The sequence below is a fragment of the Pempheris klunzingeri genome, chromosome 5, assembly GCF_042242105.1.
Source record: "Pempheris klunzingeri isolate RE-2024b chromosome 5, fPemKlu1.hap1, whole genome shotgun sequence".
In the NCBI taxonomy this organism is placed as follows: domain Eukaryota; kingdom Metazoa; phylum Chordata; class Actinopteri; order Acropomatiformes; family Pempheridae; genus Pempheris; species Pempheris klunzingeri.
This window is the reverse complement of record NC_092016.1, coordinates 23,222,501-23,346,727: the sequence shown is the minus strand read 5'-3', so window position 1 is coordinate 23,346,727 and position 124,227 is coordinate 23,222,501. Positions and strand designations below refer to the sequence as shown.

The following is a 124,227-nucleotide window of genomic DNA, read 5'->3' as shown; positions in this document are numbered from 1 at the left end:
CTTGTTGCTCTTAACCAAAAACCTGGCCTGGGACTTGACTTTGGTCTTGGATTTGGGAAATCTGAGTCTTACTTGCAACATGCAAAACAAGGACGTTGTTCCACCTCTTGGATTTCCGGGATGTAACCCCACGCTGCTGGCTGAATCATGTTGACATTTAAAAATATGGTGTTTGTGAAGGTCAAGAATCTGTAATAAGTCATTTAGATGTGTTTTGGTCTTGCGGGCCTACTGTTGGACAGCCCTTATCTGTGTTATGTCCCATCCCAACATCTTGTCTTAACCAGAAATACATCAATAAGTCACAAGCTTCTTCAATACAATGCTAACTTTTTAAATCATCATGTTGGATCCCACTTCCCAGCCCTGATAAATACTATTTTGCCAATTGGAATGGTAGTGAGAGGAAATAAACAGTGTCCTCACTGATCCCAACACACTTGGGAAGGTCTACTCAAAGTACAAGACCGCTATCATAAGACCAGCACTTGGTCCGTATTGGACTGTCACGCACACAACAGCAGGAACTTACCTACCTCCCTCTCCTTTTTTATATTTATGTCTCTGACCTTGTTAAAACTGCAGCTGTGGCAAGTGAGGCCAAAGACATCACCCTACAGTGAGATCCATACTGTTTAGTCCTTTTATTTGCTCTCTATCTCAAGGGTCTTGCCCCTGCGGCATACCCAGGGGTCATCCAGAAGTATCCGCCATTTGGGACGGCCTCTGTGGTTGGAGGGCAGTGGGCCCTTGGGCAGACCAATCCAAAGAAAACCACAGAGGCCATGAGCCGTAGAGAGTGGGAACATGACGTTGGCTCTGCTAATGGAATCAAAATAGAGAAAGACATTCATCTGTGTCCCTGAGTGGTTAATGGACCCGTCAGTGGGATTACTTGTCCACTTTTTGCTTTGTCTCCTTTGCTTTTTTAACCATGAGACAGAGGAATGGGGGGTAAAAGGTGTGGTCTTTCACTCCACACTGGAGCATGGATAGCGACATGTGTGGCTGCGGGTAGAGAGCTAACCATCTATGAAAAGCTGCTATACAGCTTTCACAGGCACTAGAGGCACATTCATGCCGCTTTGAGAGTGGCTGTGTGGGTGCCTGTGTTGTGTCTGAGCTAGCAGCTCGACTATGAGACGCTCTCCCACTTTGTGTGTGGGGGAATGTCAGTACAGAGTAGCAGCCCTGCCGTTTGCAATGCTGTCACTGTGGTTAACATAACTGTTGGCAAGGTTTGACTCGTAAGGCTTTAACAGCTTCAGCTCGTCTCATCCTTAGGGTGGCGCATGGAGCCTGATTTTTGCAAGAAAATACCGCTAAGAGATTATATGTGATTAACAGTTAACAGTAACAATAGCTAGATCTGATTTATTTCATGTGAGACAAGATATAGCTTTACTGCTTAAAAGAGGTTTGGGTCCAAAACAGCTTTTCAGTTAGCTAGTTAGATAACTCTTAGAATTTCTATTAAAATGACACTTGCCACTACACCGAGCACCCTCTTGGTACAGCATAGAAGCTACATGCATCCAAACCTTTGGGCCACAGACCGGCACCCCTGAATAACAATTATACATTTGGGCAAAAACGGCCGTCTGCACTGCACTGCATCATTCATGACCCCTCCCTCAACAATAATATGCTGATTTTTAACTGACTAGGTCATCAATATGGTTGGTCTGATCACCCAGCGTTAAGGATCTGTCCTCACTTTCAGAATCCAGCAGTACATGAAATCTGAGTGGAGGCCGAGGTACCTAAACGGTTTATAAAGCCGCTTACTGCTGAGCCTAAAGCCAGGGTTATCAATATCACAGAAATGGCTTTTAACCTGGCCACATCACCATGGTAACTTATGTAGCAAATCTAGTCTGATCAGGAGCAGGTTATTCTCAGGGCTTCACAAAAAGTGTCACTCTCTGATAATCTCTATGAGCGATGAGGACTCTCAGGTGACGGAACACGTTGTATGAGTAAATCTTAGTTATGTCACGAAGCCGTGCAGTTATAGTTGCGCGAACTGTATGCATCGGGTTGTCATGGAAACCTTACAGCATTCAGGAGGTGATGCAGTAAATCTGTAAAATGAACACACACACTGATAAATGTTACATCCTTACACTGAAAGAATGATGGTGAAGATGATGATGATGATGATGATGATGCCAAAAACTAGTGATTTCCACATTTCCTCCAATTATGGGACAGAATCAGACCTAAATGCACCTGACTATGTTTAAATCTGCTGTATAAAAGTCTAGACTAACGTAGACAGTAGATAACCAGCATTGTGATGCCCAGTGTCTCTCATTGTGAGTTTAGGGTACATCAAGCCAGCTCACACAAAGAAAGTCTGGCTATTCTGAACTTACATACTACATCCTTCAGGTGCTTTAATCTTGAGAGCAGTCTCAGGTGGTTTGTTGTTAAGTAATAATTAGCATCACTCGTCTCTGCAAGCGGTCCCTATTCACAGAGCATGGAGCTGGTGGCCTCAGTATAGTAAATGTGTGTAATTTGTGGACTTTAAAGAGGTTCCCTTTTGTCTTCACACTCTCCTTTTGATGCTTTAATGTTTCACTGCACGTTGATAACACTGCTACGCTCAGTGTGCACTGCTAAAGTTCAGTATACACAAATCACACGTTACATGACACCCTCGGTTTATTGTTTCAGCCTCACAGGTCCCATCTATTTGAAACCAAATCTAAGAAAACAAGGTCAAACCAAGCTGCCTTTATCTAGGAGTTCAAACTACGGTTCAACGTCAAAACAAGAGGAACACAACAGTGTTGTTATGGACCGAAAGGCCTCCAATCTCTGACGTTTCAAAGCCGGTAACTAAATACATTTGTAGCATAATGGAGCTTGGCAGGTCATTCTGGGCCCGTGATTTACAGGGCAGCCAGCGCACGTGTGCATGTGAGTGTGAGACTGGGACAGGAACAGACTTCTGATCTCGTGTAAGGCGTCTTCTTACTGTTAAAACATTTGAAAAGTCAGCAAAACTGACAAAAAGAAAGACAAAGAGAAAGCAGAGAAAGAGAGAGAGACAGAGATCATGGTCTTGACAGGTTTATAGGATCCCCTGGAGTGAAAAAGAGTTCTCCATCATACCGACCGCCAGCAACCCACTGAGGGAGGGACTCAAAGACCGACACCTCCTGTAGTCTGTGTGCGTGCATGTGTGTGTGTGTGTGTGTGTGTGTGTGTGTCTCCATGTGACCCAGACCCAAGCTTTAGGCCCCCACTCCATCAATAACAAAATGGCTTCATCGTCCGGAGCGGAGTGCATGTGCAGACACAACCGCACACCCATGCTCTGACACACACACATGCCTGTAGATATATAGGCATCAGTGACAGTGTTGGTCTGTGGGAGGACCATGTACCCATAAGAAGTTAAAGCCTTCCCAGGAAATCAGAAACGTATGTCTGCCGCCACGGTGGTCCTCCGTGGAGGATAATTCTGTCACAGCCACAGTCCACAGAGTATCACAAGGCCGAGCGGCTCCTCTATCTCTCACTTCATCCTCTCTTTACCTCTCTGTGGCTGATCCCTTCTCTGCCTCCGTCTAAGATGCATTCTTAAGGGTTCACAAAGACTTTTTATGGCACAAACCCCTACTGTAGTAGCATTAGGTCACAGAGCACTTTTAGTTAAGGTTGCCTCAGGGAATAGTCTGGCTACATCTCTTTTATTCAGTTTTTCAGGATTTTAGTCTGGAAAACATCTTCTTCAAATTCGTCTTTCTTTGGTGACTGTCATCGCAAAGATAGACATGTTGGAAAATATTTAGCATTTGCTTTGAATCTGCTTTTCTTTAGCCATCACAAAGTCCTCCAGACGCAGACACCATACGGCAACAGATAATAATTGCAACAAAGCTTATTGACAGCTGTGGAGGATAAAAAAAAGTCTGGGCTGGAGTTTTTCACACTCATAACTTGTACTCACTTTATTAATGACATTAAAGTCATCATCAATTAATTAAACGGCATCTGATGAAAGTGGGGACCGAAACGCCCTTAATAAAGAGAGTGCAAATGATTGACTATTGCAGGGGCCATAAAGGGATGTAAAGGCAGAGCAAACTGTGAAGAACATGACTCAAAGCAATGTGAAAATCCTTCTACTTTAACCAAAGATTCACCCTCTGGCCAGTACTTTATGTAATACTTCACAAACACACAGAAACATAAGGGCAAAGGAGTAACTGGGGGGAAATAACAGAAAGAACACCATAGGAACACATAAGCCAAACTACCAGATCATGTCCAAAAAAGAACTGACATGGGGTGTCGTCATGCACCAAACTGGCTTTCTTACACACATTTTATCCATTGGTTTAAGGACGCATTGATGTGGGAAGTGTGAAGTCACTTTTTCTTCACACCTCTGAAACCCTTTCTTCAATCTCTGAATCTCTTCTGAATTGGATGATCAGGAAATATCTTTGAGAGTCCATCTATGCCCCATTCATGAACTGCTTTCCTCATATTACAACTTTACAGCAAGAATTGCGTTCTATTAATGAACTGGAAAATGAAATTACAGTTGCTGTTAGTATGGAACATCTGTCCCGAACTCACAGTCCAAGAGTTTGTCATACAGATGTTGACGACTGGCATTAAATAACAAGGTCAGAAGATCAGTGTTATGGAGTACAAGACGGAAACACTTTAAGCTTCGATGAATGCCCTAAATACTCAACTTCATTAACAGGTTTCCATCTGGATGTTACCATAGTAACAGCTGCAAGTCGTCAACATGTACGGGAAGCATGCAAATGAGTGTGGGCTCACCCATTCGAACCCCTTACCCATTTACTGCAGCCCCGTGTTTCATGATGACACCGGACTGGTTTTGTTAATGATATTTAGAATAATGTCTTCAAAATCAGGCGAAAATAACTGTATTTATGGGGAAATAGTGCAGAGCAGGGGACGGACAAAAGGCCACTCAAGAAGTCTCAAAGTTCGTCAGAACTCGCTCTCAGTATCTCCCAGCTTTGTCTCCATCTTATGCTGTATTTGTTTTCTTTCTGTCTCCTTCCTTTACTCTTCCCACAATGCTCTCTTTCAGTGTTTCTCTGATCTCTCAATATGCAGACGTGCACAACCAAGAGATAATTCATAACTTCTAGACTCTGATAACTGGCTGCAGAATGAGGCCTGGGCTTATTTAAGAACCTATAAATGATGTGGAGGGCGACCTTTCAACTCTGCTGACCTTTGACAGCAGGGCGACGTCAGAGATTATCTTCTCCGCTCTGCTCTTTCCTCGTGGGTGAAAGACGAGCGGACTGTGTGTGTGTGTGTGTGTGTGTGTCTCTGAGTGTAGCTGTGTGTTGAACACAAGTGATTCACAGCTGAGGACACACTCTCAGAGAGACTAGGAGTGCAGTCAGTCATGCTGAGCCCCGCTAAGGAAAGGTGAAGCCTGTTATTTATCAGCGTCGTGAGGTTTCACCGCAGTAAAAATGTGCAGAGATAGAAACCACACAAGACAAACGGCACAACCATATTTCAAACCTGAGAATAAGAAATGCTATGTGAGGAAAACAGTAAAACACAGAGAGGTTTCAGTTTAGATGTCTGTTGTTTTCTTTTAACTCTACTGATGTGCTCAACTGGTCAACTGATTTACTGCATGTATAAACTCACACGTGTCGTGTAGCTGATTTTCACAGATTTGGTTTGGGAGGAATGAATTTAGAAAGGTTTTCCATGTAGCTCAAATTCAGCTTAGTGAGGTGATGAGAAGGGAAAAACACAGACAGTCCCATAGAATAACACTACTGTTATTGTATAGGTTTTACATTAGTCTGTTATTTCACTGCACATGGCACAATGAACGCGGCCACAGAAAATAGTGTAGTGGAAAATGAGAATGTGAGCTCCTGCAGATAGAGGCAAATCTGTAGCCTTGTGTTTTTGTTCTATATTTCAACTTTAGTTAAAAATTGTGTTTTAAAGGTATTATGATTGAAGAGCAAAGCTCAAGGCATCAGAGTCGACAACCACATCTAGCCTTTGTCCCGGAAACTCAATTAAAGGAAAGACTTGGATGAAGTATACAAACAGTTGCCAGTATATTTGGCATATCTAGCTAAAAGTAATACAACAGCCCTTCAATAAATCCTGCCTTCCTGAGGGTTATAATGTTAGTTTTTGTTGAAACTGTTTTGGAGAGCAACTTTATGATCATTTTGGAGGCTGCTGAATTGTATTGAACTATACTGACAGGTTTTTCTATTATTCTGTCCACCACATTAATATCAATGAGTGTGTTTTATGGTTGAAATGTGCTGGAATAACAGCAGCCAGTTATCACCTTAAGGGTGCCATGAGGAGTTTTAGTTGTGCAATGGACGAATGCTTTTGGGACTGTTCTGTTTGTCTGTTTGCAAGAAAACTCCACAGGGCACCTTTAAAGGACCATATGGTTTTGCATGTCTTAGTCTAAACTACTTCCTACTACTATACTACTGTAGGATGAAATAAACCAGCTTGCTTTAGTTGTGTAATCCATCACAGCGAGCATTACATCTGCATTAAGTTCCATTATTTTTGGTGCGGTAACTCAGGGGAATCAGTCAGTCGATAATGTGAACATTGAACAAAACGAATGCAAAATACAGCACAGAAACAAATGGAGACCGTATATAATGTTTTTAAAAATGGTCCGCCACAAATGATGAAAAATGATGAAAGTATGCCTAATTTGTAGTTAGTAGAGTTAGTATTAAAACACAGGGATACGGTCCAAGAGACTTTCTTCTTTTCTAAGAAAGGTTTCTGTTCAGTATCTATGTTCATTGTCGTGATCAACACAGGAACAGATTACTCTTAAATTAAATTTCAATTGATATATGTTGCCATATAGAGAGAAATACAAAAAAGGAAGCTCTATTCTACAGTGAAAGGTGAGTTAAGAGGAGCAGAATCCCCTCTCTCCATAATAATCTGCTCATTTAAGTATTTTTACAGGGCCAAAGGAGCAGCTGCACTTCTTCACTTTAAGACTGCAGAGTACACTCAGAGTGCCAGGATTGCACTCAGCCTCCGTCTCCGCAGACATCTACAGCACCATTTAATACGACTTCCCGGCCAGATTTACTGTGATGGCTTTTGAGGCAAAGAGGTATAATATGACAAAACATGGCCCCATAACCCCGGGATATTCAACAATGTTTAGTGGTGAGACCCATTTAGCTGGAGGATTGGCAAATATATTGCTTTCCTCCCTGCTCATGTACAGAATTTCAATAAAATGGTGCAGTAAATCAGGATTGAATCCAAACTTGTGACCGTTTACTGTACAGGTCTCTGCATTTGAGGGGTGGGGGGTGGGGTTGGGGACATGTGGTTGTGTGAGTGCGAGTACTGTACATTATCACATTGTACTGTGTCGTCATTTGCATTTCGTCAACACATGGATGAGGTCAACCGCTGCTGAAACTAACATGAGATAAAGTGGGACAAATACTGTAAATAAATCATTTGAAATGCGCTAAAAGTAAATTTACACTCTTGTATTGTTTTCCAGAAAAACAGCTGGTGATGTTAGAGACATACAGAATCTTAATCCCTGTGATACAAGTCCTGTGTGAAGTGTTTCTTCCCATGGTGTCCACCTCTGAGGGGTTATTTTAACATCAAATAACACACACACACACGATGCAGTGTGTGTTGGGGGACACATTGATGGAATGTGAATGTCAGCGGTCTCTTTATTTACTCTCCATATAAAACACAGAGCAGTAATTAACAGCAGGTATCCTCCCTAGCTAGAGGGTAATTGACTGTTTCAGAGCCCCAACACTTCATAACCCAGACTGTGTGTGTGTGTGTGTGTGTGTGTGTGTGCATGTGCGTGTGCGTGAGTGAATAAGAGACAGAAACTGTATGTTAGAGAGAATCCTAACGTGTATGTGTTTGTGTGCGCGAGAGTATTAAAATTAACTCCTTTATATCCCACACCTCCCCCACCTCTCCTCCTCTCCCCTCCCTTCCTCCCAATAAGGATAAGGGTCAGCAGTGGTGGGCAGAGCCACTCAAACGCTCCAGATTTCTTTATGAGCGCATTAACATTCAGGCGTATTCATTATCAGTAAGTGTAGTAAGATGGACCGAGCGGAGACCTTGTGCCACCATCAAAATGTTAATTTTAGTACGTGAGCAGAATGCTTGTGTGTGTGTGTTAGACAGAGAGAGGTCTTTTTTCTTTATCAAGTCAGCGACAGTTTTGGATCTTTATTAGTAGATACACTCTGCGGCCAGTGACGGAAACTTCCCCATCCAAGTGCTTGTCCTACATCAGGACAGTCTAATGTTGCATGAGAGAAACATGAAAGTAGTTTCAACTTCCGTATTCAAAAGCATTTCAAATGAATTTCATATTTTTCATAATTCCTTTTAATTGCCATTCTTATTCCCAACAAATGAAACCAATGAAACAAAGAACAGTGGGTATACTGTTTAGCCCCGTTCATGCGTAAGGTGTGTACACTAAGAAAAAGCCAAATTTTAACCCCCCCATCAAATGTGAGCTCTTTACTTCTCTCTGGATGTACATTTGGACAAGTGTACAAAAGTCTGCCACAGTTCTGGAGGGAAAAAAAACAGTGACAACAGCTGAGTGAGGAACTAAGGTGTCCCTGTCCTGAAAATGTAACCTTCCACTGCTGCAGGATCCAGTGAACAGGACCGAGGGTCAATACAAGAAAGAAGCTAATATGATTAAGACTAATGCTGTTGCTATCATATAACAAGATTCAAACAGAAGCGAACTCTCAATACTGTCACCTCAAAAGTTAGCAGCACTGTGGATGCAGTACACACAAATATCACAATTACAATAAATAAGAAAAAGCAATAAGATAAAGAAGCTTAGCCTAAATGTTGCGCTGTGGCTTTTGTCTCCCGGCTTCAGTATCAGATCTTGTCTGACAGAACAGATGAGTTTGCAGCATAACGGTCCAACTCACAGTGAAGCTGACTGCAGAAAACCTGAAGTTACTGTCACTTGTTCAATCCAACCAGCCACACCATCCTGTTAACTGGTCCACGGAGAACCAGCATTATCCCTGCTTCTACTGCTCGGCTCAAGGAAACGTCGACTTCACCAAAGCTACATCATGTCAGTACATTAAAGTGCATCATGTGCTACAACACATGTGTAGCATCAAACTGATGAGAAGCAAGTCAGTGGTCGGCTGCTTTATGCTCACACAGGATCATGTGTTCCTCCCTCATCCTCACAGGGAACATAAAGTTAACGAGAGGCTTGTTAGCATGTGTTAATTGGACTGTATGTTTGCTAATTGGTTTCTGTTAATTAGGGTTGGGGCAGTTGTGCTAATTGTTATCTCTTAATTTATGCTAATTAACAGATTCTAACCAGTTGTGTCTCATAATTGCCCCAACAGCAGCAGCAGCAGAGACAACATAGTGTAGTGGAGTGTTGTGCTTCCACAATTAGAGCTCCTCTGAGACATGCAACTCTGATTGGCCATGACGCTAATTAATGTTAATAAGCATGTAAACAGCAACAGGCCCTTTTAACTGACAACAGTGCTTGGCCACTGCTGTTCATATGGCTGTTTGCCGTGAAATGCTTGACATATTGTGAATACATGACTCCAGTAAATCAAACGCAGCAGATACTTGTTGTTTGTCCCGGCCCATAAAAAAACAGCCAGCTGTTTGTGGGCTCTGCTGTGCCCCGTCATGTTAATCAGGGAAGCAGAGGAGGGCTGGCTGCTCTGTGTCTGCTGACCAAAATGTACTTATGAAGAGGGAAGGATATTTAAGGGTTCGAACTAAAGTCACTGCTAACTGATAACAGTGTTGTCCAACATCGTTTATGTTGATTATTTGGACACAAATGACAATTTCATAAAGATGACAAATGACAAGCATATCCCAATGTAAGCCAGATGCTTTTTATTGTGGATATGATAATACATACATTTCAACACTACTTTCAACATATACAACTGAATGTTAACAAAACGTTAACTAATATTACATTAATTAACATATATAAACTTTCAATGGAATAACGCATCCCCTCTTCTGCTGCTTGTCTACAAATACTCAGTGACAAAGCAGCAACACTTTAAAACGCAGAAATGTTGTTGGACAGTAATGTGAACAGGTAACGATTTCGGCCAAACAAGGGATCATACAAACGTCTGATCAAAGTGACAGCTTTCAGAACATTTACACCTGTACTTCCCGTAGTTACCAGGTAGAAGGAGACTTCTGTAATGTAACTATAGACACAGTAGCCTCCCTCCATAGAAGTTTTGGTGGTTTAGTTGTCAATTCTCCGTCTTTTGGGCAGACGGAGCCTCTCTGTGTCGAGGAACTTTTCGATTTTGGAGATGTGGGCTCTGAGTGACGTCTGCTGGTCTTCCCTCTCCTGGGAGCAGGAGGGTTCAGACTCTGAACTCAAGCCTGAGGCTGAGGTAGGAGCTCTGCTATACCTGCTGTAAGGAAAAACTGGCATTAGCTGGTTGTTGCCAACAATTATAGACATTTGACGCGGTGCATTATGAAATCACCTTCATATCACTTTAGAATAATGAGATAATGAACCTTGTGACTTATTTAGCAACCTGCACAGTGCAGCAGTGTTGGGCGTTAAGACTAAAAGTGTCCTCACTCTGTTTGTGTTGTTGTTCACTCTGACTGCTCTGGGAAAGTGACAGTAGCAGCTGTCGTCTTTTTTGGCTAACAATATCAATGTAGACGGCTATAACTATTTTAAAAAAATCGATATCACTGTGTATTAATTTAGTGTTTAATTCCATCGCTTTAGTAAATCTGATATCGTTAAGGATGCTACCAGCTGGAGAGCTGAGTCCACACAGCAACAACAGGGCGATCTGAGATGATCTGCAAACTCTGTTGTAGTTCCATGAACCACTTCCAAACAATGTGTGAAGCTACGGATTTTAGCTTTAAGGAAGTTTTGACCTCAAACTTCAAACTAAGAAGTACAAAACTAGTCATAACTACTTTGAAACTGCAGTGGGAGTCGAACATGCACTCTGGTGCAAAGGATGGGGGCCGTCTTTATGTGCTGCATGGTAAACTTACTCTGGGGTGGTCTGCCATGACCGGCTGCTCACTGTGATGGAGGGTGTGGAGACTGGAAAAGAGCTGATGGACAGAGGAGCTTTGCTCTCCTGTGTAAAAATGACACCAAAAAGTACAAATAGTGGAATCGATGTCTACTGTAAAGAAAAGGCAGTTAAAGGAGCCGTTCTTCTCCAAAGGAGGCTGAAAAACAAATGCAGGGTGGATAATCACCCGTGGCAATTGATATGTGACGGTATGCAGGCCCAGACTGAACTCTGTATGACGTTCCCAGTGTTCTGAGTGTGCAGAAAATAAGGGCTCTGGCCCTCAGTCCAATTTGTTTAACTATCAGGCCAGTTTTTTTCTCATACTCTCCGCACGTTGCACTCATTCTCCCTCAATTTCCAGCACCTGGATCTTATAAAACACAGAGTGACAGTTTGCGGTGATGGTGACAAAAGAGAGAGTGAGGGTGTGTGAAAAAGTGAAACCGAATGAAAAAGGGAGAATCAGCAAGAGGATGGACAAAGTGAGTGAGTGAGAGATGGATGATGAAGTGAGAGAGGAAGCGAGAGAGTGAGGAGATGGATAAAGACTGAGTAAGTGAGAGAGGAGAGGTACCCAAGCTTCATTAGCTGGACTTTCTTCCACAGGTCATTCATTCTCTGTCTGTCTGGCTGTCTACAGCACGTCTATGAGTGCAGCATTCATCAGCTACGTCCTTTCACTCAACAAGTGACTTGACATTTGCCAAAGTTTTATATGTCTAAAATCTCTCTCAGATATTCTGTACATTCTGTTAAATGTGTTGACCTGAGCTAATATTTGCTTGCTCTCACACTCTGAGCTTTCTGGACCACAAAAATGTTGAAAAGCATTATAATGTCTAGTTCTTATGAGGACATGTCAGGTTAATGTAACAGACATATTCATTAAGCTCTAGCACAAATTTCCCCTGGGATCCACTCGAGACACATTTTATAAAATGATGAAGCTCAGAAACTGTAGAACAGAAATGACCTCAAGCCAATTTGATATTTCTCTATCAAAAACATTTGCTTGAGGTCATTTGTGTTCCATGGATTTATTTTATAAGGAAAATATTTTATAAGGGTCATTCTAACTTCCTCCTCCTCATATGTTTCTATGTGAACATCACACTGTGGCCACATCCTGCTGTTCAGCATCAAGTCGTAGTTTGGAACAATGTTGTTTCTTTACTGTGATGAAATATACCTGAAATTCATTTTCCACATAGCTGTAAGCTGAGCTCATGCAGCAAGGAATCATTAATACATCATATGAGATACAAGGGTACGTAAATCATCAGAGCTGCTTTACCTCTGTTATGTGTAACACTGGAATCAGTTTCACACTGAAGTCTGCTTCATGTAGTGGTTGGAGGGTTTTGGTGTGTAGAGCTTAATATAAGTTTTTGAGGATCGATTGGTGTGTGCGTCACAAGAGCAGCTTCTTACTCCATAACAGCTTCTGTAACTGACCGTGTCTGCTGTTGCTGTCTCCCCGTCCGTCTCCCCCATGGCCTTCCACTCTCCCTGCTGTTGTCTCCTCGAGGAAGCCGCAGTCCCAGAGACACTGGAGGCATTCAACAGATCCGATGCACTGGTAATGACCAGCGGGACTAGGAGGAAGGAGGTGAGATGGCAAGAACAGTAATAAGGTGAGATTAATGGTGACAGTATGAAAAACAGATGTACACTGAGTTCACAATGCAAGAGGTTACCAGTACTACTGTGTTCCACACTGGCATAGTGCTGTTTTAATGGATGAGATCATATAAGTGAAGCCATCACCTTTGTTATGCTTGCCTCTGAGGAACATGGGTATTGTGCTGGGAGGATGTCCGAGGAGTCCACCAGGACATTTAATATTTTGCTCAGACATATGGGATCCCTGAAAAATCACATAATGTTTCATATAGACCAAAATAACCACTGTAGAAATACTGATCATGTAATGTGTCCATTTATACGCTTGTTTTGTGCATTAACATACAAGTATAATATGTAAGTCTAAATGGCAACAAAATTTTGATTTTGTGTTGGTGGACCTGACCATTAGTCCTATTGGTCTGATCGGTTCTGATCATATTTTACACAAACCAATTTCATAAGATGATCGGATGCACTGATTTGAGCTGAACTGTAAAACTGTGCACAAATATAATACAAGTTCTGAAGGTCAAAATAAATCTGAGAGGAATTGCAACAAAATCGAATGAATGTTTACATCTGAGATTGTGGGTGATTTAAATCTCTACTTTAAAATAGATTATTTCTACTATACAAACTATATACTATACTAAACCTGTAGCTTGCTCTGGATACTTATATTATATTATAAAGATGTGTAAAGCTGCATTCCAAATGTCTGGGAAGAAGTTGTTGAATAAAATGTTAATATAACCAATACAAATTTTCCTTTATGGCCCTCTTGAATGTTTTAATTGTAATACCTGGACAAACTGATGCAGGACAGTTCTGGAGCTTACTGGTTTTCTCTGAGCTTTGCTCCAGTCAAATGATGACCTGTGAGTCTTGTTGGACAGAGACGGCTCATTAATATCATTAAGCAGCGTTTCTTTAGCTCCAGCCTGCTCATGGCATTTTGTGCCGCCAGTCTCTGGTGATGTGTCATTCTCGTGGCTTGGATGGGCAGACAGCTTCAAATCAGCGTCGCGTTTAGTCGTCTTTGCATCTCCTACATGACAGCTGCCAGTCTCAACGTCAGACTCAAGCTCCACCGGATCCATTGTGGTATCAGCGCAGGAATCCCTCAAATTAGATTTTTCCTGGGCAGTCTCACAGGCATTGTTGAAATGACTGTCTACATTTGACTGACCTTCCCTCTTCGTGTATATACTAGAATCACCATCATCATCCTCATCATCATCTGTTATCAGAGACTCCAGCCCCCCACTCTCCTGCTCTAAGACTGCATGACTTTCAAATGCACGCTCTTCACTTCCATGTGTAACACGCAATTCATCTGTTTGCTTCATGCCACAGGTAACATCTGAAGGATAACTCGGTTGTGTTGTTGTGTGTGTTGGAGTTGTCTCTAACTCTTGAATACTGACAATACTGTCTGACTGAGCAGCTGAGGGTTCAGTATTGGTCTGTGGGCTACAAACTGACTGATTCACAGGTTCAGAAAGCCTAGTGAGTACATCAGCTGCTGATGTGTCAGATGGTTTGTCCTCCATGGTTTTCTCAAACCCTTGATGATGCAAATGAGTAACTGATTCAGCATCTTGAGAGAAGCTTTGGACCTCATCGTGACAGAGGCGTTGCATCTCCTGAATGACAGACTTTGGCCCATGGCTGACACTCTGGTGCTCATCAGAACGGAGCGTATGGACTTCTGTCCTAATCTCATATCCTTTGTTCACATGGCAAGAATCAGCATCCTTCTCACCGACTCCCTGAGAGAGACTTTGTGAGCAGTCTGAAGGGTTACATGCAGTCACTGGTGGCTCAGTGTCCATGAAGTCAATGACCGGCTGTGTGTCGCTCTTCTCGGTAGTCGTATCAGTGGCCGTCTGGGCCGGTATCTGGGTTTCTGGCATGTGTAGCCCAGTCTTTCTACTCTCCTCCGCTACATATGTCCCTTCTCCCCCTGCTCTATCTTTTGTTTCTGTTTCAGGCTTTTTGGTGTCCCCTGCATCCCCCGTTGACCGCTGGCTATCTTCTCGTCCGTCTGCTCTATCTGTTGTTTGGGCCAGGAGCGTTCCTCTCTTTTCTCCAGCACTTCCTCCCTCCTTCACATCGTCTCCTTGGACTTTTTCTCCATTCAACTGCTGCTCTTCATTTCTTTCCTCCTCTTCTGTGTTGTTTTGTCCTTGTTTCCATCCTTTTTCTTTCTCACTCATTCCTCTACCTTTGCTAATCAGAAGACCGTCATCAGACACAGGAGAAGTAGCATGAATTAAATTTGAATCAGGGTCACTCTCGCTTGTGTAAGAGTTGCTCATATTTTTGTCGCTGCCACTGCTTGTTGTTCCAGAGATACAACAGATGTTGAAAAGGTTGTTGTTTGTAAGCGGGCGGGTAAATGGATTTAAAGGGTGTAGGGGCTCTTTAAATTGAAATTGTTGATGGTGGTTTGGGATGTCTTGTCCTGAAAGAGAACCCAACATGCATTCTCACAAAACTGTGCAGTCACAAAATGCTATGGCTTCATAAATAAAAGTAAAATAAATGTCTTATAACTGTCAAAAAATGCTTGTGTACTGTGTAAAATGCTATTCTCACAAGAGACAATTAATAAAATGTTTATCTACTGGATGTTTATACTTAGCTGGCTAACCTCCAGTTGCTCCAGTGGTAACTAGCTTAGTCACAGCTCCCGTGTCCTCCAGACAGTCTGGGTTTTCGGTCTGAATGGAGGCCAAATGCTGCACACTGTCAAAGTGAAGTAGCTCAGAGATGGAGCTGGGTTCATTTCGAGTTTGTTGTTCTCTGATCTCCTCTGTGGAAGTGGGGACGAGCTGTGTAGAGACACTGAGGCTCTGACTGCTGTCTCTCACCTGTGTAGGGAACAGTGAAGTCACATGCTTAGGACGCACAACTTCTTTTATTTCACCTTTTACCACAGCATCTCCAGACTGGTTCATTTCACACTAGAGTGGTGAATGGCGGATAGCACAGGGGGCTGACCTATATGTAGGTGAGGGGAATTTTCTAAGCCATTGCAGCGTTTTGCTCCATACCAATCATACCAGTGTTTTTATTTTGGCTGACGAGTGTTCAGCTACACTTGCTCTTATTCAAACTACTGATACGTGCTACTGCATGTGACACCACACACAAGGACACCAACAATCAGCCTCTCAGTCTAGGCTTTCTTAACAAGTCCCATATTCAGCTGGCTTCCAAAAATAGTGCAAGTCAGATGAACTTGTAATCACTCTATTCCTAAACTATTCATTACATGTTATTGGTACAGTTAATGACAAGCTTCATGATGGTAGGATTTATTGCAGGGTGATTGTTTGCAAAGAATCAAATTGTACCAATGTTCCCATTTTTCTGATATTTCAGTTTATATTTTAAGAGGCACACATGTTCTGTTATATAAAAATGTCACCATCATCGTGGCCTCTCTCACACTACAGTTTTTCTTGTACCTCTTTGTCCCAGCTGATCCTGGAAGCAGCGTAGCTCTCCATCAGTTGAGCCATCTTGTCTTCTATTGCCTTGCTTTTCTCTCGCATCACCTCATGTTCCTGCTTAAGGGCCTGCAGTAAAATTAATCACCCATAGGATTTTTAATGCAATACTAAATTTTTATGTGTTTATTTAACGTGAACAGAAGGTCTTAAACAGGGCAAGGAGAGAGAGGGCTTCTTGCAAATACAAATCAGTTGGCTTGTGTCATTTTAATAATGATTTTAATAAATTAATGAATAGGTGAATTAAAAATGGGAAGGGGGCACAGAGAGCAGAAAGTAGAATAATAAACTGTAAAGCCATAAACGGAGACTAAACACACCGACTATCATTCAGTTGCGGAGGGGACCGCAGTCACTAATGTATATGTTGTGATCACATCACATTCATCACATTTATGAGAGGAAACGATGGTCGTCATTTATTTCTGTCCTTGTAGAAACTCACTCCATAACCATTTAAATAGACCCCGAAAAATTCCTGATCTGTGTGGAATAGGTGGTGCAGGCCTTTACATTTATCATTCAAATCCACTCTGACGTGCATCTGCTTATGTCATTTAAAGCATAAAATTGATGTGCAACCCGGGAAAAAGGGTGGAAGTCAAGAAGTGACAAGAAGTAAAGTACTGCCACTGAATTCAGCATATTTTTTTCCAAAAAGCTATTGTTTGTTTGTTTTTTCAGTGCAAAATTCACACATACCATCGCAGAATTTTTCCATTTTATTCCCATCTTTCTTAAAAATATTTATTTGCCCTTGAATTATAACTTACCAAAACTGAAACTATCCATTTCAGTTTCAGTCTGGAAGGTTACACAATGTGATGTTTTCCACATGTCTTTCAGCTTTATCTGTCCTTAAAGATAAAGAAACACTAAAAGATGAAAATATGTGTCTAAATACCAGATGACCTGGAACTTTTTTATCTAACATGACAGTATAATAGAAATATATCACTAACATTTCAGACATATGAGATTAACTCTTTCCATCTTCCTCTTTATTAGTTAAGCGATACTGGAGCCAAATACGAGCTTTACTTTCACATTAAATCACAAAATTGTGAAAATTTACAATGTCTTTTTTTTTTTTTTTATGAAATGACTTTTGACAGTATAGTACAGTAGTCTGCTCTGGTTTAACAGGTCTTTGATCAGTAAGAGTTCCACTATATGGTATTTTGTTATGTGCTTTTTAGCACCTTCCAACTCAAACATTTTAAATCTAATTTTATCTAAACTAACATCAATAAATGATGTGGTGGGAGACAGGACAACATGCTAAAAATCTAGGCTCAGATGGCAGGAAAAATGCATCAAAAATGTAGGGTAATTTAAGGCAAGTGTGTGAGGTAAGTCTGCACTAATGTGTATACGTACAATATGAACAGTTGTGTCCATAAATAAGGATGAAAAGCGCTGACCTGGTACTTCTCTCTTTGTGTCTGCAGCTCCAGCTCTACTCTGCTTATTGTCTGTGTCTGACTCAACAACAGCTGCTGGCTGTGCTGCAGAGACCTCATCACCTCCTATACAAACACACAGGTACACACAGTATACTTGGTATCCACAATGGAGCCATACAACATAACAGTTATATGACTGGACTTGCACTTTGAAATATAAATAGGTGAAACACCTTTTCTTCCAGTGGAAGGGCACTTTTTTTAGTATTACTTTGGACAGAAAAGAAACCTCTAAACATTCACACTCACAACATATCAGTAGAGAAAGAGCATCAAAGTTAAAGTAGTGGTCACATTTGGTTTTCTTCCTGTTTTGTAGTTTCGTACCTGCTTTTCTGCTCTCACAGCTACATTTTCCTCCGCAAGCTTCTCATTCATTTCAATTTCCTAAACAAGCAAAAACAGGACATATAATGCATTATCATTAGCTCTCTGGCAAATTGTCTTCGTCAGACTTGGAGTTTGAGTGCTACAGATCAGCATCAAAATATTATATTGTATAATATATAACTGACTGCCATATACCATATTTAGTCTCTGGTGCAGCTGCTGTATACGCTGCTCTGTGCCTGTCGGAAGGTGGGTCTTGTCGTGTCTAACTGATGTCATCCTGGCCTTGATCAGCTTGTTACTGACCTCCTCCAGCTCCTGAGAAAGCACCACCCATTCAAACCTTTTAAAAGTACTAAATTATCTATTTTATAGATCTATTTTATTTATCTATATTAAGTCTATTCCTCTGAAATCACTCACCTTGATTACTTTTGTTCACTGCACTGATGCATTGATTACTTTTGTTTGTTTATAATTCTTTAATAGTATTTCTTTTTTACAAATTAACAAATTGATAACGGGTGCAAACTTGAGAAGCAAAAGCATGTTGCAGGACCCAGTTAGAAATATTTGATGACATTTTGCCAACAATATTTCCAAATGCCAGAGTGCTTTTCCACATACCTTCTTTAGTGACACAATGGCTGCTTCTTGTTTTTCATTCACAGACGTCAATTTCTTATTTCTTTTTAAGGCCTCATCAACTGTAAGAATTAGACACGATAAGACATCATTGTACATAATGCTATTGGAGGAATAATACGGCCTGTGAGTTAATACAAGGACGCTGAGATCCTATACAATTCACAAACCCAAAATATGCAACAATATTGTTTTTCAAAAATATAATTTTTTAAATCACATAATGGAGGTTGAACACTTTCACTCTGGATGTTTTGTTGCTTAAGGTTAATGATAAGTGTAAAACTTTACAGGGATGTCACAGAAAAGGCTTTTTTTTTTTTAAATGAGGAAAAGCAGTGGCAGAATGGGCCAACTGTATGACTGTATCATCCCTTTACATAAACACAGATACGGCAGTTTAGGAATTTGAGATGGATGTGTTTAAAAATGGCCAATGTAGCTGTGGCAACCTAATTGGCTACAATTTAAGATTTCTACAGTTAGCTGATAATGCAAAGTCTCCTGTTATCAGCACATATTTCATATTCACGTTTGCCCTGACAATAGAGCTCATGTACTTCGGCAGTCCATACAGTTCTGTATATGTTACTGTAAGCCTTCAGAGACGCTGCTATCTACTGTAGTCAACATTCATGACATGTCCTTTGTAAACAAACCTTATTAAATCTGTCTCACACATACAGTTAAAAACAGTGCAGAGCCTCATTTACTCAGAACTAAATGATGAGCAAGACAAATGATTTAAGCAGCTTTGAATGTGAAACCTGGGATTTAGCACTACACTGTCTAGAGCTCACCATTAACAGTGATGAACACTACTCACACTCAGTGAATGTCCAGGGCCCAGGACTACATGATATTGGGCACAAGGTCATCTCACAACACACAGCACATTAAACCGTAAAGCACCTGGCCTACAGCAGCACAACAATCGTGCCTGGTTCCTCTATTGATGGCTGATAACGAGTAGAGTAAGCTACTCCGGACACATGGTTAATATAAGTGGATGGCAGAGGAGCAGCAAAATGTCTCATTTAACAGCAGCAAGCCTATATGTTGTCACCAGCAGGGATCCACGGAGCATGGCTGTTGGTTGTCAACAGGACTGGCTGCTGGTGTCAATGCTGTGGGAATGTTTTATTGGCTCCCATAAAGCACTGTGGTAGCAACTAAGCACTGTCTAACATGTCTAGCGCTGTTGTAAAACTGTGAGATTTCTTCATAGCCACAATTCAATCTACCAAAATATCCTGGAGGAGCACTTAAAAGAGCATTACAGTGACCCTTTGCATTACCCACTTCTTGACCCCAAAGTAATGTCTTTGGGATGATGTGAAACGGGATATTTGTAGGAATTAATGTGCTGCTGAAAACTCTGAAGGAGCTGAGTCATACTACTGTATCGGGTCGGCACAGAGCGACACCCCTGTGCATTGTTTCCAGCACCTTGTTACATTCATATTCTAAAGAATTCAGGCTGCCCTGGAAAAAACAGGGCCCCTTCTGGTAGGATCTAATACACAGAACACAGTGTGTACACTTTTCAGGCATGCTACCTCAGTAACATTCAGGAGCACGTTTGTATCTTGATCTTGTTATTGCTGCAGTTGTGTCTAATTTCAAGTAAATTGTGTCTTTGCAGCACGGTATAATTTTTAAACCTGCAGCTACTGACAAAGGAAGACCATCTATATATCTGCCTTATTGTGCACGGACCATGCACCTATCCATCCATTCATTACCATTCTGCTCTAGTTTCTCGTGGGCCTGTTTGACCATGGCACACTGCCTGGACAGAGCACTGAAACGTTTCTCAACCTCCCCCAGCTGGTTCAAGTGGCTGTCCTTTGTCCTGGTCTGCAACACTAGTTTCTGCTCCTGTGAAACACAGACCAATAAATGAGCGCCCTCTACAGAAAGTAAAGTTCAAGTAAATAGTTGGCATAGCATCGGACACTGTTGGATGCAGTGCAGTGAAAAACACTACAAATATACTAAAAATGAATGAATGAATAAATACATGCAGGAATGAGGATGCAATGTTTCTTTTCTTAAAGTAGTATAGTTTAACATTTTGGGAAATGCACTTATTCACTCTCCTGCTGCTGGTCTGATGACAAGATCTTTTGTCTGCCCGTTAAATATGTAGCTACAGTAGCTGGTCAGCTTGTCCAAGCTCAAAGACTGGAAACAGCCTGGCTCTGTCCGAAGGTAACCAAATCCGCCTACTAAAGTGACGACAGGAAGCTCCAGGAAGTAACCTCTCCCAGGCCAAGAAATAGTCTTGCACACAAACCCCTGCAAAACCCATACTAGTTTTCACATATTGACTTTTGTATGGATTAAACAAACAGGATGTGTAAATAGGTTAGCTTTAGAGGTGGTGGTAGGTGGATTTGTTTTAGATTTAGACAGAGTCAGGCTCGCTGCCTCTCTTTGCTTTCAGTCTTTCTGTCAAGCTAAGCTAATTGGCTGCTGCCTCTGGGTACGTACTCATTTTGTCAGACACAGAGTACTACAGGGGAAACAGCTGTCAAGTGATTGAGAGGATCATGGTTTAACACAGCGAGTGCCTGCCTCTTTCTGTGGGATGAAGGAATCAACTCAGCGCATGCCTCGGAGCGCTTTATTGCTCTTCAAACTGCCATTATAGTTTGATTGTCTGTATCAAGCCGAGCAGATTCTTTTCTTTTCTCTCGTTTTCCCACTCACTCCCTTCACCCTCATTCCCACTCCCTCCCAACCCTCTCTCCAATACACCATCTCACATCAACTCCCTCTCACTGTGCTGAGCCACTGTTACGTGAAGAAGGTTAAACCGAGCGCGGCCTAGTTATAAAATATTTTAATAGAGATATTTTCTCTGCTGTGCTGGCAGTTCAAAGTGTCACACACTCCCTATCCGTTACTCCTGATGAGCTTTTCCCTCCAAACCCATCCCTCCTTAGCACCATTCCCTCATCTGCCTCTTTTAATTTTTCTCACTCCCACCCGTCCTCTGTCAACAATTTGTATAAGTGGAAAATCCTTCCTTACCAACTCACTCGCTTTCTTCTCCAAGTTGTACTTCTGCAACTGCAAAACAGCAGTAAAAGAAAACCGACAAGGAAATCATTGCGGTGCGGGTTACTGTGTGTGAGGTTTTCCACCCTTCTAGGGATCCAAACAATGTAAATGATGAAATGCTACAATCCTCAACAACAAGCTTTTCTGCTCATTAACACAATATATCACATCTGTGTACACAACACACACACACACACACACACACACACACACACACACACACACACACACACACACAGAGCACTCCTTCTGAGGTAATGATTGATTTGCGGGCTGCTGTTTCTAAGGTCAAGACAGAACTAAGTATCTCAACTTTTGAGCTAACATGGACGAGAGGTCCTTAAAACATTCAGGGGAAAAAAAACAACTGAATATTTCTGTATAATTCTATCTGATGAAGAAGATCACGTGATTTGATTGAAAGCTCCAAAACAGCTAACCGATAGCAGTTTTGTAAACATGTAATATTGTTTAAACATGATAACTTTAATAACAATTTATCAGCATGCCATAGGCAATATTATCATATCAGTATATTGATTTACGATTCTATAAAACCTGAATAGAAATATTTATTGTGTATTTATATTATTTATATATATAATAATATGTAATTGTATAAAAACTTGTGATATTCTTTATCTTTATACAAATATCTTATATGATTGATCAATGTGTCAACTCTGTTTTGATTATCTTCACTACTGATTCATCTGTTGCACTTGTCATTCAGCACAAGTATTTAGACTTTATCTGTAAGAACTGTATGAGCTGTATATTTTGTCTCAAAGTCAGCTGCCAAGTGTGCACTGACTAGTGTGGATGTTATCGGATTTTGAGGAACATTTATTATACAACCAGCACTTCATTAAACAGTATCAGTGGACTTCTCATCCTGGTGGTCCAGAACCCCACGGGGGTGGCACAACATAACTTTTAAGACTTTGTAGGTTTATGGATTCATGGATCAAAAGGAAAAATCATTAAACTTTTATTTAATAATTTTGTTAAATGTTTTCTTTTCTTCTTCGTGAAATATTCAAGTAAAAAACATCATCATCACAAACACAAACAAACGAGGAAATATTAATTCATCATGTGCATATGGAGCCAGTGACAAAGGTTTTGTTTGATGCATTAAAGGCGTCAGACTGAGAAGCACTGGCTACTTCCAGCCTGCTGACAAAGACCAGGAGACAATGCAGCAGACTGTTTGAGAAAACACTTTATGTCCTCAAGGATCAAATGATGACCTTCCAAAAATATAGTCTTCATTATTAATAAGCACTACTATTAGTACTACTATTGTGGAAAAATTGAAAGGGTCATTAACTACGTTCTGTATTAAGACTGTTATTAGTGTAGTTATGGGCCGTTATACCCCTAACCTATTTGTTTGATTTTGAGACTTACAAATACTGAACATATCACTAAAGATAATCATCAGCCAGATTGTTTATTGAGATTAAAATAACTGCAGTGATGAACTGCTTAGATTTAATCATGGGTTAATTAAACCATACTGTTCCAATGGAGCTCAAATTTGTAATTTAGCAGATCATCAAGGTATGGCAATTAAATCACTTCAATCCCAAGTGCCACTGATGTGAAAATGTGTTAAATTAAAGGAATCCACCAGACCGTGTCACAAGAATGAACACCACTGGGCCTCACTTTAGCCAAACACCGCAGTCAGTGTCGCCCAGATAGAATATCAAAAACAGTCTCTATTGTCTCTGTAACACGGCTGGGTTGTTAAAGAGCAGCGGACCATGGGGATGCCTGTAAATCACCTCTGTGGTGTCAGGTCTGAAGACGAACACTCTGGGAGTCAGACTGGGGCAGGCCTATGAACCAGCACTCTACGCCCTTGACTCTGGTCGGGCACAAGCTTTCATTATTTTCTTATCTCTTTCTTATCTCTAACAGTTTAATGGTCTAAAAAAATGTCTGATTTTAAAGAACAAATGAGAGAAAGAGAGAAGTGGGAAGAAGTGGGAGTGCTGGCTTGTGGGTGAGAGACAGATAAAGGGCAGAGTGGAGAGGCTACGAGTGTTGCACATCTCAGTACCTGCAGCGACTTGAGCTCTTCTTTCAAGCTGTTTATCTCCTTGTCTTTTAACTCAGCACTGACCTGGTATTTCCCCTGAAATGTTATATTACTATTGTGAGTGTCAAAAAAGTAATAAATACCAAAGCACAGCACAGAGGAATCCGCTCCATGAGCCAAGATTGTGCAACTGCGATGAGTGAATTTACAACACCACTAAAACATTAATCGAATAAAAATGCTCTGAGTTATCACATTGAAGCTTTTGGAAACGAGCTTTTCATACCTTCTCCTCCTCGATGTTTCTGATTTTGGCCTGAAACTTGAGAATAGAAAAGAAATGCATTGTTACAAGTCTTTTTTTTTAGATGTTTTAGATACTGTAACCATATAGTAAAAACACACCTGCTTCTTAGCATTGTTGAGTGACTCTGTTTGCTCATTTGCCACCACTTCAATTTGATTTCGTAGGGATTCCTGTCAAATGGTAAAAGACAAAATCATCTGATGATCAATAAAGTATAAAGAACTAGCTATAATCTTTTGTAAATGTCCACATAAGTATTAAGAGACAGATATTGAAGAGGTTCATGTAAAGCCAGCAAGGTCCTGCCGCACCTTCTCCCACTCCAGCTCCTGTTTCTCCAACACCAGTTTACCGGTGTGATCCTCAAACCGTGTCTCTGCATCCTGAACAGTAGAAAGGCATCATTTAGTAAGGAATAATTCACAACCCCACACATGGGCAACCTGGAGAAACTTGCTAATTCGGATGGTCTTAGCAGCCCTGGCACAAGCTGAAACTCCATTATCTCTTTCATTCTTTTGGCAAATAAGTGTCTGGAGTTGAGCCAGAAATGCAAACTGCAGTAAGTTTGCCCGGTTCATTCCTCCGTATCTTTTGTAGAAGCACAGAGAAAAAAGGAACATTAGAGGGGAGGTGATATTTGTGGAGAGCCATCCCTATCCTCCCTCTTCTCCCAGAGAAGGCAGGTAAAAGTCAATTGCTCTCTATATCCATGAGACTTTTTTATGTGTACGTGGGAGCTGGTGAACTCACTGAGTTTATTTTATAAGTTCCTATTAAACTATGCTACCAGCGTGGCACTGAATTTGAAAAAAAAGGAGTGCACAGGAGATAAAGCTGTTATTTTTCCACTGAGGAATAATTATTGTGTATGTGTGTGTATGAGTGTGCGTGTGTGTGTGTGTGTGAGTGAGTGTGTAAAACTGTGTTTAAAAGAACAATACAAAGCTTTATAAGGCCTCATAATTCACATAGATCAAAATAGGCAACTGCAGCTCAACTTAGGGCTGAGGGCACTAAAACGTATTAATTTATATGTTGCTAAACAATATCTCATAATGCATAATTTAACTTATTATGTGAAAATTCATGAGTGTTAACGTTATATACTTGCCATGGCTTTTCATTGCTATGCTGTTTTACTGCTGTTCTAATGGATGCTTTTTACTGGGCGTTAAAAAAACGTAAAGAAAAAAAACAAGTTAAAAAAAAAAAGTAAAGGTTTATTTATTAGTCTAGCAGGAAGAAGTTAGACACAGTTTTTCATATGTGCTATTGTGATATGTCACAGTTGGTCTTCATTTACGTCTCACTTAGCATACTTACTCTCGATTTGAATATTAAACTAAAGCTAAATGCTATATGCATTCCCCCTTAACAGCACCTTTTCCCACATGTAGTGCTTCCCTCTTTAGTCCTCCAGTTTCTTTAAAAAGTCTTTCAAAAAAAAGAAAACAAATCTATTGGAATTTGACCTGCTCAGGAATGTCCGGCACCATCATGTCATCCTCTAGCTTCTCACCCCTCCACCCTGTGAACGACATAACTACAAAGTGCTAGTTTGATAACAGCAGTGCCCGAGGAGGATCAGACTGATGTACCATCTTATATTTGTGTCCCAGTTAACATGATGTAAACAATAAAAACCAAATTGCAAAAAAAGAGTAACATCCCATTTTTGCTCCCCTAACCTTTAAACACTCAGAGTGTTGTCAGGTTGAAAGTATTTGCTGGAGGGCACAAAGCATTATTTATCTTAGTTCCTTTTACAAACAAATTTCCTTTCTACTTATTGGTCAGGGGCCAAATGGCTTCTGTGACCCCCATCTTGACGCAATAGGCATCAAACCAAGCCGGCTTCTGTCCAGGTGGCCATAAGGGGCAGCAGGATTCCTCTATGGACACCATAACACCAAATCCTCTACTATTTCTTTGAAATCACACTGTTCTGTAGCCAAGCAGAGAGCCAGGAGTGTCTAAGTGTCTAAGTTCTGCAGAGTGCTCAGCGATGTCATGCAAAGGAAACAAGCAATGCTTAAAAGCTATACTTTGTCATTTCTTTTAGACCTACACTGTAAATTCCTTTATGGTGGTTCAACTTAAAAACATACAGGAAGTTCCTCTGCTGCTTTATGAACTACAGTAACTGAACGTAGGTTGGTAGGTCGTCTTACGTGTTTTGAAAATGTAAAACCACCTGAGTTAAAATAACTGAAGCTATTTAAACAAATTCAATATATCAAGCTGAATCAACAACCGTTCATTCACACTGACATAAGTTACAGTAAGATCTGCTTTCTTTTTACGTTTTCTCAGTTCCTAATCTGATCTCATCTGTAGCTGCTCCTGCTGGAGCTCCATTGGACAAGATAGTCAACTCCAAGTATAATGTACCAGGCTGCTTAAGGTGGCTTTGTTTTTAATTAAACGTGTGCATAAGGGGGTGGGGACAGGATTTAATACTATTGTTCACGACGGTTCGCATTGTTTTCATTATTATAAAAAGAACCTTGACTTCATCTAAGATGACACACAAAAAGTTTCCACACTGTACAGTAAGTTTTCTTCAAACCACAAAACTGGAGAGTTTTAACTCTTGAATAATACATGCTGGGAAGTCTATTCTGTTAATTTCATTGAGAGCAGAGTAGAATAAGTCATGTGCATAAGAAATGAAATGATAATGAGGCAATGAGAAATCAGTGATTATTTGATTCCACTAAATTTCTGCATGTTTTACAGGGTATCATCTGTACAGCTCATTTTCAGTAACTGTATGAACAAATTTGAATGAAGCCAAAATAAAATACAGTACATTTAATTTTTCGTTCAGTCCATCCCAACCTGGATCAATAGACAGTACATAAAAAAGCCAGACACCTGCTGGTGCTCACAATAGGTACAAGCATCAGAAACTGTGGTGTTATGCCCTCACAACAACTGTATTTGAAATTAAATCCGAAAGAGATTTTTTTTTACAATCCTGCGTCAGTATATAAAGCCACACACTGACGGCAAATTACAGTTTTTACTGTACCCTCCGAATATGCAGCTCCTCTACAGCCTCAAGGAGATGGGATTTAAATTCCAACAACTGAAGTAAGATGGTGCCTCCACTTTCTGTTGGACAGCGAGTGCTGGATAGAGACAGCTCCTGCTCCAACGCAGGTCCTCCAACCTGCGTATGAAAAATAATTGCTTCTACTTTAACTCAAATACGTACCCAATCCAAAAGAAATACATGAGGTTGTCCTACAGCTGAGGCTGTAGGACAAAGACAGTGAATGCTCAAAGTCATTTCCCCCTGCATACAATAAGGAGGAGTAAACAGGCTGACGTGCACAAAACAGCTAAACAGTTTTAATGAGTGACTCATAAATATATAACCACTGCAGGTGTCCCGCACCTTTTTTTAAATGCATATCAGAAAACTCTGAGAAAACATTTCATGATTTTTCCTTGTGTGAACAAAACTGAGGCAAATACAATACCTAGTAATCATTTCGATCAAACGTTTCTTTAATCTAATCTTAAAACGAACAAATAAATCAGCTGTCAAACGTCCTTGGTTTTGTCTTCTACTGTCAGAAGTCATAACTTACAGTGGTGTGGGTGGGGAGTGTCCCAGAGTTTGCACTGAGATCCATCTAGTTGTTTCAAGGCGTGCCAAGGTCCCTCTGGCCCTCTGCTGACTGTTAATCAAGGGGAAACAAAACATTGTGCTGAAAAAGGTTAATAGAATTGGCTGTTTAATAAGCAGTGACACTCTGCTTTTCCACCTATATGCTTATAATTAGTTCATCATCTGCACTTTTTACTGCTAAATGATTTTATTAGAAATAATAGGCTGGCACATTAAAGCCTCATAATGTTTCTCAATCACTACAATCTCACCTAATGGTTTTGAAATGACCATTAGGGTTTTTTCTATCTTTGTTTTACACCACTTCCACTGCAGTGAGAAGATAATACCTTGATAAGCCATCTAGGTTCAAATGAACCAGCCCATTGACACTAATAGGGGTCACAGCAATAACAGTGAATGGACAAATTGCGCTGTCAATGCTTTTTAAATTATCTCGGTTATTTGATTTGAACTGTGGATGGTCCTCTGCAACTGTCTCTGTCCCCTCAACATAACCAAGACGCTGAGTGACACACACACACACACACACTGCGTACACACACACCTACGGGAAAATATGACTATTTAAGTGGGAGGTCTCCACTAGCCACTGATCTCTTAATAGAACGGACCTTTTTTCCCCCATTTAACCTGCACTGGTATCAATCATGTTGGAGAATTAAATGATCCCTGCTAAAATTGGCTACTATCATAAAATGACAGTGTGACCTCAGGCTGGGGAGGGAGGGGATGTGGAAACGTGTGTTAGTGTGTCAAAGTGATGGTGTGCGCGTGTCTGATGCGCACACTGTGAATGTGTATGTGACTGTCAGTGAGGGAGTAGACTGCATTGTCTTTATTCGCTTCTCCTGTGATTCAGTTGAGCAGGCATTAACCACCATCTCTAAGCCATGAAAAACAAAATAAAAGCACTGCCATCCATTAAATGGGAACATTTCTATCAAGCAACATGATGTCTGTATTACCTTTGGCTGACTGATGTTAGTTACTGTTCTGTAATGCAGGAAGGAAAAGAAACCACAGTCCTGAGATTGTAATACAAGTAATCACAGTTCAGCTAACAGCAACGTCACAGCTGAACTACTGCAATACTGGTGTAAAGCACTGAGAGCTTTTTACACGGAACACTTAATAAGGCTGTTTATCAGTAAAGGCATTGAGCACTAATACTGCTCCATTCCCTGATCATATTGCAACTATAAGCAAATTAATAAGCTCTTTATGCTAATGCTAATGCTAATGCAGCTTTGAATTTTCTCAATATTAGGTGCCAATCAGGTTTTGGCTAATGAAGCTTATTTAGTCAGACTTCATTACAGTATAGATAATGTACAGTCACTTTGACTTTGTGACAGATGTTCTTAAGTTAATTACAACCCAATTTCCAGTTGAAATCAACACCAGACTTATATATTAGCCGAAACCAAGAGCTAACTCACAGCGAGCATTAGCCCCTAATTTAATAACATAAACCTAAAAAAATAAAGTAGCTTGTCCATTAATTTTGATATATATAATTTCAAAATAAGCACCCGTTTCTGTGAAATAAAATGTTTGCTGAAAGAATTAGTTTGGTAAAATTGTGGTTTGTTTATACAGACACTTTACCGTTGGTGATTATCTCAATGAGCAAAGATGGCGGCTCCCCGCAGCGCGCCCCTGCTGCGGAACTGCCTCCAAATAATGGAAGAAGAAGAAGAAGAAGAAGAAGAAGAAAACAAAAAAGAAGAAGAAGAAGAAGACCTGTTATTGTATTCAATTAATCCAGTATATAGTTGGTGTGAATGCTGAAAGCAATGCTGAAAGCATTCACAACATATTTAGTATTCTGTGGTCTCGGTGTCAGTTTCATCCTGCACTATGAAGACATGACACCACAGCAGGAGGACACACCGGGATCAACAGTGTGTGACTTCGGTGTGACTTAGCGATTGGTGCCCTCTAGCGGTTGAATTAAGAAATCGCACATGAGCTGAGGGCGCTTCTGCTTGGACGTGGTTTGTTTAACAGGTTCCTGCTTGTCTACCCTCCTCCTGGTATCAACTAAATAAGCGCTTCTTCAGCCGCTCTCCCATCGTCTGGTGGACATGGCCTCGATAAAAGAGAGAGCCGCGGCGTTGAAGCTTGCAGAAAAACTGTGTGTGCGTCCTCAGGGTGAGTGAAACGCATTTGAACGAGGTGTTGGTGTGTGTGCAGCTGGTGGAGGCCTGTCCATGGTAATGATCTTTTATCAAGGACAACTATAATGAACTGTGCACCCTTGAAATCCCCTCATTGTTCTGGTCAGTCCTCACTGACTAATAATCATTCACTGCTGCTGACTTTTAGTTACTAGACTTTAGTTTTCCTCAGTCTGACCCTCATATTCCTCCTTTCTTATGCCTCAGATTGTCTCATACACACCCCCCCCCCCCCCCCCCCCCTATTTATCTGTACTCCAGGTCATCTGTAAAATATGAAAGGCATTTGTTTTCCTCTGGTTTTCTCTGTGCCTTTTGTCCCAGCTCATGGAGCAGCCAGTAAACCAGCCCAGTCCTCCTCCATGTGGAGTGGCCTCATCTCCCACCTCAGGTCCTCTGTGACAGTGAAGCGCAGACGAGTCCACCTCAAGTCTCACAGCGACTGTTTCCTCGGCTCAGAGGCTGTCGATGTGGTGGCAGAGCACATTAACCGTGTCAAAGGCTTTGAGGGTGTGTGTCTGTTAGCCAGTGTTACATTTTACATCAAATAATCGGATGAATGTTTTCTCCTAAAGCTCCATTTGACCCAAACCATCTTCTCATCATTCTCACTTTTTATGTGTTTATCTCTGAACTGAAAGACATTCAACAAATCGCCACTTCCCTTTCTGTTGAAGGTGCCAATGTGTCTCGGGACAAAGTGGTGTGTGTGTGCCAGGCTCTGTTGGACTGTAATGTGTTTGAGGCGGTGGGAACCAAAGTGTTTGGCAAAGACAAGAAGCAGGATGTGTTTCAGGACAGCAGGAGTGCGCTTTACAGGTCAGACTGCACGCACAAACGCACTCATAAGCCCGTCTTTACTTCCTCGCGGTCAAAATCGGTGTTAGCACGGTGGCCTGTCATTTTACTGTTTTTTTACACACAGGTTTGCAGGTGTGTGTGCTCCTTCAGTCGATGAGTTGGAAAGAGGTGCACTCGTGAATGGGATCCAAAAACTCTTCTGCAGTGCTCCCTCAGATAGGTATTAAGTCTAAATCTTTTCATAGCGTACATTAAACACCCTGAGTTCCCAGTTTGTTAGTCACATTTCTATCTCGTACGCCAAAGGAGGAATAAAGTGTCCAGTTAAAGGCCAAAGTCTTATGTTTGACTGTTAATTAAGGAATGTGAAGATGGGTTCAAAATGTTGCTGAATGTGTGGCCAGGAGCCCTGATTGAAATGTCCTCTGAACATTAAGAGCACAGTTTGAAGCAGATGACTGCGTTAATGTAAAAGTGTCACATGTGAGTATTTTCTATCATAATAGTGGTATATATCGTGATAAAGTGTATTTTCAGTGATTTGGATCATTGCCCACAATGGTTGAATGGAGGCAGAATTATTAAGGGGAGAGTAGCCACTGTGTGAACTGCACAAGAAGGCAGATTGTTCTCGTCATCATGTCGTCTAACCTGTGCTAGAATCCTCAAAATGCTTCACGACATGTCAACAATTCGACCCATCAGCGGCCTCTGTTTTGCATTCCAGGCAGGCAGAGCAGACGTGTCCCACCGGGTCACATGTTCAGATGTCCACCCCTGTCAGCGTTACTCGGGCGACCGTAAAAGCCAGCCATCGGGACGCTGCTCCCGGCTCTTCCAGCCTGCTGGTGGAGCCTCTGGTGGACAGTCTGAGTCCCAGCAGAGTGCAGTCTGATACTGTTTTACCACAATCATGTGAGATGCTGCTGTTCTCGGCTGTGTGTGTGTGTGTGTGTGTGTGTGTGTTTCATCCTGTTGTGGTGTTGGTTTTTGGGGAGACAAAGACGTGCCCATGCCTTAATGTAACAAGCGGTAATTAATTCTGTCTCTCATCACATGGCAAAAGGCAAGAAAATGCCCAGAAAACCTGAAAATGCTCAACTCTTTCAACCTTTATCATGACCAAAGCTGTGTTTATGTTCTCCCTGGGTTTTAAGAGGCAGATCTGAGTTTTACCAAAGTACACGTAAGGACATCATAATGCCTTTAAAGAGTTTTTGACAGAAAATCACTGTCATATCATCATTTCATATTTTATTAGCCCTTCAGTTCAATTCACTTTAGCAAAGTTCTGAAAACTCTCATCCTTTAAACTGACAAGATGATTGGAAAAACCCCTAAACGTGAAGTGTTCTCCGCCCTTACATCAAAGACTAAACATAAGGAGAGAGAGAGGACAGAGAGGAAAGTAATATCTTTCTATGCAAAAAGGCCGTACTCTGTCTCTCCCGGACTAGAAAACAGTACAGCAGGAACGTTTTGTAATTTTTTTTTGGTCTCCACCCCCCCAGTGGTAGACGAGGTGTGGCGGGAGCAGACTCTGCTCAGGCTGTTGGAGCTGGTGGAGCTCCCCCTGCTGGAGGGGCTGCTTCAGTGCAGCCAGACCCCGTCCTCTCCTCCCCCATCAAAGCTGCTGGCTCACAGTAACCCAGACCTGATCTACAGTAGCAACCACCTGGACCGACAGATCCTCAAGGCCCTCAGGGACTCTCAGTATGTTCGGTGTTTTGACTGCTGAGCTAATTTCCCCAGTCTTTAGGGCGAGGCTAAGCTTGTACTGTCCTTGTTTATTCTCCTGTATCGCTCCCCGTCCCTCAGAGAGGACCAATGGCTCCGAGCAGCTCTGGACTGTCTGGACTTCCTCCCTGATCAGCCAGTGGTGGAGCTGAGCAGGGAGCTGCCTCACTGCTTCCCCCATGATCAGGACAGCGCTGAGCAAGTGCCAGCTGAGAGCAGTTCACAAGATGGAGGCAAGTGCTTTTATGAGTGTCAGAATTGGGGGCTGGTCCTCCAGAGCAAGTATCTGCTATCTCACAAAGGCCACAGACGGTGGTGCCACTACCTGACTGAGCCCCGACTTTTCTAACTTTAATCCTCCTCTTTAAACTTTATATCCCCTCTTGTCCGCTCTGTGTGACAGGTTCGTGTCAGAAGCGTTCAGCTGCCACTGTTAACAGCATTACAGTCCAAATGACCTTTTCTGTATTTGTGGCTCCAGTGCAGTCTCTAAGGTCTGCGTCCACCCCAGTCAACAACGGCGACAAGCAGCCTTGTCTCTCCCCGACTGGTTTGGCCCAGTGTAAGCAGCTGCTCTACGGAACCCTGGTGAAGCACTACAGCCACACAGACAGGCCTCCACTGCTGCCCCAGAACATGAGCAACATCTACACAGCCATCACCGAGCTGCTGGGTAAGAGCTGTGACTCAAACTGTGGTTTCTGACACTTTCTTAGATTCATGTTGTTGTATAAATGAACCAGGAGTTGTACAATAGCCTCTTTTCTCTAGCCTCTTTGAGTCTCTCTTGTGCCCCCAGTCAGCGCTAAATGGGGCACAGCTCTTGAGGCGCTGCAGCTGTGTCTGAAGCTGCTGCCTCCCGCCTGCAGAGACGAGCTGTGCAGGCTGCTTGCATTCCTGGCTCTGGCAGCCGACCCGCAGGGGATACAACTGGACAAGGAGGTGAGAGCTGATGACTTAATCTCCCACTGGATAATGCATTTTAAAATTCTGAACAGGTCGTCACCGCGGCACCACTTCCTCACCTGCCTTCAGGTAGGGAGATGAGAGGAAGCTAAAGCAGAGGGCTTCAGCTTTACCACAAGCTTTTTACTGTAATTTGACATTAAAGATGTGCTGCTACACCTGTAGATGGAGAACAGACAGGCAGTGAAGAGGGCTTTCTCTAAGGCGATTGTCCACTGCAAGGATCTTTCAAGGGAGAAAGAGGACCTGATGGTGGTCTTCATGCTCAGCAACATCAAGGACATTTTTAAGGTGAGGAAATGCTGTCAGAATACACTGTACTTCTCCTGTCCTCGGGTCTTTACCTGGACTCGCTTAATAAGCCACGGGCTCCTTTAAGGTGAAGATTTAGTGTTGCATCTAGATAAAGTTTGGAGACTCACAAGGCTCAGATTGTCAAGCCCAGGGTTGTGTCCTCAATCTCATCCTGTTTACCATAAAGCAAACTTTACTTACTGTCTTTATTTGAGTGTGGAATGTATGCACTAATGTCCCCAGAGCCCCCCGTGAGCAGAGGTTGTGCTGCCCTGACTTTGAGTGCCAAATATAAGCCAAGCTCTAAAAACACTGGATTCTATGTCCCACTATACAACTGATTAGGATTTTTCCTGCTTTTTTTTTTTTTTTAACTACACGCCCACAATGTGTAATGAAGCTAAAGTAACCCTGATGACATCACTATTATATCATCAGGCTTTATACAACTGTATAAGCAACTTTTTTTTCAACAGAGCTTCCCTCGCCTGCTAGGCTGACCTTTTAGAGTGAAGTCAATAAAATTTTAATTCAGAAATACCAAAACACGTGTTCCTTTTAATGAATCATCTCAAGCTCTTCCACAAATATCAAACCAGCAAAGTCCTGACAAGGTCAACAAGTGTAGGGATGCTTTTCTGTGGTTGTAGCAATGAAGAGAGGAGTCCAAGAAGTTTATGTAGGTGTACGAGCTCGGAGTCCAACATCACAGGCGTAGATGACACTAAGGAATACAGAGTAAAGCTATCACATTTATAGGATTCTACAAACTATATCTGGTTTCAGATACATGAGAGCATGTCCCAAGATGGACTTGATCTTTCCTTAGAACAACCAGTTGTCCAGACAAAGTGGAGTCGGAAGAGTAGTACGCTGACTTGAGAGTAACATATATACCATGTATGACACAAGTTCCTACAGAATCATGTTACATGAGAAAAACCTTCTAACAACAAGGATTTGTCATATTGGTCTGAGACTGACTTTAAAGTGTTTGTTTGAGCTCTGACATTCAGTGGTGCTTTAATCATTGTCATGAGAGCAAATTGCTCAAATTAAGTTGCCAAATATGGTTTAGAATATGCAGTCACAGGCGTTTGTGTAAGGACTCAAGTTAAAAGGATGACTGGGGACTTGAATTGAATTTTTCAAGTGTAATTTATTCGACAAGCCATTGTTCATTGTTTAATTGTCATTAAATCCTTTGCCACCTAAATTCTCTTTACTCCAGGTACCAGCAGCCCTGCACAAGGGAGTGAGCGACAAGCTGGCCAGCATCGTGCAGGGGAAGCAGCCAGATGTGACTGGTAAGTGACCAACAGCACAAAACACACCGATCAATACATCATTCTGCTTTAAATAAAAGAACTTTAAAAAGTCAGAATAGATGGATAAAAATCTGACCATCTCTCTGGCTTGTAGCTGCTGCTGTACTGCTGCAGAATTCACAGGTTTGGTTTTTCATCAGATCACAATAAGCTCTAAATCACACCAACATGACATTTCATTACCTGGAAGAGCTTATTAAAATGAGCCATAAGCTGCGGGTCATACCAGACCAAGTGGAGCAGTAACATCCTGAGTGTACTGACTAATGCATTTTTTTCTTATGAACTAAACTTTTCATTTGTAAAAGGAAGAATGTGTTATTTCTTTAATTGTTGTCAAATAAGCTCAGACAAAACTGCAGAACTGTGGTCTTGTGTGTTCTTTCTCACTGATGTCCCATAACACATGATTTCCATGACATTGATATCTTAAAAATTTATATTATATATATATTTTATCATAGTTTATCACACTTTACATTGCACTGGTTTCCAGAAGTCTGTGAGCACTAACAGAGGAGCACAGATTACTTCCACATGCAATATTTTTCTTTTTTGTGGTTGAATATATATTTTTGAAATATTTTACAGCAGTGGCTAGATCCTGGAAGCCTCAAGTGAAAAATTATTATCAAATTATCACACACATTTTTAAACATCGCAGACAATTGGATATTACAATTGCATACAGAGTGGAGCATTTAGCGGCTAAAGAGCCTAATATTTTGGTGGAGACCAAAACAGAGCTTCAAACTGAGTGCTAATGGTCCCCTGTGTAAGGGATAAAATGTTAGTGTTGTTTTTAAAGCTTGTTCTGAGGCGGCCAAAACTTTGAAATGAAAGCAAGTTTAAAGTCCCACTTAGTTCATGATTGTGATTAACTGCGAGCTACTCTCTTCTTACTCTCTGTTAACACCGTTGCTCTCTTCTGTCCTTCAGGCTCTACCTTCTGTCAGCAGGTTTCCAGCAGGACTTACGCTGACTCTACAAAGAAGACCACCAACCAGGAACTGTGGGCTCTGCTAAACAGCATCCACCTGGACACCAAGCTCCCTGCCAAGGAGAGAAAACGCCTACTGGGACAATTTTACCAAGCCCACCCAGAGATATTTAACCAGTACTTTGGTGAATCTGCTGTTGGTGTGCTGTAGATTTGTGAAGACAATGACACAGGCGCTGATGTCTCTAATGTCTTCTTCAGTAATGAGATTATACCTTATCACATTTTTTGTAAATACTTGGTCAAACTACCTGGCTTAAAGGAAAAGTTTGTGACAGGCAAGACTGGAGATTGTAAAGATACATACTGTGTGGGTAAAAACACCTCCAGCATGTCATTACACCTGTGAGTGTGTATTTGCTTTATTATTGAACAAAATAAATAAAGAGTTGCTATCTTCTTGGACTTTTGCATCAAACATTTGCATTTAGAACATAAATGATATTCCCATGATTAAGCTTGACCAGGTGTTATATTATGGATGTGAGGGTTAATTCAAAACAGATGGATCAGAGTAGAGGAGAGGCAGCAACAACAGAAAGAAGAGCTAAATCCATTATGTGCTGCAACAAAAAGGTGCCATGGTGAAGGTCTGTGGATACGACGCGTCCTGATGCACCAAACCCCCCTGTGAGTGTTCCTATAATCTACTTGTGCTGCAGTCTTAGAAAAACACAAAAAATGCTTTCATATTGTGAACATTTTTTTTTCTACCAGATTCTCTTGGACATTCTGTGGATATCTGAGAAACTAATGGATTTTCTGAGTGCAATGTTAAAATTGAGGTTTCAATATTAACGCTTAATCCACAGTTTAATTTAGTGAATTGGACATAATCTTAAAATCAAATCTGATCTCGACACAAGTTCACACAAACTGTCAGATTTTATCCTTTGTAACATCTGCAAACTGCACAAGAAGAATTTCCTTGTTACGTCATTTTGTAAACTGAACTGCGTAACAACTTCCCCTCCACTGGCAGCCTCTCATAACTTTGGGGTCCCTGCGTCTGGCGTGCGTGCGGGAGAGGGCTCGGCGGTGACGTCATGTTATAGCCCCACCCAAAACAGGAAGAGCCTCCTGGTTAGCGGCACCATCTCAGAGGAGGGCTGCGACGGTAATCATATACAGTTTTCTAACTTTGATTTAAATCCTGCACAGAGTCTGGTAGTGGTGAATTAAACCTGTGTTCTACATCTATCCGCTGTGTCTCAGGCACTGAGGAGTAACTGTCTCATACTGGTTTTTTTTAAAGTCATTGTTGTTGTTGGCAGACAGACGTGTCCCGCTGCCGTACAGCTAACTCGTCTCCAAGCTCGGGGCTGCTGGGCCGGCTACCAGGTCAGTACCAGGTCAGTACCAGGTCAGTACCAGGTCAGTACCGTGTCCTCGGGCTGGGCTGTGATGGCAGCCTTGGCACCATGAGGCTTTGTTCTGTGTGCCTCGTGTTCACCACCTCAGTCCGCTTAGCATCGCACTGGCTCAGCTGCTCCTCTGCCCCCCCCTCCCCCTCCCCCTCCCCCTCCTCCTCTGCCAGTGTAGGTGATGTCACCATCTGTGGATCACAATAACAAACCTGCATCCCTCCTCTGGTCTGGACTGTCAAGTGAAATCCCATCACAGCACAACCAGCTGTGTGATGTGATGCAGCAGCACTGAAACATCCCTGCTGTTCCATGTTCCACATCCACTATGTCGCATGTGCTGCATCCAGCGGGCCTTTCCCTCGCTCCCAGCACTTCACTGCCTTAGGAATAACTTCAGGTTGCAACTTTGAACATCGTCATCGTGTGTTCTCTCCCAGACCTCAGCATGCCGAAGGAGGCTGACCGCCTTGAGGGTGGAGGGGACAAGGAGTCAAAGGAGGAGAGGACGCAGGAGGCTTCTGAGGAGACGGTGAGGAAGAGGGTCCGGGCAAATACTCCGAGTCCGCACAGAGGGAGCACTCCTCAAGGTGAGACGGGTTCATTTATTTAAATGATCGGGACAATGTGTGTCGATTTCATTTGAGTACAGGAGAAAGGTCTGCTCAGATGAAGGCGTTTGTTTGGGTGTCCATGGACTGGGATGGCAGTCAGTAACCTCAGACTATGATATCTATCTATCTATCTATCTATCTATCTATCTATCTATCTATCTATCTATCTATCTATATGACCTGACCTAACCTACATGTCTTGCGAGTCAATAGGTTTGTACAGGTCACTGTGATCTCTGACACTTCTGTCCTTTCCTGACCTCTCTTGCTGGACGCACATAACCAAATAACAGAATGCTACTCATGTTGGACACCTGTGCTTTCAGGACATCCAAGCTACTGTATTCTACAACTGGATGTGCTTCAAGTTTTCAGCTTCAGTTGGGCTCCAATCTGCTCCCTGTCACCCGGTCCACACTATAACTCCTCAGCAGGTCTTTAACAGCACAGACGCGTGGACTTAGACACGAACACAAACAAACCTCCTTTTGTGTGGAGCGGATGGAAAGCACCAGTCTCACAAGTCCGTACCTTCAGGGGTCTGCAAACAAACTGTCCCTGTCCGACATGCTCGCCTGTCTTAACCCTTAAGCAGCACAGCTTCTGTAATTCGAACTCATCCTCACATGTCCCACTCCAGCCCGATAGCTAAGGACAGGTGTGGCGTTATGTACAACTGAAGACTATCAGCAAAGCAGTTCGTGGTGTTGGTGTTCTGGTTTTCTGCAGTTTACAGTAAAGTGATTATTAGTTTTGATTGCATCATTTTTAGCAGTTGCCATGGTTTTGAGAGTGGTCGCGTTATTGTTATACCTGGGCAAACCAAAATTTAATGAACTTTACAGATGGGATTTTTGGCATGTAACATGTCTGTCACACAGCATTTATCAAAGTCTAGTACTCCCAGACATCAACATGTGCCAAAGGTTGCTGACCCCTGGAATACAGCACATCATTATACTAACCTGTCCCACAGAGCCGGAGTACAGGCACCTAAAAATTTGAATGCTTATTTTTGACTGTGCCTAAAACATTAGCAAAGAAACACTACAGTTTTACCGATTGTTTCAACTGTGGCTTTTATGTTTTTCTAAATGTAACATTTGCTTAGAGCCATCTGTGAATCTGTGATCTCTGGTTCATGCTCATGGTTGTAAACTGGATTATCTTCGAGGCTCAAGAACAGAAACTTTGCTGTAAAGCAGATATTCCGATCAGGGCGCTTTGTGGATATACTGACAGCAAGATTACTTGAGGGGAATTAACACATTTTGAAGTTGGTGTGTGCCAGCTTTCACTGCAGTCACACTAAATCCACTTGGATGTAAGAGATGATGTGCTCTGGTTGTTAATGACTTCAAATGCACTTTGTAGTCAGTGGGATAGCTTGTTTGTTTTTTTTCCTCACAACAATATGAAAGTCCTGGTTTCTGTCTTTAGGAGGAAAGTACGCTGCGATTTTGTTGGAATAAATCATTTTAGGATGGATTCTGTCCCCTCACAGCCAGCCCTCCCAGGTTTGTCTCCGTGGAGGAGCTAATGGAGACAGCTAAAGGAGTCACCAACATGGCTTTGGCTCATGAAATTATGGTCAACCACGCTTTTCAAGTCAAACCGACAGAGCTTCCTGAAGGGAGGTGAGAGTTTGATCAGATACAGTGACTGCCCTTTGAGCGAGTTCTTCCTTGTTGTAGAAGTAACCCTCCTGTGCCTCTGTACAGTTTGGAGCGAAGGGTGAAGGAGATAATGCACCAAGCTTTCTGGGATTGTCTGGAAGCCCAGTTGAAGGAGGATCCACCGACGTACGGACACGCCATCAAGCTGCTGGCTGAGATCAAAGAGGTGAGGCAGGGGTTTGAGTTTTATTTTGGAAATAGATAAGCCCCTTTCCTTTCCTGCCTGCCCTCAATCATCCTCCGTTCTCCTGCTCATGCAGACTCTGCTGTCTTTCCTGCTGCCGGGTCACGGCCGTCTGCGCTCCCAAATCGATGAGGTTCTGGACCTGCCTCTAATCCAGCAGCAGGCAGAGAATGGAGCACTTGACATCAGTCGACTGTCCCAGTTCATCGTTGGGATGATGGGCTCGCTGTGCGCCCCCTGCAGAGACAGGGACATCAGTAAGCTAAAGGAGATCACAGATATTGTGCCTCTGCTCAAGTAAGTCCAGAGACAAGAGAGGGATAATATTAGTTGTGCATGTTCCAGGCTTTAGTTTATTTTTAGATTGTGTAATTTAATTCCTGACATTACAGCGCAGAAGCCAGCTTGTTCTGGAGTGATGTTATTATAGAGGATGATGAGCAAGCAGGTCTCCAAACCTAATGCAGATGTAATGAACGGGAAACCTCAGCTCTGTTGGACTTGGAATTTCAAACCTGTACAGTTCATGACACATAGCTCTGTTTTCCGTCTCCGTCTCTGTCCCTCCCAGGACGATATTCTCTGTGCTGGACCTGATGAAGATGGACATGGCTAACTTTGCCCTGAGCAGCATCAGGCCTCATCTGATGCAGCAGTCAGTTGAGTACGAAAGGAGCAAGTTCCAGGACTTTCTAGAGAAACAACCCAGTAAGGAACCTCTCTCCCACGACAGGAGTCCTGTTATACATTATTCATGCTAAAACATATTGGACTGCCGTACATAGATGGAGCCAAACCTACAATGTGACTTACAGTACCAGTCAAAAGTTTGGACACACCTTCTCCTCCAATGGTTTTTCTTTATTTTGTATTATTTTTTACATTGTTGACACAAAACAAACAAGCCAGAATATGTTTCATATTTTAGATTCTTCAAAGTAGCCACCTTTGCTCTGATGACGGCTTTGAACACTCTTGGTCTTCTCTCAGTCAGCTTCATGAGGAAGTCACCTGGAGTGGTTTTCAGTTAACACATGAGACGGGTTAATTTGTGGAATTTCTTGCCTTTTTGATGTGCTGAAGGTCATCAGTTGTGCTGAGCAGAAGCTGGGTTGGTACACAGTTCCATACAGTGAACAGCCCCATTCGACTACTGTTCTAATCTATATTATTGCAAGAAGCACTCAGCTAAGTAAAGAGAAACGACATTTCATCATTCCTAAGACATGAAGGCCAGTCAATCTGGAAAATTTCAAGAACTTTGAATGTAACCTCAACTGTAGTCGCGAAAAACCATGAAACGCTCTGATTGCACTGGTTCTAATGAGGAACACCAAGAGTTGCCTCTGCTGCAGAGGATAAAGCCACAGAAACCACAAATTAACAGCACCTCAGATTAGAGCCATATAAATGCTTCACAGAGTTTAAGTAGCGGACACACCTCAGCATCAGCTCTCCAGAGGAGACTGTGTGAATCAGGCCTTTATGGTCGAACTGCTGCAAAGAGGCCACTTCTGAGGAAGAACAATAACAAGAGGAGAATTGTTTTGTCCAAGAAACAAGGAATGGACATTAGACCAGTGGGAATCTGTAGTTTGGTCTGATGAGTCTGAATTTGAGAGTTTTGGTTCCACCCACTATGTTTTTGTGAGATGCAGAAAAGCTGATCAGATGGTTTCTACATTCTGCAGAGACATGTCATCCCATCTGGTTTATGCTTAGTGGGACCATCATTTGTTTTTCAGCAAGACAATGAGCCCAAACACACCTCCAGGCTGTGTAAGGGCTAATTGACCAAGAAGCAGAGTGATGGAGTGCTGCGTCAGATTACCTGGCCTCCACAATGGCGACGACCTCATGAAGCTGAAGGCCAAGAGTGTGTAGAGCTGTCATTAAAGCAGAAGGTGTCTACTCCTCCATCATTTTGATCAGTTCTATATTAATCTACATTCTAGACAGTTTTGAAATAAAGAAGAAAAATTGTACGAGAAGGTGTGGCCAAACTTTTGACTGGAACTTTATGTGGCTGTGAAACATTATGGACCACAAGTCACCTATAGATATTCCACATCTTTGTTGTGGCATGTTTTGGATCAGGAATACAAGGATCCACTGCATCCAGTGAAGCTGAAAAAAAATGAAATGACCTGTTCCTCTTTAGATGCCTTAGACTACACTGAGAAGTGGCTTGAGGAAACCGTGAGATGCCTGAGGGAGGCCAAGGCGGATGGTTCTGATGCTGCTTCATCTGACTCTCCTTCGCTCCTCCCCCTCAACGTCCATAACCACGCCTACCTACGCCTGCTGAGGTGGGACCACACATCAGAACCCTTCCCAGAGGTGAATTATCTTTTTATTAAATCAATTTTTTCCCTTGAACTTCTCTCGTGCTGCTTTCTGCCACAATAAACTGCACTCCCTCTTCTTCCCGTCTCTGTAGACGGTGTTGATGGATCAGTTTCGGTTCCAGGAGATGCAGCAGGAGGCCGAGCAGTTAGTCCTGCTCTCCTCCGTGCTCCTCATCGTCTACACTACCACAGGGGAGGCTATCTCAGGCCTTCCGGGACTGATGGAGACTCTTAAAAACACTGTCAATGTCATGCTTGCAGACATGCACACGCCGTGAGTACCAGCGCTGTAATTGTCACACATAGCTTAATTAAAGCTACACTGGATAAGCTCCCTGGTCGGTGAGGGGTTTCAGACCACTTTAGACCACCATGTCAAAGACATTTAAGTCCTTACTATGGTGCAAATAATCAATAAAGAATTAGGGTGAGTGGCCTGAATGTAATTTAGCCAAAGATGAACTAATAATGGAGTCTTTGATTTAAATGATCCTAAATTGACTCCCTTGGTATTAGTCTAAATGACATGGTCGCTTATAGCTAACTCATGGCGGACCTGTTCAGCCACGTGCTGACACAAACTGTAACTGTGACGTCCTGTTTTTGAATCCGGCCACCCTTTGGTGCATGTTGTCCCTTTCTTTATTGGTCCGTGTTTTTAGTCACTCTTTACCATCAAGTATACATTTAAAAAAACATTTGTTTCTATATTTTTTTCAATTGCACATGTATGGCCTGCAGAAAATGGCCATTAAGACTCCCTGAGTCTGACTGTGACACCACTTTGAGTTGACTTTGGCAAAGCACAGGTTATCTGCACTTAAAGCTACGTTCACCTTGATTTTTCTGTTTGACTGTTCACGTTATTTTTTTTAAACGTGGCCCATATCATATTCCTGTGTGAACTGTGTGAACCTGCATGTCTAAAAGAATAATAACAATGATGTAACAGACAGCGCGCTGTCATACAGAGGAAAACATGGAGGCCACAGTGTTAACGGTTTCATCGGTTGATGTGCACGAGTCATCAAAGCAGATCTTTTCGATTCTCTTATCTCAATGGTTTGGTTTTTGTGGCCTGCAGAATCAACGCTGTTTGCAGGCCCCTGCTGACTAACAGATTTATGGACAAGCTGGTGAACATGCTTCAGTGAGAATTTAGTAGCTTAAGAGGCTATTTGTGTCAGTAGTGTCGACTAGATAGAGAATATTGGACTTAAGTTTGTCAGGTGGTCGGAGACCTGACTAAATGAATGTTGATGTTGCTCTATATATACTGGATGTGTAAACTGACAACATATGCTAACATATGTACCATATGCTTTCATATAGGGTGATAAAATGCCAGTGTTTTGTTTTCAGCCTGCTCTGCTGCCAAAAACAAAATCAATGAATGCAGCTTTAATTTAATGCTACCACCAGTTTTTCAACTTGTAGCCAAGTTGTCTTGCTATACTAACTTACTTATTACCTATCTTAAGATCTTTCAGTGCACAGGAGGCCTTAGCGACCGCCGGGGAGAAACTGTGTGTTGAACTGAGTCAGTGTCTGAGCCAACATGGCTACTCTCCATTCTCAGCTGACCGAAAGAGCACTCTGAGGGGACAAATCTCAGCGATCGTCCAGCCAGATAACACGGTCCGCAAGCTGATGGGTAAGAACAGTGGCACACACGATGACTCTCAGGAGTAGGATCATTTATTTGAGACGTCCTCTCATCTCCTCCTCTTCCTCCTTTCTGCTTTCCTCTCCGCTCAGACTCTCGGGTTCAGAGCTACCTCCTGGCTTCCCTGGAGTCCAGTCAACATAAGACTCCTCCGTCTCTCCCAGGAGGTCTGGCTCCAGTCAGCAGGGAGCTGAAGGAGATGGCTGTTCGCTTCAGTCGCCTCGTCAACTTCAACAAGCTGGTCTTCTCCCCGTTCTACCAAAAGATTCTCCATAAAATACTAGAAACGGAGGAGACTCCCAGCATGGAGAGTGGTCTGTAGTTTTGCCATTTCTCCTCACTAGTAACGGTTACAGTTTAGAGAAAAGAGTTGAGGAAGCTGATCTGTTTTCAGCGGATAACGCCAGCTCCCCAGAGCGCGCACCTTAAACTGACATTAAAACACTAGCTGCCATCCCGGCTTCATTAAGTCACAGTGTCGCTTATTTGATCAAATCAGAGGCCTCGTAATTGTGACCTTTTGATACCAATATCTTGCATTAAGTTGTGTTCAGCATAGCTGGGTATCATTCGAGGCAGTTTGCTATCCGAGCCACTACAATACCTGTGTTTTAGGTCCAATACTAAAACAATATTCACTGTTATGGTTACTATGCTTTGCACAGTATAAACACGGTTCTTTCTACAGAACAACTGTGGAGAGGTAGGTAGTCATTTTACGTTAAGTTCATTGATAAAAATGCTTTTATTCTTAAGAATGTGGCACTGATTGACCTCACTAAGATAAATACAAACCCTGGCCAAGTGTTTAGTAACAGCTTTCAGTACATGACAGCTTTCAGACCCAATGCTACTGACACAGTGTAGTAAATTACTCCAAGTGTACAGCACAAACAAGACGACGACAAGATGACTGCATGCTGCCTTTTACACTGCAATTGTAAGGAAATACAGTGGAAACAAAGACTGTTTACACCTTTCACCTCTTGTAAAACGCTCCCCTCATTAGGCTTTACGTCAAACACAATTATTTGGGTACTCATTTCATGCAGTATATTTCAAATGAAAGCATAAGATCCCTTGAATTTGTAACTCTGCACACGTCTCTATCCGCCCAAATGAAAATCAGGAGAGAATCTTTTGGAACGCTCCGTAATTGTCAAAAAGATAGTCAAATGTGTTTAATGTCTCATGTGAAACCACAACCAGTTCTTTCTACATTTCTGTAAATGCCTTAAATGGTTTTTTACAAATTGCATGGAAACATGCAAATAAAGAGAGTGTAGACTTTTTTGTATCCACTGTATGTGCACCAAAGACCGTTATTATGAGGTATTTTACTGTATCTTAGATCAAAGGAAGCAGACCAGAGTAAATGGTACTGAAGGGAAGCCAGACTGGTGTTACGGACCAACTTGAACTGTTGCTCTTTTAATTGTTACTCAGTTTTTTTTATTGCGTCCACTAATTTGTAACATTTCTGATGCTGTATTAGATGTTTATAATATTTCCTTTGGACAAACACTCCTCCAGGCAGAATGACATCGCCTGTTCTCCAAATGATTAACACGTGACCATTGACTGGTCACATCAGTCACACTGATGTTTGTCTTTGAACGCTCCAACATGCCAATAAAGTATTGTTTGGCCCGCACGACAGAGTAATTTCTTCAATCCTTCTACATGTTGGTTATCTTCTTCTTGTACCAGCCGACAGTTCTCTGATGAGTCTCAGTCCAAACAATCTGAATATTGTGATAGTGTGCATGTAGTTCACATATGAGACAGTGGGTGGAGCCAGAACACCAAAGAACAATCTAATCTAACCAACTCTGTCTCATCTATAGCAGAATATATAATAATTGCATAGCAGCTTATAACAAGCAAAAAGAGAATTGTTACTTCCACTCCCCAACAACAAATATGTAAATTTGAAAAAAAAAAAACATGTCTGTAACAAAACCATATTACAATTATAAATGCAACAAGGTTAAAAAGAGAAGAGAACAAAAGTTATTTGGTTTTCAGTACACAGTATCAATAATTTGATAGTCAACATATTCATGTTTGCAAAAAGATAAGAAAATAATAATATTAATAAGAACACAGTAAAAAATACAACAAAAAGACAATAATGACCAAGGGATGATAAAGTAAACAACACTAACAAAAGTTAGGGTTACAGTCACACTTTGAACTGATTTAACAGAAGATATGTTTACAACAGGTTGACCAAGTTTGTGGTCGAAGGCTGCCGCACTTTAAGGAATCTGTCATTAGACCAGTGGACAGCAAATCTCATCTTCTCTAAGTTCAAGAACCTCAAAGTATCTCTGATCCAGGATCAGTGTGCACACACATAGTTGATGAATGAAATTAAGTTTATTTGGGAATTTTTAATTCTAAAATGTATTTATCATAATTAGTTCTTTCCTTCCCCTCCACTTTCTTTATATTATGATGTTATGATTATTATGATTAGCATTATTGTTGTTATGTATTGTAATTACCCCTATTTTATATCTCTCTTGTATCTTCATGTGTCTTGATTATGCACCATTATAACAAGGCTTCTTCCTTGTAACGTGAAAACTTAGTTTGCAATAGATTCTGATTCTGAAATCAACAGAAAATGGCAACAGAGTGAAATGCAAAAACTTCTGATGGGGGGTGCTTTGATCAGTTTCACTCTGATGGCATTTTTTCCTCAAGCCCCCCCCTCCCTGTTAAATTCTGACTCTGTATGTATATAGCATTCAGTGACATTGGTTCCCCTCTCCACAGGAATCAGTGCCTGCTGACTAAGACTGTTGAAATCAAATGTAGGTTTTGATGCATTTCTTTGAGACTCAAATGTTGTCCCCAGGGTTTTGTTTTCATAAAGATGAAAGTCAGCACATGGCAGTGACAATGGCAAACTCCCTTGTATTTTTTGCTGTAGGCTGTTGTCACGGTCCCAGTTGTCACTGATGGTGCTAGACCAGCCTCTCGTATGTGCTGCAAGTTCATACAATGACATGCTAAGTGACATGCTAAGTAACCTTTCATTATCACTGTGCAATCTGCAGCCACTTCTTGGCTGCTCTCTCTTGAGAATTTAGCTTGTTTTTGAGGACTGTGAAAGCACAGCAAATTCTTAAGCTACTGATGTATCACAACAGTGGCTGGTATTTACTTTGTGATGTGTAGCCTTGCTCATGCTGCTCCAGGCAGGTGTATCTCATTCGTGTTACCAAGGCCTCCCTCTGTGGACTGTGACACCTCTTTGGTGTAAACAGATGGAGTCACATGCAAAGACACAGCTCTTATGTTAACTGCACTGATAGCTTGTTTGCTGTCTGGTAATTCAGGGGTGATGAGGCGCCACATCAAACAAGACTCTTACTGATGGATGGAAAAAGAGATAATGAGCACAAGAGCTGTAGACTGTCACCTTAAAGCTGTGACACATAAGCACAAAAACATTTATTGAGCTGATTTCATGTGCTGAGCCACATCCCTGCTATCCTAACGTAGTTAAGACGCTTCTGAGTGGCAAGGCGCCAAGTGTGGAGCAGATTCATCCTGAGATGCTGAAGGCTGTGGACACTGTTGGGTCGTCTTGGCTGACTCACCTTGTCGCGTAGAGATCGTGGACAATGTCTGTGGAGTGTCAAACCATTATAGTGGTTCTCATTTTAAAATAGAGGGTATCATACCGCAGTCACACACCTGTACACCAGGCCAATTTAGGCCTTGTTCTTTAAATCTAGTCCAGTACTGCTTTTCTTTTTTTTTAAGGTTATTTTTTGGCTTTTACAGCTTTATTGGCTAGAGATAGTGGATAGAGAGGGAGAGAGACATAATGCCTAAGCCGTAATGGTAAAGGCTCTACCAAGTCTCATCCAGTCTGTCTGTGGTTAGCGTCACACAGCTGGTGCAGATTCATAAAAAGCTCTGCTTCCCTAAAAAGAAACCGTTTTGTTGCTCCGTGACGGCAGTCTTCTGAAGTCCCAGAGGAAAAGTGCACTCGTGTTGAACATGTGCTCTGTATGTCACCAATACACTGAGAGAGTGGGAGGAGAGAAAGCGGCGCTACAAGATATACTTGACCCCGTAATGTACAGTATGTGAGCAATGGAATTTGAATGGGGTCCACTCAGATAACAACAAACATCTGTGCACAAGCACCTCCTCCTCCTCCTCCATTTTTTCCTCCGCTTTTGCTTTTTCTGTTCTCATTTTCAACTTTCCTGTTTTGATTGTGCAGGTTTGTGCGGAGAGAACCCACACATGCACAGGGAGAACTTGCAAACACTGGAGGATTATTTTATTAAACCCATTTTTAATTCAGTTTATATTATGGTCCATTAATCGAAAGATTGGCGGCTCAAACCTCAGCTCAGTTCATTTCTCATCATTTACCCTCTGTTAAACAAATGTCAGAGGAGGAGGAGACGCTAAGAGAGAGATATGTAAGACACATGACGCTGGTCGCTGTCAGCTGTCCATTAGTTGGCTCTGGTTTTAGTTTTCCGGGAAACCAAAGCCTTTGGGCACTAGAGGAAGTGTGGTTGGGAAATATGTTCTCTAAACTGACCTCTAATTTAACTCAAAATTACCAACCAACAGAACAGTGGATTATTTTAATCCAGATTATTTTAATCCACTGTTCTGACCACAAAGACAAGAAACTAAATTACTACTGTTCTCTGTTTAAAACCCACTGACACAAATAATACATTAACTGACATTAAGTAAAGGGTTACCTGTGCACTATTTGCTTAGACTTTGAGATATGAACGACACATTGGCTTAATTAACGATTGCCTAGAGTGTTTTGTAAGTAGAGTTTTTGATGAATTTTTTTAGATTTGATCAGATATTTCAACCATGACTAGATCTTTATCTTTACTTTTCTTAAGCGCTGTAAGTTCAGTATGAATGGAGATTCTTACCTTATACTTCTGCTCTTGTCACAAGATTAAACTACTCAACAGTATTTGAATTCAGCTCCACCTTGAGCAGCTATAACATCAAATACTGCTCACACAATAATACATAAAAAATTATAATTGTATGACACAGTTCACAATAGACACAGACAGGAACACAATAATAGTAATTTAGCCTTTCATGCTTACATACAGCAAGTACATTTTGCAAATAATATTCAAACATTTTAATGACTGTGTATTTTACAGTGTAGTGTTGCTACATGTCTAATCATCAGACATTTAGACAAAGTAAGAAGAACACAAACATAAATAATGAGACGATGGGTTGGGCAATGTGATTACTTTATTTTGGTTTTAGAGTAACTTTACTATTAATGATTCTTGATGTAAGTCACTTTTAATTATTGCGCTGCGCTAAGGTGTCAGTTAAGAAAATGAAAAAACATAGAGATCATTGTAAAGTTGTTGTAATAAAGCTTAGCACACTTAGTGAGAGTCTTTGGTCCAAACAGCACCCCTGTGCTGCTCTACCTTGTGATTAAATCCCAGTAAAACCAGTACAGATGCAACTAATGCATTAAATGCTATTGTACAAATACAACACAGAGACATTACATTGCTACACACGGCAGTTTGTCAGTTGAACATTTACAAACTCTGTTTTCACTCAGAATAGTTTCACCATGAAAGGAAAAATGACTGTACTGAAGGCTGTCTCTGAAATGGGTGTCAAGCGCCCTCAACAGACAATCCTGCCACCAGTCAGCAGGAGTCTGCAGAAAACCCCAAAGAATTTCAGCCACACTCCGTGAGCTGTTCTGCATTTATGTCCAAGGGTCCGCAGAAAACCCCAGCATACTGCGCTCCCACCAATCCACAAGACCCAGCAGAAAAATCTCCCATCTACATGTTACTCAGGACGTTTACAGGTTTACTTATCTGTACCATCACTACATTTTGCAGGAAAGGTTTCACTATGTTTATATGATCCTGTGATCAGCAGAGTAGCAAAATCTTACCAAAGGAAAGCTCCGATTCCAAGGAGAGGCAGACTTTTTGTCAAAAGGCCGACCATGTCCCCTGAAAGTAAAAGCTTTTTGGGCTGCTCTTTTTTTCAATCCGGAGTTCAACAGTACCCGAGAGCTCTGTTTACTTCATGTGCAGCTGTTCTGTGAAATTCCAAGCTATATCTGACAGAGCATGAGCTGAAAGATCAAAATAGGTGTGTGTAAGTCAGATGAGGTTTTGAAATTACTTCCAGTATCTGAATTATTTGAGCTGAATTTTACACAAGTGTTAACTCCACATCAAAGGAATTCTAGTCCAAAGTTAGAGATGCTTTGACCCTGGCTGCCATTGCCCTTTCAAAGTTCAACCAGTGAAATTACAGCTGTGTGTAACGTAGTGAGAAGGGGCACGTAAAAGCAGAAATAGAGTTATGTGAAACCTCATCTGTAAGGGCCTCTCTGCTCTGCTCTGCTCTTGTGTGTGTGTGTGTGTGTGTGTGTGTGTGTGTGTGTGTGTGTGTGTGTGTGTGTGTGTGTGTGTGTGTGTGTGTGTGTGTGTGTGTGTGTGTGTGTGTGTGTGTGTGTGTGTGTGTGTGTGTGTGTGTGCATTTTTGACACAGACACAGAGGAGAGACGGAGACAGCGATATCACCTGGTACATTTCCTGTGCCAGAAAGCCGCTGTTTGTGTCCCATGTCAAACCTAAAGTCAGTGATGTCAATTATTTTAACCCACACAATGATCTCCTTCAGCTAAATGTAACCAAGTTGCTTGATATGGTGAATAGCTTCCACTTTTTGATGACGTATATACACCCTACCTCGCAGTGAACAAAGAACAAAGTTCTTTTAACGTGAAGGCAGCTTTAGGAACGGCTCAGTGTGTAGTGCGAGTGTATTGAGTGTGTGGTGGCTCACAGCAGACAGATGTAGATGACGGAGCAGAGAGGAAATAGATAGCAAAGTTGGGCAGTAGTAGTTGGCTAAATGTACCATTTAGGTTGTAGTTTGTCACTGGATAAATGCTGCCCAAGACAGTTCCTGTTGTGATAAAGATACCAAAGGGTGCTCAGGAGTGCAAGAGAGTTACACTGGTTGAAGGAAAGTGTGCAAGGCATGAAGAAAAGCTGTGTCCCAAAATACACTGGAAGTATAATAATCAAATTGATGATGATAGTAGTACAGTAGTATAGTGACAATAGAGGATAAACAAACTATTAGGTGACTTTTAAGTTTTGTTCTCTTGTTTTCTACATGCTTTAGGAATGAGGTCGTCTTTTGCCTTTTGTATGTATGTAACTTACTGATACAATGCATGGGTAAATAACTAATTTTTAATCTAAACAAATCTGCCAATTTTCTCTTCAGAGTATGCAGATTGATTCTTTTAGTTTATAAAATCAATACTTTCTTCTGGGGAGGGTCTTACCCCTGGGCTCGACACCTTTGCTCTGCTCTTAATTTCTGCCAAAAGCTGGTTCTCCCACCAACATAGTTATGTCTGATTATCCTACGTATTAAAGGAATTTTTTGGTTTTCTGGGGATCAATTAGCTTAAGATATTTACTTTGGCCTCCCAAGAATCTCTCAGCTGCTGAACAGTACCTTCAGTGGATATCAGTGTTTAATCTTAATCTGGATTGTCAATTGCTGTATTATTCATATATTCATTATTCATCACTCAATTCATGGTTGCATTTGTTAGTGGCTGCATTCACCCATTCAACATTTGACATAATCATGTGAGTATAGATACTGATTGTTTCAGAGAGCTTGATGTTCGCCCATGGGACTTATTCACTTATGCTACGTATTTTTACTCTATTCCTTATTTACCAAATACCTAGTGCCTCTTTTTAGACTAATTAGTGTCATATTTTCATCTGTTGCGCTGTTTAATATTTGTTACATTTCTAATGTCCAATAATGAGGCTTGTTAATTATCGTTACACATTTTAATGTCATTGAAGCCATTTTTGCTACAACTCAAATGTGTTATGGATGGTTACATCAGGTATATATTTTCGTCATAGTTGACTAGCAGCCAATACCTGTACATCCAAAAAGTATGCAGCATACTTTGTGTTGTAGTTAGACATTTCAATACAGATTGTGGCGCTTTGTTTAGCTGTGATCAGAGTCTCAAGTTTGTTCTTTCTCAGAGGACACAATGAAATCAATGTAACAGTTAAAGATTTATTCAAAAACGAATTTATTATGGTATATTTCACATCATATTATATGATTAGAAACAGCCCACCAGTCAGAGTGCTTTACTCAGCCTCTTTTCCCTGCAAAAAAGAAAACAATCAATACATACAGTACATGCAAATCGTTCTCCACAAATATAAAGGTTTTGTCTTTTATCAATTTTATGAGGCTTAAGGCAATAATGGTCATTTGTTTCAACCATGACATCTATGTATTCATCATATAAATTGGAGTATGAGGAATTTCGTTATATTTCATATATTATTTAAGATGAAATGTATATATATAGTATTTACCTTGCCAGAGTCACGGCTCTTTGCTCTCAGTTTGTTGACCTGGGACTCTGCAATGTCAGCACGCTCCTCAGCCTCCTCCAGCTCATGCTGGATCTTCCTGCACTTGGACAGATGAACGTTGGCCTGCTCCTCCTGGAATACCATACAGATTGACATTTTTGAATGTCCAGAAAGAGCAAAGGTCTGCTTTGTGTAAAATAAATCTACAATTTTGTTCTCCTTACCGCTTCCTCAGCCTGCCTCTTGTAGGCCTTCACCTTGAGCTGCAACTTGTCAACCAGATCCTGCAGCCTGGTGACATTTTTCTTGTCCTCTTCAGTCTGTGATAGAAGAAGTGGATTTGCATGTTTGGATATTTTAATATGGAGTATATTGGATTGATGTGTATCCTACATGGTAAATCTTAATGTGGTTGTACCTGGTAGGTGAGCTCCTTCACCCTCCTCTCATATTTGCGGACACCCTTAACAGCATCTGCTCCACGTCTCTGCTCACCCTCAACCTCTGTCTCAAGCTCACGCACCTTCAGAAAACAATAAGATAATAAGTATCCATATTTTTAAAAAGTTTTTCATCAGTTGTGAAAAATCTTAACATGACTTTCTTACCCTAGACTCAAGTTTCTGGAGCTGCTTCTTGCCACCCTTCATGGCCAGGTTCTCAGCCTCATCCAGGCGGTGCTGCAGGTCCTTGACAGCGACCTCCAGGTTCTTCTTCATCCTCTCCAGGTGAGCACTAGTATCCTGCTCCTTCTTTAGCTCCTCAGCCATCATAGCAGCCTAGAAGAGCCAACTCTCAATGTTTACCAAAATGTGAAACTAAAAATAGTTATTTGCAGTTAAAAACAGAACAAGTGAAATTTAAACCTACATCAGTGATGGCCTTCTTGGCCTTATCCTCTGCATTCCTGGCTTCCTGAACAGTGTCATCCACTTCACTCTGGATCTGGACCAGGTCAGCCTCAAGCTTCTTCTTGGTGTTCAGGAGGCTTGTGTTCTAAAAGATTAGAAATTAGTTAAGTAATCACTTGCCTGACATTCACAATAGATTGGTCTATTAGTAGAGAAATGTATAAAAAAGTGTTCACCTGGGAGTGCAGAAGTCCAACACGCTCACTAGCGTCCACCAATTCCTGCTCAGCAATTTTGCGGCTTCTCTCTGTCTGTTCCAGAGCAGCTCTGAGTTCCTCAATTTCAGCCAACATGAGACCATTCCTGCGGTCTACCATAGCAGCTTGTTCCTTGAAGTCATCCTGAGCTCTGACAGCATCATCAAGGTGCAGTTGTGCATCCTGGTGAGAAATATCAGGCAAATGTTCACATGAATGCTGAAATGAAGCTGCACTGAGTAGTTTGGACATAGTCTGGACAATAACTCTATGTCTTACACTACCTTCAGCTGTGCCTGCACGTTCCTCAGCTGCTTCTGGGACTCAGCCGCCTGGCGATTGGCGTGGCTCAGCTGAATCTCCATCTCATTCAGATCTCCCTCCATCTTCTTCTTGATTCTCAGGGCATCGTTCCTGCTTCTGACCTCAGAATCCAGAGTACTCTGCATGGAGTCAGTCACCCTCTGGCTGTTCCTCTTGATCTGCTCCATCTCCTCATCTTTTTCTGCCAACTTTCTGTCCACCTCACCCTTAATCTGGTTGAGCTCCAGTTGGACACGCAGGATCTTAGACTCTTCGTGTTCCAGAGTTCCCTAATGATTTTAAAGAAAAATCAATTCATTTCTGCCTTCAAACCTTTGACAATATATTTACCCATGATCAAGAAAATTCTTTCGTAAAAATGTACCTCAGCCTCTTCAAGAGCTGTCTGGATCTCAGCCTTCTCTGTCTCCACCTGCTTCTTGGACTTCTCCAGCTCATGGATGCTCTTGCCAGTCTCACCAATCTGTTCAGTCAGATCTGAGATCTCCTCTGCAGAGAGATGTATGCATTTTATATTGATAAGCCTTAAAAAGCCTCAGATGCATACACATGTTGAATACATGCAGCTGTTATCTGATGAGAACTCACGTTGAAGGTTCTTGTTTTCACGCTTCATGGTCTCCAGCTGATCCAGAGCTTCCTCATAAGAGTTCTTCATCTTGAACAGCTCAGTGCTGAGAGAACGAGCCTCCTTTTGAGCTCCCTCAAGCTCGGCCTGACCCTCCTCATACTTCTGTTTCCACTCTGCTAACACCTGAATGAGACAATGCATAGAGTTCAGTTGGTTATGTGCATTAGATGATGACCATAGAACGATGGCAAAAGACAAATAAATACATTTAGTTCATGGTTTGTTTGTATAGTATGGTAAAGTATATGTACCTTGTCAAAGTTCCTCTGCTTCTTGTCCAGGTTGGCAGCCAGTCCATTGGCCCTCTCCACATCAATCATGAGGTCCTCCACCTCACCCTGGAGCCTCTGTTTGGTTTTCTCCAGAGAAGCACACTTGGAATTCACTGCCTCAATCTGCTCCTCAGCCTCCTGAAGGCGCTGGGCCAGCTTTTTCCTGTTTGGAAAAGAAGATTTGTATCCTTAAAGTTTCCTGAACGTATAAGAAGATTTAGTTGAAGCCAGATATGAAACACGAAGACCATATCGGCTCATCATAAGACAAGACTTCAAACAAGACAACAATTTGAAAAGCTCTTGTGTCCTATCATATTTCTGAACTAGACTTTGATGTATTCACAACAATGTGTCTGTTAAGCAGCTGTAATCATGTTTAGCTTCCCCAGTTCAATGCACAGGAGTATGATTATGTTATGGTAATAACATGTTATTTAGGTGCTAAAGAAATAAAAGATAGGGGAAATATGTTAAAATACAACACTTGATTGTTTGAATGTTACTCACTTGGCCTCCTCAAGCTCCTCAGTGCGCTGGATGGCATCAGTTTCATACTTCGTTCTCCACTGAGCCACCTCACCATTGGCCTTGGACATTCCACGCTGCAGCTCGGCCTTGGCCTCCTGCTCCTCCTCAAACTGCTCCCTCAGCAGATCACAGTCATGGCGGGCTGATTGCAGTCCATGAGCAAGAGCATTCTTGGCCTGGTGTGAGAAATAATATTGAGTGAGCAAATTGTCTAAATAACACACATACAGCTTATCTTTCCACACTTAATGGTTTCTTACCTTGACCTCCTCTTCAATCTGTCTCTTCAGCTCCTCAATCTGCTGTGTGAAGGCCTGTTTGCCTCTGGTCAGCTGGGACACAAGAGCTTCTTTCTCTTCAATTTGACGGCTGAACTCACCTTGTGGGAAAGATGTCACAATGTATTAGTTTATGTTCCCATTCACAATAATACACAACAGATCGTTCAATGATAACTTGCAGGTACCATTTTCTGTCAGGAGACGCGCTTTCTGTCCACCCATGTCATTGATCTGACGGACATTTTCATCATTCTTGGTTTTCAGTTCACTAAGTTGATCCTCAAGGGTACGGCACATCTTTTCAAGATTTCCCTAATGAGAAAAACCGAGATCAGTTAAGTCATCAGCTTTTATTTACAATATGAATGACCTTATTGACTGTACTAATTTGATTATTAAATCAAAACACATTTAATGCATTGTGTACCTTTGCTTTAGCAACAGCCTCCATGTTGCTGGAGAGGTCATCAATCTCCATCTTGTATTCACTCTTTTCCTTCTCGAGCTTCTGCTTGACACGCTGGAGGTTGTCGATCTGCTCTCCCAGCTCAGCAACGCTGTCAGCCTGCTTCTTGCGAAGAGCAGCGGCAGTGGCTTCATGCTGCAGAGTGGACTCCTCAAGGTCACGACGGAGCTTCTGGAACTCAGCTTCACGCTTCTTGTTCATCTCAATCTGAGCAGCAGTGGCACCACCGGCCTCCTCCAGCCTCTCACTGATCTCCTCAAGTTCCCTGGCAAGGTCAGCTCTCTGCTTCTCAACCTTGGCACGAGCAGCACGCTCAGCCTCAATCTCCTCCTCCAGCTCCTCAATACGAGCCTGTTGAATGTAGGTGTGTTGTCTTTCAGTTAACTTTCACCTTTAATCCACAAAACATGAAATGTATGCAGTAATGTTTTATGTAATACAATATGTCACCTGAAGCTCTTTGATCTTCTTCTGAAGCTGAGCACCCATTGACTGCTCATCCTCAATCTTGCTAAGGAGCTGACTGATTTCAAAGTCCTTCCTGTGAGAATAATAGATAAAGTACATAGTAAGAGTTCATGCAGTTGACCAAAAATGTAACACAAAACAGTTGTTGTAAAAACTCAAAAACACTGTTACTTTTTAATTTTCTCGTCAGACTGCTGCTTGTCATTCTCAAGATCCATTATGGATTCCTGGGCCAGTTTCAGATCACCCTCCAGCTTCCTCTTGGCTCTCTCAAGGTCCATACGCAGCTTCTTCTCTTGCTCCAGAGAACCCTCAAGCTGAACATTGTTGTAAAGTTTAAGTTATCACGTTCAAGAGAGATCTTGCTTTGCCAATCCAAGTGACTCTGTGTACTTACGTCATCCACTTGCTGCTCAAGCTTGGTCTTGGCCTTGGTCAGAGTGTTGACTTTGTCTTCCTCAGCCTGCAGGTCATCAAGAGTCTGCTGATGGGCCTCCTGAAGGGCTTTCTTTTCCTTGGTCAGCTTAGCAATGCTTTCGTCCTGAGAGGCCATCTCCTCGGTCAGGTTCTTCACCTAAGTTCCCAAGAAAGATGCTGTTATTACATTGTAATCCTTAAATGTTCCCTGATCTGCTAGACATATTCATATTTACAAACCTTGTTCTCAGTGGCATGTTTCTCCTTCTCCACTTTGGCCAAGGTAAGCTCCAGGTCATCAATATCCTTCTTAAGCTCAGAGCATTCATCCTCCAGCTTTCTCTTCTTGGCAGTGAGCTCAGCATTGATTTCCTCTTCATCCTCCAGTCTCTCAGTTGTCTCTTTGAGTTTGGCCTCCAACTGAATCTTACTCTTGATAAGTCCCTCACATCTCTCCTCGGCATCTGACAGATTTTCTGATTCCTAGTTCATTTCATGAAAATACACGTTAGGACATCAACACTGAAACACATGAAAAAATACAACTCTCAGTTGACGTGTCCTTACCGATGACACTTGCAGCTGCAGATCATTTTTCTCCTGCAGAAGAGACACCATCTTCTCCTCCAGTTCCTTCTTCTTGGCCAGGGCAGTAGCCAAGTCAGTTGTCATCTTCTCATAGTTCTCTTTCATCTGGGCCAGCTCCTTCTCAGTTTCAGCACTCTTGAGCAGAGGCTTGATCTTGTAGTACACCTTCATCCATGGCCAGTGTTTCACATTCATGAATGAGCGGACGTTATACTGGATGGTGTAGATGGCTTCTCTGTGGACAAGAAGTTCCTGTTATGGACAATGCTGTTTGTGATTTTTCATACCATTATTCAGAATAAGCTGTTTTCAACATGCCTCCGCTCCATCATCTTCACAAACTCCTTTCTCATGAGGAAAGCACGGCAGAGAGCCTGAGTCATGGTAACCAGAGTTGCCAGCTTTTCATCTCTCATCTCCTCAAGGGTACCCAGCAGACCTGCCTTGAAGAACACCTGAAAATCGAAATTTGTCATAGTGTATACTGTTACTGTACCCATTATCACCGAACAGCATCAATATCCCAAAATGGAAATAGAACAAATATGCAAACACACAAACACAGCTCCCTCGGCACAGTTACAAGTCCAAACAATATAAAAACTACATCTGCATCCATTAGTGCCAAACACTGTATATTTACTGGGTATATCATACCAACATATACCAACAGATAAATTAACTATGGTCAATGAAAAGATAGTTCAAGTTCATTCCAATTCTGGAGCACCACCTTGGACAACACAGGGTAACTTGGTGCACAGGTCCAAAAAATGAACTAAAAAACAAACTCTCCTTAGCAAGTACACTGCTGCTTACCTTGGTGTGTCCAAATCTGTACTGGTCATGATCAACATCAATTGACCCAAGCAGCTTCTCTGAAGCCTTCTTGTTGTCAATGAACTGACCCTCAGGGATGACACCAGCATTCAGCACCTTGTACCTTTTTCATGAAAGAGTAAATGGTCAGTATGAGCATTTTCTTTTCACCTTCTACATTAAATTTCTACTAAACTATCCACTGATACCTCTGCTTGAAGTCAGCATAGGGGATTCTGCTGGGGAAACCTTTTCTGCAGATTCTGATACCCTCCAGGACACCGTTACACCTGAGCTGGTGGATGACCAGAAAGTTCTCCATCAGACCTGTAAAATAGACATTTCTTAATTAGTTCTATGAAAGAATAGTTTATTAATAGTGTCCCAGTCTCTTTGTTGAAGCAGCACAATATTAAATAAACCCTATCAACAAAACCAAACCACTTGTCAAATTGAGACTATGTTCTCTGTATGTACCTGGAGTCTTCGACTCATTGGGAATCAGGCAGCGCACAAAGTGAGGATGGGTGCTCCTCAAGTTAGTCATCAGCTTGCCCAAGTTCTCCTGTAGATGCAAAGGGGTAACTCTTCACGTCACGAAATGCAAAGAACTGATTTTACACGCAAGTTTGCAGTGCTAAACCTTACCCTAAACTGTGAAGACACAGTCTGCATAGAGCCACCCTTCTTCTTGCCTCCCTTCTTGCCACCACCAGTCTCTGTGGATGACATGAAGTAGATATGTTTTATTAGGAAAAAACAAGATTAAATTAAGTTAAGAATATCTACAACTTTAGAAATATGTCATGGTTTACTATAGTTAGTGTCATACCCTCAACAACAGGAGGATACAGAACAGCCAGCAGTTTAACTGGAGACTTCTGGTACAGCTGCACCACAGACTCATTCAGTGGATCCTTGTTCTTGTCCAGCCAGCCACCGATATTGTAGTCCACGGTACCAGCATAGTGCACCAGGGAGAAGTGGGCCTCAGCCTTGCCCTTGGCCGGTTTTGGTTTCTCAAATGCTTTGCTTTTGCCAAGATGCTGGTCATACAGCTTGTTCTTGAAGGATACATCTGTTGCCTTGGGGAACATGCACTCCTCTTCAAGGATGGAGAAGATGCCCATGGGCTTGAAAAAGGTGGGAAGAAGTACGTCATTAGGTGATACTTAACGTCAAAGTAAGAACAATTACGTAGAATCCCACAATTAAATTACCTTTTCAATCAGCTCAATGCAGGCAGCCAAGTCCATGCCAAAGTCGATGAACTCCCAGATAATACCCTCCTTCTTGTACTCCTCTTGCTCCAGGACAAACATGGTGTGGTTGAAGAACTGTTGCAGTTTCTCATTGGTGAAGTTGATGCACAGCTGCTCCATGCTGTTGAACTGTGAAGGGACACATAATCAGCATTATGTCTTGCAGACAATAAGAATAATTCATTAATGAAAAGTATCAGCAGCTGAATAGTTGGAAATGAAGCTTACATCAAAGATTTCAAAGCCAGCGATATCCAGGACTCCAATGAAGAACTGCCTTGGCTGTTTAGTGTCCAACATCTGGTTGATACGGATGACCATCCACAAGAACATCCTCTCATAGATAGACTTGGCCAGGGCAGGCACAGCATTCATCACCTTAACAAAAGAATATGTTTTAAAGTCAGTCAACATTTTGTACAACACTGGATTACTGGTACTCTGAACTTCTTTTATTGAGATAAATGGCATGTAAGATCCAAGATACAAAAAAATAACACCTAAAAAGATCCTTAATTTATACTACATCTTGCATTTAGCATTCAACATTAAAAACTGAGAATGGTAATAAATTTACATTGTCACTGCATTTGTTTTTTTTAGGAAAACCAACATAACATATGTGTTATTTAATGATAGGACATGATTCATTCATGTTTACCTGAGGCACAGTCTGTCCCTTGGTGACAAACTCATTTCCGACCTTCACTCTGGGATAGCACAGAGCCTTCAGCATGTCAGCAGAGTTCAGACCCAGCAAGTAAGCAACCTTGTCAGCATCTGAAATTAGTTCAGTGATTTACAATTAGCACAAACAGTATGTGACTGTGATTGTCCAACATGATATAAGATAAACTGCTGTGATTAAAAACTCTAATGTTATTTGGGTGTTTAATCTGAGCGAACATTAACCACTCACCCTCTGTGCCATCGGGCTCAGCCTGCTCCTCACGCTGCTTCTGCTTGAACTTCATGTTACCATGGTGGAGCACAGCACCAGTCATCTTGTAGATGCTCATTTTCTCTTCACCAGTGAAGCCCAGGATGTCGATGGCATTCTGTGTTCAAAAGAGGTGTCCACACAAAGCATAATCACTTTAGAACGTGCGTCTAAGAGAGCAGTTGTAATGTTGCATTAATGCACAGAATATATTTTAGTATTTTGACATGAAGGTCACGCACATCAGTGGCTTCCAGCTCAACTTTGTCATCAATGCTGGCCACAGTGATCTGACCCTGACTGCACATGGGGAAGTCGTAGGGGTTGGTTGTGATGAGTGACATTTCTAGAGATAAAAAAGATGACAAGTTCAATAGATTGCTTCATATGAAAACTGAGTAGATTTGACATTGTGCAAGAAATCAGTCTGTTTACCAATCAGCTCGGGCTTGTGGTTGGTCATCATCTGGTAGAAGATGTGGTAGCCTCTTTCATCAGGAAGCTGGAATGTCACTCTAGACTTCTCCAGCAGATCTACAAATGTAGTTCATAAGTCAGAGCCTGTCCGCTTCTCTATTCCAGTCATTTCTATTTACTATGAGGATTTTTACTTACATGTCTCAATATCAGCACTAGCCAGTTTGCCAGTTGCGCTGAAATGGATTCTGATGAATTTACCCTGTTTTGAACAAAGCAAATTTTAACATCTCTCTACATGGACAATCTATAAAGTTTCCTCTCTCATGAGTAGAAGTCAGTCCATACTTACAAAACGAGAAGAGTTGTCATTCCTCACAGTTTTGGCGTTACCATAGGCCTCCAGTAGGGGATTGGCTGCAATAATCTGATCCTCCAGTGACCCCTATAATCCAGGTTTAGAACTGATTTCAACAAATGACTGTATTTTTGGAAAATTATTCCATACTTAAAGAACACTGAAATGTAATCATCATTCAGTAACATTCTCCCACCTTTGAGGTGTCCTTCTTCTTGTCCCCACCAACTGAGATTGTTGCAAAGTACTGGATGACACGCTTGGTGTTCACAGTCTTTCCAGCACCAGATTCTCCACTAGGTATAGATACAGCGTTATCAGAGTTTGATCAAGATGCTTGAATATATTAAACAAAGTCAACAAATGTGTAACTTACGTGATCAAGATAGACTGGTTCTCCCTATCTGTTAAATGAATAACAAAGGAATTAACTATGTTTTTCAGCAGCAGAAACTCCATCTACACTGTTATGGTAATGACTTACCAATTTGCATGAACTGAAAAGCGTTGTCAGAGACAGAGAAGATGTGGGGTGGAGCCTCCATACGCTTCTTGCCTCTATAGGCAGATACGACTTCAGCATCGTACACTGGGAGCCACTTGTAGGGGTTCACAGTGGCACAGAACAACCCAGAGTAGGTCTGAAAGTAATGATAGAGATTGAACAGTTACCTCCATGTTTCCTGCAAGTGTGGCCGTTTTCAATATTTCTCTTTTCTCATTAAGCAGGTTGTCTTACGTAGATCATCCATGCTGCATAACGCTCTTTGAGGTTATACAACACAGAGGCTTCATTGAGATGGGTCATCATGGCCATGTCCTCAATTTTGTCAAACTTGGGAGGATTCATTGGAGAGATGTCATCTTCTTTGACTGTTTTCTCCTGAAACAGGACATGGATCACAATGAGAAGAGCTCATATTAAATGCCCAGTTGACTCTGACTTTCTGGTACCAACCTCCTCAGTGTCCAGGACTTTGACAGTGACTTTGGCACCATCTTTCTTGGTGATTATCGCCTTCAAGTACAGCTCCTTGACATCAGCCACGTAGCATGCAGCCTTGGCATCAAAGGGTTTGCTTTGAGCCTCAATTCTCTCCTTCTCTGGCTTACGGAGGTAAATGGCAGCTTTGCCGTAAACGGCCATCTCCGCGTCCGTACTCATGGTGGCGGCTGATGTCTGTCAGATAATAACAAAGACTTAGACTCATGTTTTAACGACATGTAATTAAACTGAATTTTGATTTGAAATTCAGCTAAAAAGTAAACATATCCAAACTGAAACCAAATCCAAATCTGACCATTGTTACAGGTGGGCTTTACTGGTACTGAGAATAAATATTAGTAGATGGATAAATAGCTGTAGTCATTCAATGAATTTGACATAATATGCATATGTATACATATTTTGATATACATATGCACATTATTTCATTATTTGATATATTTTAAGTTTAAAATTTTGAAGTAGTTCTCACCTGACCCTCTCTCTGTCAACAGTTTTCTCCAGTCCTGTTAAAAACAATTTCTTATTAGAGTAGAAGTAAAAACACAAGTTATTCTTGAAATGAAGATATTTAAATGGCACAAAGCATATGAGAGTGAGAACAGAGTTTTACCACAGGCAGGAACTCAGGTCTTCTGTCACACACACTTCCTTAAGCACTGCTTTTATTGAAGCAGGTGCTGCTGACACAGTGGAAGTTAAATATGGTACATGTCAAATGTGGTAAGGCATTAAAAGATACATACGTATACATCTGATGTGTCAGGTTTCAGTTTTTATAGCCACCTCTTGATCTATTCATTGCTTTATTTTGGGCTCTTGAACACTCAATACATTTCACAGAAGGTCAACTATTGCAAACCAAGCTCAGTATCCTTCTAATTTTCCTAGTTTCCTAGTTATTAATAATCCTAGTAATTTTCCTAAATTTGGTTTATTTGATTACATCATAGTAAGTAATACAATTTATCTCATTTGATTGCTAATTTACTTGAATAATATTACCTAATGTTTTCTTCATACAACTTCAACTTTAGTCTGATTTTGATCATACAGTTTGAACAAAAAAAGAATGCTGTAGATTGTGAAGTTATTGTATTTAAATTTTGCATTTGCATTCCTAAAAATTAATCAAAATGTTATTAATCAGCATTACTGATACTGATTTGTGAGAGATTCTTCTGTTTACTTGACCCTTGCAAACCAAGCCTTCCATGCCTCACCAGCTGCTCTCAATCCATGTTTGGGTCATCATCACTGAATTTAGGGTGTTCTTTTTCTGCTCCTGCTGAATGTACTCTACTATGTACTCTACTTTACTGATGTCAAAGCAAGATAATTATTCATTTTCTTTTTGAACACTATAAGGCTTTATTTAATTTTTACCCAGGAACAGAACACCATGGTGACCCACAAAATACTGAATTGATTGGAAAATTGTTTTAAACCTAAAGTATCTAATCAGAAATAAAAAATTTAATTCAATTGAAATTTGGCTTTAAATCATTAAAATGAAAGTCTGATGCTCTTCATAGACTTTTCCAAAAATGTTCATAATTGAGCCAAATAATGATTAGAATAAGAAATGTAACAAAAATCATAATTCAATGTTTACTGACTGCAACTTAAAAGCAGTAGAAGCAGTAACATACACTTGAATGGATAGCATTTTTATTTTACTGATTCTTGGTGTGTGCATTGCTATGGCCAAACACTAGTGCAAAAGTGAAAGATGGAACCACGCCTATAAGTAAAACAAGCAAAATATGTCACAACATTTTAATTATTTAAGGTAAAAAAAAACATTACATTTCTACAACAAGTGGAAGGTGGCATGTTTGATGAAAAAAGTCTGAACCATAATATTGCTCCACGTTATTTTATTTTAGGTTTGTTCCTATTGGGGCATGGAAAAATATCCATCTTGGAGGGGAGGGGTAATCAGTGTGCTCTCATCGGGTCATGGAAAAAACTCTCAGGGGATGGTGGGGGTGTACTTTGCCCTTTCTTCATGTCAGAGTAACAGCCTGTGCTGCTTGTAGAAAGTCACGTTCTGTAAATAAAAAGTTATTATAAAATAATTATGTAATTAAGTTATTGTGTAAAACAAATTTAAAAACTGTAGGTAATATTAGTGAAGTAAATAGATTTATTTACGCTTTAAACAAATAAATCACGTAAGCACTTAAGGAAAAAAGAAAAGTCGTATAAGTAGTTGACCTCTGTAAAAAGTTTAGGGTGTTCAAGAGCCCAAAATAAAGCAATAAAAAAAGTCCATAACTGGCCATAAAAACTGAAACCTGAAACATCAGATGTATAACTGCAACAGATGTTTCAATGCCTTACCACATATGACATGTATGCCATATTTAACTTTGCTGTGTCAGCAAAACCCATTCAATAAAAGCAGTGCTTGAGGATGTGTCTGTGATGGAAGACCTGAGTTCCTGCCTGTGGTAAAACTCTGTTCAGACTATCTTGTGCTTTACACCACTTGAATATGTTCTTCATTTTAAAAGAAACTTATGTTAATGAAACATTTCTTGAGTGAATCAGTGTTTTTACTTCTACTCTAATAAGAAATTGTTTTTAACAGGACTGGAGAAAACTGTTGACAGAGAGAGGGTCAGGTGAGAACTACTTCAAAATTTTAAACTTAAAATATATCAAATAATGAAATAATGTGCATATGTATATCAAAATATGTATACATATGCATATTATGTCAAATTCATTGAATGACTACAGCTATTTATCCATCTACTAATATTTATTCTCAGTACCAGTAAAGCCCACCTGTAACAATGGTCAGATTTGGATTTGGTTTCAGTTTGGATATGTTTACTTTTTAGCTGAATTTCAAATCAAAATTCAGTTTAATTACATGTCGTTAAAACATGAGTCTAAGTCTTTGTTATTATCTGACAGACATCAGCCGCCACCATGAGTACGGACGCGGAGATGGCCGTTTACGGCAAAGCTGCCATTTACCTCCGTAAGCCAGAGAAGGAGAGAATTGAGGCTCAAAGCAAACCCTTTGATGCCAAGGCTGCCTGCTACGTGGCTGATGTCAAGGAGCTGTACTTGAAGGCGATAATCACCAAGAAAGATGGTGCCAAAGTCACTGTCAAAGTCCTGGACACTGAGGAGGTTGGTACCAGAAAGTCAGAGTCAACTGGGCATTTAATATGAGCTCTTCTCATTGTGATCCATGTCCTGTTTCAGGAGAAAACAGTCAAAGAAGATGACATCTCTCCAATGAATCCTCCCAAGTTTGACAAAATTGAGGACATGGCCATGATGACCCATCTCAATGAAGCCTCTGTGTTGTATAACCTCAAAGAGCGTTATGCAGCATGGATGATCTACGTAAGACAACCTGCTTAATGAGAAAAGAGAAATATTGAAAATGGCCACACTTGCAGGAAACATAGAGGTAACTGTTCAATCTCTATCATTACTTTCAGACCTACTCTGGGTTGTTCTGTGCCACTGTGAACCCCTACAAGTGGCTCCCAGTGTACGATGCTGAAGTCGTATCTGCCTATAGAGGCAAGAAGCGTATGGAGGCTCCACCCCACATCTTCTCTGTCTCTGACAACGCTTTTCAGTTCATGCAAATTGGTAAGTCATTACCATAACAGTGTAGATGGAGTTTCTGCTGCTGAAAAACATAGTTAATTCCTTTGTTATTCATTTAACAGATAGGGAGAACCAGTCTATCTTGATCACGTAAGTTACACATTTGTTGACTTTGTTTAATATATTCAAGCATCTTGATCAAACTCTGATAACGCTGTATCTATACCTAGTGGAGAATCTGGTGCTGGAAAGACTGTGAACACCAAGCGTGTCATCCAGTACTTTGCAACAATCTCAGTTGGTGGGGACAAGAAGAAGGACACCTCAAAGGTGGGAGAATGTTACTGAATGATGATTACAATTCAGTGTTCTTTAAGTATGGAATAATTTTCCAAAAATACAGTCATTTGTTGAAATCAGTTCTAAACCTGGATTATAGGGGTCACTGGAGGATCAGATTATTGCAGCCAATCCCCTACTGGAGGCCTATGGTAACGCCAAAACTGTGAGGAATGACAACTCTTCTCGTTTTGTAAGTATGGACTGACTTCTACTCATGAGAGAGGAAACTTTATAGATTGTCCATGTAGAGAGATGTTAAAATTTGCTTTGTTCAAAACAGGGTAAATTCATCAGAATCCATTTCAGCGCAACTGGCAAACTGGCTAGTGCTGATATTGAGACATGTAAGTAAAAATCCTCATAGTAAATAGAAATGACTGGAATAGAGAAGCGGACAGGCTCTGACTTATGAACTACATTTGTAGATCTGCTGGAGAAGTCTAGAGTGACATTCCAGCTTCCTGATGAAAGAGGCTACCACATCTTCTACCAGATGATGACCAACCACAAGCCCGAGCTGATTGGTAAACAGACTGATTTCTTGCACAATGTCAAATCTACTCAGTTTTCATATGAAGCAATCCATTGAACTTGCCATCTTTTTTATCTCTAGAAATGTCACTCATCACAACCAACCCCTACGACTTCCCCATGTGCAGTCAGGGTCAGATCACTGTGGCCAGCATTGATGACAAAGTTGAGCTGGAAGCCACTGATGTGCGTGACCTTCATGTCAAAATACTTAAATATATTCTGTGCATTAATGCAACATTACAACTGCTCTCTTAAATGCACGTTCTAAAGTGATTATGCTTTGTGTGGACACCTCTTTTGAACACAGAATGCCATCGACATCCTGGGCTTCACTGGTGAAGAGAAAATGAGCATCTACAAGATGACTGGTGCTGTGCTCCACCATGGTAACATGAAGTTCAAGCAGAAGCAGCGTGAGGAGCAGGCTGAGCCCGATGGCACAGAGGGTGAGTGGTTAATGTTCGCTCAGATTAAACACCCAAATAACATTAGAGTTTTTAATCACAGCAGTTTATCTTATATCATGTTGGACAATCACAGTCACATACTGTTTGTGCTAATTGTAAATCACTGAACTAATTTCAGATGCTGACAAGGTTGCTTACTTGCTGGGTCTGAACTCTGCTGACATGCTGAAGGCTCTGTGCTATCCCAGAGTGAAGGTCGGAAATGAGTTTGTCACCAAGGGACAGACTGTGCCTCAGGTAAACATGAATGAATCATGTCCTATCATTAAATAACACATATGTTATGTTGGTTTTCCTAAAAAAAACAAATGCAGTGACAATGTAAATTTATTACCATTCTCAGTTTTTAATGTTGAATGCTAAATGCAAGATGTAGTATAAATTAAGGATCTTTTTAGGTGTTATTTTTTTGTATCTTGGATCTTTCATGCCATTTATCTCAATAAAAGAAGTTCAGAGTACCAGTAATCCAGTGTTGTACAAAATGTTGACTGACTTTAAAACATATTCTTTTGTTAAGGTGATGAATGCTGTGCCTGCCCTGGCCAAGTCTATCTATGAGAGGATGTTCTTGTGGATGGTCATCCGTATCAACCAGATGTTGGACACTAAACAGCCAAGGCAGTTCTTCATTGGAGTCCTGGATATCGCTGGCTTTGAAATCTTTGATGTAAGCTTCATTTCCAACTATTCAGCTGCTGATACTTTTCATTAATGAATTATTCTTATTGTCTGCAAGACATAATGCTGATTATGTGTCCCTTCACAGTTCAACAGCATGGAGCAGCTGTGCATCAACTTCACCAATGAGAAACTGCAACAGTTCTTCAACCACACCATGTTTGTCCTGGAGCAAGAGGAGTACAAGAAGGAGGGTATTATCTGGGAGTTCATCGACTTTGGCATGGACTTGGCTGCCTGCATTGAGCTGATTGAAAAGGTAATTTAATTGTGGGATTCTACGTAATTGTTCTTACTTTGACGTTAAGTATCACCTAATGACGTACTTCTTCCCACCTTTTTCAAGCCCATGGGCATCTTCTCCATCCTTGAAGAGGAGTGCATGTTCCCCAAGGCAACAGATGTATCCTTCAAGAACAAGCTGTATGACCAGCATCTTGGCAAAAGCAAAGCATTTGAGAAACCAAAACCGGCCAAGGGCAAGGCTGAGGCCCACTTCTCCCTGGTGCACTATGCTGGTACCGTGGACTACAATATCGGTGGCTGGCTGGACAAGAACAAGGATCCACTGAATGAGTCTGTGGTGCAGCTGTACCAGAAGTCTCCAGTTAAACTGCTGGCTGTTCTGTATCCTCCTGTTGTTGAGGGTATGACACTAACTATAGTAAACCATGACATATTTCTAAAGTTGTAGATATTCTTAACTTAATTTAATCTTGTTTTTTCCTAATAAAACATATCTACTTCATGTCATCCACAGAGACTGGTGGTGGCAAGAAGGGAGGCAAGAAGAAGGGTGGCTCTATGCAGACTGTGTCTTCACAGTTTAGGGTGAGGTTTAGCACTGCAAACTTGCGTGTAAAATCAGTTCTTTGCATTTCGTGACGTGAAGAGTTACCCTTTTGCATCTACAGGAGAACTTGGGCAAGCTGATGACTAACTTGAGGAGCACCCATCCTCACTTTGTGCGCTGCCTGATTCCCAATGAGTCGAAGACTCCAGGTACATACAGAGAACATAGTCTCAATTTGACAAGTGGTTTGGTTTTGTTGATAGGGTTTATTTAATATTGTGCTGCTTCAACAAAGAGACTGGGCCACTATTAATAAACTATTCTTTCATAGAACTAATTAAGAAATGTCTATTTTACAGGTCTGATGGAGAACTTTCTGGTCATCCACCAGCTCAGGTGTAACGGTGTCCTGGAGGGTATCAGAATCTGCAGAAAAGGTTTCCCCAGCAGAATCCCTTATGCTGACTTCAAGCAGAGGTATCAGTGGATATTTTAGTAGAATTTAATGTAGAAGGTGAAAAGAAAATGCTCATACTGACCATTTACTCTTTCATGAAAAAGGTACAAGGTTCTGAATGCTGGTGTCATCCCTGAGGGTCAGTTCATTGACAACAAGAAGGCTTCAGAGAAGCTGCTTGGGTCAATTGATGTTGATCATGACCAGTACAGATTTGGACACACCAAGGTAAGCAGCAGTGTACTTGCTAAGGAGAGTTTGTTTTTTAGTCCATTTTTTGGACCTGTGCACCAAGTTACCCTGTGTTGTCCAAGGTGGTGCTCCAGAATTGGAATGAACTTGAACTATCTTTCATTGACCACAGTTAATTTATCTGTTGGTATATGTTGGTATGATATACCCAGTAAATATACAGTGTTTGGCACTAATGGATGCAGATGTAGTTTTTATATTGTTTGGACTTGTAACTGTGCCGAGGGAGCTGTGTTTGTGTGTTTGCATATTTGTTCTATTTCCATTTTGGGATATTGATGCTGTTCGATGATAATGGGTACAGTAACAGTATACACTATGACAAATTTCGATTTTCAGGTGTTCTTCAAGGCAGGTCTGCTGGGTACCCTTGAGGAGATGAGAGATGAAAAGCTGGCAACTCTGGTTACCATGACTCAGGCTCTCTGCCGTGCTTTCCTCATGAGAAAGGAGTTTGTGAAGATGATGGAGCGGAGGCATGTTGAAAACAGCTTATTCTGAATAATGGTATGAAAAATCACAAACAGCATTGTCCATAACAGGAACTTCTTGTCCACAGAGAAGCCATCTACACCATCCAGTATAATGTCCGCTCATTCATGAATGTGAAACACTGGCCATGGATGAAGGTGTACTACAAGATCAAGCCTCTGCTCAAGAGTGCTGAAACTGAGAAGGAGCTGGCCCAGATGAAAGAGAACTATGAGAAGATGACAACTGACTTGGCTACTGCCCTGGCCAAGAAGAAGGAACTGGAGGAGAAGATGGTGTCCCTTCTGCAGGAGAAAAATGATCTGCAGCTGCAAGTGTCATCGGTAACGACACGTCAACTGAGAGTTGTACTTTTTCATGTGTTTCAGTGTTGATGTCCTAACGTGTATTTTCATGAAATGAACTAGGAATCAGAAAATCTGTCAGATGCCGAGGAGAGATGTGAGGGACTTATCAAGAGTAAGATTCAGTTGGAGGCCAAACTCAAAGAGACAACTGAGAGACTGGAGGATGAAGAGGAAATCAATGCTGAGCTCACTGCCAAGAAGAGAAAGCTGGAGGATGAGTGCTCTGAGCTTAAGAAGGATATTGATGACCTGGAGCTTACCTTGGCCAAAGTGGAGAAGGAGAAACACGCCACTGAGAACAAGGTTTGCAAATATGAATATGTCTAGCAGATCAGGGAACATTTAAGGATTACAATGTAATAACAGCATCTTTCTTACAAACTTAGGTGAAGAACCTGACCGAGGAGATGGCCTCTCAGGACGAAAGCATTGCTAAGCTGACCAAGGAAAAGAAAGCCCTTCAGGAGGCCCATCAGCAGACTCTTGATGACCTGCAGGCTGAGGAAGACAAAGTCAACACTCTGACCAAGGCCAAGACCAAGCTTGAGCAGCAAGTGGATGACGTAAGTACACAGAGTCACTTGGATTGGCAAAGCAAGATCTCTCTTGAACGTGATACCTTAAACTTTACAACAATGTTCAGCTTGAGGGTTCTCTGGAGCAAGAGAAGAAGCTGCGTATGGACCTTGAGAGAGCCAAGAGGAAGCTGGAGGGTGATCTGAAACTGGCCCAGGAATCCATAATGGATCTTGAGAATGACAAGCAGCAGTCTGACGAGAAAATTAAAAAGTAACAGTGTTTTTGAGTTTTTACAACAACTGTTTTGTGTTACATTTTTGGTCAACTGCATGAACTCTTACTATGTACTTTATCAATTATTCTCACAGGAAGGACTTTGAAATCAGTCAGCTCCTTAGCAAGATTGAGGATGAGCAGTCATTGGGTGCCCAGCTTCAGAAGAAGATCAAAGAGCTTCAGGTGACATATTGTATTACATAAAACATTACTGCATACATTTCATGTTTTGTGTATTAAAGGTGAAAGTTAACTGAAAGACAACACACCTACATTCAACAGGCTCGTATTGAGGAGCTGGAGGAGGAGATTGAGGCTGAGCGTGCTGCTCGTGCCAAGGTTGAGAAGCAGAGAGCTGACCTTGCCAGGGAACTTGAGGAGATCAGTGAGAGGCTGGAGGAGGCCGGTGGTGCCACTGCTGCTCAGATTGAGATGAACAAGAAGCGTGAAGCTGAGTTCCAGAAGCTCCGTCGTGACCTTGAGGAGTCCACTCTGCAGCATGAAGCCACTGCCGCTGCTCTTCGCAAGAAGCAGGCTGACAGCGTTGCTGAGCTGGGAGAGCAGATCGACAACCTCCAGCGTGTCAAGCAGAAGCTCGAGAAGGAAAAGAGTGAATACAAGATGGAGATTGATGACCTCTCCAGCAACATGGAGGCTGTTGCTAAAGCAAAGGTACACAATGCATTAAATGTGTTTTGATTTAATAATCAAATTAGTACCGTCAATAAGGTAATTCATATTGTAAATAAAAGCTGATGACTTAACTGATCTCGGTTTTTCTCATTAGGGAAATCTTGAAAAGATGTGCCGTACCCTTGAGGACCAACTTAGTGAACTGAAGACCAAGAATGATGAAAATGTCCGTCAAATCAATGACATGGGTGGACAGAAAGCACGTCTCCTGACAGAAAATGGTACCTGCAAGTTATCATTGAACGATCTGTTGTGTATTATTGTGAATGGGAACATAAACTAATGCATTGTGACATCTTTCCCACAAGGTGAGTTCAGCCGTCAAATTGAAGAGAAAGAAGCTCTTGTGTCCCAGCTGACCAGAGGCAAACAGGCCTTCACACAGCAGATTGAGGAGCTGAAGAGACAGATTGAAGAGGAGGTCAAGGTAAGAAACCATTAAGTGTGGAAAGATAAGCTGTATGTGTGTTATTTAGACAATTTGCTCACTCAATATTATTTCTCACACCAGGCCAAGAATGCTCTTGCTCATGGACTGCAATCAGCCCGCCATGACTGTGATCTGCTGAGGGAGCAGTTTGAGGAGGAGCAGGAGGCCAAGGCCGAGCTGCAGCGTGGAATGTCCAAGGCCAATGGTGAGGTGGCTCAGTGGAGAACGAAGTATGAAACTGATGCCATCCAGCGCACTGAGGAGCTTGAGGAGGCCAAGTGAGTAACATTCAAACAATCAAGTGTTGTATTTTAACATATTTCCCCTATCTTTTATTTCTTTAGCACCTAAATAACATGTTATTACCATAACATAATCATACTCCTGTGCATTGAACTGGGGAAGCTAAACATGATTACAGCTGCTTAACAGACACATTGTTGTGAATACATCAAAGTCTAGTTCAGAAATATGATAGGACACAAGAGCTTTTCAAATTGTTGTCTTGTTTGAAGTCTTGTCTTATGATGAGCCGATATGGTCTTCGTGTTTCATATCTGGCTTCAACTAAATCTTCTTATACGTTCAGGAAACTTTAAGGATACAAATCTTCTTTTCCAAACAGGAAAAAGTTGGCCCAGCGCCTTCAGGAGGCTGAGGAGCAGATTGAGGCAGTGAATTCCAAGTGTGCTTCTCTGGAGAAAACCAAACAGAGGCTCCAGGGTGAGGTGGAGGACCTCATGATTGATGTGGAGAGGGCCAATGGACTGGCTGCCAACCTGGACAAGAAGCAGAGGAACTTTGACAAGGTACATATACTTTACCATACTATACAAACAAACCATGAACTAAATGTATTTATTTGTCTTTTGCCATCGTTCTATGGTCATCATCTAATGCACATAACCAACTGAACTCTATGCATTGTCTCATTCAGGTGTTAGCAGAGTGGAAACAGAAGTATGAGGAGGGTCAGGCCGAGCTTGAAGGAGCTCAAAAGGAGGCTCGTTCTCTCAGCACTGAGCTGTTCAAGATGAAGAACTCTTATGAGGAAGCTCTGGATCAGCTGGAGACCATGAAGCGTGAAAACAAGAACCTTCAACGTGAGTTCTCATCAGATAACAGCTGCATGTATTCAACATGTGTATGCATCTGAGGCTTTTTAAGGCTTATCAATATAAAATGCATACATCTCTCTGCAGAGGAGATCTCAGATCTGACTGAACAGATTGGTGAGACTGGCAAGAGCATCCATGAGCTGGAGAAGTCCAAGAAGCAGGTGGAGACAGAGAAGGCTGAGATCCAGACAGCTCTTGAAGAGGCTGAGGTACATTTATCAAAAGATAATCTTAGGAAGGAATTTTCTTGATCATTGACAAATATATTGTCGAAGGTTTGAAGGCAGAAATGAATTGATTTTTCTTTAAAATCATTAGGGAACTCTGGAACACGAAGAGTCTAAGATCCTGCGTGTCCAGCTGGAGCTCAACCAGATTAAGGGTGAGGTGGACAGAAAGTTGGCAGAAAAAGATGAGGAGATGGAGCAGATCAAGAGGAACAGCCAGAGGGTGACTGACTCCATGCAGAGTACTCTGGATTCTGAGGTCAGAAGCAGGAACGATGCCCTGAGAATCAAGAAGAAGATGGAGGGAGATCTGAATGAGATGGAGATTCAGCTGAGCCATGCCAATCGCCAGGCGGCTGAGTCCCAGAAGCAGCTGAGGAACGTGCAGGCACAGCTGAAGGTAGTGTAAGACATAGAGTTATTGTCCAGACTATGTCCAAACTACTCAGTGCAGCTTCATTTCAGCATTCATGTGAACATTTGCCTGATATTTTTCACCAGGATGCACAACTGCACCTTGATGATGCTGTCAGAGCTCAGGATGACTTCAAGGAACAAGCTGCTATGGTAGACCGCAGGAATGGTCTCATGGTGGCTGAAATTGAGGAACTCAGAGCTGCTCTGGAACAGACAGAGAGAAGCCGCAAAATTGCTGAGCAGGAGTTGGTGGACGCTAGTGAGCGTGTTGGACTTCTGCACTCCCAGGTGAACACTTTTTTATACATTTCTCTACTAATAGACCAATCTATTGTGAATGTCAGGCAAGTGATTACTTAACTAATTTCTAATCTTTTAGAACACAAGCCTCCTGAACACCAAGAAGAAGCTTGAGACTGACCTGGTCCAGGTCCAGAGTGAAGTGGATGACACTGTTCAGGAAGCCAGGAATGCAGAGGATAAGGCCAAGAAGGCCATCACTGATGTAGGTTTAGATTTCACTTGTTCTGTTTTTAACTGCAAATAACTATTTTTAGTTTCACATTTTGGTAAACATTGAGTGCTGGTTCTTCTAGGCTGCTATGATGGCTGAGGAGCTGAAGAAGGAGCAGGATACTAGTGCTCACCTGGAGAGGATGAAGAAGAACCTGGAGGTCGCTGTCAAGGACCTGCAGCACCGCCTGGATGAAGCTGAGAACCTGGCCATGAAGGGTGGCAAGAAGCAGCTCCAGAAACTTGAGTCTAGGGTAAGAAAGTCATGTTAAGATTTGAACAGTCAAACAAATGTAAGAACATGAACTCTAAATATTCAGTGAATTTGCTGTCTTTCTGAAGGTGCGTGAGCTTGAGACAGAGGTTGAGGGTGAGCAGAGACGTGGAGCAGATGCCGTTAAGGGTGTCCGGAAATATGAGAGGAGGGTGAAGGAGCTCACCTACCAGGTACAGTCATTTTAATAGTTATCATTGGTAGAGGATTTGTGGAAAGATGAGGTGGTTTGCTATCCCACTTGATAGCAAAATGACCACATTGCGTCTTTCAATCACACAAATTTCCATGGACACATATGACGAAAGACGTCATCACAACATACATTGTGACATACACTTTTTTTAAAAAATACGGCCATCAAGCAGTGAGGTGGATAAGTGTCAACCTTTTGAGTGCAGCAAGTGCACCGCAGGTCATGTGACAAGGATCAAACAGTCAGCTCCACAAGGGTTGCCTCACTCTTTCTGTCCAAGGACATCACAACATCCATTTGAAAGGTCTGCCAAACTGAAGATGAGAGAGAGACTGATTATACTCGTTTAGGGATACCCGCAACGGTGCAACCTGTTAGGCTCTTAGTATTTTGACAACAGAAAACAGAAGGAACAGCGCCTGGAGATATATCAGCTCAGATAACTGGTGAGCATAATTATACTCTGTTTTTACATTACTAGTTGTAACAGTTAATGGTTTTGCTAGCTAGCAAATTTAGTTTCTTTTAATATTTGCTCTAGCATTTTCTTGCTTGGCTAAACATTTAAAGTGTTCGCTTTTAGTTGCTTAGTAATGGCATGTGTGACAGCACAGACCCTATAAAGCACCTTGGATAAAAAGAATGATAGTGGCTTGGCAGGCATTTTGCACTCCTTTTTAGACGCAACATTTGAACTGCCACTTACTGTGCTGTGTATTGATAAATCTATGGCACTCTCTGTGGTGCTGAAGTAGCAGATGGATTTGTAAATGTTCCTACTTCTCTCAGCAACGGGGAACTTCAGGTTTTTAGTACTCATTCCTGCAGCACTCTATGTAGTAGTGCCACTTTGTGATCACAGTGACAAATAGCAATGTGTAGTCACGAGAGTGAGAGGATCATAGAGGAACACTGCCTAATATGCCTGCAACATTAACTTTCTACTTGACTTTTAAATTAACTTTCACAGACTGAAGAGGACAAGAAAAATGTCACCAGGCTGCAGGATCTGGTTGACAAGTTGCAGCTCAAGGTGAAGGCCTACAAGAGGCAGGCTGAGGAAGCGGTAAGGAGAACAAAATTGTAGATTTATTTTACACAAAGCAGACCTTTGCTCTTTCTGGACATTCAAAAATGTCAATCTGTATGGTATTCCAGGAGGAGCAGGCCAACGTTCATCTGTCCAAGTGCAGGAAGATCCAGCATGAGCTGGAGGAGGCTGAGGAGCGTGCTGACATTGCAGAGTCCCAGGTCAACAAACTGAGAGCAAAGAGCCGTGACTCTGGCAAGGTAAATACTGTATATACACATTTCATCTTAAATAATATATGAAATATAACGAAATTCCTCATACTCTAATTTATATGATGAATACATAGATGTCATGGTTGAAACAAATGACCATTATTGCCTTAAGCCTCATAAAATTGATAAAAGACAAAACCTTTATATTTGTGGAGAACGATTTGCATGTACTGTATGTATTGATTGTTTTCTTTTTTGCAGGGAAAAGAGGCTGAGTAAAGCACTCTGACTGATGGGCTGTTTCTAATCATATAATATGATGTGAAATATACCATAATAAATTAGTTTTTGATTAAATGAAGTTGCTGTCTGTGCTAATTTGATCTCATTGTGATCTCAATCAGACAAGGAAACAAAACAATAGAGCCCTATGTCAAATGGAAGCATATTAAAGGTTTCTTTGCCCTTAAACAACACACAGGGGCCATTCTGGAAACCCAGGCACAAAAAACTGTGTCTTGTATGTCTTTTAAAATGTTGTAAAATGTCTTGTAAAATTACAGGATTATTTTGTGAAAACAAATTATAGAAGCAAATCATGTTCAAATCAAGTTATTTTGCATGTTTAGCTTTATTAGAAGAAGAATGCTTAAGTTATTAATATATTTCAAGATGGATCCATTCCTAATCGAGTATTAATTGTATTTTTGGATCTCAGACATACTTCTCAACACAAAGTCAATATCTGCCTGCCGGAAGTAAAGGTATCAATGTCTTCGAAACCAATTACATGTAGATAGATGTCTCATACTGTACAACCAACACCTCTGGAGGTAAACCTGGAGAAGTTACCAGCTCTTTGTAGGCTATGCTCAGCCATTTTTCATTGCCATTTCATGTCCATGGCAACGAAAAATTGAGATGGAAATTGTAGGTTTACAGTATAATTATGCACAGTTTGCCCAAAGGCAACAACTACATTCACATTTCTAATTCACTATGAAATGTTTCTGATTCAAGGACATAAAAAATCAATATGGTATGAATAGGTTTGCAAAACCATTTCTTAGTATGTGTGCTCCATACATTAACACATAGTTTATTCATTACAACAAAGACCACAGCACACCAGTCACTGGGCTGCCAACTCTGTGGCTGTGTCCGTCTGAAAATTATCCAACCAAAGTTTGGTTGGCTAAGACAGCTGTCAAAATATCAAATTCATGCTCATATTCACTTGAATTACGCAGGCCACCAGTGGGGAGTCACTGATTCACCTAGATACGGCAAGGAGTGGGGTCCTTATCCCCACTCTGTTATATTAACCATAGAAGTGAGTCCACGTTTATAACAATAACCTATAAATTCTAAATCATATATATATCCCCTCAAGTAGTGATTCCCACAGGTGGTTATGGGAGTCATTTCAGTGAGTCCCCAATAAAATTTGTCTTTTGACAGGGCTGGGCAAAGTGGCATATAAAAAAATCTCTATATTTTCAGGCTATGATACATGATATTATATCTTAATTTTATAGAATTTTAAATATGTTTTATGTAAGCTGTTATGTGTGTTTGTTAGCATGAACCGCATCCAAGTAGTATCCATGCCAGTTCTTTTGGGAGCGTGTCTATGTTCCCACAGCTCTATGTTCCCACATTTCTAAGTAATCTAACTATATAATAGAGAAAAGTATGTCTGTGTGTGTGTGTGTGTGTGTGTGTGTGTGTCTGCCTGTCTGAAGCCTCTTTTCTCCTCAATGGGTTAAAATGGGTTGCTTTCTTGCTGTATTTCAAAAAGAGCTTTAGGTTCTGTGATATGATGTGAAGTGAGGTCAACAACAGTCCACTAAATGTACACATTTCAGTCATTTAGTAGTTGCATTGTTTTTCTACCATAGCAAAATGTTAAATCCAGGCTCCAATCACAGTGATCAAAGGACACTCAAAAAGCCTGGTATTTTAATGTGTTTATTTTATTACATGTAGTAGCTTTAATCACCAGCTTTAAAACTTATTTAACTGAAAATAGGTATTTATTTATGGTTTGCTACTATTTAGATGAAAATGAATCCCCAAGGTAAACGACGCATTTAGTATGCAGGTTTTCATTCTTACATTGTTTGAATCTGAAGTAAAGGAATACATAAAATAAACAATTTCAATGTCCATAGCACCCTTAACAAGAGTTTGAAACTCTATTTCACCTGAAAGATACAAATTTGTAAAAGTGCACCACTGGGATAATTGAGCATAAGGTCGTTTATTTTAGTGGCACAGAAAAAGTGACCAGGAAACACTGTGGCTGTGTACTGCTTACTGTAGGTGCTGCTTAATGTTAACTGGACGCCTTGACAACTTTGTCACACATTTCTGCCCTGAGAGGAGCTTGTAGCTTACCTAAGTCAGAGAGGGTCAATCCTGATCCTTCACCTGGCAACAGTCCTTAATGATGGAGTATTTGAGAGATAGACAAAATAGTCTGAACTTAACAGGACATTTGTTAAGGAGGGAAACAGTAGTCTGCCTTAGGTTTGGTTGCGTGTTATGTGGAGCATGCAGTTGATACATAATTACAGCGTTTTGAAACTGTTAAACTGCAGAAGCTCATTAACCCTAAAACACTAACGTTGGGTGATTTTCACCCATGTGACTGTGGTTCCCAGCTCCATTATTTGTTACCATTCACACAGTTGTCAGTGATGCAGGGACACTGTGCAGGGAGACAGGGATACAACATAATACAACCATAGTTTATGAACACAAACAGAAGTTCTGTTATTAAAATAATAGATTACACAGTATAAATAGTTAGAGAAATTTGCGAACAGATCAGAAATGAATGTTGTATATAATCTCATGATATACATTGGACGGATATTGTACATATTTACACAGCATGATGTAAGTAGTATGTAGTTTTACCTACACGTATCTCATGAATAAGTTTTATTTTTAGGTCTATCCATTATTTAGACACACATTTCCTAAGGTTAAAATTCAACTCAGCCAACATTTCAAGCAAGATAACACATGAGAGGGACATGCAGAGGCAAAAAGTGACAGTTTTCATTCCACAATACAAATGAATTTGTCTTTGTTGTTTGTTATAATTCCAGATCTGCCATTTACTATACATGGTCATATTATTTTCACTGGGGAAGCATTGGGGCCTTCAAGTCATCCAGTGAAGGCCTGTGTAATTCAAGTGAATGTGAGCATGAACTTGATATTGACAGCTGTCTTAGCCAATCATATTGCGTTAAATTGCGGGTAGGATAATTTCCCAACATCTTCTGAACATTAGTGAATATGGAGCCAATAAACACAACAAAGACATGGGAAAGTTGTCAGTGAGTGAGAGACAATAAAACGAAGATTTAGAGCGTTTGAAAGAGTGAAAGTTAGCGAAGAAGACCGTGGATAAATTGAAACTCAATTTTCAAGATCGTTTTTTTCAGGAAAATTCTCCAGAAAGTTTCAAACTAGCAGCTATAGTAGCACCAACAAGCTGTACTGCTGGGACTGCTTGCTGCTTTTTATTACCGGTAGGGGGCCCTGGTGCAGCAGGAGTTTTGTCTCTTCTTCTAGCACTGAGGTTAAATGACAAACTACACGACCCGGCAACTGCGCACTTTGTTGAAAAGGACCGCAGGATCTTCCTTTGGTGAGTAACATACTGTACTGTGGGTAAACACTGGGGGGAGGTAGTGGCGGGCAGGATTGGGTTTAGCCTGGCCAAACGTAAACGTTGCTCTCTCTCCTAAGGATTGGCATCAGGACGGGGAAATGAACGTCTACAACAAACTCGTTCGCCGCTTGGAACCACAGCATTCAGGTAAACTGCACTGCCTGCTTCACGCGACTTCTCCCGCAAGTTTGTGGGTGACAGACATGCGATTGCGGTCAAACAAACTATTTTTCGAAGTGACGTTCGTGCAACGAAGATCGCCTCTGATTGGTTAGTCATATCGTAGTCCCGCCCTAAAGCATATCCAGCTTTATCGTCTATTTTCCTCTAAATGGGACCATAATTCACAAAACGAACAATATTATGTATTGAAGAAGATATGTTTGCTGCAACATTAGTCATGATAACAGGGAGTTTCCTCGTTTTCTTCCTCGAAGCTAAAGGACTGCATATGGTACGTGCAAGTCTGCCAACACATATCTTTGAAGTTTAAAGGGGGGTATTGTGTTTTTTGCTTTTCTGAAGCCAAAAAACCAAAGGTAAAGATGCTTAAACAGGGTGGAAAACCTCATTTACAAATGAATTCAGTGAAAATCAACAAAACCACCTTTGCTTGCTCAAAGGTAAGACGCTAACTAATTGTAACTAGTAAGCGCAACATTACCTGTTCCTGAGTGAGACACTTTTTTGGTACCATTAAAATTTTCTATTGCTACAAACTACTACTACTACTACTCTGTACCTTTCTAATTGAATGTCAATGATATTGAATTGTTAATGTTAACTACTGCGTACAGTTGTGATTCACAACTGTGTGCGAAGCTAGCTAGGAAACAAAAGAGGTGCATGTTAACTATAAGTAACTTGTGTTTTAACTAGTAGTAACTAGTAGTTATATAGTATATATTATATAGTATATATAGTTTATATAGTTTATTATATAGTATATGTTATATAGTAGTTTAACTAGTAGTTGTATACTGTTTGAGGCTGGATATGTTGTACAAATGAACTGACAAGGCAGGAGGTACCTGATGCTTGGAGGTGGTGGACCACTGAAAACCTCAATCCACCTCATTGTCCACCTTTGTTGTTATCTTGGTAACACCAAGTGTAGTAATAAGATGTGGAAGGTGCAAGAAAAGCACAGAAATTGTGATATTATGGTGGCAAAAACCCTGTTCTCAACAAGACTAGTCAATAACTACTCTAGACTTCCCAAATTTAGTGGAGCGAATGGATCAAATTCTGATGGTGTAATAAATAATTTCGCGGGGTTTGTGACTCTAAAAAAATTGAAGCTATTGATTTACAGGCGTCCCTTTCACATTGTAAGTCTATGGAAAAGTCTTTTTGGCCCAATGGCAGTACGCAATGGACACCATTGTTGCAATCACACGTTTTTGCCACTATGTCAAATTTGCTTGAGAGCTTGGCGCATTCCCTGGGGGCACAGACGGATGCGGAAGTTCGTGGGCGTCTGCTCAGACTGCTGGCAGCTGATTGGGCTTTTATGGAAGTGGGGCAGGAGCTAAATTAGAGTGTTTAGAATGAGGGCGAAATGAGCAGTATGCACAGTATGGTAAAAAATACACATTAATTACAATAAAGATTGTAGAATTTTCTTTAACTGTGTCACAAGTGATCTAAGTCACTCTCTTGGAAGACACAAAGAGATCAAAATAAGATGGACAGCAATTAAATTTAATCAAATGTTTTTATTGTGGTTTATTTCACATCATATTATATGATTAGACACAGCCCATCTGCTGGAGTTCTTTATTCAGCCGCCTCTTTTCCCTGCAAAAAATAGGCAATTGGTAATTTTTTCAGTCACAAAGTATTGATTTGATATATTATTTATTAAACTGAAATGTGTATTTACAAGATTTACCTTGCCAGAGTCACGGCTCTTTGCTCTCAGTTTGTTGACCTGGGACTCTGCAATGTCAGCACGCTCCTCAGCCTCCTCCAGCTCATGCTGGATCTTCCTGCACTTGGACAGATGAACGTTGGCCTGCTCCTCCTGGAATACCATACAGATTGACATTTTTGAATATCCAGAAAGAGCAAAGGTCTGCTTTGTGTAAAATAAATCTACAATTTTGTTCTCCTTACCGCTTCCTCAGCCTGCCTCTTGTAGGCCTTCACCTTGAGCTGCAACTTGTCAACCAGATCCTGCAGCCTGGTGACATTTTTCTTGTCCTCCTCAGTCTGTGATAGAAGATATAGATTTGCATGTTTGAATATTTTAATGCGGAGTATATTGGATTGATTTATATCCCACATGGTAAATCTTATTGTGGTTGTACCTGGTAGGTGAGCTCCTTCACCCTCCTCTCATATTTGCGGACACCCTTAACAGCATCTGCTCCACGTCTCTGCTCACCCTCAACCTCTGTCTCAAGCTCACGCACCTTCAAAAAAACAGCAAATTCATTGAATATTCAGAGTTCATGTTTTTTCTTACATTTGTTTGACTGTTCAAATCTTAACATGACTTTCTTACCCTAGACTCAAGTTTCTGGAGCTGCTTCTTGCCACCCTTCATGGCCAGGTTCTCAGCCTCATCCAGGCGGTGCTGCAGGTCCTTGACAGCGACCTCCAGGTTCTTCTTCATCCTCTCCAGGTGAGCACTAGTATCCTGCTCCTTCTTCAGCTCCTCAGCCATCATAGCAGCCTAGAAGAACCAACACTCAATGTTTACCAAAATGTGAAACTAAAAATAGTTATTTGCAGTTAAAAACAGAACAAGTGAAATCTAAACCTACATCAGTGATGGCCTTCTTGGCCTTATCCTCTGCATTCCTGGCTTCCTGAACAGTGTCATCCACTTCACTCTGGACCTGGACCAGGTCAGTCTCAAGCTTCTTCTTGGTGTTCAGGAGGCTTGTGTTCTAAAAGATTAGAAATTAGTTAAGTAATCACTTGCCTGACATTCACAATAGATTGGTCTATTAGTAGAGAAATGTATAAAAAAGTGTTCACCTGGGAGTGCAGAAGTCCAACACGCTCACTGGCGTCCACCAACTCCTGCTCAGCAATTTTGCGGCTTCTCTCTGTCTGTTCCAGAGCAGCTCTGAGTTCCTCAATTTCAGCCACCATGAGACCATTTCTGCGGTCTACCATAGCAGCTTGTTCCTTGAAGTCATCCTGAGCTCTGACAGCATCATCAAGGTGCAGTTGTGCATCCTGGTGAAAAATATCAGGCAAATATTAATGTGGATGCTGAAATGAAGCTGCACTGAGTAGTTTGGACATAGTCTGGACATTAACACTACCTTCAGCTGTGCCTGCACGTTCCTCAGCTGCTTCTGGGACTCAGCCGCCTGGCGATTGGCGTGGCTCAGCTGAATCTCCATCTCATTCAGATCTCCCTCCATCTTCTTCTTGATTCTCAGGGCATCGTTCCTGCTTCTGACCTCAGAATCCAGAGTACTCTGCATGGAGTCAGTCACCCTCTGGCTGTTCCTCTTGATCTGCTCCATCTCCTCATCTTTCTCTGCCAACTTCCTGTCCACCTCACCCTTAATCTGGTTGAGCTCCAGCTGGACACGCAGGATCTTAGACTCTTCGTGTTCCAGAGTTCCCTAATGATTTTAGTAAGAAATATCAATTCATTTCTGCCTTCAAACCTTCGACAATATATTTACCCATGATCAAGAAAATTCTTTCGTAAAAATGTACCTCAGCCTCTTCAAGAGCTGTCTGGATCTCAGCCTTCTCTGTCTCCACCTGCTTCTTGGACTTCTCCAGCTCATGGATGCTCTTGCCAGTCTCACCAATCTGTTCAGTCAGATCTGAGATCTCCTCTGCAGAGAGATGTATGCATTTTATATTGATAAGCCTTAAAAAGCCTCAGATGCATACACATGTTGAATACATGCAGCTGTTATCTGATGAGAACTCACGTTGAAGGTTCTTGTTTTCACGCTTCATGGTCTCCAGCTGATCCAGAGCCTCTTCATAAGAGTTCTTCATCTTGAACAGCTCAGTGCTGAGAGAACGAGCCTCCTTTTGAGCTCCTTCAAGCTCGGCCTGACCCTCCTCATACTTCTGTTTCCACTCTGCCAACACCTGAATGAGACAATGCATAGAGTTCAGTTGGTTATGTGCATTAGATGATGACCATAGAACGATGGCAAAAGACAAATAAATACATTTAGTTCATGGTTTGTTTGTATAGTATGGTAAAGTATATGTACCTTGTCAAAGTTCCTCTGCTTCTTGTCCAGGTTGGCAGCCAGTCCATTGGCCCTCTCCACATCAATCATGAGGTCCTCCACCTCACTCTGGAGCCTCTGTTTGGTTTTCTCCAGAGAAGCACACTTGGAATTCACTGCCTCAATCTGCTCCTCAGCCTCCTGAAGGCGCTGGGCCAACTTTTTCCTGTTTGAAAAAAAAAATTTGTATCTTGTAGTGAAATCCTATTTCTAAAAGTATAAGAACTTGCAATGTGAGTTCTTCCCACATTATGTAACATTTACCTGAAATTTGAAATAGAAAGACCGTATCGGCCCAATTATAAGATAACACTTCAAATAACTTCGACAACAATTTCGGTTTGTATTATGTTTGAGAAATATAAATGTGTATTTACACAACAGGATATGTTAATTATGAATGGAGACTATGGATGTAAAATCAGTGTTATATCCAGCCTAACTTTAGATTGTCTAAAGCCTTCATGTTCGTAGGATAGCAAGTCTTTTCAAATCAGTTCATATTCTCTTAGAATTGAGTAGCCCTAAAACTGTTGTCAAATGCTACTTGCACTTGGGTGTCAGTAGCCAAAAGCACAATTTCACTATTGAGTTTAGGAATTTGCCATTCTTATACCGCATGACTGGACTGTGTGTAAACTGCAAAATAGTGGCCATCTAGCACCCATGTGTGTAATAAATTACTAAAATGTGCAAATAAGTCACTCATACTAGTACTGCAGTTGTCAGTTGACTAAAATTGAAATGCTGCCCTGGCATGTAATTATTCTAATGTTACTCACTTGGCCTCCTCAAGCTCCTCAGTGCGCTGGATAGCATCAGTTTCATACTTCGTTCTCCACTGAGCCACCTCACTATTGGCCTTGGACATTCCACGCTGCAGCTCGGCCTTGGCCTCCTGCTCCTCCTCAAACTGCTCCCTCAGCAGATCACAGTCATGGCGGGCTGATTGCAGTCCATGAGCAAGAGCATTCTTGGCCTGGTGTGAGAAATAATATTGAGTGAGCAAATTGTCTAAATAACACACATACAGCTTATCTTTCCACACTTAATGGTTTCTTACCTTGACCTCCTCTTCAATCTGTCTCTTCAGCTCCTCAATCTGCTGTGTGAAGGCCTGTTTGCCTCTGGTCAGCTGGGACACAAGAGCTTCTTTCTCTTCAATTTGACGGCTGAACTCACCTTGCGGGAAAGATGTCACAATGCATTAGTTTATGTTCCCATTCACAATAATACACAACAGATCGTTCAATGATAACTTGCAGGTACCATTTTCTGTCAGGAGACGTGCTTTCTGTCCACCCATGTCATTGATTTGACGGACATTTTCATCATTCTTGGTCTTCAGTTCACTAAGTTGGTCCTCAAGGGTACGGCACATCTTTTCAAGATTTCCCTAACAGGCAAAATAGAGCTCAATGAAGTGATCAGCTTTTATTTACAATATGAATGACCTTATTGACTGTACTAATTTGATTATTAAATCAAAACACATTTAATGCATTGTGTACCTTTGCTTTAGCAACAGCCTCCATGTTGCTGGAGAGGTCATCAATCTCCATCTTGTATTCACTCTTTTCCTTCTCGAGCTTCTGCTTGACACGCTGGAGGTTGTCGATCTGCTCTCCCAGCTCAGCAACGCTGTCAGCCTGCTTCTTGCGAAGAGCAGCGGCAGTGGCTTCATGCTGCAGAGTGGACTCCTCAAGGTCACGACGGAGCTTCTGGAACTCAGCTTCACGCTTCTTGTTCATCTCAATCTGAGCAGCAGTGGCACCACCGGCCTCCTCCAGCCTCTCACTGATCTCCTCAAGTTCCCTGGCAAGGTCAGCTCTCTGCTTCTCAACCTTGGCACGAGCAGCACGCTCAGCCTCAATCTCCTCCTCCAGCTCCTCAATACGAGCCTGTTGAATGTAGGTGTGTTGTCTTTCAGTTAACTTTCACCTTTAATACACAAAACATGAAATGTATGCAGTAATGTTGTATGTAATACAATATGTCACCTGAAGCTCTTTGATCTTCTTCTGAAGCTGAGCACCCAATGACTGCTCATCCTCAATCTTGCTAAGGAGCTGACTGATTTCAAAGTCCTTCCTGTGAGAATAATAGATAAAGTACATAGTAAGAGTTCATGCAGTTGGCCAAAACTTTAACATAAAACAGTTGCTGTAAAAACTCAAAAACACTGTTACTTTTTAATTTTCTCCTCAGACTGCTGCTTGTCATTCTCAAGATCCATAATGGATTCCTGGGCCAGTTTCAGATCACCCTCCAGCTTCCTCTTGGCTCTCTCAAGGTCCATACGCAGCTTCTTCTCTTGCTCCAGAGAACCCTCAAGCTGAACATTGTTGTAAAGTTTAAGTTATCACGTTCAAGAGAGATCTTGCTTTGCCAATCCAAGTGACTCTGTGTACTTACGTCATCCACTTGCTGCTCAAGCTTGGTCTTGGCCTTGGTCAGAGTGTTGACTTTGTCTTCCTCAGCCTGCAGGTCATCAAGAGTCTGCTGATGGGCCTCCTGAAGGGCTTTCTTTTCCTTGGTCAGCTTAGCAATGCTTTCGTCCTGAGAGGCCATCTCCTCGGTCAGGTTCTTCACCTAAGTTTGCAAGAAAGATGTTGCTATTATATGTTAATCCTTAAATGTTTCTTGATCTGCTAGACATATTCATATTTGCAAACCTTGTTCTCAGTGGCGTGTTTCTCCTTCTCCACTTTGGCCAAGGTAAGCTCCAGGTCATCAATATCCTTCTTAAGCTCAGAGCATTCATCCTCCAGCTTTCTCTTCTTGGCAGTGAGCTCAGCATTGATTTCCTCTTCATCCTCCAGTCTCTCAGTTGTCTCTTTGAGTTTGGCCTCCAACTGAATCTTACTCTTGATAAGTCCTTCACATCTCTCCTCGGCATCTGACAGATTTTCTGATTCCTAGTTCATTTTATGAAAATACACGTTAGCACATCAACAGTGAAACACATGAAAAAGTACAACTCTCAGTTGACGTGTCGTTACCGATGTCACTTGCAGCTGCAGATCATTCTTCTCCTGCAGAAGGGACACCATCTTCTCCTCCAGTTCCTTCTTCTTGGCCAGGGCAGCAGCCAAGTCAGTTGTCATCTTCTCATAGTTCTCTTTCATCTGGGCCAGCTCCTTCTCAGTTTCAGCACTCTTGAGCAGAGGCTTGATCTTGTAGTACACCTTCATCCATGGCCAGTGTTTCACATTCATGAATGAGCGGACGTTGTACTGGATGGTGTAAACGGCATCCCTATGGAGAAGAAGTTGCTATTACAGTCCAAGTCATTTTTCATTATTCACTCCATGATTGTGTGCTCAGAATTAGCCATTTTCAACATGCCTCCGCTCCGTCATCTGCACAAACTCCCTCCTCATGAGGAAAGCACGGCAGAGAGCCTGAGTCATGGTGACCAGGGATGCCAGCTTTTCATCTCTCATCTCCTCAAGGGTACCCAGCAGACCTGCCTTGAAGAACACCTGAACAAAAATATTAATTCACTGAAGGTCAGCGATATGCACAACACTAAACACTGAACTCTAAAAGACTCAGGATATGGATCATGATAAAGATCTGTAACACTGTAATATCACAAAAAGATGAACGATAATTATGCTGAATGGCTGAAAGCAGCTGTGTTTTTTCATGAAAATTTAGATCCTGTATGGTAATGTTAGCACTCTGACAGGGGTGAATTTTGCTAAATGTCAAGTGAGTCAGACTTGTGATGACTGGTGAGTTATGGAAACAGGCTCACTCAGTATACAAGTACATTCTGAATTTGGATGCAGGAATGATCTATGTAAAATATACTGCAGCTTATTAAATTTGTAGTCATATGTAGAGCACAAGAATTATTTAGAATCTCGTTTAGCTTCATCAGGATCAGATTTCGCAACACTTTAATACAGTAAACAATGAAAGATAATCATGCTACATTGCTGATGACAGCTGCATTTTTCCATTAATGAATCTTCAGTCGCCTATGATCACATTAGCACTTCTACACGTTCGAGTTTTGCCAAATTCCATGATAGTCAACCTTTTAACAACTGTGTTATGGTCATTTCAAAAGCAATTGAAATTCATTCAAGTTCTGAAGCAGCTGCTTTGACAAGACAGGGTCACTCGATGTGCATTCTGAATTTGTCAGCAGCTGTCATCTAAATACAAAGTACTTAGCAATCCATATTGGGTGAATAGACCATACCAGAATCAAGCAATAAATTATAGAACTGTCTTATGGCAAACAGAAAAATAAAAGAAGTGGAAGAAATAGGAGAAGTTTGTGCCGTCTACTATTATCCATATGCCAAATTTGGTGAAAATCTTGAAGTAGGTGCATGGGTTAAAGTGTTTTCCTTAAGATATAGAGTACCCACTACAGAAAGAAATTGGGGTATAAGTTTATTTGCTCAAAAGTAACCAGGCAAAATGTACTGCCTCTTTAATGGACACATGGTGGCAGTATTTCCCTTGATTCTTGGTCTTTGGAAAAGGATACTGATGAAGCACTGATAAACATAACCCACTGCTGCTTACCTTGGTGTGTCCAAATCTGTACTGGTCATGATCAACATCAATTGACCCAAGCAGCTTCTCTGAGGCCTTTTTGTTGTCAATGAACTGGCCCTCAGGGATGACACCAGCATTCAGCACCTTGTACCTTTTTTATTAGAGAGTTAAAGGTCAGTATGAGCATTTTCTTTTCATCTTCTACATCAAATTTCTACTAAACTATCCACTGATACCTCTGCTTGAAGTCAGCATAGGGGATTCTGCTGGGGAAACCTTTTCTGCAGATTCTGATACCCTCCAGGACACCGTTACACCTGAGCTGGTGGATGACCAAAAAGTTCTCCATCAGACCTGTAAAATAGACATTTCTTAATTATTTCCATGAAAGAATAGTTTATTAATAGTGGCTCAGTCTCTTTGCAATACAAAATTGAGTAAACCATATCAACAAAACCAAACCACTTGTCAAATTGAGATTATGTTCTCTGTATGTACCTGGAGTCTTCGACTCATTGGGAATCAGGCAGCGCACAAAGTGAGGATGGGTGCTCCTCAAGTTAGTCATCAGCTTGCCCAAGTTCTCCTGTAGATGCAAAAGGGTAGCTCTTGTAATGAAATGTAACACTTTTCAGTTGCATGAACTGGTTTTACACCAAAGTTTGCAATGCTAAACCTCACCCTAAACTGTGAGGACACAGTCTGCATAGAACCACCCTTCTTCTTGCCTCCCTTCTTGCCACCACCAGACTCTGTGGATGATTTGAAGTAGACATGTAAGTAGACATTATCACATCCTAGATAAAAATATACAATATCTACAACTTAAGAAGTATGTCTGTTATAGTTAGTGTCATACCCTCAACAACGGGAGGATACAGAACAGCCAGCAGTTTAACTGGAGACTTCTGGTACAGCTGCACCACAGACTCATTCAGTGGATCCTTGTTCTTGTCCAGCCAGCCACTGATATTGTAGTCCACGGTACCAGCATAGTGCACCAGGGAGAAGTGGGCCTCAGCCTTGCCCTTGGCCGGTTTTGGTTTCTCAAATGCTCTGTTTTTGCCGAGATGCTGGTCATACAGCTTGTTCTTGAAGGATGTATCTGTTGCCTTGGGGAACATGCACTCCTCTTCAAGGATGGAGAAGATGCCCATGGGCTTGAAAAAGGTGGGAAGAAGTACGTCATTAGGTGATACTTAACGTCAAAGTAAGAACAATTACGTAGAATCCCACAATTAAATTACCTTTTCAATCAGCTCAATGCAGGCAGCCAAGTCCATGCCAAAGTCGATGAACTCCCAGATAATACCCTCCTTCTTGTACTCCTCTTGCTCCAGGACAAACATGGTGTGGTTGAAGAACTGTTGCAGTTTCTCATTGGTGAAGTTGATGCACAGCTGCTCCATGCTGTTGAACTGTGAATGGACACATAATCAGCATTATGTCTTGCAAACAATAAGAATAATTAATTAATGAAAAGTATCAGCTGCTGAATAGTTTGAAATGAAGCTTACATCAAAGATTTCAAAGCCAGCGATATCCAGGACTCCAATGAAGAACTGCCTTGGCTGTTTAGTGTCCAACATCTGGTTGATACGGATGACCATCCACAAGAACATCCTCTCATAGATAGACTTGGCCAGGGCAGGCACAGCATTCATCACCTTAACAAAAGAATATGTTTTAAAGTCAGTCAACACTTTGTACAACACTGGATTACTGGTACTCTGAACTTCTTTCATTGAGATAAATGGCATGAAAGGTCCAAGATACAAAAAATTTACACCTAAAAAGATCCTTAATTGATACTACATCTTGCATTTAGCATTCAACACTCACAATTGAGAATGGTAATAAATTTACATTGTCATTGCATTTGTTTTTTTGGTAAAACCAACATACCAACATGTGTTTTTTAATGATAGGACATGATTCATTCATGTTTACCTGAGGCACAGTCTGTCCCTTGGTGACAAACTCATTTCCGACCTTCACTCTGGGATAGCACAGAGCCTTCAGCATGTCAGCAGAGTTCAGACCCAGCAAGTAAGCAACCTTGTCAGCATCTGAAATTAGTTCAGTGATTTACAATTAGTACAGGCAGTATGTGACTGTGATTGTCCAACATGATATAAGATAAACTGCTGTGATTAAAAACTCTAATGTTATTTGAGTGTTTAATCTGAGTGAACATTAACCACTCACCCTCTGTGCCATCGGGCTCAGCCTGCTCCTCACGCTGCTTCTGCTTGAACTTCATGTTACCATGGTGGAGCACAGCACCAGTCATCTTGTAGATGCTCATTTTCTCTTCACCAGTGAAGCCCAGGATGTCAATAGCATTCTGTGTTCAAAAGGTGTCCACACAAAGCATAATCACTTTAGAACATGCATTTAAGAGAGCAGTTGTAATGTTGCATTGATGCACAGAATATATTTTAGTATTTTGACATGAAGGTCACGCACATCAGTGGCTTCCAGCTCAACTTTGTCATCAATGCTGGCCACAGTGATCTGACCCTGACTGCACATGGGGAAGTCGTAGGGGTTGGTTGATATGAGTGACAATTCTAGAGATAAAAAAGATGACAAGTTCAGTAGATTGCTTCATATGAAAAGTGAGTAGATTTGCAAGAAATCAGTCTGTTTACCAATCAGCTCGGGCTTGTGGTTGGTCATCATCTGGTAGAAGATGTGGTAGCCTCTTTCATCAGGAAGCTGGAATGTCACTCTAGACTTCTCCAGCAGATCTACAAATGTAGTTCATAAGTCAGAGCCTGTCCGCTTCTCAATTCCAGTCATTTCTAGTTACTATGAGGATTTTACTTACATGTCTCAATATCAGCACTAGACAGTTTGCCAGTTGCGCCGAAATGGATTCTGATGAATTTACCCTGTTTTGAACAAAGCAAATTTTAACATCTCTCTACATGGACAATCTATAAAGTTTCCTCTCTCATGAGTAGAAGTCAGTCCATACTTACAAAACGAGAAGAGTTGTCATTCCTCACAGTTTTGGCGTTACCATAGGCCTCCAGCAGGGGATTGGCTGCAATAATCTGATCCTCCAGTGACCCCTATAATGCAAGTTCAAAGATGATATTAGAAAATTGCTATTTTTTCTCCAGGAAAAATATTCCTCACATAAAGAACACTGAAATGTAATTATCATTCAGTAACATTCTCCCACCTTTGAGGTGTCCCTCTTCTTGTCTCCACCAACTGAGATTGTTGCAAAGTACTGGATGACACGCTTGGTGTTCACAGTCTTTCCAGCACCAGATTCTCCACTAGGTATAGATACAGCGTTATCAGAATTTGATCAAGATGTTTGATCATAGGAAGCAAAGTCAACAAATGTGTAACTTACGTGATCAAGACAGACTGGTTCTCCCTATCTGTTAAATGAATAACAAAGGAATTAACTATGTTTTTCTGCAGCAGGAACTCCATCTACACTGTTATGGTAATGGCTTACCAATTTGCATGAACTGAAAAGCGTTGTCAGAGACAGAGAAGATGTGGGGTGGAGCCTCCATACGCTTCTTGCCTCTATAGGCAGATACGACTTCAGAATCGTACACTGGGAGCCACTTGTAGGGGTTCACAGTGGCACAGAACAACCCAGAGTAGGTCTGAAAGTAATGATAGAGATTGAACAGTTACCTCTATGTTTCCTGCAAGTGTGGCCATTTTCAATATTTCTCTTTTCTCATTAGGCAGGTTGTCTTACGTAGATCATCCATGCTGCATAACGCTCTTTGAGGTTATACAACACAGAGGCTTCATTGAGATGGGTCATCATGGCCATGTCCTCAATTTTGTCAAACTTGGGAGGATTCATTGGAGAGACGTCATCTTCTTTGACTGTCCTCTCCTGAAACAGGACATGCATGACAATGAGATCTGATCATATTAAATGTCCAGTTGACTCTGACTTTCTGATACTAACCTCCTCAGTGTCCAGGACTTTGACAGTGACTTTGCCACCATCTTTCTTGGTGATTGTTGCCTTCAAGTACAGCTCCTTGACATCAGCCACGTAGCAGGCGGACTTGGCATCAAAGGGTTTGCTTTGAGCCTCAATTCTCTCCTTCTCTGGCTTACGGAGGTAAATGGCAGCTTTGCCGTAAACGGCCATCTCCGCGTCCGTACTCATGGTGGCGGCTTTTGTCTGTCAGATAATAACAGAGACTTAGATACATGTTTTAACTCCTTATAATTGAGCAGCACTCTATTATTCAGAAGAATCTGATGTCAAATATATCCACATTATCAGTAACATTACAAGTAGGCTTCAGTTGAGATATTTTCAAAATCATTTTCAGACTTCAGACTGTGGCTCAGAAGTAGAGCAGCGTCCTTGACATGACACTGAACCCTAAATTGCTTCATCACTGTGTGTGTGAATGATAAGCTTCCTCCTCATGGCCGGTTGACAGCCTACCCTCATTGCATGAATGATGCGTGAATGATTGAATGTAAATGTAGTTAAAGTGGTTGAAAAGACTACAAAGGCATTATACAAATTCAGTCCATTTACTACTTAGATTTTATTAAGTCTAAATACTGTTGGAAGGATGAATAATTGCCGACATTAAATTAGTGAGAAATAATGTACAGATATATCCCATGCTTATGAAGAAGAGTAAAAATTCTCAAGTTGTTCTTACCTGACCTTCCCTCTGTCAAGCTTTCACCAATCCTGTTAAAGCAGTTTCATATTTGAGTAGATGATGATTCACTGAACAAATATTTCCATTAACATGAATTCATTTTAAAATGAAGAACATAATACAATGACATAAAGTATAAGAAAGAGAGGAAAGAGTTTTACCACAGGCAGGAACTCAGGTCTTCTGTCACACTTACTTCCACAAGCCCTCCTTTTATTGAACAGGGTTATGCTGAACCAGCAGAAGTTAAATAGGGTGTCCATGCCAAATGTGGCAAGGAACATATGTTCATGGTATACATCTGATGTTTCAGGTGTCAATTTTTATGACCAGTTCTTGATGTTGTATTGCTTCATTTGTGCTCTTTAACACATTTTCCATTTTACAGAAAGTATACTGCTTTTGAAAAATACATTATAGTTCTATTTTTCATGATAGTTAAGGTAATTAATTTGATTAAGTCATAAATAATAGAATTCAATGTAATTGCTAAATTTGTCTGTTTCAATTCTACTGTCAACAGTTTTACAATGAATCTATCGTATTTCATAACTTTTAATTGTTTAATTGTAAACCTTGTATTGTTCATTGATTGATTGATCAAACAAAATATTCATAGATGACTATAAAGTAATCTTTGGTACTTTTCATTAGTATTCCCAAAAATGAATTGGCGTTACGGATGCTGAATTCAAAGACATTCTTTTCTTTCCTCCACCTTCGTGTCCTCCCTCTTCAACACTTTACCAGCTGCTCTCAATCCATGTTTGGGCTGTCGTTGCTGAATTTAGAATGTTCCTTTTCTGTCCTTAAGCAATATACTCTGCTTTTCACAAGCTTACCAAAGGAAGAACAGAACATGTAACATAGACAGATTATTGTAACAAACCCCTCCTCCACAGAAACAATACTAAGAAAATAAAACAAGATAATGTAGAGCATGCTTATGGTTCAGACATTCCTTATAAAACATATACTTATTCATAACTTAGAAATATTAAATCAAATATATTGTGACAGCTTTTGTTTGGTTGATTAGTGGATGTGGTTCAGTCTTTTAAATTTGTTGCAGCATGAGGCTGTACCACACCATTTTTTAACTCAAAAACCCTAGAGCAAAGATGCTGGATATGGATTACACAGTGTGGAAATCCTAATTTAAGGCATTCCTTTATTAGTCCCACAGCAGGGATATTCACAATTATAGTATTATGAGTATTATAATTAACGTTATTCAGCCTACTTTGTTCGCTACTGTTTATGTTAACGTTGTTAATTACTTTGTCCTGTTGCATTTATTGTTGATAATTATGTGCTAAGCTAGCTAGCAAAGAAATGTGGTGAATATTATATGTAAGTACTTTATGTTTTAACTTTAAGTGAGGTAGTTGTATAACGTTTGAGGTTTTATATGTTGGTCCTTCATTTGTAAAGTCAGGAGGTACCTGACAACTGGTGAGCCTTTTCCTCAATTTTAATATCCTCTTCATTCTCAGTGCTCTGCCAACAAAATAAATCTAACTTTATTCATACAGCACTTCATAAAGACAAGTTAGAAAAATGCTTTACAATAAAAATAAACAGATAACAAAAATAAGTGGACATGGCAGCTAGTGTATGTATGTGTATATATGTATATATATATATGTGTGTGTGTGTGTGTGTGTGTATGTGTAACAGTATATACACACACACACACACACACACACACACACACACACACATATATATAACTATAAAAACACAACAATTACTGGCAGTTAAGAAAAAGCCAAATGGTAAAAGTGAGCTTTAAGAAAGAGGGAGTTCCCCAGCTGAGGGGCCTGAACAGCAATGGCAAAGCAAAGTAAAATTTAGTGACAAGTTGAGCTCTTGGAACCATCACTAGGGCCGTGCTGGAGGATCTCAGGTGGCAGTTAGGCTTATAGGGAGTTAACAAATTACTGACGTAGGCAGGAGCCTGATCATGCAAGGTTTTAAAAACAAGTAGTAAAATCTTAAAATCAATTCTAAAATTCACAGGAAGTGCAGCAAGGATCGGTGTAACATGGTCTTGCAGCAGTGTTTTCTATCAACTGCAGTCTATAGATATTTTGCCTGCAGATTCCAGAATGAAGTGCATTGCAATAGTCAGTGTATATGTAATGTGATGATGTAATATATGTATGTATGTATATATATGTGTGTGTGTGTGTGTGTGTGTGTCTATGTATATACATATATATATATATATATATGATTTGGAAAGTACTACAGTGCGTTCCAAAGTTAACAGAGACTTCCTATTAAAATGTGGACAGGAGTCCACAATAGGCTCTCTTACTTCTGAATTTAAGTGCTGCCAGATCCCCACAATTTTATTATAAAAGTAATTAAGAAGTCTTCACACCTCTCTGGGAAAGATTCAACTGACTGGGTGAGCGGGGGACCAATCATGGAATTAACTGTTTCAAAAAAGATTCTGGGACTGTGATCTTACACTGGTAGGTAATAAGTAAAAGGTTCACAGAAGGACTGGAGGGAATCAGTGTGGTTGGTTTAGAGTCCAGAGAGAGGAATAGAACCCCAGAGACAGAAAAATATTTTAGCCCTAATGAAGCCACTCCCCCCAGTCATATTAATCCTCACATTCCTTGAGAATGTAGAAGGAGGAGTCATTTTCAACTCGAGCTTATTAATCAAGCCTAGACCTAAACTTAACTGTAACTCATTTGAAAGCCTTGTGGATGATGATAATGATGGTCTTACCACTGCTTTCATGTCATTATTGGCTTCTCTCAGAGTGTAAATTAACCCACTCACTGCTTTAACCACACCCTTGACCTTGTTCTGGTGTATGGCATTGAAACCGAACAGTTCTTTCCACAAATCTCCAAAAGATTCAATTGGACCATTACCTAATAATGTTTGATGTCTTATTACTAGACTATGTGCCATTTGACACAAATGTCCTCACTAGATGCCAATCTGTAAGTTAGTTAGTAAGTTAGTGTCCTCAGGAAGTACAGTCTCTGTTGTGCCTTCCTGATGATGGCAACAGGTCCCCCTGTAGGTGAACTGCCAAGAAGTGGTAGTCTGAGACCCTCTCAACACAGTTCCTACCGATGGACAGGGGTTGAATGTCCGTTTTCTTCCTCCTGTAATCAATGATCATCTCCTTGGTTTTAGAAATGTTCAGTGCCAGGTTGTTTTCAGTGCACCACACTGCCAGCTGCTCCACCTCGTCTGGTATGCGGACTTGTCCCCCCCCCCAGAGATAAGCCCCACCACAGTAGTGTCGTCAGCAAATTTCATGATACTGTTGCTGGAGTGGGTGGGGGTGCAGTCATGTGTGTAGGGTATAGAGTAGGGGACTCAGCACGCAGCCCTGAGGCGATCCAGTGCTGAGGCTGAGAGCTGAAGAGATGTGGGGACCTACTTTCACCCTCTGGGAGCGATCCAAAGTCCTTGATCCATAAACAGATGGAGTGAGATATTCCCCGGTCGGATAGTTTGGTCACCAATCTGTTGGGGAGGATTGTGTTATGCACATACACTCCCCTCCAAAAGTATTGGAACAGTGAGGCCAATTCCTTTATTTTTGCTGGATTTTGCTTTATTCGGACCCCCTTACTTCCTTCACTTCCACAACCATCTCTGGTTTTCTCGCCTTCATCTTCCCCCCCACCACCACTACCTCTGCAGCTCTCCTCCCCTCCCCCTCCCTCTCCTCTCTTCACACCAACAGCATCAGCTCCAGACTCCTCAGGGACTGTGCAGACCAGCTCTGTCAGGTGGTCTGCTTCATCTTTAACCTGAGCCTGAGTCTGGAAAAAGTTCCTGTCCTGTGGTTCCAGTTCCTAAGACCTCGCGCCCCAAGGAGCCCAAACACTTCAGACCTGTGGCCTTAACCTCTCACCTGATGAAGGCACTTGAGAGGATCGCCCTAATCCATCTCCACCCCCTGGTGAGCCCAATCATGGATCCCCTGCAGTTTGCATACCAGCCTGGCATTGGGGTGGATGACGCGGTCATCTACCTGCTGCAGAGATCCCTGTCTCACCTGGAGGGCACTGGAAGCACTGTTAGGATCACTTTTTTCGATTTCTCCAGTGCTTTCAACACGATCCTACCTCCACTGCTCAGGGTGAAACTGGAGAGAGCGGGGGTCAGTGACCAGCTGGCTGCGTGGGTCACTGACTACCTCACGGACAGACCCCAGTATGTGAGACTGCAGGACAGTGTGTCTGATGTGGTGGTCTGGCCCCCCAGGGAACGGTACTTTCAACTTTCCTCTTCACCCTGTACACATCAGACTTCAGATACGCTACGGACAGTTGTCACCTCCAGAAGTTCTCCGACGACACTGTCATTGTGGGATGTGTGTCAGAGGGGAACGACTGCGAATAAAGGACGGTTATCATGGACTTTGTCGACTGGTGTGAGCTGAATCACCTTCTAGTCAATGCCAGCAAGACAAAGGAGATGGTGGTCGACTTCCACAGGAAACCCTCCATCACTGCACCAGTGAACATCCAGGGACTTGACATCGAGAGTGAGGACATACAAGTACCTGGGTGTTCACCTAAATAACAAACTGGACTGGACAGACAACACTGACTCTCTTTATAAGAAGGGTCAGAGTCGTCTATACCTGCTGAGGAGGCTAGGATCCTTCAGTGTGAGCAGACCACTGCTGAGGACCTTCTACAAGACTGTGGTGGCATCTGTGGTCTTTTATGCAGTGGTGTGTAGGGGAGGGGGGTGTTCTGAGCGGGACAAGAACAGGCTGAACAGACTGATAAAGAGAGCCAGCTCAGTCTGTGGCCGCCCCCTGGACTCGATAGAGGTGGTGGGAGAGAGGAGGATCTCGGCCAAACTGTCCTCCATCATGGACAACACCTCCCACCCTCTGCATCAGACTGTAGGCCTTAAGCAGCTCCTTCAGTGAAAGACTCATACACCACAGGTGTAAGAAGGAGCGCTTCCGCAGGTCCTTCATTCCGACTGCAGTCAGACTGTACAATGCTGCATTATAGCCTGCTGCACCAATCACAAGCAGAAACACTACCAATATGCACTTTGTTATTACCCAATCATGGGCAACTGTGCAATAATCCACATCATGTTTCCATCCCATCCCACCGTGTAAGAACCCAATTCTTTCATGGACAGCCCAAGATTAAGATTATTCACAGATCAGCCGGAGGGTTTAGTCGGGTCTCAGAAGCGCCTTTAATTCAGGTTCACAGGTGAAATATGATGCAATACAACGCTGGGGTTCAGGCAGTGCTGGGCTCATGACAGACCTTGAGGCGAGGTGCTTGTCAGAGGAGCCCTGAGCTGAGTTAGCCAACAGATTTTAAAGGGTCCTGAAAGAATATCACACGTAACCATTGTTTGATTGGACGCTGAGGTCCGTGCGTCACAGTCTCCACCAGCCGTCAGCGTTGTCTGCGTAGGTGCCCATCCAACTGGAGCATGTTTACAAAACAAGAACTTTTGGTTTCTTACAATCAAGAACATTTCATCTATTCTATCTGCTTCTTAAAACAACATTCTGTCAGGTCAGACTGACCTGTACATTTCCCATCTTCACCCTCACATAGCAGTTTCAACGTTTGAGAAACATAAAGAACACTTTATGATTTAAAGTTCTAATTAACATTGAAAACATTTAGTTGTAATATTCAATTCTAATGTAACAACCCTGTTGTTGTTTCTTTGTAATTATTGTATTCTGTGTACATAATGTTTCTTTGTGTATATAAGATTTTCTTTTGTATATATTATGTTTATTTAATTTTCTATTTCTTTAACTGTGTGCTTTGTCTGTCCCCTTGAGCTGTTGTAAGTGTTGTCCAGTTGTCAAATACATTACGAAACACCGTGACAATGCATGGTGCAGTGGTGCTGCCGGGAGAGGGTTAAAGGGGGGATGGTGCTCAATCTTTAAGCAGGCTCAGTTTCAAACTAGGGATGAGTCATGACTTTCGAATATTCAAATATCTGTTACATTATAAAAAATCTAATAATTTATATGATCATTGGTTTGTTTTGGGGAGCATTAGCTTGATCCGGTAGATTTAACAGGTGCTGAGATGGAGCCAGATCTCTGCAAATGTGGGCACAAACAGTCTCTGATTTATTGTCCCATTTCATCCAGCTGGTCTTTGCAACAGGACATTGTAAGAGGCCGTAGATACTAGCTTGGTTAACTTATCTCTTGTCCCGGCTCTCTCACCTCTCCTCCAGCAGCGATCGATTGCGCTATAAAAGTAAGAATAAAAGAGAATAATCTTGGAATATTTCACTGTGACTATTGACTAACAGAAATATTTCTGTTCTGTCTAATTGTTTGTGCACTCTGCACATAAGAATAAGCCTCACTCAAAGATTAACACACGGAAATAGTTCAAATAACTTCTGGCGTGTCAAGAAATATTTTGTTTATATTTCTTTATTCAGCATTGTTTTGGACCAGTATGTTTTGTATCTAGTGTCCAATTTTTGTGTTTTTTTTTTATAAATGGCACAATCTCAATACTTTTATAGATTATTATGATTTATTGACTTATATACCCTTTTAGCTGAGGTTGTACAGATTTTAGAGATACTTCAAGAAATTAAATCACAATAAGCAAAAATAGTAGACACAGGTGGACCATTAAAATTACAAAGGGTCAAAGGGCTAAAAACAGTGTCCAGCATACAGCTACTGATTCCAATAAAGATTGTAGAATTTTGTGTCACAAATGATCTAAGTCACATTTGTTCTCTTGGAAGTCACAAAGAGATCAAAATAAGACAGACAACAATTTAATTTAATGAAAAACTGTTTTTATTGTGGTATATTTCACATCATATTATATGATTAGAAACAGCCCATCAGCTGGAGGGCTTTACTCAGCCGCCTCTTTTCCCTGCAAAAAATAGACATTGGTCATTTTTTCAGTCAAGAAGTATTGATGTGATATATTCTTTATTAAGATGAAATGTGTATTTACAAGATTTACCTTGCCAGAGTCACGGCTCTTGGCTCTCAGTTTGTTGACCTGGGACTCTGCAATGTCAGCACGCTCCTCAGCCTCCTCCAGCTCATGCTGGATCTTCCTGGACTTGGACAGATGAACGTTGGCCTGCTCCTCCTGGAATACCATAGAGGTTGACAAATACTCAATGTCCAGAAAGAGCATAGGTCTGCTTTGTGTAAAATAAATCTACAATTTTGTTCTCCTTACCGCTTCCTCAGCCTGCCTCTTGTAGGCCTTCACCTTGAGCTGCAACTTGTCAACCAGATCCTGCAGCCTGGTGACATTTTTCTTGTCCTCCTCAGTCTGTGATAGAAGATATAGATTTGCTTGTTTGAATATTTTAATGTGGAGTATATTGGATTGATTTATATCCCACATGGTAAATCTTAATGTGGTTGCACCTGGTAGGTGAGCTCCTTCACCCTCCTCTCATATTTGCGGACACCCTTAACAGCATCTGCTCCACGTCTCTGCTCAGCCTCAACCTCTGTCTCAAGCTCACGCACCTTCAGAAAAACAGCAAATTCACTGAATATTCAGAGTTCATGTTTTTTCTTACATTTGTTTGACTGTTCAAATCTTAATATGACTTTCTTACCCTAGACTCAAGTTTCTGGAGCTGCTTCTTGCCACCCTTCATGGCCAGGTTCTCAGCCTCATCCAGGCGGTGCTGCAGGTCCTTAACAGCGACCTCCAGGTTCTTCTTCATCCTCTCCAGGTGAGCACTAGTATCCTGCTCCTTCTTCAGCTCCTCAGCCATCATAGCAGCCTAGAAGAGCCATCTCTCAATGTTTACCAAAATGTGAAACTAGAAATAGTTATTTGCAGTTAAAAACAGAACAAGTTAAATTTAAACCTACATCAGTGATGGCCTTCTTGGCCTTATCCTCTGCATTCCTGGCTTCCTGAACAGAGTCATCCACTTCACTCTGGACCTGGACCAGGTCAGCCTCAAGCTTCTTCTTGGTGTTCAGGAGGCTTGTGTTCTAAAAGATTAGAAATTAGTTAAGTAATCACTTGCCTGACATTCACAATAGATTGGTCTATTAGTAGAGAAATGTATAAAAAAGTGTTCACCTGGGAGTGCAGAAGTCCAACACGCTCACTGGCGTCCACCAACTCCTGCTCAGCAATTTTGCGGCTTCTCTCTGTCTGTTCCAGAGCAGCTCTGAGTTCCTCAATTTCAGCCACCATGAGACCATTCCTGCGGTCTACCATAGCAGCTTGTTCCTTGAAGTCATCCTGAGCTCTGACAGCATCATCAAGGTGCAGTTGTGCATCCTGGTGGAAAAATATCAGGCAAACATTAATGTGGATGCTGAAATGAAGCTGCACTGAGTAGTTTGGACATAGTCTGGACAATAACTCTATGTCTTACACTACCTTCAGCTGTGCCTGCACGTTCCTCAGTTGCTTCTGGGACTCAGCCGCCTGGCGATTGGCGTGGCTCAGCTGAATCTCCATCTCATTCAGATCTCCCTCCATCTTCTTCTTGATTCTCAGGGCATCATTCCTGCTTCTGACCTCAGAATCCAGAGTTCCCTGCATGGAGTCAGTCACCCTCTGGCTGTTCCTCTTGATCTGCTCCATCTCCTCATCTTTTTCTGCCAACTTTCTGTCCACCTCACCCTTAATCTGGTTGAGCTCCAGCTGGACACGCAGGATCTTAGACTCTTCGTGTTCCAGAGTTCCCTAATGATTTTAAAGAAAAATCAATTCATTTCTGCCTTCAAACCTTCGACAATATATTTGTCAATGATCAAGAGAATTCCTTCCTAAAATTATCTTTTGATAAATGTACCTCAGCCTCTTCAAGAGCTGTCTGGATCTCAGCCTTCTCTGTCTCCACCTGCTTCTTGGACTTCTCCAGCTCATGAATGCTCTTGCCAGTCTCACCAATCTGTTCAGTCAGATCTGAGATCTCCTCTGCAGAGAGATGTATGCATTTTATATTGATAAGCCTTAAAAAGCCTCAGATGCATACACATGTTGAATACATGCAGCTGTTATCTGATGAGAACTCACGTTGAAGGTTCTTGTTTTCACGCTTCATGGTCTCCAGCTGATCCAGAGCCTCTTCATAAGAGTTCTTCATCTTGAACAGCTCAGTGCTGAGAGAACGAGCCTCCTTTTGAGCTCCTTCAAGCTCGGCCTGACCCTCCTCATACTTCTGTTTCCACTCTGCCAAAACCTGAAAGGCACAATGCGTAGAGTTCAGTTGGTTATGTGCATTAGGTGATGACCATAGAACGATGACAAATAAATACATTTAGTTCATGGTTTGCTTGTATAGCTTGGTTACACAAAGTACATGTTGCTACCTTGTCAAAGTTCCTCTGCTTCTTGTCCAGGTTGGCAGCCAGTCCATTGGCCCTCTCCACATCAATCATGAGGTCCTCCACCTCACCCTGGAGCCTCTGTTTGGTTTTCTCCAGAGAAGCACACTTGGAATTCACTGCCTCAATCTGCTCCTCAGCATCCTGAAGGCGCTGGGCCAACTTTTTCCTGTTTGAAAAAGAAAATTTGTATCTCATTGAACTCCTTTAAGTTTCCTGAAGGTATAAGAACCTGCAATGTGAATTCTTCCCACATTATGTAACATTTACCTGAAGCAAAATTTGAAATAGAAAGACCGTATCAGCCCGATTATAACACTTCAAACAAGACAATACCCAGCTGAAATTTAGATTGTCTAAAGCCTTCATGTTCTTTAGATAGCAAGTCTTTTCATACCCATACATATTGTCTCTGAGAATTAAGTAGCCCCAAAACTGTTGGCAAATGCTATTTGCACTTGGGTGTCAGTAGCCAAAAGCACAATTTCACTATTGAGTTTAGGAATTTGCCATTCTTATACCGCATGACTGGACTGTGTGTAAACTGCAAAATAGTGGCCATCTAGCACCCATGTGTGTAATAAATTACTAAAATGTGCAAATAAGTCACTCATACTAGTGCTGCAATTGTCAGTTGACTAAAATTGAAATGCTGCACTGGCATGTAATTATTCTAATGTTACTCACTTGGCCTCCTCAAGCTCCTCAGTGCGCTGGATAGCATCAGTTTCATACTTCGTTCTCCACTGAGCCACCTCACTATTGGCCTTGGACATTCCACGCTGCAGCTCGGCCTTGGCCTCCTGCTCCTCCTCAAACTGCTCCCTCAGCAGATCACAGTCATGGCGGGCTGATTGCAGTCCATGAGCAAGAGCATTCTTGGCCTGGTGTGAGAAATAATATTGAGTGAGCAAATTGTCTAAATAACACACATACAGCTTATCTTTCCACACTTAATGGTTTCTTACCTTGACCTCCTCTTCAATCTGTCTCTTCAGCTCCTCAATCTGCTGTGTGAAGGCCTGTTTGCCTCTGGTCAGCTGGGACACAAGAGCTTCTTTCTCTTCAATTTGACGGCTGAACTCACCTTGCGGGAAAGATGTCACAATGCATTAGTTTATGTTCCCTTTCACAATAATACACAACAGATTATTCAATGATAACTTGCAGGTACCATTTTCTGTCAGGAGACGTGCTTTCTGTCCACCCATGTCATTGATTTGACGGACATTTTCATCATTCTTGGTCTTCAGTTCACTAAGTTGGTCCTCAAGGGTACGGCACATCTTTTCAAGATTTCCCTAACAGGCAAAATAGAGCTCAATGAAGTGATCAGCTTTTATTTACAATATGAATGACCTTATTGACTGTACTAATTTGATTATTAAATCAAAACACATTTAATGCATTGTGTACCTTTGCTTTAGCAACAGCCTCCATGTTGCTGGAGAGGTCATCAATCTCCATCTTGTATTCACTCTTTTCCTTCTCGAGCTTCTGCTTGACACGCTGGAGGTTGTCGATCTGCTCTCCCAGCTCAGCAACGCTGTCAGCCTGCTTCTTGCGAAGAGCAGCGGCAGTGGCTTCATGCTGCAGAGTGGACTCCTCAAGGTCACGACGGAGCTTCTGGAACTCAGCTTCACGCTTCTTGTTCATCTCAATCTGAGCAGCAGTGGCACCACCGGCCTCCTCCAACCTCTCACTGATCTCCTCAAGTTCCCTGGCAAGGTCAGCTCTCTGCTTCTCAACCTTGGCACGAGCAGCACGCTCAGCCTCAATCTCCTCCTCCAGCTCCTCAATACGAGCCTGTTGAATGTAGGTGTGTTTTCTTTCAGTTAACTTCCATTTTAATCCACAAAACATGAAATGTATGCAGTAATGTTTTATGTAATACAATATGTCACCTGAAGCTCTTTGATTTTCTTCTGAAGCTGGGCACCCAATGACTGCTCATCCTCAATCTTGCTAAGGAGCTGACTGATTTCAAAGTCCTTCCTGTGAGAATAATAGATAAAGTACATAGTAAGAGTTCATGCAGTTGACCAAAAATGTAACACAAAATAGTTGTTGTACAAACTCAAAAACACTGTTACTTTTTAATTTTCTCGTCAGACTGCTGCTTGTCATTCTCAAGATCCATAATGGATTCCTGGGCCAGTTTCAGATCACCCTCCAGCTTCCTCTTGGCTCTCTCAAGGTCCATACGCAGCTTCTTCTCTTGCTCCAGAGAACCCTCAAGCTGAACATTGTTGTAAAGTTTAAGTTATCACGTTCAAGAGAGATCTTGCTTTGCCAATCCAAGTGACTCTGTGTACTTACGTCATCCACTTGCTGCTCAAGCTTGGTCTTGGCCTTGGTCAGAGTGTTGACTTTGTCTTCCTCAGCCTGCAGGTCATCAAGAGTCTGCTGATGGGCCTCCTGAAGGGCTTTCTTTTCCTTGGTCAGCTTAGCAATGCTTTCGTCCTGAGAGGCCATCTCCTCGGTCAGGTTCTTCACCTAAGTTTGTAAGAAAGATGCTGTTATTACATTGTAATCCTTAAGTGTTCCCTGATCTGCTAGACATATTCATATTTGCAAACCTTGTTCTCAGTGGCGTGTTTCTCCTTCTCCACTTTGGCCAAGGTAAGCTCCAGGTCATCAATATCCTTCTTGAGCTCAGAGCATTCATCCTCCAGCTTTCTTTTCTTGGCAGTGAGCTCAGCATTGATTTCCTCTTCATCCTCCAGTCTCTCAGTTGTCTCTTTGAGTTTGGCCTCCAACTGAATCTTACTCTTGATAAGTCCCTCACATCTCTCCTCGGCATCTGACAGATTTTCTGATTCCTAATTCATTTTATGAAAATACGCGTTAGCACATCAACACTGAAACACATGAAAAAGTACAACTCTCAGTTGACGTGTTGTTACCGATGTCACTTGCAGCTGCAGATCATTCTTCTCCTGCAGAAGGGACACCATCTTCTCCTCCAGTTCCTTCTTCTTGGCCAGGGCAGCAGCCAAGTCACTTGTCATCTTCTCATAGTTCTCCTTCATCTGCATCAGCTCCTTCTCAGTTTCAGCACTCTTGAGCAGAGGTTTGATCTTGTAGTACACCTTCATCCATGGCCAGTGTTTCACATTCATGAATGAGCGGACGTTATACTGGATGGTGTAGATGGCTTCTCTGTGGACAAGAAGTTCCTGTTATGGACAATGCTGTTTGTGATTTTTCATACCATTATTCAGAATAAACTGTTTTCAACATGCCTCCGCTCCATCATCTTCACAAACTCCTTTCTCATGAGGAAAGCACGGCAGAGAGCCTGAGTCATGGTAACCAGAGTTGCCAGCTTTTCATCTCTCATCTCCTCAAGGGTACCCAGCAGACCTGCCTTGAAGAACACCTGAACAAAAGAAAAATTACTTCAGGACAACGCTATACACTACACTAGACATACTCGTAACAAGTCGTAAAACTCATAGGCCATCTAACCCACACAATCATCAAAATGTCTTTTGTTTTCAAAAAAACATATTTAGAATCTTATTTAGCTTCATCAGGATCAGATTCTGCAACACTATAATACAGTAAACAATGAAAGATAATCATGCTACATTGCTGATGACAGCTGTATTTTTCCTTTAATGAATCTTCAGTCGCCTATGATCACATTAGCACTTCTACACCTGTGAGTTTTGCCAAATTCCATTATAGTCAACCTTTTAACAACAAGTTATGGTCATTTCAAAAGCAATTGACATTCATACAAATTCTGAAGCAGCTACTTTAACAAGACAGGGTCACTCGACATGTGCTTTCTGAATTTGTTAGCAGCTGTCATCTAAGTACAAAGTACTTAGCAATCCAAATTGGGTAAATAGACCATACCAGAATCAAGCAATAAATTATAGTACTGTCTTATTGTAAACAGAACAATAAAAGAAGTTACTTTTTGTAGTCTCCTATTATACATATACCAAATTTGGTGAAAACCTTGTAGTAGGAGTATGGGTTAAAGTGTTTTCCTTAAGATATAGAGTACCCACTACAGAAAGAAAATGGGGTATAAGTTTATTAGCTCAAAAGTAACCAGGCAAAATGTAACCTGCCTCTTCAATGGACACATGGTGGCAGTATTTCCCTTGATTCTTGGTCTTTGGAAAAGGATACTGAAGAAGCACTGAAAAACCTAACCCCCTTGGAAAGTACACTGCTGCTTACCTTGGTGTGTCCAAATCTGTACTGGTCATGATCAACATCAATTGACCCAAGCAGCTTCTCTGAGGCCTTTTTGTTGTCAATGAACTGGCCCTCAGGGATGACACCAGCATTCAGCACCTTGTACCTTTTTTTATTAGAGAGTTAAAGGTCAGTATGAGCATTTTCTTTTCATCTTCTACTTTAAATTTCTACTAAACTATCCACTGATACCTCTGCTTGAAGTCAGCATAGGGGATTCTGCTGGGGAAACCTTTTCTGCAGATTCTGATACCCTCCAGGACACCGTTACACCTGAGCTGGTGGATGACCAAAAAGTTCTCCATCAGACCTGTAAAATAGACATTTCTTAATTATTTCCATGAAAGAATAGTTTATTAATAGTGGCTCAGTCTCTTTGTTGAAGCAACACAAAATTGAGTAAACCATGTCAACAAAACCAATTGTCAAATTGAGATTATGTTCTCTGTATGTACCTGGAGTCTTCGACTCATTGGGAATCAGGCAGCGCACAAAGTGAGGATGGGTGCTCCTCAAGTTAGTCATCAGCTTGCCCAAGTTCTCCTGTAGATGCAAAAGGGTAACTCTTGTAATGAAATGTAACACTTTTCAGTTGCATGAACTGGTTTTACACCAAAGTTTGCAATGCTAAACCTCACCCTAAACTGTGAGGACACAGTCTGCATAGAACCACCCTTCTTCTTGCCTCCCTTCTTGCCACCACCAGTCTCTGTGGATGATTTGAAGTAGACATGTAAGTAGACATTATCACATGCTAGATAAAAATATATAGAATCTACAACTTTACAAGTATGTCTGTTATAGTTAGTATCATACCCTCAACAACAGGAGGATACAGAACAGCCAGCAGTTTAACCGGAGACTTCTGGTACAGCTGCACCACAGACTCATTCAGTGGATCCTTGTTCTTGTCCAGCCAGCCACCGATATTGTAGTCCACGGTACCAGCATAGTGCACCAGGGAGAAGTGGGCCTCAGCCTTGCCCTTGGCCGGTTTTGGCTTCTCAAATGCTTTGTTTTTGCCAAGATGCTGGTCATATAGCTTGTTCTTGAAGGATGTATCTGTTGCCTTGGGGAACATGCACTCCTCTTCAAGGATGGAGAAGATGCCCATGGGCTTGAAAAAGATGGGAAGAAGTACGTCATTAAGTGATACTTAACGTCAAAGTAAGAACAATTACGTAGAATCCCACAATTAAATTTACAATTCACAATTACCTTTTCAATCAGCTCAATGCAGGCAGCCAAGTCCATGCCAAAGTCGATGAACTCCCAGATAATACCCTCCTTCTTGTACTCCTCTTGCTCCAGGACAAACATGGTGTGGTTGAAGAACTGTTGCAGTTTCTCATTGGTGAAGTTGATGCACAGCTGCTCCATGCTGTTGAACTGTGAAGGGACACATAATCAGCATTATGTCTTGCAGACAATAAGAATAATTCATTAATGAAAAGTATCAGCTGCTGAATAGTTGGAAATGAAGCTTACATCAAAGATTTCAAAGCCAGCGATATCCAGGACTCCAATGAAGAACTGCCTTGGCTGTTTAGTGTCCAACATCTGGTTGATACGGATGACCATCCACAAGAACATCCTCTCATAGATAGACTTGGCCAGGGCAGGCACAGCATTCATCACCTTAACAAAAGAATATGTTTTAAGGTCAGTCAATATTTTGTACAACACTGGATTACTGGTACTCTGAACTTCTTTTATTGAGATAAATGGCATGAAAGATCCAAGATACAAAAAAATAACACCTAAAAAGATCCTTAATTGATACTACATCTTGCATTTAGCATTCAACACTCACAATTGAGAATGGTAATAAAATTACATTGTCATTGCATTTGTTTTTTTGGTAAAACCAACATAACATATGTGTTTTTAAATGATAGGACATGATTCATTCATGTTTACCTGAGGCACAGTCTGTCCCTTGGTGACAAACTCATTTCCGACCTTCACTCTGGGATAGCACAGAGCCTTCAGCATGTCAGCAGAGTTCAGACCCAGCAAGTAAGCAACCTTGTCAGCATCTGAAATTAGTTCAGTGATTTACAATCAGTACAGACAGTATGTGACTGTGATTGTCCAACATGATATAAGATAAACTGCTGTGATTAAACACTTTAGCTTTATTTGGGTGTTTAATCTGAGCGAACATTAAACACTCACCCTCTGTGCCATCGGGCTCAGCCTGCTCCTCACGCTGCTTCTGCTTGAACTTCATGTTACCATGGTGGAGCACAGCACCAGTCATCTTGTAGATGCTCATTTTCTCTTCACCAGTGAAGCCCAGGATGTCGATGGCATTCTGTGTTCAAAAGAGGTGTCCACACAAAGCATAATCACTTTAGAACGTGCATTTAAGAGAGCAGTTGTAATGTTGCATTAATGCACAGAATATATTTAAGTATTTTGACATGAAGGTCACGCACATCAGTGGCTTCCAGCTCAACTTTGTCATCAATGCTGGCCACAGTGATCTGACCCTGACTGCACATGGGGAAGTCGTAGGGGTTGGTTGTGATGAGTGACATTTCTAGAGATAAAAAAGATGACAAGTTCAATAGATTGCTTCATATGAAAACTGAGTAGATTTGACATTGTGCAAGAAATCAGTCTGTTTACCAATCAGCTCGGGCTTGTGGTTGGTCATCATCTGGTAGAAGATGTGGTAGCCTCTTTCATCAGGAAGCTGGAATGTCACTCTAGACTTCTCCAGCAGATCTACAAATGTAGTTCATAAGTCAGAGCCTGTCCGCTTCTCAATTCCAGTCATTTCTAGTTGCTATGAGGATTTTACTTACATGTCTCAATATCAGCACTAGACAGTTTGCCAGTTGCGCCAAAATGGATTCTGATGAATTTACCCTGTTTTGAACAAAGCAAATTTTAACATCTCTCTACATGGACAATCTATAAAGTTTCCTCTCTCATGAGTAGAAGTCAGTCCATACTTACAAAACGAGAAGAGTTGTCATTCCTCACAGTTTTGGCGTTACCATAGGCCTCCAGTAGGGGATTGGCTGCAATAATCTGATCCTCCAGTGACCCCTATAATGCAAGTTCAAAGATGATGTTAGAAAATTGCTATTTTTTCTCCAGGAAAAATATTCCTCACGTAAAGAACACTGAATTGTAATTATCATTCAGTAACATTCTCCCACCTTTGAGGTGTCCCTCTTCTTGTCTCCACCAACTGAGATTGTTGCAAAGTACTGGATGACACGCTTGGTGTTCACAGTCTTTCCAGCACCAGATTCTCCACTAGGTATAGATACAGCCTTATCAGAGTTTGATCAAGATGTTTGATCATAGGAAGCAAAGTCAACAAATGTGTAACTTACGTGATCAAGACAGACTGGTTCTCCCTATCTGTTAAATGAATAACAAAGGAATTAACTATGTTTTTCTGCAGCAGAAACTCCATCTAAATTCAAATTCAAAGCGTTTATTGTCATGTGTACAGTACAGAAACAGGTTTCCCTGTACAATGAAAATCTTACTTTGCCGTCCACACTGAATGCCATAAGAGTTTAAAGTAAGAGTAAAGAGTAAAATAGTGGCATGCAGGAGATGACGAGCAAAAACATGAAACATAAACTACTATTACTAAGAGGATATATAAAATCCATACATATATATATATTTACATAATGTGCAACATCTGGGTAATTGTGCAAGTAGTATTTGTCAGAGGTAGATGGTATGAACAGTAGGGATAAACAATATGATATAAACACTGTATAGTATAAAGGTGCATAAGTGTCAGGGAGAGTAAAGTGTATAACAGTTTCACAGTTGGAAGTGTGAGCACAATAAACAATCTACATTGTTATGGTAATGACTTACCAATTTGCATGAACTGAAAAGCATTGTCAGAGACAGAGAAGATGTGGGGTGGAGCCTCCATACGCTTCTTGCCTCTATAGGCAGATACGACTTCAGAATCGTACACTGGGAGCCACTTGTAGGGGTTCACAGTGGCACAGAACAACCCAGAGTAGGTCTGAAAGTAATGATAGAGATTGAACAGTTACCTCTATGTTTCCTGCAAGTGTGGCCATTTTCAATATTTATTTGTTCTCATTAGGTAGATTGTCTTACGTAGATCATCCATGCTGCATAACGCTCTTTGAGGTTATACAACACAGAGGCTTCATTGAGATGGGTCATCATGGCCATGTCCTCAATTTTGTCAAACTTGGGAGGATTCATTGGGCAGACGTCATCTTCTTTGACTGTCTTCTCCTGAAACAGGACATGCATGACAATGAGATCTGATTATATTAAATGTCCAGTTGACTCTGACTTTCTGGTACCAACCTCCTCAGTGTCCAGGACTTTGACAGTGACTTTGGCACCATCTTTCTTGGTGATTATTGCCTTCAAGTACAGCTCCTTGACATCAGTCACGTAGCAGGCAGCCTTGGCATCAAAGGGTTTGCTTTGAGCCTCAATTCTCTCCTTCTCTGGCTTACGGAGGTAAATGGCAGCTTTGCCGTAAACGGCCATCTCCGCGTCCGTACTCATGGTGGCGGCTTTTGTCTGTCAGATAATCACAGAGACTTAGAGACATGTTTTAACGCCTTATAATTGAGCAGCACTTTACTATTCAGAAGAATCTCACATCAAATGTATCCACATTGAAACCAAGTCTGTGAAACATTACAAGTAGGCTTCAGTTGAGATTTTTTCAAAATCATTTTCAGACTTCAGACTGTGGCTCAGAAGTAGAGCAGCGTCCTTGACATGACACTGAACCCTAAATTGCTTCATCACTGTGTGTGTGAATGATAAGCTTCCTTCTCATGGCCGGTTGACAGCCTACCCTCATTGCATGAATGGTGCGTGAATGACTGAATGTAAATGTAGTAAAAGTGGTTGAAAAGACTACAAAGGCATTATACAAATTCAGTCCATTTACTACTTAGATTTCATTAAGACTAAATACTGTTGGAAGGATGAATAATTGCCGACATTAAATTAGTGAGAAATAATGTACAGATATATCTCATGCTTATGAAGAAGAGTTGGTCTTACCTGACCTTCCCTCTGTCAAGCTTTCACCAATCCTGATGATGATTCACTGAACAAATATTTACATTAACATGAGTTCATTTTAAAATGAAGAACATAATAAAATGACATAAAGTATAAGAAAGAGAGGAAAGAGTTTTACCACAGGCAGGAGCTCAGGTCTTCTGTCACACTTACATCCACAAGCCCTCCTTTTATTGAACGGGGTTATGCTGAACCTGCAGAAGTTAATTATGGTGTACATGCCTAATGTGGCAAGGCACTTAAACATATGTTCCTGATATACATCTGATGTTTCAGGTTTCAGTTCTTATGATCAGTTCTTGATGTTGTATTGCTTCATTTGTGCTCTTTAACACATTTTCAATTTTACAGAAAGTATACTGCTTTTGAAAAATACATTATTGTTCTATTTTTCATGATAGTTAAGGTAATTAATTTAATTGATGAAGTGATAGTAAATAATAGAATTAAATTTAATTGCTAAATTTGTCTGTTTCAATTCTACTGTCAACAGTTTTACAATCCAATACAATTTATGAATCCATCGTATTTCATAACTTTTAATTGTTTAATTGTAAACCTTGTATTGTTTATTTTGTTGATCAAACAAAATATTCATAGATGAATTCACTATTATAATATTATCAGTATGGTAAGGTATGTTCTTTTGGCAGTTAAAACCCAGACAACAGTCTTCATGTCCTCCCACCATCTGAGGAAGTGAGGACCCAGCACATTTACTTTATTTTGGATGAACTTGTGATGGAAATGCCCTTATGACTTACAGATCACAAATGTTGTGTGTGTGCATGTAACACCCAGGACTGTTCTTAAGGAGGGCGATCAACAGTCAAAGTTAAAGGATGGATTGATACTGGCTCACAGTGACATGACTGGGACTTGGAAGCTGCAAGTTTTGCTGTGTTTTATGTTGTTTCGCTGTTTATTTAGCAGTTAAGTCTGTTTGAACTTGGCATAATCATGTTGCTCAGCTGATTCAGCTGAAAGATGCAGAGCAGATGCAGAAGTTGGTGGGCGTTGTCTGCTCAGGCTTGTGGCAGCTGATTGGGCTCTTACGAGAGCAGGGCCTTAAAGAGACTAAAATGGACAGTATGCACAGTATGGTGAAAATAATGAGCAGCATGTAATGTACAGCATGTAAACATATTCTAGTAGGACCCTCAAAGTATGAACCAGAAAATGAGCAGAATATGTCTCCTTTAACCTTATGAAAACGGACAGCCCATGGGTGGGTTCCTCACCCCGCCACCAGAGGCGCTGTTCGTATGTTCCTGTTGACATCAATCTGAAATTAAAACTGTAATAGAGTATTATTCTTTTTGCAGCAGAAAGCTAAGACTTCATTCTTGACATTGTGTTGTCCAGTTGTCAAATACATTACGAAACACCGTGACAATGCATGGTGCAGTGGTGCTGCCGGGAGAGGGTTAAAGGGGGGATGGTGCTCAATCTTTAAGCAGGCTCAGTTTCAAACTAGGGATGAGTCATGACTTTCGAATATTCAAATATCTGTTACATTATAAAAAATCTAATAATTTATATGATCATTGGTTTGTTTTGGGGAGCATTAGCTTGATCCGGTAGATTTAACAGGTGCTGAGATGGAGCCAGATCTCTGCAAATGTGGGCACAAACAGTCTCTGATTTATTGTCCCATTTCATCCAACTGGTCTTTGCAACAGGACATTGTAAGAGGCCGTAGATACTAGCTTGGTTAACTTATCTCTTGTCCCAGCTCTCTCACCTCTCCTCCAGCAGCGATCGATTGCGCTATAAAAGTAAGAATAAAAGAGAATAATCTTGGAATATTTCACTGTGACTATTGACTAACAGAAATATTTCTGTTCTGTCTAATTGTTTGTGCACTCTGCACATAAGAATAAGCCTCACTCAAAGATTAACACACGGAAATAGTTCAAATAACTTCTGGCGTGTCAAGAAATATTTTGTTTATATTTCTTTATTCAGCATTGTTTTGGACCAGTATGTTTTGTATCTAGTGTCCAATTTTTGTGTTTTTTTTTTATAAATGGCACAATCTCAATACTTTTATAGATTATTATGATTTATTGACTTATATACCCTTTTAGCTGAGGTTGTACAGATTTTAGAGATACTTCAAGAAATTAAATCACAATAAGCAAAAATAGTAGACACAGGTGGACCATTAAAATTACAAAGGGTCAAAGGGCTAAAAACAGTGTCCAGCATACAGCTACTGATTCCAATAAAGATTGTAGAATTTTGTGTCACAAATGATCTAAGTCACATTTGTTCTCTTGGAAGTCACAAAGAGATCAAAATAAGACAGACAACAATTTAATTTAATGAAAAACTGTTTTTATTGTGGTATATTTCACATCATATTATATGATTAGAAACAGCCCATCAGCTGGAGGGCTTTACTCAGCCGCCTCTTTTCCCTGCAAAAAATAGACATTGGTCATTTTTTCAGTCAAGAAGTATTGATGTGATATATTCTTTATTAAGATGAAATGTGTATTTACAAGATTTACCTTGCCAGAGTCACGGCTCTTGGCTCTCAGTTTGTTGACCTGGGACTCTGCAATGTCAGCACGCTCCTCAGCCTCCTCCAGCTCATGCTGGATCTTCCTGGACTTGGACAGATGAACGTTGGCCTGCTCCTCCTGGAATACCATAGAGGTTGACAAATACTTAATGTCCAGAAAGAGCATAGGTCTGCTTTGTGTAAAATAAATCTACAATTTTGTTCTCCTTACCGCTTCCTCAGCCTGCCTCTTGTAGGCCTTCACCTTGAGCTGCAACTTGTCAACCAGATCCTGCAGCCTGGTGACATTTTTCTTGTCCTCCTCAGTCTGTGATAGAAGATATAGATTTGCATGTTTGAATATTTTAATGTGGAGTATATTGGATTGATTTATATCCCACATGGTAAATCTAAATGTGGTTGCACCTGGTAGGTGAGCTCCTTCACCCTCCTCTCATATTTGCGGACACCCTTAACAGCATCTGCTCCACGTCTCTGCTCAGCCTCAACCTCTGTCTCAAGCTCACGCACCTTCAGAAAAACAGCAAATTCACTGAATATTCAGAGTTCATGTTTTTTCTTACATTTGTTTGACTGTTCAAATCTTAATATGACTTTCTTACCCTAGACTCAAGTTTCTGGAGCTGCTTCTTGCCACCCTTCATGGCCAGGTTCTCAGCCTCATCCAGGCGGTGCTGCAGGTCCTTAACAGCGACCTCCAGGTTCTTCTTCATCCTCTCCAGGTGAGCACTAGTATCCTGCTCCTTCTTCAGCTCCTCAGCCATCATAGCAGCCTAGAAGAGCCATCTCTCAATGTTTACCAAAATGTGAAACTAGAAATAGTTATTTGCAGTTAAAAACAGAACAAGTTAAATTTAAACCTACATCAGTGATGGCCTTCTTGGCCTTATCCTCTGCATTCCTGGCTTCCTGAACAGAGTCATCCACTTCACTCTGGACCTGGACCAGGTCAGCCTCCAGCTTCTTCTTGGTGTTCAGGAGGCTTGTGTTCTAAAAGATTGGAAATTAGTTAAGTAATCACTTGCCTGACATTCACAATAGATTGGTCTATTAGTAGAGAAATGTATAAAAAAGTGTTCACCTGGGAGTGCAGAAGTCCAACACGCTCACTGGCGTCCACCAACTCCTGCTCAGCAATTTTGCGGCTTCTCTCTGTCTGTTCCAGAGCAGCTCTGAGTTCCTCAATTTCAGCCACCATGAGACCATTCCTGCGGTCTACCATAGCAGCTTGTTCCTTGAAGTCATCCTGAGCTCTGACAGCATCATCAAGGTGCAGTTGTGCATCCTGGTGAAAAATATCAGGCAAATATTAATGTGGATGCTGAAATGAAGCTGCACTGAGTAGTTTGGACATAGTCTGGACAATAACTCTATGTCTTACACTACCTTCAGCTGTGCCTGCACGTTCCTCAGCTGCTTCTGGGACTCAGCCGCCTGGCGATTGGCATGGCTCAGCTGAATCTCCATCTCATTCAGATCTCCCTCCATCTTCTTCTTGATTCTCAGGGCATCGTTCCTGCTTCTGACCTCAGAATCCAGAGTTCCCTGCATGGAGTCAGTCACCCTCTGGCTGTTCCTCTTGATCTGCTCCATCTCCTCATCCTTTTCTGCCAACTTTCTGTCCACCTCACCCTTAATCTGGTTGAGCTCCAGCTGGACACGCAGGATCTTAGACTCTTCGTGTTCCAGAGTTCCCTAATGATTTTAAAGAAAAATCAATTCATTTCTGCCTTCAAACCTTCGACAATATATTTGTCAATGATCAAGAAAATTCCTTCCTAAAATTATCTTTTGATAAATGTACCTCAGCCTCTTCAAGAGCTGTCTGGATCTCAGCCTTCTCTGTCTCCACCTGCTTCTTTGACTTCTCCAGCTCATGGATGCTCTTGCCAGTCTCACCAATCTGTTCAGTCAGATCTGAGATCTCCTCTGCAGAGAGATGTATGCATTTTATATTGATAAGCCTTAAAAAGCCTCAGATGCATACACATGTTGAATACATGCAGCTGTTATCTGATGAGAACTCACGTTGAAGGTTCTTGTTTTCACGCTTCATGGTCTCCAGCTGATCCAGAGCCTCTTCATAAGAGTTCTTCATCTTGAACAGCTCAGTGCTGAGAGAACGAGCCTCCTTTTGAGCTCCTTCAAGCTCGGCCTGACCCTCCTCATACTTCTGTTTCCACTCTGCCAAAACCTGAATGAGACAATGCATAGAGTTCAGTTGGTTATGTGCATTAGGTGATGACCATAGAACGATGACAAATAAATACATTTAGTTCATGGTTTGCTTGTATAGCTTGGTTACACAAAGTACATGTTGCTACCTTGTCAAAGTTCCTCTGCTTCTTGTCCAGGTTGGCAGCCAGTCCATTGGCCCTCTCCACATCAATCATGAGGTCCTCCACCTCACCCTGGAGCCTCTGTTTGGTTTTCTCCAGAGAAGCACACTTGGAATTCACTGCCTCAATCTGCTCCTCAGCATCCTGAAGGCGCTGGGCCAACTTTTTCCTGTTTGAAAAAGAAAATTTGTATCTCATTGAACTCCTTAAAGTTTCCTGAAGGTATAAGAACCTGCAATGTCAATTCTTCCCACATCATGTAACATTTACCTGAAGCAAAATTTGAAATAGAAAGACAGCCCGATCAGCCCGATTATAACACTTCAAACAAGACAATACCCAGCTGAAATTTAGATTGTCTAAAGCCTTCGTGTTCTTTGGATAGCAAGTCTTTTCATACCCATACATATTGTCTCTGAGAATTAAGTAGCCCTAACGCTTTTGGCAACTGCTATTTGCACTGGGGTGTCAGTAGCCAAAAACACAATTTCACTATTGAGTCTAGGAATATTATTATATACCACATGACTGGACTGCGTGTAAACTGCTGAATAGTGGCCATCTAGCACCCAAGTGCAAATAGAAAAGTGATTAGGCTTCCAAGTTTGATCTACAAGAGTTTCTGTTGGGTGATGTCTCTTATTTTGCTGACATGGGGGCAATAATTTACTAAAAAGTGCAAATAAGTCACTCATACTAGTGCTGCAATTGTCAGTTGACTAAAATTGAAATGCTGCACTGGCATGTAATTATTCTAATGTTACTCACTTGGCCTCCTCAAGCTCCTCAGTGCGCTGGATAGCATCAGTTTCATACTTCGTTCTCCACTGAGCCACCTCACTATTGGCCTTGGACATTCCACGCTGCAGCTCGGCCTTGGCCTCCTGCTCCTCCTCAAACTGCTCCCTCAGCAGATCACAGTCATGGCGGGCTGATTGCAGTCCATGAGCAAGAGCATTCTTGGCCTGGTGTGAGAAATAATATTGAGTGAGCAAATTGTCTAAATAACACACATACAGCTTATCTTTCCACACTTAATGGTTTCTTACCTTGACCTCCTCTTCAATCTGTCTCTTCAGCTCCTCAATCTGCTGTGTGAAGGCCTGTTTGCCTCTGGTCAGCTGGGACACAAGAGCTTCTTTCTCTTCAATTTGACGGCTGAACTCACCTTGCGGGAAAGATGTCACAATGCATTAGTTTATGTTCCCTTTCACAATAATACACAACAGATTATTCAATGATAACTTGCAGGTACCATTTTCTGTCAGGAGACGTGCTTTCTGTCCACCCATGTCATTGATTTGACGGACATTTTCATCATTCTTGGTCTTCAGTTCACTAAGTTGGTCCTCAAGGGTACGGCACATCTTTTCAAGATTTCCCTAACAGGCAAAATAGAGCTCAATGAAGTGATCAGCTTTTATTTACAATATGAATGACCTTATTGACTGTACTAATTTGATTATTAAATCAAAACACATTTAATGCATTGTGTACCTTTGCTTTAGCAACAGCCTCCATGTTGCTGGAGAGGTCATCAATCTCCATCTTGTATTCACTCTTTTCCTTCTCGAGCTTCTGCTTGACACGCTGGAGGTTGTCGATCTGCTCTCCCAGCTCAGCAACGCTGTCAGCCTGCTTCTTGCGAAGAGCAGCGGCAGTGGCTTCATGCTGCAGAGTGGACTCCTCAAGGTCACGACGGAGCTTCTGGAACTCAGCTTCACGCTTCTTGTTCATCTCAATCTGAGCAGCAGTGGCACCACCGGCCTCCTCCAACCTCTCACTGATCTCCTCAAGTTCCCTGGCAAGGTCAGCTCTCTGCTTCTCAACCTTGGCACGAGCAGCACGCTCAGCCTCAATCTCCTCCTCCAGCTCCTCAATACGAGCCTGTTGAATGTAGGTGTGTTGTCTTTCAGTTAACTTTCACCTTTAATACACAAAACATGAAATGTATGCAGTAATGTTTTATGCAATACAATATGTCACCTGAAGCTCTTTGATCTTCTTCTGAAGCTGGGCACCCAATGACTGCTCATCCTCAATCTTGCTAAGGAGCTGACTGATTTCAAAGTCCTTCCTGTGAGAATAATAGATAAAGTACATAGTAAGAGTTCATGCAGTTGACCAAAAATGTAACACAAAACAGTTGTTGTAAAAACTCAAAAACACTGTTACTTTTTAATTTTCTCCTCAGACTGCTGCTTGTCATTCTCAAGATCCATAATGGATTCTTGGGCCAGTTTCAGATCACCCTCCAGCTTCCTCTTGGCTCTCTCAAGGTCCATACGCAGCTTCTTCTCTTGCTCCAGAGAACCCTCAAGCTGAACATTGTTGTAAAGTTTAAGTTATCACGTTCAAGAGGGATCTTGCTTTGCAAATCCAAGTGACTCTGTGTACTTACGTCATCCACTTGCTGCTCAAGCTTGGTCTTGGCCTTGGTCAGAGTGTTGACTTTGTCTTCCTCAGCCTGCAGGTCATCAAGAGTCTGCTGATGGGCCTCCTGAAGGGCTTTCTTTTCCTTGGTCAGCTTAGCAATGCTTTCGTCCTGAGAGGCCATCTCCTCGGTCAGGTTCTTCACCTAAGTTTGTAAGAAAGATGCTGTTATTACATTGTAATCCTTAAATGTTCCCTGATCTGCTAGACATATTCATATTTGCAAACCTTGTTCTCAGTGGCGTGTTTCTCCTTCTCCACTTTGGCCAAGGTAAGCTCCAGGTCATCAATATCCTTCTTAAGCTCAGAGCATTCATCCTCCAGCTTTCTCTTCTTGGCAGTGAGCTCAGCATTGATTTCCTCTTCATCCTCCAGTCTCTCAGTTGTCTCTTTGAGTTTGGCCTCCAACTGAATCTTACTCTTGATAAGTCCCTCACATCTCTCCTCGGCATCTGACAGATTTTCTGATTCCTAGTTCATTTTATGAAAATACACGTTAGCACATCAACAGTGAAACACATGAAAAAGTACAACTCTCAGTTGACGTGTCGTTACCGATGTCACTTGCAGCTGCAGATCATTCTTCTCCTGCAGAAGGGACACCATCTTCTCCTCCAGTTCCTTCTTCTTGGCCAGGGCAGCAGCCAAGTCACTTGTCATCTTCTCATAGTTCTCCTTCATCTGCATCAGCTCCTTCTCAGTTTCAGCACTCTTGAGCAGAGGCTTGATCTTGTAGTACACCTTCATCCATGGCCAGTGTTTCACATTCATGAATGAGCGGACGTTGTACTGGATGGTGTAGATGGCTTCTCTGTGGACAAGAAGTTCCTGTTATGGACAATGCTGTTTGTGATTTTTCATACCATTATTCAAAATAAGCTGTTTTCAACATGCCTCCGCTCCATCATCTTCACAAACTCCTTTCTCATTAGGAAAGCACGGCAGAGAGCCTGAGTCATGGTAACCAGAGTTGCCAGCTTTTCATCTCTCATCTCCTCAAGGGTACCCAGCAGACCTGCCTTAAAGAACACCTAAACAAAAAAAAATTACTTCAGGACAGCGCTATACACTACACTAGACATACTCGTAACAACTCGTAAAACTCATAGGCCATCTAACCCACACAATCATCAAAATGTCTTTTGTTATCGAGAAAACATATTTAGAATCTCATTTAGCTTCATCAGGATCAGATTCTGCAACACTATAATACAGTAAACAATGAAAGATAATAATGCTACTTCGCTGATGACAGCTGTATTTTTCCTTTAATGAATCTTCAGTCGCCTATGATCACATTAGCACTTCTACACCTGTGAGTTTTGCCAAATTCCATTGTAGTCAACCTTTTAACAACTGTGTTATGGTCATTTCAAAAGCAATTGAAATTCATTCAAATTCTGAAGCAACTACTTTGACAAGACAGGGTCACTCGGTGTTCATGTGCATTATGAATTTGTTAGCAGCTGTCAAGTATAAAATACTTAGCAATCCAAATCTTTGGAAAAGGATACTGAAGAAGCACTGAAAAACCTAACCCCCTTGGAAAGTACACTGCTGTTTACCTTGGTGTGTCCAAATCTGTACTGGTCATGATCAACATCAATTGACCCAAGCAGCTTCTCTGAGGCCTTTTTGTTGTCAATGAACTGGCCCTCAGGGATGACACCAGCATTCAGCACCTTGTACCTTTTTTTTTATTAGAGAGTTAAAGGTCAGTATGAGCAGTTTCTTTTCATCTTCTACATTAAATTTCTACTAAACTATCCACTGATACCTCTGCTTGAAGTCAGCATAGGGGATTCTGCTGGGGAAACCTTTTCTGCAGATTCTGATACCTTCCAGGACACCGTTACACCTGAGCTGGTGGATGACCAAAAAGTTCTCCATCAGACCTGTAAAATAGACATTTCTTAATTATTTCCATGAAAGAATAGTTTATTAATAGTGGCTCAGTCTCTTTGCAATACAAAATTGAGTAAACCATATCAACAAAACCAATTGTCAAATTGAGATTATGTTCTCTGTATGTACCTGGAGTCTTCGACTCATTGGGAATCAGGCAGCGCACAAAGTGAGGGTGGGTGCTCCTCAAGTTAGTCATCAGCTTGCCCAAGTTCTCCTGTAGATGCAAAAGGGTAACGCTTGTAATGAAATGTGAACTGGTTTTACACCAAAGTTTGCAATGCTAAACCTTACCCTAAACTGTGAGGACACAGTCTGCATAGAACCACCCTTCTTCTTGCCTCCCTTCTTGCCACCACCAGTCTCTGTGGATGATTTGAAGTAGACATGTAAGTAGACATTATCACATGCTAGATAAAAATATATAGTATCTACAACTTTAGAAGTGTGTCTGTTATAGTTAGTGTCATACCCTCAACAACGGGAGGATACAGAACAGCCAGCAGTTTAACTGGAGACTTCTGGTACAGCTGCACCACAGACTCATTCAGTGGATCCTTGTTCTTGTCCAGCCAGCCACCGATATTGTAGTCCACGGTACCAGCATAATGCACCAGGGAGAAGTGGGCCTCAGCCTTGCCCTTGGCCGGTTTTGGCTTCTCAAATGCTTTGTTTTTGCCAAGATGCTGGTCATACAGCTTGTTCTTGAAGGATGTATCTGTTGCCTTGGGGAACATGCACTCCTCTTCAAGGATGGAGAAGATGCCCATGGGCTTGAAAAAGATGGGAAGAAGTATGTCATTAGGTGATACTTAACGTCAAAGTAAGAACAATTACGTAGAATCCCACAATTAAATTACCTTTTCAATCAGCTCAATGCAGGCAGCCAAGTCCATGCCAAAGTCGATGAACTCCCAGATAATACCCTCCTTCTTGTACTCCTCTTGCTCCAGGACAAACATGGTGTGGTTGAAGAACTGTTGCAGTTTCTCATTGGTGAAGTTGATGCACAGCTGCTCCATGCTGTTGAACTGTGAAGGGACACATAATCAGTATTATGTCTTGCAGGCAATAAGAATAATTAATTAATGAAAAGTATCAGCAGCTGAATAGTTGGAAATTAAGCTTACATCAAAGATTTCAAAGCCAGCGATATCCAGGACTCCAATGAAGAACTGCCTTGGCTGTTTAGTGTCCAACATCTGGTTGATACGGATGACCATCCACAAGAACATCCTCTCATAGATAGACTTGGCCAGGGCAGGCACAGCATTCATCACCTTAACAAAAGAATATGTTTTAAAGTCAGTCAACATTTTGTACAACACTGGATTACTGGTACTCTGAACTTCTTTTATTGAGATAAATGGCATGAAAGATCCAAGATATAAAAAAATTACACCTAAAAAGATCCTTAATTGATACTACATATTGCATTTAGCATTCAACATTAAAAACTGAGAATGGTAATAAATTTACATTGTCATTGCATTTGTTTTTTTGGTAAAACCAATATAACATGTGTTTTTTAATGATAGGACATGATTCATTCATGTTTACCTGAGGCACAGTCTGTCCCTTGGTGACAAACTCATTTCCGACCTTCACTCTGGGATAGCACAGAGCCTTCAGCATGTCAGCAGAGTTCAGACCCAGCAAGTAAGCAACCTTGTCAGCATCTGAAATTAGTTCAGTGATTTACAATTAGTACAGACAGTATGTGACTGTGATTTTCCAACATGATATAAGATAAACTGCTGTGATTAAACACTTTAGCGTTATTTGGGTGTTTAATTTGAGCGAACATTAAACACTCACCCTCTGTGCCATCGGGCTCAGCCTGCTCCTCACGCTGCTTCTGCTTGAACTTCATGTTACCATGGTGGAGCACAGCACCAGTCATCTTGTAGATGCTCATTTTCTCTTCACCAGTGAAGCCCAGGATGTCGATAGCATTCTGTGTTCAAAAGAGGTGTCCACCCCAAAGCATAATCACTTTAGAACGTGCGTCTAAGAGAGCAGTTGTAATGTTGCATTAATGCACAGAATATATTTAAGTATTTTGACATGAAGGTCACGCACATCAGTGGCTTCCAGCTCAACTTTGTCATCAATGCTGGCTACAGTGATCTGACCCTGACTGCACATGGGGAAGTCGTAGGGGTTGGTTGTGATGAGTGACATTTCTAGAGATAAAAAAGATGACAAGTTCAATAGATTGCTTCCTATGAAAACTGAGTAGATTTGACATTGTGCAAGAAATCAGTCTGTTTACCAATCAGCTCGGGCTTGTGGTTGGTCATCATCTGGTAGAAGATGTGGTAGCCTCTTTCATCGGGAAGCTGGAATGTCACTCTAGACTTCTCCAGCAGATCTACAAATGTAGTTCATAAGTCAGAGCCTGTCCGCTTCTCAATTCCAGTCATTTCTGGTTGCTATGAGGATTTTTACTTACATGTCTCAATATCAGCACTAGACAGTTTGCCAGTTGCGCCGAAATGGATTCTGATGAATTTACCCTGTTTTGAACAAAGCAAATTTTAACATCTCTCTACATGGACAATCTATAAAGTTTCCTCTCTCATGAGTAGAAGTCAGTCCATACTTACAAAACGAGAAGAGTTGTCATTCCTCACAGTTTTGGCGTTACCATAGGCCTCCAGTAGGGGATTGGCTGCAATAATCTGATCCTCCAGTGACCCCTATAATGCAAGTTCAAAGATGATATTAGAAAATTGCTATTTTTTTCTCCAGGAAAAATATTCCTTACATAAAGAACACTGAAATGTAATCATCATTCAGTAACATTCTCCCACCTTTGAGGTGTCCCTCTTCTTGTCTCCACCAACTGAGATTGTTGCAAAGTACTGGATGACACGCTTGGTGTTCACAGTCTTTCCAGCACCAGATTCTCCACTAGGTATAGATACAGACTTATCAGAATTTGATCAAGATGTTTGATCATAGGAAGCAAAGTCAACAAATGTGTAACTTACGTGATCAAGACAGACTGGTTCTCCCTATCTGTTAAATGAATAACAAAGGAATTAACTATGTTTTTCTGCAACAGAAACTCCATCTAAATTCAAATTCAAAGTGTGTATTGTCATG

The 124,227-nt window shown here is 41.4% G+C and overlaps 7 protein-coding genes across 7 annotated transcripts in view; 3 read left to right on the top strand and 4 right to left on the bottom strand.

Annotated features, from left to right (window-relative positions):
- The first annotated feature begins 29,894 nt into the window (after window positions 1-29,894).
- Window positions 29,895-36,264, top strand: LOC139201895 (DEP domain-containing protein 7-like). Its single transcript, XM_070831337.1, has 12 exons — window positions 29,895-29,961; window positions 30,312-30,497; window positions 30,665-30,806; window positions 30,913-31,008; window positions 31,516-31,703; window positions 32,300-32,501; window positions 32,607-32,758; window positions 33,037-33,198; window positions 33,325-33,467; window positions 33,657-33,782; window positions 35,017-35,092; window positions 36,053-36,264. Exons 1-12 carry the CDS (start codon window positions 29,895-29,897, stop codon window positions 36,262-36,264), a joined length of 1,752 nt encoding a protein of 583 aa, XP_070687438.1.
- A 1,655-nt stretch (window positions 36,265-37,919) lies between these two features.
- Window positions 37,920-44,664, top strand: tcp11l1 (t-complex 11, testis-specific-like 1). Its single transcript, XM_070831075.1, has 9 exons — window positions 37,920-38,067; window positions 39,596-39,728; window positions 39,813-39,933; window positions 40,028-40,248; window positions 40,523-40,659; window positions 42,113-42,291; window positions 42,392-42,573; window positions 43,781-43,953; window positions 44,058-44,664. The coding sequence occupies exons 1-9, from the start codon at window positions 37,926-37,928 to the stop codon at window positions 44,285-44,287; spliced, it is 1,518 nt and encodes a 505-aa protein (XP_070687176.1). The 5' UTR covers window positions 37,920-37,925; the 3' UTR covers window positions 44,288-44,664.
- A 7,432-nt stretch (window positions 44,665-52,096) lies between these two features.
- On the bottom strand, window positions 52,097-62,971 carry LOC139201716 (myosin heavy chain, fast skeletal muscle-like). Its single transcript, XM_070831112.1, has 41 exons — window positions 62,917-62,971; window positions 62,776-62,809; window positions 62,256-62,477; window positions 62,037-62,180; window positions 61,782-61,938; window positions 61,674-61,701; window positions 61,494-61,593; window positions 61,292-61,384; window positions 61,138-61,201; window positions 60,958-61,056; window positions 60,765-60,868; window positions 60,502-60,640; window positions 60,244-60,362; window positions 59,811-59,960; window positions 59,541-59,711; window positions 59,153-59,453; window positions 58,969-59,039; window positions 58,798-58,885; window positions 58,530-58,647; window positions 58,321-58,444; window positions 57,820-57,956; window positions 57,481-57,736; window positions 57,154-57,396; window positions 56,894-57,070; window positions 56,668-56,813; window positions 56,479-56,569; window positions 55,990-56,379; window positions 55,748-55,874; window positions 55,542-55,660; window positions 55,261-55,457; window positions 54,730-54,913; window positions 54,436-54,601; window positions 54,212-54,336; window positions 53,808-54,116; window positions 53,503-53,706; window positions 53,286-53,411; window positions 53,024-53,194; window positions 52,834-52,938; window positions 52,640-52,735; window positions 52,416-52,547; window positions 52,097-52,199 (listed from the first exon to the last, which is right to left on the bottom strand). The coding sequence occupies exons 3-41, from the start codon at window positions 62,460-62,462 to the stop codon at window positions 52,182-52,184; spliced, it is 5,796 nt and encodes a 1,931-aa protein (XP_070687213.1). The 5' UTR covers window positions 62,463-62,477; window positions 62,776-62,809; window positions 62,917-62,971; the 3' UTR covers window positions 52,097-52,181.
- Window positions 62,972-64,707: 1,736 nt separating this feature from the next.
- Window positions 64,708-76,519, top strand: LOC139201715 (myosin heavy chain, fast skeletal muscle-like). The gene is made up of 41 exons (XM_070831111.1): window positions 64,708-64,759; window positions 64,900-64,933; window positions 65,232-65,453; window positions 65,529-65,672; window positions 65,771-65,927; window positions 66,008-66,035; window positions 66,116-66,215; window positions 66,325-66,417; window positions 66,508-66,571; window positions 66,653-66,751; window positions 66,841-66,944; window positions 67,069-67,207; window positions 67,347-67,465; window positions 67,749-67,898; window positions 67,998-68,168; window positions 68,256-68,556; window positions 68,670-68,740; window positions 68,824-68,911; window positions 69,062-69,179; window positions 69,264-69,387; window positions 69,751-69,887; window positions 69,971-70,226; window positions 70,311-70,553; window positions 70,637-70,813; window positions 70,894-71,039; window positions 71,138-71,228; window positions 71,328-71,717; window positions 71,833-71,959; window positions 72,047-72,165; window positions 72,250-72,446; window positions 72,794-72,977; window positions 73,106-73,271; window positions 73,371-73,495; window positions 73,605-73,913; window positions 74,015-74,218; window positions 74,310-74,435; window positions 74,527-74,697; window positions 74,786-74,890; window positions 75,884-75,979; window positions 76,072-76,203; window positions 76,420-76,519. The coding sequence occupies exons 3-41, from the start codon at window positions 65,247-65,249 to the stop codon at window positions 76,435-76,437; spliced, it is 5,796 nt and encodes a 1,931-aa protein (XP_070687212.1). The 5' UTR covers window positions 64,708-64,759; window positions 64,900-64,933; window positions 65,232-65,246; the 3' UTR covers window positions 76,438-76,519.
- A 5,060-nt stretch (window positions 76,520-81,579) lies between these two features.
- LOC139201720 (myosin heavy chain, fast skeletal muscle-like) lies at window positions 81,580-92,767 on the bottom strand. Its single transcript, XM_070831116.1, has 39 exons — window positions 92,549-92,767; window positions 92,330-92,473; window positions 92,075-92,231; window positions 91,967-91,994; window positions 91,787-91,886; window positions 91,581-91,673; window positions 91,427-91,490; window positions 91,248-91,346; window positions 91,063-91,166; window positions 90,802-90,940; window positions 90,544-90,662; window positions 90,111-90,260; window positions 89,841-90,011; window positions 89,453-89,753; window positions 89,275-89,345; window positions 89,092-89,179; window positions 88,830-88,947; window positions 88,621-88,744; window positions 87,421-87,557; window positions 87,075-87,330; window positions 86,748-86,990; window positions 86,488-86,664; window positions 86,262-86,407; window positions 86,073-86,163; window positions 85,584-85,973; window positions 85,342-85,468; window positions 85,136-85,254; window positions 84,855-85,051; window positions 84,055-84,238; window positions 83,761-83,926; window positions 83,537-83,661; window positions 83,131-83,439; window positions 82,838-83,041; window positions 82,621-82,746; window positions 82,359-82,529; window positions 82,162-82,266; window positions 81,968-82,063; window positions 81,744-81,875; window positions 81,580-81,649 (listed from the first exon to the last, which is right to left on the bottom strand). The coding sequence occupies exons 1-39, from the start codon at window positions 92,753-92,755 to the stop codon at window positions 81,629-81,631; spliced, it is 5,799 nt and encodes a 1,932-aa protein (XP_070687217.1). The 5' UTR covers window positions 92,756-92,767; the 3' UTR covers window positions 81,580-81,628.
- A 7,307-nt stretch (window positions 92,768-100,074) lies between these two features.
- LOC139201712 (myosin heavy chain, fast skeletal muscle-like) lies at window positions 100,075-111,390 on the bottom strand. The gene is made up of 39 exons (XM_070831107.1): window positions 111,172-111,390; window positions 110,953-111,096; window positions 110,698-110,854; window positions 110,193-110,220; window positions 110,013-110,112; window positions 109,807-109,899; window positions 109,653-109,716; window positions 109,474-109,572; window positions 109,281-109,384; window positions 109,018-109,156; window positions 108,760-108,878; window positions 108,328-108,477; window positions 108,058-108,228; window positions 107,656-107,956; window positions 107,478-107,548; window positions 107,295-107,382; window positions 107,032-107,149; window positions 106,822-106,945; window positions 105,867-106,003; window positions 105,528-105,783; window positions 105,201-105,443; window positions 104,941-105,117; window positions 104,715-104,860; window positions 104,526-104,616; window positions 104,038-104,427; window positions 103,796-103,922; window positions 103,590-103,708; window positions 103,309-103,505; window positions 102,607-102,790; window positions 102,311-102,476; window positions 102,087-102,211; window positions 101,669-101,977; window positions 101,363-101,566; window positions 101,146-101,271; window positions 100,884-101,054; window positions 100,687-100,791; window positions 100,493-100,588; window positions 100,268-100,399; window positions 100,075-100,174 (listed from the first exon to the last, which is right to left on the bottom strand). The coding sequence occupies exons 1-39, from the start codon at window positions 111,376-111,378 to the stop codon at window positions 100,154-100,156; spliced, it is 5,799 nt and encodes a 1,932-aa protein (XP_070687208.1). The 5' UTR covers window positions 111,379-111,390; the 3' UTR covers window positions 100,075-100,153.
- A 2,842-nt stretch (window positions 111,391-114,232) lies between these two features.
- LOC139201713 (myosin heavy chain, fast skeletal muscle-like) overlaps window positions 114,233-124,227 on the bottom strand; it is an 11,093-nt gene continuing 1,098 nt past the window's right edge. The window contains exons 4-39 of the mRNA XM_070831109.1: window positions 124,113-124,140; window positions 123,933-124,032; window positions 123,726-123,818; window positions 123,572-123,635; window positions 123,392-123,490; window positions 123,199-123,302; window positions 122,935-123,073; window positions 122,677-122,795; window positions 122,247-122,396; window positions 121,977-122,147; window positions 121,589-121,889; window positions 121,411-121,481; window positions 121,246-121,333; window positions 120,989-121,106; window positions 120,777-120,900; window positions 120,106-120,242; window positions 119,767-120,022; window positions 119,440-119,682; window positions 119,180-119,356; window positions 118,954-119,099; window positions 118,765-118,855; window positions 118,276-118,665; window positions 118,034-118,160; window positions 117,828-117,946; window positions 117,547-117,743; window positions 116,764-116,947; window positions 116,468-116,633; window positions 116,244-116,368; window positions 115,826-116,134; window positions 115,521-115,724; window positions 115,304-115,429; window positions 115,042-115,212; window positions 114,845-114,949; window positions 114,651-114,746; window positions 114,426-114,557; window positions 114,233-114,332 (exon numbers count right to left, since the gene is read on the bottom strand). Coding sequence (XP_070687210.1) covers window positions 114,312-114,332; window positions 114,426-114,557; window positions 114,651-114,746; window positions 114,845-114,949; window positions 115,042-115,212; window positions 115,304-115,429; window positions 115,521-115,724; window positions 115,826-116,134; window positions 116,244-116,368; window positions 116,468-116,633; window positions 116,764-116,947; window positions 117,547-117,743; window positions 117,828-117,946; window positions 118,034-118,160; window positions 118,276-118,665; window positions 118,765-118,855; window positions 118,954-119,099; window positions 119,180-119,356; window positions 119,440-119,682; window positions 119,767-120,022; window positions 120,106-120,242; window positions 120,777-120,900; window positions 120,989-121,106; window positions 121,246-121,333; window positions 121,411-121,481; window positions 121,589-121,889; window positions 121,977-122,147; window positions 122,247-122,396; window positions 122,677-122,795; window positions 122,935-123,073; window positions 123,199-123,302; window positions 123,392-123,490; window positions 123,572-123,635; window positions 123,726-123,818; window positions 123,933-124,032; window positions 124,113-124,140 — 5,291 coding nt within the window. The 3' untranslated portion in view covers window positions 114,233-114,311. The remainder of the gene's footprint in view (window positions 114,333-114,425; window positions 114,558-114,650; window positions 114,747-114,844; window positions 114,950-115,041; window positions 115,213-115,303; window positions 115,430-115,520; window positions 115,725-115,825; window positions 116,135-116,243; window positions 116,369-116,467; window positions 116,634-116,763; window positions 116,948-117,546; window positions 117,744-117,827; window positions 117,947-118,033; window positions 118,161-118,275; window positions 118,666-118,764; window positions 118,856-118,953; window positions 119,100-119,179; window positions 119,357-119,439; window positions 119,683-119,766; window positions 120,023-120,105; window positions 120,243-120,776; window positions 120,901-120,988; window positions 121,107-121,245; window positions 121,334-121,410; window positions 121,482-121,588; window positions 121,890-121,976; window positions 122,148-122,246; window positions 122,397-122,676; window positions 122,796-122,934; window positions 123,074-123,198; window positions 123,303-123,391; window positions 123,491-123,571; window positions 123,636-123,725; window positions 123,819-123,932; window positions 124,033-124,112; window positions 124,141-124,227) is intronic.

Bases quoted from the DNA above. Each gene is read 5' to 3' on its own strand.
- LOC139201716 (XM_070831112.1), bottom strand. From the start codon at position 62,462: ATGAGTACGGACGCGGAGATGGCCGTTTACGGCAAAGCTGCCATTTAC. The intron at 56,814-56,893 runs GTAAGTACACAG...AACAATGTTCAG, and splicing joins TTGAGCAGCAAGTGGATGAC to CTTGAGGGTTCTCTGGAGCA. The intron at 56,380-56,478 runs GTGACATATTGT...TACATTCAACAG, and splicing joins AGAAGATCAAAGAGCTTCAG to GCTCGTATTGAGGAGCTGGA.
- LOC139201720 (XM_070831116.1), bottom strand. From the start codon at position 92,755: ATGAGTACGGACGCGGAGATGGCCGTTTACGGCAAAGCTGCCATTTAC. The intron at 91,347-91,426 runs GTAAGTAAAATC...CTACATTTGTAG, and splicing joins TAGTGCTGATATTGAGACAT to ATCTGCTGGAGAAGTCTAGA. The intron at 81,876-81,967 runs GTAAGGAGAACA...ATGGTATTCCAG, and splicing joins AGAGGCAGGCTGAGGAAGCG to GAGGAGCAGGCCAACGTTCA.
- LOC139201715 (XM_070831111.1), top strand. From the start codon at position 65,247: ATGAGTACGGACGCGGAGATGGCCGTTTACGGCAAAGCTGCCATTTAC. The intron at 67,208-67,346 runs GTGAGTGGTTAA...AACTAATTTCAG, and splicing joins TGAGCCCGATGGCACAGAGG to ATGCTGACAAGGTTGCTTAC. The intron at 71,960-72,046 runs GTACCTGCAAGT...CTTTCCCACAAG, and splicing joins ACGTCTCCTGACAGAAAATG to GTGAGTTCAGCCGTCAAATT.
- tcp11l1 (XM_070831075.1), top strand. From the start codon at position 37,926: ATGCCGAAGGAGGCTGACCGCCTTGAGGGTGGAGGGGACAAGGAGTCA. The intron at 40,660-42,112 runs GTAAGGAACCTC...GTTCCTCTTTAG, and splicing joins CTTTCTAGAGAAACAACCCA to ATGCCTTAGACTACACTGAG. The intron at 42,292-42,391 runs GTGAATTATCTT...CCGTCTCTGTAG, and splicing joins CATCAGAACCCTTCCCAGAG to ACGGTGTTGATGGATCAGTT.
- LOC139201712 (XM_070831107.1), bottom strand. From the start codon at position 111,378: ATGAGTACGGACGCGGAGATGGCCGTTTACGGCAAAGCTGCCATTTAC. The intron at 104,617-104,714 runs GTAACAGTGTTT...TTATTCTCACAG, and splicing joins TCTGACGAGAAAATTAAAAA to GAAGGACTTTGAAATCAGTC. The intron at 101,567-101,668 runs GTAGTGTAAGAC...TTTTTCCACCAG, and splicing joins ACGTGCAGGCACAGCTGAAG to GATGCACAACTGCACCTTGA.
- LOC139201895 (XM_070831337.1), top strand. From the start codon at position 29,895: ATGGCCTCGATAAAAGAGAGAGCCGCGGCGTTGAAGCTTGCAGAAAAA. The intron at 32,502-32,606 runs GTATGTTCGGTG...CCCGTCCCTCAG, and splicing joins AAGGCCCTCAGGGACTCTCA to AGAGGACCAATGGCTCCGAG. The intron at 33,783-35,016 runs GTGAGGAAATGC...TCTTTACTCCAG, and splicing joins ACATCAAGGACATTTTTAAG to GTACCAGCAGCCCTGCACAA.